Source organism: Trematomus bernacchii, unplaced genomic scaffold (assembly GCF_902827165.1).
Source record: "Trematomus bernacchii unplaced genomic scaffold, fTreBer1.1, whole genome shotgun sequence".
Lineage (NCBI taxonomy): Eukaryota > Metazoa > Chordata > Actinopteri > Perciformes > Nototheniidae > Trematomus > Trematomus bernacchii.
The window spans coordinates 330,862-433,914 of record NW_022987671.1 but is presented as its reverse complement, the minus strand read 5'-3'; the positions used below and the strand labels follow the sequence as shown (position 1 = coordinate 433,914).

Genomic DNA, 103,053 nt, shown 5'->3' with positions numbered 1-103,053 from the left:
TTTTGCAAAGGATCACTGATGACTGAGATGTCGTATGTGAGTTGAAATGTGTGAGCTAATTTAGGCCACCATGAATGGCTACTAAAAGATCTCATATCCCAAGCTTATCAACAAGCTAATGTTGCAGCTGAAATGTTCTCCAGGTCACAAAGTCAACCTCACATGATGATGTGATACCAGTTTTCAAGCACAGTAAAAATTCTCTTCCCAGAGTATATGATGGGACCAAGGTGATGATGTACATGGTTTTAATAATACTTTTGCTTTTCAATGTTTGCCATGTCAAACCATGAGCTGGTTCAAATAATATTTGCCTTGATTTACAATATGTTCTCATTTGTTTAATCAGTACATTTTTGAAGCTTTTGTGCTTTTCCTTGCCAAATATTTCATCCAGTCCACTTTGGCCTGGATGAAATATTTCAGGATTGCACTTTTACCACACTTGAAATGTTCTCACTTGCATGGTTTCAAAACATAACTAATGCCATAATCTGTTCATTGGGGACCATAACATCAATGCTATTTTTCATTGCTGTTGCCGGACACTATTGCTCATGTAAACCTACTACTGTTGCACCCCCTGTAATCTCAGATGCACCCCAAGTCATTTTGTTCTGGAACCGGGCCTGTACATGGCCATATACTAAACAAAATACAGAGCCCATTCCGTGTCCTGTTATTGTTTACTTCCTCTCTGCCTTCTTCTGGTGATTTATCTGACGTCCAGCGCTCCGTCTTTTAACCTCTTTTCCTTTCTCTTTCTTGATCCTCCTTAGCAACCTTCATTATAGTCCTTGGCAGTGGTCTGTACTGTATTAACAACGTGTCACATGTTAAGAATTTACAATTAGAATCGAGTATTCAACTAAGCCGTGTAATACAAGTTGTTAGTAGCCTTAATGGCCTACACAGTTGTTATGCTATACCACATTGCCCTTCACTGGATGTATAATGAGCTGCACTAAACTACATTTTAGCATTTAAAATACCTAGCAATTTTTTTGCGGTTATTTTGGTGAAAGTAACTCAAAAGTAATATAAAAGTAGTGTAACTCATTACATTTCAGAGACAGTAATATTGTAATGTAACTTATTACTTTAAAAAGACAGTAATAAGTAATATGTAATATATTACATTTTGGAAGTAACTTGCCCAACACTGCTGATGACTGAGATGTCGTATGTGAGTTAAAATGTGTTACCTAATTTAGGCCAGGTGCTGTGAAACAGAGAAAGATCAACTTTGATTTAAAACCTTGAAATACAGCACCCCCATGTGGCTGGTAAACAGTGGTTGAAGAAGAAAGGGAAAATAATATTCTAAGGTCTACATTTATCATTTTTATTCAAGAAATATTACAATACCATTATCAGTACATGAAGTACCACACATTATCCCATTAGGTGACATAAGACCCCATCTGAGTGTTATATTTTGTTTTTTTTATTGTGTGCTAGTAGTATAAGTAGTAGTATTAGTAGAAATAGCATTGTAATGCTGCCAATGATTTACATTGTAAAGATTTAAATTCTGCCCCCAAAGAAAAGGCAAGTCCCCGCAAGTGACTGCATACTCATGGGCCCCAAAACATCCCTAATACAGGTACACACAAACTGATTTTATTTAAATGAAGCCACAGATTGAGTTACAACATTTTATTGACATTCTTGAGTTTAATTACATAAAAGTACATTTTGTTAATGCATTTTGGTTCTGACATGTTTAACTGTTCAACTATGTTTTAACTTTGAGTTAAATGCATCAAAGCCACCATGATACAAGATGTATGAAAAACACTAGTATTTTGATCAGTTTATCAAATATTTAAAAAGATATTTTAGATAATGAAGCGTGAACCTGCCTGAACTCTTATTCAGAGTTTTGCACATCTCTTTTTCGTATACAGCTATCACATGTGAGCTAGAAATGAACTGCAGCCACTACAAAGTCCTCTTAGGCACTGATAAACAAACATGTCTATAGTCATATTATGCTAATACAAGGCATTACATGAATCATTCAAGAGGATACATTATACATTGCTGTGTGTCTTTATTATGAAATCAATATATTTAAATGTACAAGGCATGTTAAAGAAACAGTTTTTCGTCTTTTGATGCTCAGTACAGCAAGGTGCCCTACATAGGTGCATCATTAAATAATACTTAAGGTGCACATACAAATAATCCATCTCAAAACATTTAACTTTCAGTTCACTAAAACTACATTTATTTGTCTAATTTTGGATCATCCTATGATGTGAGAGCTTTTCATTGGTGAGCCAAGACTTTTGATACCTGCCGTAGGATTTTACAAAATAAAAGTTGCTTGACTACTTTTCTTAAATCAAGAAAAAAACGTACATATAAAATAAAAAAAGTTAAAAAATAAAATGTTTCCTGGTTTTTAATCCTCCTCAACTTGAGCATTAAAGGTGTTTTGATATTGATTGATTGTACGTCTATGGAATTCTGGGTAATGTAGTTTGATTAATCAGCTGACTTAACTAGAGGCAGAAAGTAGGAACCTAACCTTAAACCACCAACAATCTTTGATAAAAATCCAAAAACCTTCATTAAACCTCCACTAACTTCTATGCCGGGATCAGACTACACTATATCTTTGTATTTACTAATGGTCATGAACTATTAGCATTATGAACCAGTAGGCTGATCAAATTCGATCTGAGCTGGCTCCAGGGAAAATCGGACAAAAACTCTAGGGGTATATAATTAGACACCAAAATAATGTTTAAAAAGATAAATAAATAAATAGATAACTATGCAGTTGCACGTGCAGATTGCACAGTCAACAGCACCCCCGTTTTGTTGTGTTTTTTAAGTGTTTCCTTCCGCTCAGACTTGATCGCACACTTTGTAGGTGATCAAATACCCATTATCGTCCCCACATCTGTCGGATTGGGTATTTTTCTGGCTGATATTGTGTAGTCTGATCTCGGCACTAAGCTAAAATTAATCTGTTTAAAGTGACCTCCATTTTCTACAAACTAAACCGCTTTGAAATGTTGATGTTAGCTCTATAGGAAAATTAAACTTGGAAACATTCTCACAACCCCTAACAGTCCTCAGTGACCACACCACCCCCGCCTCCCCGCCACATGTCCTCTGTAACCTGTTCTCCTCCCTTGTTCATCGTATTTTCATCAATCAGTGGCGTCTCAGGAGTTTGGAGAAGAATCCAGTAGATCCTGGCTGATCACTCTGGGCCTTCTCCTCCTCTTTGGCTTTGACCTTCTCATCTCCCAGCCCAAGCTCCCCTTCCAGTTGCTCCAGCTCTGATTGGTCCAGCAGCTCAAAGTCCTCCATGTCGCTGTCCGACTCCTCGTCCAGCTCCAGCGGCCCAGTGCATTCTGGGAGTCTGGACCGCTCCGAGGCTGAGCTCAGCGCCGTGAAGCCGACCACTGCTTCTATCCTCTCCTGCATGGCGGCTGTGACGGCGGCGGTGATGAAGTCGCTCGCCATCTGGTTTACTATTTCAAGGGCGTTGTCGGTGGGTTGGTCTTTGTGAGGAAAGGGTGTTTGCTTGGATTTGTTCGGCAGCTGAGGTGGAGGCGACGGAAGGCCGAGGCTGAGGTCATCGTCATCGTCGTCGCCATTGGTCGTTGCGCCGTTGTCAAGTGAGGGGAATTCTGGGAGGCCTACAGTGAACGCTTCTTCTCTGTCGAGGTCTGTGAGGTAAAAAAGTAAATGATTGTTTGAAAAATAATGGTAAAACAAGAAAGGGGATTTGGGCCACATGTGGAAAATGTATTGAGATCTGATTAATCTCTTCTAAATCTAATTTCCTTCAGAATTCAGACTATAATCTCCTAATTGAGACTTTTTTCAGAGAATTCTGACTTTAATCGCAAAATTAAATATTTGTTTTACCTTTTGTCAAAACTTATTCCGTAGTAAGAAGAATTTGACGACCATTTGCCAATATATTCACATTAGGCTAGGAGACATTTAATATTAGCTAAGTCCCTTTACTTTGATCACTATCTAATATTTGATCAGTAAGCTCATTATTCTTTACAGAAAATGCATATAGTAACAAGGACAACAACAGTAACAAGAGACTGGAATGTGTCAGTGTATTATTCATATATTTGATATCCAGTATGTTTATAGGAAGTACGATAGATTTTTTTGAATGACAAAAAAATACCTATGAAAGAATCATTAAGATAACTCAACTTCTACTGTTTAAGTTCCCATCAAACGACAACATTGGTTCAGTTCTGTTGCAGCTGTTTAATCAGATGTGCCTCTGTGTTTCTGTTTTTAATCTGTTTTTAATTCTCTGAGCCTCCCTTCAGAGAACATAAGAACAGCCGCGCCCCCCCTCCCAATTATTATTGCTATTATTATTATTGTTGTTGTTGCTATAATGCAGGGGAATTCAATTGCATTTCAAAGAGGTCCAGGAAAATGAAGACTGTTTCTCTCCTCTTATCTCTGTGTGTGTGTTTGAGTGCTGACTCACTGACTGCACCGATTTGATTGGCTGAGTAGCGTCACCTCCTTAAAACTGTAACAATAACTTTTTCAAACCTTTTTATCTTTATGTTTTAAACATATTGTATAAAACTCCCCCACTACTTGGACTATTCCTTGCACCCCTCTAGAATAAGCCCAAATGGTCTCAACCATATTGCATCAGTAACGTGCACTTGTTGTTATAACAAGATTGCAAGGACACTGGTAGCGATCGGACAATTGAGTGTTGTTCAGTTTGTGTGTTGTGGAACATGCGTGTGTCATCCTTATATGCTCCCGGCAACACACTGAACGTCAACTTTGCCTCCTTATTACACTCACCCCTACTTTAGTGGGAACAATGAGTCTGCGTCTTTGATGCACACAGGAATAAACGCAGATCATACTCTTCCTGCAGCCGGCACTTGACCAGCACTTGCTTTTGATCAAAGTCAATGCGGAAAACCCGCACTCACACAGGTAGGTGGAGGTGAAGGGAATGAGCACTTTTACAGCCTTTTTGGCGAGGTCGGGGAACTCGGTCTCCACAGACAGCCAAAAGTGGGCAAGTGTCACTTAAAGTGGACCTATCATGCTATATTTGAATAATATAGTGTAGGACCATACCTATATAAGGCATATTTATACTTTTTTTTCTTTTTTAAATACCAAACAGATCATGCATTTTAGCCATGCCTCATTTTGCTCAATTTGACAATTTCTAGCTCTGGGCAGATTCAGTGAGAACAGCACCATCTACAGGCCTGGCATATGTACTACAGCGTCTCCAGCGCTTTCGAACAGCAATGGCCGTGGCTGTCTCCTCCTGATTGGTGGAGTTGGCCCAATAGCCGTAGGACAGTGTTCAAATCTGGATCAGTTTTTATCAGATCCGTTGCAGCCCCTTTTTTAGAGATTTGGGTATGGAGGAAAATAGAGAGGGTTGTGTTTTCTGACACTTGGTGAGTTCCCTGGAACACCGGGGACACATATTCATGTAGAAAAGACGTACAAAAGTGCATTTTGCATGATAGGTCCCCTTTAACTAATCTTTTTCTCGTTATTTTTTGTCTCACGCTGTGCCTCCCCTGAAGCTCTCTGGCGCCCCCCAGGGGAGGTGCGCCTCACACTTTGAAAACCGCTGATCTATAGGACATAGGGTATAGAGGTGACGTACCCTCTGAGTTCTCAGTCTGTGGTGTGTGTCCTTCTGACAGGTTGAAAGTACCGTTGTCCGTCCACGTCATATCCGACACCTCTGTGTCCGATACCGACATTTCCTTACACACTGTGGAGTCGAGCTGCAGGGAAACACACAAATCATCAAACTCACACCTGAGAGGGTTAGGGTTATGTGTGGAGTTATTGACAAAAGAAGTATTTTCTGGTGTGTAAAGAAAAACGTGTGCATGCTATACACTTTTTTCCAAATCACTGTGTTAATGTGCTCATGAATAAGGAACTAATTACGAATAGAAAGAGGCCTAAATTATGACACTAACTAGAGGGAATTATCACTTTTAGATCTAATCTTGTTGCAACATTACTGATGGGAAAGAGGAACACAATATAAAGCATTCTGCTATATTAATATATAATTGCTACAACAATAACAGGATACAGAAAGAATGCACAGGAAGTGGTTATGTCATTTAACTTAACCAATAAGTAGAGCTTTGTTTTAACTTTGTTAATTATGTAAAGAAGCATTTTGTCAACTCTGGGTTTGACACATTGGGATTTTTAACACAAGGTTTGCATACAGGATAGTGTCCAGAATTAGTTTGTTCAGTTATGATCAAACTCTATCTGAACAATTATGCTGAAAACTCCCGAAAGTCAACTCGAGTCTCACTTAAATCTGAATTACAGAAGTCAAATTCAAATCCAGTGCAACAGAAATCTGACTTTAATCCATGTCTCTATTCCCAACCAAAGTCCTGCTAGCGTGGCGACTCATCCCTCTGCATTACATCCAATGTTTTCAGTAAATGTTGATAGAAAGGGTCTTTTGTTGAGACTTCTGAGGGACTTTACCCAGTGAATGTAATCTGTAGCCTGATGATATTTTGGCAGTCACTTTGGCACAGGCCCTGATGCTGATGCAAATCATGTGTACTGGATTTTAATTAACTTTAACTGGATCCTGTCAGTCAACAGAGGCATCATTCGATTGAGAAAAGATAAAAAGCCAACCTTGGGAAACATGGAGGAGAGGTCCGACTCGATGCCCTCTTTCTCAGTCTGAGCCTGCATGATTCTCTTCTCTGAAAGTAAGAAAACAATAATTCAAATAATTAATTCAAGATTCCTGGACGCCATTTATTAAGATTTCTGCTTTACTATCGAATATAAAAAGTGTACATTAATGTATAATATGTGTAGGTATTTAGGCTTTGATTTTGGTATATCCTCATGAGCCAAGAAAGTTACTTTACATGCATTATAAAAACAATTAGATTTAAATATGTGTATTACTAATATTGCGAATCCATCCAGTTAATACAAGGGGTTTCCATCTGCTGTGTCATTGTTCTTTTATAAAAGCCAAGTCTTGGAAAAAAAACTCTCTGGACGAAACACATTGACATACTTTGTAAAAATGTATAATTACCATGATTTTCTTTGATTTTCTGAATAAACTCTCCGAGGCCAAAGTCCAGCTTCTGCAGAACTGGCTTCAGCCACAAACCAATCTCATGAGATGAAATCAGAGGCCACAGGAAAATGCCCAACACTGCAGTGAAAGGTAAAAAAAACAAGGCAAAAGAAGAAATTGTTGTCAGAGAAACCATTGACATACCAGTAACTGTAACTTTATTTTTGATGCTTTTGATGATACCTTACTAATAAGTTCAGAGGGTGGCCAAATAACTCATTTACATTTCTAGCATTATAGAAATGGTCTAATCATGTGCAAAACTGAAGTGTACTCACCTAGAATATAAGAAATAACAATTCCTGGAATGTAGCGTCCTACGACAGCGACGAAGGTGCACAAACTGCAAACCAGCAGGCAAAACTAGAAGAGATTGGAAGCAAACACAACGACAATGACACCAAAAAACATGTATCTACCGTCAGTAAGTTAGTATACAGCTTGTATCAGTAACATTCTTAGGAAAGGTCAAACATTTTGGAAACACCGTGAATTTAGATTCCTTATATATGAAAGATATTCTTTGTTTAGAAGCTTACACAATTAATTTAGTATAATCAGTTAGTTCATTATCTGATAAGCTCTTACAGGTGGTCAATTGTTATAAAAAAGTATTTGAAGAATTTTAGAATATAGAAAAACTGTAATTTGATGAAATAAAACAATTAAAACTGATTTCTGATTTTTTTTGGGATAAAGCGTTACATAATTTGACTCTTCCCATTACCGTTTGCAGACTTACCGCCTGACAAAACTTGTAAAGTATGACAATGACATGGCTCTCTGCTCTACTTTGGTATCTCAGAATAGAGTTTAGTCTGGGGTCTTTCAGACTCTGCCTTAGTCTGAAACACTACCTTACCTTGCCAGGGTTTTGCTGTTTGAAAGCAGATGTCTCCTGGAGGAAGAGTTTGAGGGAGTTGCTGAGTTGAGGTCCAGTCCCAGACCGGCCGTCCTGACCTGAGTCAATTATCTCCCAGCTATAAGATAACACCAACAGAAGCAATGTTAGTTATCTTTAATAAAACTCACTTTGGCAGTGCCATTTAAAGCATCAGGAGGAAGACAGTTGGATAGTTGGGCATTGAGAGTGTCTGGAGGAGATTTTCATGTTTTGTTCTACGACTAAGCGACTAAATTAATTACTAAACCTCATCACGCTGACACGAGTCATCCATTTGAATAGCGGTGAAGATGCACATCCGTTTGACCGTGATGTAGTTTGTTTATAGCCTAACGTTAGAATTGTATTTGTGTAAGATATCATAAACAATTGTTGGCCAAAGCTTTTTTTCTGTAATATTCCGAAATCCAATGGGGGCAATCTCATTGCTTTTTGTTGAAGGACCCCTTGTGATGCTAACGTCTGGGTCGGCCTACAAACATATGCATTAATTAACTAATTAATCGATAGGTAGTGGTGTAAGAAGAATGTGATTGGTTTACTGCAATGCTGATGACACCCATTTATCTGCTGCTAAAACCAATACTACTTCTAGAACTTGTACGCTTGTAAAAAGTGCATTGACAGAGTTATAATGTTTGGAAGAAAATGTTGTCTTCCTATCACCTATCTATACCCCCTATCCTGTGGGCAATCCCCACAGGAGCAATTTTGGGTGAAGAGTCTTGACCAGGGACACAACGACATGCTGACTGCAGTGGGGTTTGAACCTGTGCTCCCCTGATCCAAACACCAACGCACTAATCAACTGCGCCACACGTTTCCCTATGTTCTATAGCCTCTTTTAGGACTATAATGGCGCTTTTCCACTGCAGGGCCTCGCATGGTTTAAGCGTGCCGTGCCAAACCCGGCCCGCTTTTTTTTGCTTTTCCACTAGGGGTAGTTCCGGCTCAGGGCTACTTTTTCACCTTTTTTCTGGCCCTCCAAAATCGAGGTTCTTGCCGGGCCAACAACCGGGCTGAATATGCTAAACTAGTGACGTAAACACTCTCGACTGCTGAATGGTCAGAGAGAACCGGTGGCAAGGGGAGGCTACAACTACAACAAAATAAACATATTTGACCGTGATTTAATTGTAATACACGTTTCAAAATGATGCCGAAGTAACAACATACTGATACCGGTTAGTAACAACCATGAATTAATGCTTTGACAAGTCTGCAGACAGACGGCAGGCGAAAAACCTTTTAAAATGTGAGTTTTCTGAACGGAGATCGGATCGATCAGGCATAAATAAACCAGCGACTGTATTCGCCATGACACAGACAGTCTGTGGTTTGTACTTGTTTAACTTGTGTCTAGTTTCTGAACAGATATGAGCAGCTGTGAGCTTGAGTGCTAACAGCTAACGGCTGATGTTGGTTTTGTGGTTCTCATTGAAGATGACGTCACGGCTCCGCCTACACTGCGTTACTATAGTTACTGCCCCAGCTACTAAACTGTAATGGAAACGCAGCATAAAGTGAGCCTGGCCTACCAAGGCCTAACTATACCGTACTAAGCCGTGCGAGGCCCTGCAGTGGAAATGCGCCATAAGATCATCTGCTCGTTCTTTTTTTATACAACTTTGAACAGCACTCAGATAAACTTGTGTCCTTTGCATTTGCTTTACATATACATAGGATTGGCTTGTTGATATGTGTACATGGTCATCATGTAATTTCTGACACGGTATACACTATTAAAAATAGTATCAACACTTGACTTTCCAGATGCAGGGATTGAATAGGTTTATTTGCAGGCTTATAATGTTATTGGTTAAGGGTCATTGATAGAGTTTAGTCCAAGGGAAAAGCCTGTCCAATGCAAATGCCATCGTCTAAATTAAGAAGCCGACAATAAAACTGGCGAGATGACTAAATAGACAGGTGGCAGATTGGAAAAGGAACGTGCTTTCCATGCTGTTACTGCCGAGCCACCTAGCGAGGTATGAAACTTTCCCCTGCACCTCAACGTTTTCCAAAAAGCATCTCCTGTTAAAGCTCTATTAACAGCCCTATCACATCACATTAAACTGCTATAAAAGGCACACATGTGGCTCATGTGTAGGTCATGTGCGATAAATAGATAAGGTTGTGAGGCAGCCAAAGCCCTGCTTCTTAGTAGCTTTTGTTCCACTAGCTTAAACTAGCCAATAGGTTTTGATTAATCATTTCATAGTTGATTTAATATTCCTAACATTTTCACAGGACTGTTAATACAAAGGCTCTGAGATAGACATATGGGATGATTTAGTAGGTTGAATCTTTGTTGATTAATGCTAATGTTACTTGTAGTGAACCCTCAGATAAGATAGAGAACATTTTGTGAGGAAAATATTGAGTATTATCACCATATATTAGCAGTAAAGGAGACAGCATTATATGTTTACAACATGTTTGCCCTGTATACAAATGTTTTATGTAATTGCACAATGCTGGCAAATCCTACCTTGATAACAAATATTAATTATAATCAGAGGTGTGAAGTAGTGGAGCAAAAATACTTTTTTCTGGTATCAGTACTTTACTCCACTACTTACTTTTCTGACGACTTTTTACTTTGACTTCTTACATGTTGAACACAAATACCTGTACTTTCTACTTCTTACATTTTGAACACAAATACCTGTACTTTCTACTTCTTACATGTTGAACACAAATACCTGTACTTTCTACTTCTTACATGTTGAACACAAATACCTGTACTTTCTACTTCTCACATTTCCCAAACAGGCTGGTTCCTTTAGTTTGAATGTGTGTTTGGTGGCGTGATCATTATTATTTAGAGTCATTGCGTGCCTATTGATTTGAACACGATCCGTGTATCCATCATTTCCTGGTCTTCTCTAAAGAAGAGGGACCAATGGAAACGTTGTCATGTTGCCGTTGTTCAGCATGGAAACATTCATTAGCTAACAATGACATTATTGTTCTATTAATATAAAGGGAGGTCAGGTACTCTTTAAAACAGCTGCTAGTTATGGGTACTTTTTACTGAAGTACATTTCAAAGCCCATACTTCTTTACTTTTACTTGAGTAAAGGATGTGTGTACTTTTTCCATCTCTGATTATAATACATTTTATTTGGATGCGCCTTAAACGACACCCAATGACACCAGACGTAATTCATAAATACTTATGAAGTTTATGATTAAATATTTTTGGGCATTCCTACATTGCATTCATAGCAATGTTTAAAAAAAACCTATGTTATCCAATATAAATATTTATGTATGTGTGCTATAGGATACATTTAGGCAGAAGACGTGTTAGTCTATAAGTGACTTGAACTGTTGTCCGGGGGACCTGGGGCAATTTCCCCAACACCATTTGGGAAATCTAGCCTAACCAAATTAACAAAACTGTAGGTCTAACAAGGGCAAGGTAAGTGCCTCAACATGTTTCATCAGATTAAGTAACAATGTACTAAATTGAAATCCAACAAACGATGGATTACATACACCTCCAGTGAAAACAGCTGTCCTGTAAACAGCTGGTGTGAAATCACCATAAAGATCGTGTTACAGCAACAGCTAAGCAGGTTCCAGCCAGTTTATACAGCTGTTAGGTTCCTGTGCTAATTAGAAGATGTGGTCTTTAAAAGGGCTTTATGTTTGTCATCTTGAAAGCAACACGCATGAGAGGCCTCGAGAAGATAAAGTATCCCATAAACACCCACCCAAACGCCCAGCCTTGACACATAACCCTGATGACGTAAGGTCAACCGGTTGCCCCCCTCTCACTTTCCAGGCACACTCCTTCAAAAGGAGGCTGATTTCCAGGGAATCATGATGGGTTAAACATGTGACAGCGATAATGAGAAGCACTAATAGCAGTGGGGGATGGAAAGGATCGGTATTGCAATTTCCACGAAAGAAAGACTTGTACCTGGAAAGAGTCTTCCTGGATAAAGTACTGTAAAGTTTCACCATGTCACAGATCTGGCTGTCGACGAATACCAGAGCAGTATTATAAGAGTTAGTTTTGCACTTGCCAGAGTGCAAAATTCAGTTGGACTTCAGTAAGACGCCATGAAGGGTGGATTTATATTCCCATCTGTCTCTCTGACTGCTTCTGTCCCCAGTGAATTACATTTAGCCATTTTAATCCAGAAGCATTTGCACAATTTGAGGGGCTGCAAATCCTGAATTTTTTTAGCCCTCGTGTCACATGCTGTCTGAGCTCCATAAACATTTTGTATACCAACAACTGTTTCAATGCTCCAGATATTTACAGACCACCATCCACTGATCTGTCAATCAATGCGGAAAAGAAGAAGTGTCAGACACCATAGTCTGACGACGTCACTCCAGACAGATAAATGTCCAACTTTCAACAGAGAACTTGTCCCGTCAGAGGCATCCCAGGTGGAAAAGCAGGGCAGCGGCAACACATGAGCAGCTGACGGGCAGATGTCACTTTTTACCCAACCCCTGATCTCTGAAACAACACAAGAAGCAGCGTGTCTGAGCCTCTAACAAGCCCGGTGACGGTGCTTTAAAAATAGAGCGAGAAAAACAATGTGAGGAATGGCGACAAAAACATCCAAGCTCTTCACTCGTGATTAGGAAGAAGCTGAGGTCTAAATATGTTTACCCCGACTCTGATGCAACTAATACCTGTTTATGTTCCATGTACAGCCACATATACATTGAGCTGACCTAAGCAGGTTGAGTTTACGGTTTTCTAAAGGCCCGTCTGGCCATGACATGAATCCAACAGGAGCAGGTAATATAAGACGAAGGTGTTATGGAAGGAAGGGGAGAGATGACGCAGCGATGTGTGCCGCTTTCCAAGTAGATCCATGCTCTGATGTTCATGTTGTTGACCTATTTAAATTGAAAGTAAGAGTAGAATGTGCCAAAGATGTGAGCCAACTTTCCTCCTCATGAGATAAGGTGAAAAAATAGCCTGCGTACGTTAAACACTGATTGCACAATCCAAACACAGACAAGAACAAGACTGCAGTCCTCTAAGTGTGGAAACTTATTAAGTATTCAAAGGTCTGAAAGGTTTACCAAAATCACCAAATTAAGACAAAAAAAGAACAATTCTCAGAGCTTTATCCTATCTCCATGAAATCTGTGAGGCTTTCATCTAAAAACCTATACTTTAAAAACGAAATTGTCAGCATGGCAAGAGGTTAGTGAGAAAATAAAAACTGAAATGTTATTTGGGGTGAAAAGACCCTTTAAATTCTTGTTTACTTTCTTCACTAGATCACAACAAACTCCACATACCTCAGTCCTGCCCCACAATCTTCAGAAGACATCTCAAGAGCTTCAGGTGCCTTCAGAAGGTTTGAATTCTCTTTTAAAAGCAGCCAAACCCTGGATATTCAAGACGATGGAGAGAGCTACAACTTATCTTTGCAGTTCAAAAAAATGCCAGCAAAAATGAAGGGTCGAGCCAACTTTGTTTTTAAGTGCCACACGGCGCGAGAGCAGCTTGTGTTTATCCTCAATGAAGCCCCGGTTGGAGTATTTCAAGCGGCCTCGTCTAAAAATACCCAGGTCACACTACATTCCTACTGGCAGCCATCAGGAGGACAGAGGGATGGGGTTAAGGGGTGTAGAAACAGCAACACCCTCCACCACCAACCCCAACACCAACACCAACAAGACATCAACCCAAACACGCCTCCTCAGTGTCAGTGACATCCGCATTAGAGGGGTCATGTGACTGTTGATGAAGGGGTTTCCTAAACACCTGGGAAATTAACTTTCTTGCCGAGAGTCAGATGAGAAGATGTCAGTCAATATCAGTATGAGGGTAATGAAGCTATACTGCCATTAACTACCTGATTTAGCTTAGCATAACAACTGTCCAAAGGTTACAGAACCAACCACACCAAACCTCCAGAAAGAGCATTGGGCGTTGAAGCAAATGTTCGTAGTGGCCGAGTGGTGGTTCTACAACTTTAGTGGCAGTTTGTGATGTCATTGGGCCCAAAAAGACTTTTCCCATTTACTTACATTCAAAAGGGAGATGTCTGTAAATCAGCGTATCGTTTTTTTTATTACAAAACCAACTACCCAGTACGAACACTTTCACTTCCATTGGTAGAAGTCGTTTTAAGTTTTGCATACACACATCCGAGTCCAATCCATGTTCTCAACTCTTAACTTGCAAGTGAAAAGGCAAGGTTAACGGAAAAGGGTACGGGAAAAGAAAGGGTAATATAATTTAATATATATTAAGAAATACAGTATATAGTTTTTGAGGTCTATATGTTGGAGTAGTACACACTTTTGTTTATGTGAAGAATCTACCAGTGCCTGACTGGTCCCCAAAATGAGGCAATAAAACTTGATTACCATGAACATTTTAAACATCTTGACATATTGTATTGTGGAAAACTGGACCAGAAACTGATCCACAATTAGACAAAGTGTTGGCTGATATTTCAATATGTCTTTATACTAAACCATGATTGAAATATTTAATGTACATCATCTATGCATCCTTCAAATGTTATTATGCAGCTTGGATCCAAAAAAATTAGATACATGTATAGCTTAGTTTAATTTTGAAACTGACTTCAAAGTGATCCAAATATATGTATAATATTCAACACAAATATTTATGGGTAATAAATACACAAATATTATGACACCATGACTCTTGGTTATATATGACTTGATCATTTGACTGTGATGAAACTCTCGTGTATGGTTTGTTGTTTTGTTTTCTACCAGTTGGCCTCTTTCCAATCAGACGCTTCACTCTGAAGCACACCCCCCTCTGTGGCAAGTGATCTGATTGGCTCGACTGCCTCATGTCACACCTCTGAAACAGCTCAGACAGTGGAGAAACAGCTGAGTCACACACACACACACACACACACACACACACACACACACACACACACACACACACACACACACACACACACACACACACACACACACACACACACACACACACACACACACACACACACACACACACACACACACAGGTTTCACAACTCTTAAGACACTTGTGTTTGTTGTGGGAACAAAAAGCAGCACAGCAAGTGTTTCCTAGAAACAACAAAAACAACATCCAGCTAATGGTCATGTGACGTTGGTCCACATGCTGAACTTACTCCATAATCACACACAAGATGATGGTCATGCTTTATGTGTGTCATCCATGATGCAGGTATATTATAATTAAGGATCTTACTTTCCTCAAATGTAAGAAAATCATTCAGAATCCCACAACTTGCTCTCATGCTCTTTGTATCTAATAATGCAGGAAAGATATTCTTCGTGATTCTAATTCAGGATCCTTTTTCCTGAAATGTAGAAAAATCACTCAAACCGTAAATATATCTGTGTTTATATTTTGAATTGAATGTATTATTGTTCTGTTTTGTTTTATGTATAAAGTGTACAATTGTGAGTTTGTACTATGAGCGAAGTGCGATTGGTGAGTTGCAAGTAATTGCAAAAGTAAACCCTAAAATAATTACAGATAGGGTTAGGGTTAAAGAATTTAAAAGTGATTTAAATGCCACCTCTATATATAAGGTTTAGTTGTCAGAAACTAGAAGAAACAAACGTTATATTTTTATTTAATATAATTCAGGAATCCTTTTTCCTGAAATGTAGAAAAATCACTTAAAACCTTAAATATATTTGTGTTTGTATATTTATTTTATGTTATTGAATGTATTATTTTTCCGTTTTGTTTTATGTAAAAAGTATAAAGTATGTAATATCATGAGTTTGTATGTGCGAAATGCGATCTGTGAACATAGTTGATAAATAAGTTATTAATTGTTACTAACTAAAGACTAAAATATGTCAAAAAAGAAAAAACGAATGAATATTTTCTGATACCAAAACCACTACAGATAGGGTTAGGGTTAAATAATTTAAAAGTCATTTAAAAGTCATTTAAATGCCACCTCTATATATAAGGTTGAGTTGTCAGAAACGATAAGAAACCAACGTTAACTCTCGGTAGGAAACACTTTGTTGAGCCATTAAAAAAACCAAATACATAAGTTGGTCCCGATAGATGGCCAATGCTATGTTTTGGACTACATCCACAGCGACGGCTCAAACATCCCAGCTGTCAGCTCACATTTTGAGTCAGCGGCTAATCTCCCACAAGCCTTTGCATGAGACTCGCTCTGAGCCTGATGTACAACTACCCACAATCCTCTCTGACAGGCAGCAGCAGGTGACAACAACACAATCCAAAACACTCTGCTGGCCAAATGTCACAGAGAGGAAGCTAAGAGGGTAGAGTGGAACTAGATATGTAAATTAGAATAGAAGGAGCATGTAGTGAATCCAACTGCTAACAGTCGAACATTAGATAAATGAAAGATACGTTAAGAGTTTATAAGGTACAGGATAAACTTTAATGCACATTATAGGCATCATATAAGAAGGCTTTATAGCAGAGCAGTTGCATGTGATTGCATAAAGTACTTAAATGGATAACAAGCATTGATTTGAACCTAAAGCACAATGTTGTCCTTATCCTCACCAAAAAGTTATATTTGTGCATTGAAATGTATGAAAAACTGTATAAAGGTAACAGGTGCAAACTGGGGTGCAAAAATGATGAACAGGTAATGTGAAGTATCATAGTTTGAAGCGTAAAGCCAATAACAAATCTGACGTATTTGACGAGTTGGGTTTGAAATCTTATTCAAGATTATCATATTCATGTATTTGCCTTTTTATCTGCACGGTCCCCTTTGCTGTACAACGTAAATATCCCCACTGTAGGACAAATAAAGGATTTCTGATTTCTGGGAGTTCCCCTACAAATGAGTTAGCAATAACTTCAGTAACCCTCTTTCTCCCCGAAGACTTCATCAACACGGAAGAGATATTCAGCTCAATTGTCCTGATTGTATTCAGTCTTTTTAACTTCTATTGTTATAATTTTGATATGGAATCCCAGCTCGTGTTTTTATACCCAAACTCGCCCCTGACCTGGCTTCACCCGGCTTTATGTTATATAACACAGATGTGTTGTATCCAGCCTGGCGCCCACAAATCCCTCTCACCTCCTCTCAATCCCACCGAGCCTTTAGCGCTGGCATCGAGTAACAAACATAAACACATTCCTTCAAATGAGGGCACGAGAGTAAACCAGGTGACATATATTAATATTGTTTCTTCTAAATTTGACAACATGTTGTTATAATGAGAAGCGGTTAGGGATTTGGGTTAGGGTCATTTCCATCTGCAGTCCCTGGGCATGTACAAACATATCAACAAACATTAAAAACATTTAATAATACCGTAAAAAAATAAAATAAGGCTCCACAGGAACAACAGCACGGTCACATGACTTCACGTCACCACCGCTAAGCTAAAGGAGGCTAATGTTGGGCTATGAAGGAACTACAGCACGGTCACATGACTTCACGTCACCACCGCTAAGCTAAAGGTGGCTAATGTTGGGCTATAAAGGAACTACAGCATGGTCACATGACTTCACGTCACCACCGCTAAGCTAAAGGTGGCTAATGTTGGGCTATAAAGGAACTACAGCACGGTCACATGACTTCACGTCACCACCGCTAAGCTAAAGGAGGCTAATGTTGGGCTATAAAGGAACTACAGCACGGTCACATGAATTCACATCACCACCGCTAAGCTAAAGGCGGCTAATGTTGGGCTATAAAGGAACTACAGCACTGTCACATGACTTCACGTTAACACCGCTAAGCTAAAGGTGGCTAATGTTGGGCTATAAAAGGAACTACAGCACGGTCACATGACTTCCCGTTACCACCGCTAAGCTAAAGGAGGCTAATGTTTGGCTATGAAGGAACAACAGCACGGTCACATGACTTCACGTCACCACCGCTAAGCTAAAGGCGGCTAATGTTGGGCTATGAAGGAACTACAGCACGGTCACATGACTTCACGTCACCACCGCTAAGCTAAAGGAGGCTAATGTTGGGCTATGAAGGAACTACAGCACGGTCACATGACTTCACGTCACCACCGCTAAGCTAAAGGTGGCTAATGTTGGGCTATAAAGGAACTACAGCACGGTCACATGACTTCACGTCACCACCGCTAAGCTAAAGGCGGCTAATGTTGGGCTATAAAAAGAACTACAGCACGGTCACATGACTTCCCGTCACCACCGCTAAGCTAAAGGCGGCTAATGTTGGGCTATAAAGGAACTACAGCACGGTCACATGACTTCACGTCACCACTGCTAAGCTAAAGGAGGCTAATGTTGGGCTATAAAGGAACTACAGCACGGTCACATGACTTCACGTCACCACCGCTAAGCTAACGGCGGCTAATGTTGGGCTATAAAGGAACTACAGCATGGTCACATGACTTCACGTCACCACTGCTAAGCTAAAGGAGGCTAATGTTGGGCTATAAAGGAACTACAGCACGGTCACATGACTTCACGTTAACACCGCTAAGCTAAAGGTGGCTAATGTTGGGCTATAAAAGGAACTACAGCACGGTCACATGACTTCCCGTCACCACCGCTAAGCTAAAGGTGGCTAATGTTAGGCTATAAAAGGAACTACAGCACGGTCACATGACTTCACGTTAACACCGCTAAGCTAAAGGTGGCTAATGTTGGGCTATAAAAGGAACTACAGCACGGTCACATGACTTCCCGTCACCACCGTCACTCTAAAATGAAAATTGTAAATAAGCCATCTGTATGTAAAAAACCACCTGTATGTAAATTGTAAATAAGCCATCTGTATGTCAAATATGTCTTATATGTCTTAAATGATATGATGAATTGGAAATGGGGGACCCTGATGTAAACAAGACGAAAGTCTTTCTCTGGTCTGCATCCCCTTAACAATTGTATGTTTTGAGCTGTACTGTACTGTACCCAATATACAAGCTGTTAATAAACTTTTCAATCAATCAATCAATCAACCGCTAAGCTAAAGGTGGCTAATGTTAGGCTATAAAAGGAACTACAGCACGGTCACATGCCTGACGTATTTTATGTCCTAGAACAAACATCTCTTCAGCTTGTGTTACCACAGACCTTATTTCAACCAAAAACTTGACTTCAAGATGATGGATCTCATAGTTCCTGGGATGCTAACTCTTTTCTCGGTTTAGGACTTTTTACTGCACCACTCTCTACATGTAGACATTGTTTTATTTTAATAATATTTGAAAAAAGCTAAGTACAAAAAGATTTCTTAACAACAATGTCCCAAACAGAGCTTAGAGCATATCACTGAATAAGATTCTATCCTGCACAGAAACATGCTGTGTGACAGGTCGTCTGCCTTTCATATCGTTTTCAGTGTCATAAAACCCAAAACACAAACATGTCTTCCCTACAGTGTCCCCCCTCTCGACAAATGTCTCATGTTAACACTTTATCACAAGGTGAGTCAGTGATTTGTGAGGTGAAACTGAGCCGTCACATGGTCAGTCGGAGAGGATTAGATCAGAGTCATGCGTGAGCTGCAGCTTCTCCACAGTGTAGATATGAGAGCAGTGTTTCCCACAGGATTATAAATGTAATGCTATGGTGGACACACCTCTGCACGTCTAGGGGTGAAGATCATATTTCCAAATTAAAGAGTCCTCTCCTACGCACTAAGCACAAAAACGGGAGAGACGAGAAACTGCGACACCGTTGGCAGAAGGAAGAATGGATACAATACAATAGCTTGTGTGAAAGGAGCTCACAATGGAAAGGATTAGCAACCGGATGTTGATGTCACCAGTTCTGGGTAAAGCGTCACAGTAATATGTTTTGGGGCCTCATTTATAAACGGTGCGTACGCTCAAAAGATGGCGTGCGCCAGTTTCTAAGCAATGTTTGCGATTTATAAAAAACAAACTTGACGGGAAAATTTGCGGTCCTCCACGGACACTCTGACCCATGCGTACGCACTAAGCACAAAAACGGGAGAGACGAGAAACTGCGACACCGTTGGCAGAAGGAAGAATGGAGAGAAATATGTGGAAATAATACTATAAATAAAATGTTACCTCTCATTTATCATATGTGAAGAATTCATTTGCAAACATTGATTAAATCCAATCTTAAAATGATTAAACAAACGCCTGTTTGCGACTCCTCAGTGCACACAAAACCCAATTTGGAGAAATAAATAAATACGGATATGTTATTGAAAACCACCTCGAATATGTTGTCTTTATGTTATGACATGTATTCTCATAAATGATGCGGTATGCAGAAGGACAGAATAACGTCTAAACTGAGGCCGTTTTGCATTTCTATAGGTTGTAGATACGAGCATGGTTTTATATACTATCACGTTTAATCATGTTTTATGCCGTTTGCTAAGACTTGATAAGTCACTCTTAAAACACAGGAGGTATGGAAACTAAGAACACCATATATTTGGTAGATTGTGCAGCTAATATAACACAACACATTAGTTGTATTTCCTTTAAATGGTAGATTATGGATATATAGTTGCTGCCGGGGGATTGAGACGCACAGGCTGCAGTGGAGACGCTGCGCACAGCTGAAAAAAAATAAACATGAATTGACTCCACTCCGCAGGGATCCCCCGATACTTTCTTACAGTTTCACATCAAGGGGGGGGGGTCTCCTGTCCCCGGCACAAACATACTGACACACTGCCTGAGGAAGGTTATGTGTATTTGGTCATTAACTTTTTTCGGACCACTTATTTATTTATTTTGGTGACGATCCAACCTCCATGCTGCTACTCTGGTTCAAACTGCATCCACCTAAACCATTTGTCTCCACCTTCCCAAAAGGACCAAAATCTGACACGTTGTGACATTTCTTTTTAAGCAGAATAGAGTTTATTTTTTAATACATTTAAAAAACAGCCACATTCTGGACATTCTATTTATTTATTTTGTCATTATTTTCCTTTACAGTTGTATAAGGTTGTTCTTGGCCAGTTCAAATCAAAAGCCCATGACACACCTCAAGCTTGGCCACGCCCACACACACACACACACACACACACACACACACACACACACACACACACACACACACACACACACACCACACACACACACACACACACACACACACACACACACACACACACACACACACACACACACACACACACACACACACACACACACAGTCCTACCTTGTCGTCATGCTGCGCCATAAGTGAGCTCCTGTGGGAGAGAAGAGATCTATTATTCATCACTGAGGAGGTCACCTCACTGGAGAACAGCATACAAATGACTGATAAAAAATAGGATACTGTGTAAACCGATAGTGGTTGACAATATAGAAAAGGCAGTTCTAACAACATGAAATATTTCTTTCTGACGGTTATAATTTTGACAAATACTGTGCTCTTAAACACGTGTTGTGGCTGTCGAGCTAATTAAAACTATTTTGCTTTTAAATCGCTGACCTCTACTGGTTTAATTCACAAAGTTTTTGTTGTAGAGTGAGCAAGCTGGGGTTTCTATTTATATTGCTATTGGACATTTTGCACTTTACATCAAAGCCAGATTGTTTTATGTAGAAATAACTCATGCGCCTAAAGGACAACATGTGAGCTGTAGGTGCATAGACGCTGCAGATAACAAACTTCTGGAGTAATACACTGACTAAGTACCCCACTTCAAAACATCCAATCTATCCCTTTAAAGTGCACTGTCTCTTTAATTGGTGTCCATTTACAATAAACAAATATTAAGTGCACGAGGGTCAGAGCCACAGAGCTAAGATGTAAAAAATGAAGAGCTGTTGTTATGTTTCTTTGGATAATAGAAACCTAATATGTTTATAAAGACATCAATGACATGAGGAATACATGCGTCTAGGTAGAAGTGCAATAGTTCATGTTCAGGCTGATGAGTCTGACTCTTCCTCATGTCAGACTCGTCCTCTCTCATCAGGCTAACGAGTCAGGGGGAAATCATCAGGACTAACATCAAGCATCTTAAATAAACCGCTGCCGTTGTTATTCAGTTAGCATTCGTCTCTGATTTGGGCTTTACATTACATAACATTTCGGTGTTGCTTTCATCCGAAGCGACTTAAAGGTCCCCTGTCATGCTTTTCCGGTTATTACCCGTCCCCTTGTGTGTTATGAAGGTTTTTATGCATGTAAACGGTCTGCAGAGTCAAAAACCCTCAAAATACACCCTGTAGCGAGTACAACTCTAACACAGAAATGACCTCCCCAAAACGCCTCGTTGGAGATTTCTCATTTTCTTCCTGGGTATTGCTACGTAGGGATACCCAGTAGCCACGCCCAGAGCTACGGCCGCACCCTCTGCCAGCCTTTCACGAAACAAAGCTTCCCAAACCGTTCAGCGATTCATGCCGGATATGTACAGCGTAGGGCACTGAAGTTAAGTGCAATCCACCATGAACAGTACGTAGCTAACAAGTACATTAGCTTTAAAATAAGCTTTTTAAGTTGGCATGCATTAGCTTCAAATAAGCAACACCTGCTACAAGTGAGTGCTAGATGAAGAAAATAGAATATCTTTATGAATTGATTGCAGTCAAAACAGATGGGTTTTCAGTCTGTGACAAAGATGTGTAAGTATCTAATGGAAAGTCGTTTTCTACACTAAAAAACACTGTTAATAGGACTTATTAAACATCTGTAGTAGCTGCATCCTCCGGTCTTGTGCATAGATGTTGTACCTCCAATGTCTTCGGCTAAAGTGCATTGACATGTTTTGCACCCTTACCGTGTTAGCTACAGAGTCACCTGAAACAAGTCTATTTAATAAGCATGGAAGACTTTAAAAAACAGCATAAAGAGTAGGGGTGGGGGAAATAATCGATAACGCATAGTATCGCGATACTTTGCGTGGCGATATTGTATCGATACACGGACGCCAAGTATCGATATTTTATTATATCAACTTTTTATTTTTTTTCATATAATCTGTAGCATATCCCTCCGAAAGATGGTCGTATATAAAACAGGAAGTTACGTTAAGACATGTATACAATCGCAATGAAAGTAACAAAAACAATGCCATCTCCTTTTCAGGTTCAAAGAACACAACTTAGGTTGTTTACATAAACTATTCATATTGAAAATACATGTTTTAACCAGGAAGGGACGACGGACATGGATATGACCCATGTGATTTGCAATATCGCAATATATCGTATCGCAATACTTAGCATATCGTAGAATCGCAATACTATCGTATCATGGCTTAAGTATCGCGAGAGTATCGTATCGTGGGGACTCTGGTGATTCCCACCCCTAATAAAGAGTGCAACTAAATACTGCTAATTCATTGTTTGATTGTATTTGCTTCTGTACCGGCCCAGTGTCTCTTGTAAGAGACTTTCTGAATCTCAATGGAGAAAATCCACGTAAAAAAAAGGAAAAAATACAAAATACAAATAAAAGAAATTCTAGTTTATAATGATTCTTGATTCATTTTGCAGCTAAAGTGACGTATTAATTGTTTAGTCTTTACATCTGTATTTCACATTCATGTCATAAAGTCTTCTTTCTCTGACCAACAGCCTTAAACCGCAAATTATTTGTATATACATGGCAAGAAAGTGAAGCTGCTTTTAACAATTGAGGGGTATAAACGACTTTTAAGTCCAAACCAATATTAGGATTTATACAAAAATTAACACCTTTATTGATAATCGTTAGTTAGTTTTTTGCCCATAGGGTGGAGCATTCATGTATTTGGAATTTATGTACTTGCATCCTCCCTTTGTGTTTTCTGATAGAAATAGATATGTTTACCCAGGATATAAATCAGGTTTGTAATTGATTTGTGTTTTCTGAGAGATATTTGTACCCAGGTGTGTTGTTGTTGTTACCTGTGGATCTGGACCGAGCAATGTCTCTGACGGTCACCGTGACGACCAGCAGGGCCAGCAGGAGGAAGAGGAGGCTGAATCCTCGGAGAGAGGTGAAGGCCACAAACCTGAAGGAAATAAAAGTTTCACCAACATCACAAAACATTTGTATCAGTGCAGGGCTGTGCGATTATGTCAAAAATCATAATTACGATTATTTTGGTCAATAATTGATATCACGATTATTAAATACGATTATTCATTGACTTTGAAAAACATCCATTTATTGTACTTTAAAACAAATACAAATAATAATTTGAACAGTATCTTTTTAACTGTTGATTACCCTGAACGTATAATTCAACTGAAAAACCAATACAAAAATAAATAAAATAAATTATACATTTATATAAATAATATCAAAATAATAAATACCAATAAACAAGATCAACAAATATTTTGGAGCGCACGCACTTCAACAAGCTACTAAACATATATAAATATGATAAATACAAATAAATTAGATCAAATATGTTGCAGTGCACAACCTAGCAAAACAAAATAATTGTTTTTTTCGATTATGTTGTTTTCGTAATTGTGGCAGGCCAAAATCGTAATTGCGATTAAAATACGATTAATTGCACAGCCCTATATCAGTGCATGGCTGGTGTTTAAGGGTTTATGCAGAAGGGTAATCATTTTTTGCTTTGAAATGTTGGTGTGTAGTTTTTCATCTTTGCTGTTGGATTCTTGTTGCTGTACTAATGGACCTTCGCTGTTAAATACCATTACCATTACTGGTGAATTAATATATACAATGTTTAACACAGCTGTACCATATTTTATACCATAATCGGCTGATTCCAGTGTCCAAGATTTTGGCATTTTCCCAACAATATTTCATTTTGTCTCAGCGCAGAAATGTAATCATACAATGCAATTTAAGCAACTAAATATATAGGGTATGTGGGGGAAATATTTTCCAAGGCCCATAACTTTGACCCAGTGTATCAGTTCAAACTGTCCTGACTGAGCACACGCACCTGTAGCCTTGGCTGCTGTGCTCTCAGTGTTTTGTCTCCCTGTTCCTGCCTGTTGGCGTCAGCTGATAGAGGTGTTATGGTTCTATCTTGTTCTGCACAATGTGGATTCTTCTCTCAGAACTAGCTAAATACACGGGTCTGGGGTAGAGATCCTCAGAATTGATTTGGTATCTCAACCTGTGGTCAGATCGTGGCTCATGACATGTCTTGTGAATTCTCCGGCTGAAGCTCCAAATAAACCATCAGTGTTTGCCATCAAAGCTCCAGCTCTCCTCGTGTCTCTCTGAGTCCTGTCTCCCATTGCTTCAGAAGTTTCCCCCACAGGCTATAGACTCAGAGTATATAGGCTACATTGGGATATCATTTTTTAAATATACGTAATGACAAGAAATGTAATACTCCAGAACTAACAGGATAAATCGTGTCAAATATTAACAAACACCTGACATTTTTAAAGTTATAGTTATAGGCCCAATTAAGTGGCACCATAACATAGAAAGTATCAAATTTATTTTGGTCAATATTGGTCGATATTAAAGGAACTGAAAAAGGAAACCCATTGTAACCCTTTAAAACATTATTATGGGAGGAAAAAACAAGATCTGTAGACTTCATTTAAAATAATAAACACTATGTTAAATACAAATGACTGAAAACCATGTACATTTCTCATATATTTTGCACATTTTTGTCCTATTCTACCTCTTTTTAAATGGCAGAACGTTTCCACTTTAAATTCTGATATACTGGACATATTTTTCAGGGTTATTTCTCATATTCTAATTTCTTTCTTTTAACCATTTATTTTTAAAATTGTATAATAGTTTTTTTTTACCACCTCATTCCTTACTGTGTTCATGTATGTACCATTATACCCCAAAGCAAATTTCTTGCATGTGTACTTAGAAATAAACCTGTTTCTGATTGTATTAGTATAGTATGATATTTTCCTGAGGTTTGGGGTCATTTTCGGAGGTGTAATTAGGTATATCATTTGCTTATATATAATTTGTAAGTCAATAATATGGTTGTTTATCAATTTGATACTGCTTAAGTTTGTGCAGTATCATAATTCTCATTTAATTATTATTATTTTTTATTATTTTTATGTGCAATATGTATAATATTATATATATATAGATGCTAATAACTGTGTAATATATACCTGGCTGCTAAATCCTCAGAACTGTTACAGGATGTGTTTTTTGTAAATTGTGTAACTTTTTTTATTATCATTTTTTTTTATCTTTAATACTTTTGTATGCATGCTTACATTAAGCTGTCTTTGGCTATTTTCTGCTGTAACAATGTAAATGTCCCCTCTGTGGGACTAATAAAGGTATTCTGATTCTGTTTCATAATTCTCATTTCATTGTTATTATAATTTGTTTTATTATTATTGTTTTACACGTTCGAAATAAATCCAATCCAAATCAAATCAAATCAAATGATAATGTTTCCTGCAGTGTTAGTGTTGGGAGGAATATCCCTGCGTCATGGTTCCTACCAGATCACCGCGTTGGCTGCAGCGAGCAGAGCTGAGGTCCTGCACGGTCTCTGCCTCCAGTTCACCAGGCCGGAGAGACGACTTCCTCCGCGGCCGGACAGTGGCTCCTCGCCTCGCTCTCCCCGGATCAGAGGCACCGCCGGCCGGGCAGATGCCTCCCCGCAGCCAGCTGTTCCTGGTTCCCGGTTCCCCAGCATCGGAAGACTCTCCGGGGCCCCTCGCTCTCTGCCGCTCCTTCAGCAGAGAACCGGTGTCAAGCTCACAGCAGGGGGTATCATCGCAGTTCTGGTGCTGGATTTTCAAAATAAAAGTCACAAAATTGAAACAACAATTGAAATGTACCGTTGTTTATTAGTGTTGGGAAGCGGCAGAGGTGGGAGAAGTACTTGAGTAAAAGTAGAAATACTCAGATCTTGTACTTGAGTAAAAGTAGAAGTACCCAGATCTTGTACTTGAGTAAAAGTAGAAGTACCAGAGTATAGGAATACTCGGTTACAGTAAAAGTGCTGCATTCAAAATGTTCCTCAAGTAAAAGTAGAAAAGTATTATCATCAAAATATAGTGAAAGTAGCGACAGTAAAAGTAGTCATTGTGCAGATTGGTCCATTTCAGAATAATATATATGATATGTTTTATAATTATTGATCATTAAAGTGTTATCAAAGATGTAGAGGTGCAGCTAATTGTAACTACTTCATTACCTTAATGCATCTAATCACGTCTGAAAACTGTAAAGTATTTCACTAAAACATGTTAAAAAATGACAATAAAGGCTCCTTGACAAGCCCATACTCCTCAAAAGTATAAACAGATACAATATAATTCATAGGATAAGAGGGGATAAAAACACAATTCCTTCCAAAAAAACAATTCAAAAAAACTATCTTTGACACAAACCTATGATTAGATGCTGGTTTTCTCTAAAAACGACCATAGATAAAGTAAAGTAAACAGTAGAATAATAATTGTAGTAAATTGCATTTCAGAGACAGTAATGGTAGTTTTCCATTTTATATTGTGTGTTTTATTTTGAAATTCAGATTAGCCACATGTCCTCTCTTGTTGTGTCCAATTCTTTCTGACTTGATATTCAAGCCTTCAGCTGATTATTGATTCTGCGTGTGTGTGTGTGTGTGTGTGTGTGTGTGTGTGTGTGTGTGTGTGTGTGTGTGTGTGTGTGTGTGTGTGTGTGTGTGTGTTTAATGGAATGTGATGTAATTTGTTTTGTGCCATTACCAACCATGAGTTATGTTGTGTTATATGTGTTATATGTGCTATATGAGTTATATGTTTGTTTTTGTTGGTTAAAGTGTATTATTAATGTATTATTTCAGTGATATTTCCTGACCAAGAGCTAGCTAACTTGTTTATTTTCTTTGCTTTTGTACTATCTGGAGCTTTATACCATTATAATGAACTCTGAGATAACTGATATGAATCCTCTGTTATCTGAATAAGCAATGGAGAAGCAGTGTTTATGCTTCACATAACTGGAAGAAACTCCAAGAAATCTGCATCCCTCACTTCTTTAAAATCAAGACTGAAGACTTGTCTGTTTGCTGCTGCATTTTATTAAATCAAATAACTATTATCTACCAGTTGTATTCTTGTATTTAATGCATGTCTTACTCTATGGTTGTTTTAATGGTATTTTCTTGACTTAACGACTGTTTTTAAATGTTTATAACGGCATGCATTGTGTTGAAATGTGCTGTATAAATAAAGTTGCCTTGCCTTGAATAATTTTCTGGTTGGAGCCAAACATTTCAGTTTATTCTTGATTTTTCAAACAAGAGTGTGTTGTCAGGCAGGAGTAGTTGTACAAGGCCGAGGTAACATTTTGACAGCATTTTGGTCAGATATTGCAATTATTAAGCCAAATACTTCAGTACGCAGATTTCTGGTCACAATCCTGGAATTTGCCCTTTGCCATTTTTACATTACATGACATTTGGCATGTTTCCAAAGCGACTCAAAAGTGCAATAAACTATGAAGATACAAACTTAGAACAACAACAAAAATATATTCGCTTCAAATTAGCCAAACCACTGTCAGTGCTGGTGCATACGTTTCAACTATAGGCTTAACTCTTAAGTGCTTTTTTTGTGATGTTGAATTGAATGACCAATGCATAAGTGAAACAGGTGGCTTTTTTAGTTTACAACACAATTTGCCAAGTGCAACTCTGAATTTGCAGAATAAAACCAACCCAATGGTCGCACAATGAACAAAAACACATCTGCAGAAACAGGAACCAGACAATGTTTGATTTACTAATGCACTTTAAAGTCAGATCATTGAAGATGGACTTAACTTAAAGGACACCTATCATGCTATATTTGAACAATATATTGTAGGGCCATACCTATATAAAGTATATAAATATAGTTTTTTTTTCAAAATACCAAACAGATCCTGCATTTTAGCCATGCCTCATTTCGCTCCATTTGCTCTTTCCAGCACTGTTTTTGCAGGGGGCTGATTCTGTGAGCTGCAGCTGACCACGCCCCCCTGCAGGAGAGGGGAGCGTGCTCTGAACAGCTGCTGGGCTGTCAGAAGAGGGGGGAGATCTCCGTCCTCCGTGTTTTATTATATTATTATATAGAGTCGTAATTCATTTGTTTTAAAGCTCAATAAATAACAAAGAAGACCTTTGACCGGCACTTTTCTAATTTTGTCCGGAAGATTTAAACTTTAACGGACATCTTGACCGGTGAAAAAAAACCTAACTGAAACTCTGCCGCACGGTCCCCTCGTTCCTTGGAAGAGGCGGAGAGGTGGGTGTTTGTCATCTGCTGGTGGACTAACCGGAGAGAATTACAGTGCTTGCCTCGACGGGGAGGGATTGCATTGAATTAAAGCAGCGGGAGCAAACGCTTGCCTCGGGGAGGGAGAAAAAAAGCCACAGCGGAGAATAAACAGAAGGGCAACCATGGCAACCATGCGCGGGAAGTCTTCTTCGCTGCTTTTGTGGCAGACTACAGCGCCACATACAGGCCTGGCATATGTACTAGAGCGTCTCCAGTGCTTTCGAGCGGCAATGGCCGGCCGTGGCCCAACCCCACATTCCCCTGATAGGTGGAGAGTTGGCCCAATAGCCGTAGCGCCACCGTCCTGACATCAGTAACGTGTTCAAATCTGGATCAGTTTTTATCAGATCCGTTGCAGCCCCTTTTTTAGAGATTTGGGTATGGAGGAAAATAGAGAGGGTTGTGTTTTCTGACACTTGGTGAGTTCCCTGGAAACACCGGGGACACATATTCATGTATAAAAGACGTACAAAAGTGCATTTTGCATAATAGGTCCCCTTTAAGATAGGATGATAGCTAGATAAATATGCAGCCTGTGTGTTGGAGAGGCTGTATAGAAAGACTCCAAGAAAAAGAGTAAAAGTTAACAGGTCTAAGGAAGTTACGACAAAAATAAGGAACTGTTTTGGATTTGTATCAAGATCTGAGCTAAGTGCCAAATCGTGCACACACACACACACACACACACACACACACACACACACAGTCACACACACACTTAAACATTATCATGCACTCATTCCTGTTTTGTTGTACATACCGTTACATGTGTGTGTGTGTGTGTGTGTGTGTGTGTGTGTGTGTGTGTGTGTGTGTGTGTGTGTGTGTGTGTATGTGTATGTGTGTGTGTGTGTGTGTGTGTGTGTGTGTGTGTGTGTGTGTGTGTGTCAGCCACTAATTGGACTGAATTTCACTGAGCAACAAAAGATCAGGCTCGAAAATTCCAGCTCTGGTTTGTACAGGCTTTGCTTTGTTGTCCCCTGGCTTTCTGTCTCTTCTAATGCTGTGTTAACAGTTATCTCCCTCCCTCTCTCTCTCTCTGTCTCTCTCTCTCTGTGTTTCTTTCAATCTCTCTCTCTCTTTTTATTTTTCTTTCACGCGGCCCATGAAAGGTTTTTTTTTTTGCCCCAAACGAAGCACCGTTACCCAAACTGCTCAGAGGCCAGAACTCACGAGGGACTTCCCTCATCAACTCCCGAACATCTCACACACACACACACACACACACACACACACACACACACACACACACACACACACACACACCACACACCACACACACACACACACACACATACACACACACACACACACACACACACACACACACACACACACACACACACACACACACACACATTTCAGGAGCCTGTTGGACAGCCACAATGAACCCCAGACCTTCATTGGAGTGGACCGTTGCCACCGTCTCCATCTATGGGAAACTCTCTGTGTTGCTCGGCGCTGATCCTGGACCTGAGCTTCCTGTTGGGTCTTTCTGTTGATGTTGACGACGGATAGATCTCGGAGGGAAGGATGATGATTGAGCTGCAAAGCCCGGATGATAGAGGAGGAGGGGGAGGCGTTGGGTACTTGGACATACTGAGCACAGAGGAGCTTGAGTGTAAGATCTGCTACTGCGCCTACAATCTGAACAGCCGCCGTCCGAAAGTGCTCGATTGCTGCCACCGTCTTTGCGCCAAATGTCTCACCAAGATCCTTGACCTTGGTGAGTCGCCTCCGAACGTCGTGGTGTGTCCGTTCTGCCGATACGTCACCAGACTACCTGGGCAGGAAGTGAGCAGCCTGCCAGATGATTGCAACCTGTTGGGGGCGCTGTCCCTCCGAAGCAGGAACCAGAGGAACGTCCACTTCCACCAGGAGGCGACGACAGAACTGCTCCTCAACCCCCGGCACCTCAACTCTCTGATGGGAAGTAATCCACCCATGACATCCCCTTTCTCCTCCTCCTCTTCGTCCTCGTCTTCTTCTTCCTCCACCACTTACTCCTCCATACGAGGGTCCTCTAACTTTGTGGTGATCACAATCATGGAGCCGCCGCCGCCAATACCCACATCCAACCGAGGAGAAGTCCACCATCACGGATCGGACTACCGCTCCTCCAGCCTGGACTCCATGGCGTCCATCACTCAGAGGTGGACCATGTGGAATTGTGCCGCCCTGCTTTGTCAAACCTCCGCCCGAGCGCTGGTGTGGGTTTTGGGGTTGCTGTACTTCAGCTCACTGCCCATGGGGGTCTACCTGCTCATCATGCAGAAGACCACGGTCGGAGTCCTGCTGGTAAGCCTGGTTCCCGCCAGCCTGGTCATAATCATGGTCTACGGACTGTGCCAGTGTATCTGCCACGAGCTGTGGGACTGCATGCCTCCATAATGGGAAGCACATGAATGCCCATGAATGTTCAATGGGTTTGTGTTAGAAAAATATCTCTCGTCACCGGCTTGAGCTTCAATATCAGGATCCATGTATTTCTGATCCTCTCCAGAATGGAAGTAGTCATCACATACAGAGCATCAACTAGTTCCTGAACAGTGTCCTTCACATGCTGATATCCAAGAGAGGGAGTTACACAGTCACAAGATGGAGGAATAGAAAGCAGTATTCAATGTTTACTTCAGATTAGCTCCACGTCAGAAATGATCATGCTTGTCATATGTCTATCTCCATAGAGGCTGAATCATCATGTTCATCACATAGCTATCATATGCCTAAAACAGTCCTGATGCTCTTCTAGGTAATCATACATCCTGTCATGTACACAGCTACAGTTGGGATACCTTTGTTATCATGTGTAATCTGATATTGGAAGAGTTCATTCACTATTTTTTGCTTAGCTAGACAATGGGTCTCCAGAGTTCACTAATGGGGATGTTACTGTGTAACTGACCATGCAAACGCTTCAATAGCAGAACAAAAAAAATGCTCCTTTTCTTTATGGGAGATTATGTACATTACAAATTAAATTTAGATCGTTTTTATCGTTATACATGTTCATTTGTGCTAATATGTTTAGCTTGGTAGTCGATTAATCTGCTACGTGCACAGTCACTTTCGCATTCTGTGTAATACTGCTTGTCTGTTTCCGGTTAAAAAATGACAACCTTTTATATCCGCTTGAAAAGCTCTTAAAAATCAACATTTCAGATTTGCCTGACGACTAAAGCCCCAGCCAGAAGACTGGACAAAGCCTTTTTTCTCCGTCATTCATTTGTGCTAATTATAGTTTAGCTTGGTAGCCAACCTTTTACACCGCTTCCTACAGGAGCTCCCAAAAATGAACATTTAAGATGTTCATCGGATTTGCCAGGCTACTAAAGCCCCAGCCAGAAAACTGGACAAAGGCTTCAAATGATATACTGCATCATACACAACTATGAAGAACAGAAAACAACTATTTCCGGATCGACTGGCGCTAACCAGCTAACGCTAGCATACGCTGGCTAACGTCTAGAGTACTTTTTCTCCTGTCTTGGAAAATATTCCGTCGCTTGTGTTAAAATAAACTTTTAAACTAAATCACAGCCAGTTTAAAAGGACACTCTTCACTCTTCAGAGCAGTATTACGTTGTGACCGGAAGTACGTCAGAGACCCTCGTGCACATAGCGTATTAAAGTTCAAAGTGTCAGATTTAGCTACGAGGTAACCTAGGGTAAAAATGTAACTAACAGATATCAACATGAAACTTTCCCAGTTGATTACCGACATAAAGAGAAATATTTTTTGTATTAAAAGTTTTCCGAAATGTTATGTTTGAATATGCAAATGAGGGATTATCTAATTAAATGTGTGTTGATTTGCATCTCTTTACATTGTATACATCTGGGTTTAAAACTCTTGTTTCATTTAGTTGACATATGAGAGTAACGCAATGTTTTTTGGAATAAAATGTTCAATAAATCAGGTTGTGTGACTTTTTTTGTAGAGGTTTGGTGCATCTGAAGCAGAGATTAATATTAACTAACATAAATATGCAAATTAAGTATAATTAAATGCTATTTTTGGTAAATTAAGGGAACATGCAAATAAAGAAAGTTAGTGAGGATAAACCACCTAATTAAGTATAAGTTCGGGAGTAAAATAGCCACAAAAACATTTATTGGGGTTTTTTGCTCGGGCTATCTCGCCTCATTGCCATTTCTGGTGAAATCTGCTGAATAAATGTGTGTGGATGAGAAAAACAAGACAGAAACATTGACGCTTTGGCAGGTAATTCTTGTCATTATTAATCAGAGCACAGGTTGCAAAGTTCTTCACACAATGCAGCAAATTAAAATCAACATACTGTAAAATAATAACAAATGTTGAGTAAACTGATTACACCAATTCCGGTGACGTAAGATTGGAGAAATGGAAAGAAAAGTCAAATAAAGGCAAGAAATTCTCTATTAAAATGTTAGATTTAGGTGGATATTTGTCAGAATGCCTTATTTACTCAGACAGATCCATCTTAGTATGCAGCATAATACATTTAGCAATAATGGAAAGCCTTAATGTATGAGATCTAAAAATTAAATCTTAAAACTTGCTGCTAGCCAGTGTACGGATGCCAAAAGGTGTAATTTCTAACGTCATGTTCTGGTTTAATGTCTGCAATCTGAAAATAATTCTTAATCAAACATATCTGAAATTTGCTTTAAGGAGTTTTTTCTAGAAAGTTCATTTAAAAAAATACTACTGTGCTTAGCTCAGTCTATATTGAAGTGTCGACTCATATCTTGCTCTGTGATGAGTTTGAGCCTGAACCACCAGAGGGGGCTAATCTCCTCTGCCCCTTTATGTCTAAGAAAATATAAATCAAATCAGTGTTGTTGGAGAACTCCAGACTTTACATGTCAGAAAAAATCCAACATGCTTCAAGTCAAACTCTTTCAGCTCAAACCATTCATTCAAATGATGAAACAAATGCAGCAGTAGTGTTTACACAAATCATTTGAAAGTCAAATTAAACTTTAATGCTGTTATTACAAATAGCTGTGGCACTTCTACCACTCTTTGTGTTTGTAATAATTGCTAATTGCTAATTACTTTGTGGCAATTAGGCATACATTAATAAAGAGACCATGTTATTGCAAACTAAACTATTATAATACATGATTAAAATGTAGATGTTGTGCTTCAACATACCTTATAATAACAGAGTTTGCTTGTAAAATAAACAACAGTCAGAGCATTTTCTACTAAGATATGAAAATATGTAAAACTCTGAAAATATGCAGCATTATAGTGTTTTTTTCGTCGTTAGATAAATAAGAAGGCCCCTTTATGCTTTAGGGTTGTTCCCTTCATGTAGTGTGTTATATAGGTTTGTGTGCATGTAAATGGTTTGCAAAGGCTAAAATTCCAAAGTTCTCTCCAGAGGGAGTTTCTCTCCCACACACTCCCTTCCCCCCCTTCCTGAAACGCCTCCATTGGACTCCTTTGTTTACTTCCTGAACATAGTGACATCACTATTTAACACTCCGGCTCCTATTTGGCTAGTGCTCCAACGCGTTGTTCGTGCTGAGGGGCGGGACATCTCTAAGCGGTTGACCAATCACAACAGAGCCAGCCAGCTAACCAATCTGGTTTCAGACAGAGGGTGAAAAGAGCTTTTTGAACATTAAAGCATGGAGACATGTCCCAGTAGAGACACTACATATTAATATGAACCTGAAAATGAGAATAATATGTCCTCTTTAAGTTATTACCTAATATTTTTGTACATGTTTTGAACTATTTCCTCCATCTCTGTCATGATGCTGTCCAAGCAGGATATAAAACAAACAGCGAGGATGTTTTCCCAGAACACTTTGTCCTGCTTGGCTTCTCCAACATTTGTCCTGCCGATGATAAACAGCCGTCTACCGTTTGTGTTTTCCAGAGGACTCAGAGTCTGAGTCTGAGCGAGTCTTCCCTACAGGGACAGCAACAGCATTCCAGATTCCTCCTCAGTGATGCAATGAACATTCCCACATGTTGCTGTGAGGAACTTTCACAGGAAGCGCAGGCCAAACAAATACAACCTCCTCCAGTCTGTTAACACTGATCAGAGCTGTTGGAGACAAAAACAGCTGTTCTCAACCTGGGGTTTGGGACCCCCAAGAGGGTCGCGAGAGAACTTCTGGGGGTCGCCAGATTACACTTGCCTATACTGATGATACAATATGTCTAAGAATATTGTATTTGTGATACAAAAGCTCCACTCATTTAACAATAATAGCACAGAAGTCCACTTGCTTTGCTACGGGTCTTACACTGAATATATGCCAAAAATATTTAGATAAAGAACATTAAAAGACGTGCCAGCCTTACCATGCATCTACTGCTAGTGATAACTTAATTTAAAGGGGGTTGCAATCACCAACCTGATTATTTTCAGTGACTTGAAAAGGTTGAGAAGGTTAATTTCAGTCACTGACAATCATAATATTATTTGTTAAATGATGCTGTATTTATTGATGTATTGCATTATGGTGGGATGTTACAATTAAGGAAACCACTAGTAGGGCTGGATAATCAACCAACCATATCCTCATCCCATATAAGATTCAGAGTGTTAATTAGTTTAAGGCTTATTTTATCAGTTGTCAATTAATATGGTAATTTTCACGACAGCACCCATTAGTTAGGGTTGCCAAAGCTTCATAGGGGGTCACGTAGCCTTGTTGATTTTAAGGGGTGCAAGAAAACATTAATTTTATTTGATTAATTTCTCGTCCTTAGTTGCTATTCCAGAGGTTCTATATTCTCTTTCTGTTAAAGTGCTGAAGCAATGTTGTGCTTTGTGATATTGGGGCTTGAAAAATAGAGTTATACAATTATTTTTGCATGACAAATTGCTTGTCCTTGGATGTTAAAATGTTGAGGTACTTGTACTTTTCCATTTTATGATACTTTATACTTCTACTACCCTGATTTCAAAAGGGGAAATCATGTAATTTTACTCCAATACATTTAAGTCAGAAAAGAGTCAAATTACACAGTAATATGCTACTTGATGCAACAATGTTATCTAGAAAGTTCACCTATATAAGAATAATTATATTCACACACATAAAGGCTATTTTTACTATTACTTGTAATACTTTGTACATTTAGCTGATAATAGTTAAGTAAGATTTTGCATGCAGGACTTCTACATGCAATGAAGAATGTTGACAATAATGTATTGGTACTGTTACTAAAGTAAAGCACCTGAAAACTTCTTCCACTATTGATTTTACATTACATTATATTTATTTATTTCAGATTCCCCATAGGTAGTGAGTAGAGCTGCTCTCAGCCAATCAGATTCGCGGATATCGCTCCGACAACAAACAAAAGATCGAGGCTAGCTGAGCTCATTACACTCGGTCCGTCTCTACGCAACATAACTGCTCTCCTACCTCCCTACGTCGACCAACTCTTCTGTATTTCATCCACTCTCAGTCTCCTTCTAGTGTCTATATATATGTGGCTTTGTGTCAGCTAATGTCAACCTGAGCCGAGCGCTTTGCCTTTTGCTGAACGGGTTAGCCACCAGGTTAGCTTCTCGGCTAACCAGGAGCTAGTTAGCTGGGCATGCTAGGTAGCTTAGCCTGCTATTCAGCTTAACCCGTACAAACCAACAGAGACAGTTAGCTTAGCATGCTAGTTAGATTAGCTTGCTAGTTAGCTTCTCCCATACGAACCAGCGGAGCCAGTTAGCTTAACATGCTAGTTACCTTAGCCTTCTAGTTAGCTTATCCCCTACGAACCAGTGGAGCCAGTTAGCTTAGCTTTTGCTAAAAAAAACTCCCTTTAAAAACACTCGACACTGACCGACACAAGTGGATTTGGCTTGTTTGCCGACAAGCCATTTAAAGAGTGAATCTTCGTGATGTCTGGACAGTCGTCGGGGGGCTGCGGGTTCCTGATGTCGGTTGTTGTCCACGGAGACTCTGCTCTGAACGACCAGGAGAAGGAGCTCAACCAGCGACTCCGACGGCTCTACCCGGCCGTAAATGAGACGGAGACTCCGCTGCCCCGCTCCTGGAGCCCGAAGGACAAGTTCAGCTACATCGGGCTCTCACAGAACAACCTCCGTGTGCACTATAAAGGTAATGACACGAAGACAAACGCTGAGTTTAAAGCACTTTTATTATCCTCCCCTCCCTCCAATGCTAATGTTAGCTTCACAGTTAGCGGACCAACCGTCAAAGCTAACCGTTGGGGCTAAAAACAAACTAGATATGATCAGATAAGTTGGACCGTTATTAATTCCCGTATGGAAACTAACGTATCATAGCAGCAAAATAATAAGAAAGAAACATACATAGTTCAAATGGAATATAACGCACTTTTATCCCCCCACCCCATTGCTAACGTTAGCTTAGCTTGACGTGGCTAAAAACAAAGTAGGCTAGTGGCTTCGTCAACAACAAGGCAGAGGACATCTTGCAACCCGACCAGCTGGCGAGGTTTTATCCACAGCCTAAAATTGACCTACTAGCTCGTTAGCTTCCCCGCTACCTTGTTAATAAAGTTAGACTGGACCAGTCTATCCTAACATTAAATACAGAGCTAAATCCCAGATCTAATGTACGCTAAAGGGTATTCGAGTTTCTATTCAGTGGTTGTGATGTTCTGCTAAATGTTTGTTTTCCTTGTGTCGTGTATGTGTCCTTGTTTGATGTTGCAAATGGAGCTGCTGTGATGCAAGTAAAAGGTTTGACAAATGACTGACAGTGAATTCGTATCGTATAAAGTGTCATCCTGAAGCTATAACGACGGATGTCATGTCAAACAAACACATAACATGTAGGTGTAGAAGCACCCAGAAGTCACATAATCAAGCCGAAATGGACATGAGCTACCCATCCCTTTTTGGTTGGCTAATGTAGCATTATTAGGTAATTACATGACAGGAAATACACAGTGTCGAATATCCCGATTGGCTTCAATTACTCAGATGAATTGCTAGGCTACCAGTGAAGTAGTTATAGATAACATGACAGGCAAAGATAGTCGCTTGCTGCTGAGGTTTTAATATCAAGTGACATTCGGGCTGATTAGCAAAGCTATCAAGAGGGTTTTTGTTGCAGGCCTCCACGAAAAGGATAGAGTTAATACAAATCTGTGCTTCCTGGGTGTGTTCTACTATTCTGGGTCTGACCAGGCCCACTACGCACACTCTTCCTTCTTGACGACTAGAATGTTCTGCCTCTATACAGCAGATGTATTTAATAGCAGGTACACAGGTGGTGTGTAACGTTAGCCTTCAAACACTGCAAACTGTTAGGCATTCGTTGGAAGGACATCTGAGTCATTTTACTTAAATAAACAAAACACACCTAATTTATTTTAGTACAAATAATCTTATAATAAACCGTTTTTAATGCATGAGGAACAGCAGGATTCAAATCACTCGAGTGTTGCTTTTGCATGTGACATACATTATTAAGGAATTAGCTAACAGCTTGTTATCTAATACTCAAGATAATATTTGTATTAGATATTTTTTATGAAAACTAATAAGTAGTTTTTATCATTTAAGTCTTTTGGTAACCAAAAATAACAATCCTTTCCTTGTTCTAGCTTCTCAAAAGTGATTCATTCTTGCTTTCTTTGGAAGTTGAATATCATCATGTTTTGAACTGTTTATCGGACATATCATCTATATTAAGACTTTCCTTTCTTAGTGGATTATGAGTTCTCATTTTTTGATTGATCTTAATTGCATGAAATGGCAGTGACACTAACAATTATGAAGCTGCAATGTACGTTTTGAATATGGGCTCTTTGTGTGTTATTGTACTGCTTGTGTTTTCCCTCAGCTGCACACTGTGTTTGTCTGTGAAACACCTTCACTAAACACATGTAAAATAGGTTTTAGCTTTTATATTTTAGTTGATCAACATCAGTTCATATTTGAAAGTGTTCTGGGTATTCCCAAACATTCATTCATTAAACTCACAGTAGCCAGATTTAATTGAGACATCCTCTGAAGGGACAATAGGAGGAAAATATCAGACTATGATTTTGTTTTTATTTTTGATTCCAAATGCGATTAGGATTATTGTTGTCAAAGCATTTTCTGTAGATTCATCTTCAGGCCTGTCTTGTAGTCATCGTCCGGCAGTGTCTCAGTAGGGGCTTGGACTGTGAGCTGTAGGGTCGCCGGTTCAAGTCCCCGACCAGACCTAAATATATAGTGTGGACTTCTACTTGGAGAGGTCCCAGTTCACCTCCTGCCCTGCCGTGGTGCCCTTGAGCAAGGCACTGGACACCCCCCCCCCTTTCCCCTCACTCCCATTGCTCCCCGGGCGCTGTACAATAGCTGCCCACTGCTCCTAGTACTAGACTCCTGGTACTAGGATGGGTTAAAAGCAGAGAACACATTTCATTGTGTGTGCATGTGTGACCATTAAAGAGGGTTTCATCCCTCCCAATTAAATTAAAAAAACAATTATATCTACAAAAGTCATGACCTTAATTCTACTTAAACAAATCAGTAAAATAATCCAGTTGCTTGTTGTGATCCTTTCAGGGTTCTGTTTCTCCCAAACCACTTTTTCCATAGTAAAGAAAGCTTGTTTACTACAGGAAACACTGCCAGATTTAGCTCACATCTAGTAAGATATTACATTAGTGGTACACTAGGAGTAGTCAGTATTTCTTAGTATAATCGTGCCATCAGCAGTGTATCAATGGCAGCGACTTGGTTATCCACATTTTACAATAACTCAATTGTTGTTGTTCAAACATTTTTAGTAGTTTCATCTGTATTGTTGGCATCGTATTTAACAAAAATATCTACAACAATTAGTGTGTGCAGTTTGTATTAACATATTACATTAGTGGTACATTAAACAGTACTTTGTAGTATAATCATGACGTTTAGTAGTGTATTCATAACCACGCACATGTTATAACAACTTAAAACAGCTGCCAAGTAGCATCTGGCAGTGTAAATACTTCTGGTATTGACCGCTCATAAATCTGTTGACAGCTCTGCTGCTCTGTAGCTGTTGAGCAAACTTTAGCTTCTACAGAGTAATGGGATGAGCTGCTTTACAACCCACGACGTCCAGATTCAAAAGTATTACATATTACAGGGTTCTTATGGTCATTAAAAACCTGGAAAAGTCATTGAAATTCAAAATGCTAATTCCAGGCCCTGGAAAAGTTATGGAAAACAATATTTTCCCCAAAGTTTTGGAAAAGTCATGGAAATGTAACTAAAGTTGCATCAAATATAATTTATATTTTATCTAATCGCCGAAATAGTAATACTATAATGATAATAAATACTGTATCGTAAAATGGCATTTAACTGACGAGGTGTTTTGCTGGTGAGAGATTTGAGTTGCTTTAGCGTGTAGAAGCTAGTAAGCCTACTAGTTCATTTGTTTTAGATAGGCACAACATGTTTCAGACCTTATTTTCCTGTTCCATGTTAAAATAAACAATTTTTATTGGTACCGCTGAGAAAGAGTAATTTTTTTGGTCATGGAAAATTAGGTAAAGGTCATTTGAAAGTCATTGGTGAAAAAGTGTATGAACCCTGATATTATGATCCTTCACAGATATTAATACAAATACTATCTAATAAAATGGCATCATATGTTCTTGGACAACGCCTACTCCCCCCCCTTGTATAAAGCCCATTTTTAGTATTCTTTAAATCTAAAATCCCCTATTTATATTACACTCTCAAATTCGTAATCTGTGAAATTGCAATTATACAAAATACTGCTGATAGAAATGTACCTGGGAAGGTATTGGGACATTTCCCTTGAGGCCGGTTTCTGTTAGCACAGCAATTAGGTTGTCAAACTCTTCTTTGTGTATAGTCTCTGCAGAAGCCCCACCTGACTTTAATCCAATTTGACAACGACTTTGAAATCACCTTCTCAACTTTAGGACTGAATCAGTGTGGGGAAAACAGGCAATGACAAACATAGAGACCATTGTAAAAATACTTGACTCAGTGAAAACTGCTCAGGTTTTCTCTCTGTATCTTTAAAATACATTGTTTTATCCGGTTGACAATGATTGACAGGTTTGTGGGATTCAGTGCTAAAGATCTACGTACAGTCCTGCCCTGTGCTTTGAATGAATTAATTTGGATTTGGCCTTTCATTATCCATTTAGATTCATTTTAATTCAATCAGCTTAACCTTTGTGTTGTCCTCATGTCAACTGTTGGTGTTGTCCTCATGTCAACTGTTGGTGTTGTCCTCATGTCAGATGTTTGTGTTGTCCTCATGTCAACTGTTTGTGTTGTCCTGGTTTGAGTGTTTACAAAGCATATAGAATAAAACATCAGCCAAATATGGGAAACGCCTTTTTAAAGCCAACTAATTGCCACACGTTGTACATTTAATTATCAAAAGACCTCGTATACACTAAAATAAACCTATTTTTACAGGGCAAACATTGTGAATCATTTTGACCATAGTTAAGATATAACAAGCATATTCTGTTGGATTATTACAGACTATATATGTCAAATAATATTTACTTTAATTAGGATCCTGTTGAAACTATTTGAAGGTGACATATTCTGCTAATTGATAGGCTCATATTCGTATGTTGTTCCTCTACTGTGACATGTTTTAATGTTAAGAAAGTGGGAGAGAAACTTCCTCTGGACACAGGGATTTTAGCCGTTGCAGACCATTTACATGCACTAAAGGAAAGGGAAAACCCTCATAAAGCATAATAGGGCCTCTTGCATTATTTAATTTAAACAAAACACACATAAATCAATGAAAGTAATGAGTATTCTTTGCGTAGAAACTAGTTTGAAACCGTCCATGTTTTTGTTTGGCTATGAGATGAAATAAACTGTTATCCTGACATAAAAACGTTTAAATCCAACCCAAGGACAACAGAAAGGCTAAGTAGCATTGGAAAAGCTTCTGTCTTCACACTAATGTCCATCCTTTGATTATAGCATGATCTGTTTGTAATACCCGCTCTCTGTGGCTCTGTGTTTTTACCCTGAAGGTCATGGAAAAACCCCTAAAGATGCAGCGTCAGTGCGGGCCACACACCCCATCCCTGCTGCCTGCGGGGTCTACTACTTCGAGGTCAAGATCATCAGCAAAGGACGAGATGGGTAAGGACTCTGAACACAGAAAAACACTTACACTACTCCTCATTTACAATATATTAACCTGTGTTAGTGATAAGTCATCAGGGGACGGCAGTAGTGCTACACAACACGGAAACAATATATTAAAGTGATTCTTTTGACTGATATTGCAATCTTGATATCAGTCAAAGTTAATAATTATTCTCATTATTATTAGACCGTTAGTAGGCCGGGACCTCTCTGCAGCTCCACAACACTTCATTCAGATATTATTAGCTATTAAACGTTACCAAATATTGCACTTACTGCGATTTGGATATTGCACGATGGATGTAATTTTGATTTTGTGATACAGGGAACAATTAAAGGGGCTTTGGCTCTTTGGTGGGGGCTGTCCTTGACTTAATAAACTCTTAGATGACTGACACACTTATGCAATGTGTTGATGTTTATCACCAAGGCATAATTAATGGCAGGTCAGTAGGCTGGTCTTGCTCTTAAATCTCTTTTGATGCGTCTAAATAAACTCTTAAATCTCTCTCCACAGGTACATGGGCATCGGCCTGTCAGCTCAGGGTGTAAACATGAACAGACTCCCAGGTAAGACGACACTTTATGTGTGCTTGCTTTCTCTCTTTGGGTGTGGTGAGATACATGTGTGTGTTTCTACTACAGGGTTCCTGCGGGGTCTTAAAAAGTCTTACATTTGATAATCAGAATTCAAGGCCTTAAAAAGGTCTTAAATATGATTTAGAAGGTCTTAAAATGATGGGATTTGAAAGGTACTTCTGTGTTGCGATCGCGTCTAAATGTGTTTTGGGGGAAATGTCCGGGCTGCAAAGTAACCAGTACGGTAAGAGCCTTTCAGTTCCCCCCAGTTTCAATTTCTGTATTGAAATAAATCAACATGGAACCAGTAATCACTAGCTTTGTTTCCCCGGCCCCTTATCGGAGAACACCCAGCTAGTAACCTAGCAACCAAGTCAGAAACCTTGGTATCTTCGGAATCTACTTACAAATAAATATGGGGAAGTGTAAGTTCAACCGTATTTGGTTGGAAAACATCAAATTTAGTGCTTGGTTGAAACCAGTGGAGGGGAACGTGTTTGAAGCCCGCTGCACCTTTTGCAAAAGCAAGAAGTTTGTTTTGCTAATGTAGCGTGAGCTCCCACAAAACAACATCGGGGGGACCTCCGGGCGACGTTTGGGTCTACGTCAACCCTTAAAGCAGAGGTGCTGTGGATGCTAAATACCGTAGCTAAACACCAATCCTACAACAGCAACGATGAAAGATTGTAGCCAAGGCAGCAGAGCTCTGAATATAGCTCTTGTCACACACGCACACAGTTCTGTGTACTGTTATGTTCAGTCATCGTTCTTATGTAGGACATGAATACATTTACTTTGTAAGTAATTATGGGACGTATTTCTTCTTTCATAGCAATTTTCCTTCATACTTTCTTGCCGTGAAATAGGTCTTAAATTCTATTCAAAGAGGTCTTAAAAAGTCTTACATTTGAGTTGGTGAAACCTGCAGGAACCCTGTACTATATATACCAGAGATCATTTAAACTGTTAGAGTGGGTGTCATTTTGTCTGTGAGCTTATTGTTTGGTACAGATTGGATGCACTGGGTGTAGGTGTGAGAGATGTTTCATTTCCATTAGTTATATGTCAGTTCTCTGAATGCATGTTGTCAAATTGTTAGAGAAGCTGGTTCAGGATTTCTACATGTGTGACAATCCTAAAGAGGTCAGGGAGTCAATCTCTACTGGCCTCCTGTCCATGGATTTATAAGTGCGTTATAAACTTCTGAAAATGTTACTGAGCCCTGCACTTCACGTAATTGTGCTCCAAATAAAACAAAAACAGGTGAAAATTCAAGATTTCTTTCCTTGCATTTCTTTCTTATATGAAAGCTCATATTGAATACAAGTTGAGATGTAGAGGCAGAGTATGGAAGAGCAACATGAGAACATTTTACGCATCCCTTCAGCATATCGGTGCTATTTCTGAGTGTGTTTACAGCAGTGCCTTAACCAGAAGGCCAGCATATCAAAACAGAAATACTAAAGTTACATTTTTTTAGCTGCGCAAACAAACTGAAAACTGTTTACCTAACTCTGTCCGAAGGAAACCAAATCACCTACAAGCGGCTGTAGAGACACACATTACCAGATTATATTTTATATCCTGTTAAATTTGCCAAACGGGTGTAAAAATGATGCAATGTACCATCATTTTCCTCCTTTATCTGGCAGACAGTGCAGACTCACATGAAGTTATAATAATAATACATTGGCCTATATTTCCTTTAACCCTTGTATATAAACTTTGGTACTGGGTTTTTCAAAGCCAAGATTATGTCGAGTTTGAGTAACTTCAATGCGAACACAGATTTTCTTCCAGATAATTAAGTCCGTCCTATTGGTCCCAAATGTCGGGAGTTTTTTTAAAACACTAACAACACCTTTTCTCTGATTTATTTGTCATGTTGTGTCTGTTTTTTATTTTAAATTCACTCTCAGATTGGACTTTTTGTTGCATTTTCGCACCTGCTTGCTCCACGCTCTTATTCTTAAAAAAAATTCTCCTCCCTCAGGTTGGGACAAGCACTCGTACGGGTTACCCACGGAGACGACGGTCACTCCTTCTGCTCGTCCGGCACCGGGCAGCCCTACGGACCCACGTTTACAACGGGCGACGTGATTGGCTGCTGCGTTAACCTCATCAACAACACCTGCTTCTACACAAAGAACGGACACAGCCTAGGTAAGGAGCACAGAAACACAGTTCAACAACTTCTGTTACACTGTACAGTAATAATGTGATTATTGTTAACATAAGCAACAAATTAGCTTTCCTGCTAAAGTCTCTTTCTAATCTCACGAAAACTCGGCTGCTCTACAGTTTAGCTCGTTAAAGCTAACGAACATCACCTGGGAGAAGCTCACTACTAAAGTGACTGTAGGCTAGTATCAGGTCTCCAGACTAACTTTCTATATTAGTTACATTTTTGTGCCTTATAGCCTTTTTTACATTTTATTTACCACCGTGTTTCTTGAAGACATTGTGCTTTTTTAACCTGTTTTTTTCTTCACGAAACTGTGTCTCAGGTTGTTAAATGTTAAGAAGCCCTATTAAAGTGTCATACCCACATAACGGGAAGAAACTCAGCGATATGAACCATTTTTACCGAAACAAAGCACACGTCTCACAAGAAGCGTCTAAATAAGCCCTGAGTGAAAAAATGCTAACACACTTAGCACAGAACTCACGTTAAAAAATACCGTTATTACTTATCGGATCCGCACAAACAAGATATCGATTAGCAAGCTGAGATCCCACAGATTCTACAGGTATTAGTCTTACCTTAGCTGTTATTCTGATCAAAAGTCGTGTTCAATGGCATTAAAACGATAAAAACGCTGCTGAAGGTTAATCCATAGGTTAATCCAACGTGTCTGTGTCACTTTGAAATGATTTCTGATAATCCATCACTTCAATTTCTATGTCAAAAACTGAGATTTCATATTAGCTGCTATGATAGCTACCAGAGTGTAACCCAGCTTCCTGTTTTGGGCATTCTGGCTGCGCATCTCTCTATTCACCAATGGGTAATGTTTAGAAGGATTTTAGGAACTTTCCCTCGATCCTATTGGCTCTAACGGTTAAAAAGAGATGTCAATCATCAAAATCGAGCAAGGGGGGGGACAGCAGAAGAGATATGGAAAATCCACCCAAAATGACCCCAGAAAGTGTTTTTTTTTTTGCTAATCTCTCTAAAAAAAGCTCAATGTCACTTGTTTTGCATCAATCTTGATGCAGGGTACTTATTATATGTTATAGTTTGGATTCCTAAAGCTTTTAGTCTACTATCCCATCATTCAAGGGTAGTTTTCACTAAGTAATGTTTTATTTTTGGACGGACACTATAATTTACAGTTCTTTACTATGTAAAATCTGAATTTACTTTAAAATAAAAAAAATCTATTATGATTCTGACTTTTCTACATCCAACTCACAGGTTTATCATTACTTTGAGAAAAAAGATTATTAATTTACCCCTTTTTTAGAAGTGAATGTATTTGTTCTGGGAATGTCATTTCCGAGCCTGAGACCTGAAAAACAGGCTCGGGGCTCAACAGGTTAACTGATGTACCAACAGAAAAAGCACTGTTCCCAGGCAAGCTCAATTTGTATTGCACAAAGGGATAATCACCTTAGGGAAATATTGGTTAGACAACATCTAAAGGAACAAAACATAAGCAAATTGTGTTTTTAAAAGATCATTTAAATGTGTAGCAATGCATTCAGTTGACTGATTTCTTCTCGTTCCATTTGTGACCAGTTGATTAGCTACTCAGCTGCAGCACATTAAACACTCCTGCAAATATCAATGTGGTCCAATTAGATGCTCTTATGGTCTTTTACTCTTTAATATCACCGCTAACTGTCTGCCCTTAGCTTGTAGATACAGTGTGATAACAAACACTGAACGGAAGAAGTCAATCAAACACACTCACACCTCATGCAGCATTTCTACTGACCCCTTTTTTATATATACATCTTTATAAAACATGTTGACTACAAAGATGGAAGACTAAATGTGACCTTTTAGAGTTAGACCTGTTTGTTAACATGGTGTTGAAGAGGTCAGATCGATTAATGCAGAAAGATGACAGGGTAAACACACTGAGGCCTCCTGCTGGTGTCTGTCGACAGTGTGGCGTGTGTGTGGTGCGTGTGTGTCTGTGACAGTGACAGGTCGTGTGGTTGATCCTTCATGCTGACTCTCTCTCTCTCTCTCTCTCTCTTCCTCTGCAGGCATTGCCTTCACAGGACCCTACCAGTAAGTACCACATTATCTCCCTCTTCCTTAAGTTTCCATAATTAATCAGGACTCTAGGACATGAGGCTTTTTATAGAAATCAAGTGTTTGATTCCCTGCAGAGTGTCCACTGTAGTCCGAATGTTTACACTGTGTGGAAAGCACTGCAGGCTGGAACATTTAAATGTTGATTATTCAGGTAGTTGGTGTTCTAGTTGGAAATGATAAAGACACGAAGGGGAGAAACAAGCCTGGACACATTTCACACACCTGGAGCGTTTTATTGAGTATTGTAAAAGCTATGTTCAGCATGTAGTGACAAATTATTAGAGGTACGACCTGTTTCCTTTCTGCTTCACTAAGACACATTTGAACCTTCTTGTTGTATCCGTACTGTAGTGTCGGTATCTTTAGCTATAGCCAGTCAAACACAAGCAAGAGTTTTTCCGGATTTTTATTTCAATTTCTTTCTTTTTTTAAACAAATTTCCATCCTTAAATCTTTGCATAAAAGAAACGTTTGTGTGTTTTTTTTAAATTGATTAACTCTGGCAGGCTTCAGTATCTGTCATAATACCCTCTTCAGAGTGCTAAGGATTTATCATGTCCAACTAAACAAGCGGTTTTAAACAAGGGATTTTTAGGTCCAGAAAAAAAAGAAAACAGTTTAAAATGTGTTTTAATCTTCTTAAAATGTTGGCCATAAAAGTCCAATTATTTTACATATTAAGTAACTGAACTAATGAAAGCCTATATATTTAACATGATGTTTTGTGTTGCAACGGGACACAACTTGTGTTGCTTTGTGCTGTTGTGGCTTGTCATCAGCTCCCATGCTTCATTTCGAGAAACACTCCCACGCCAAAAGGAAATTAATTTCTAATGGGATTCATGCATGCATTAACGGCCGTCCAAGATGTGAGAGGAGACGCTTGTTTTGTAAAGTTTATTTTTCCTCCTCCTCGTCTTGCAAATTAAAACGAGTCTGGGAAAGAAGCAGAAAAATAAGAGTCTTATCCACAACAATAATCCATTGAGCAGAAAACAGTGTTGCAGCGGGCCAGACATTCATGTTTCTGCAGAGAAGTGCGTCACCTCCACACAGCTGACCTTTCTGGTTATTGAACCGGGACAAAGGCGACTCCAAGAGACACACAACTTTTGTACTTTTACGTGGATGTTAATCAACTGTATTTATTCGCTAACCCTTAAAGACATGTACAGCTTCTGCTCTGGTTTATAGAGGGCTATCTGACCAACATTAAGCAATACAAATATATTTTATTATTGTATCTTTGTGGCTAAAATAAGCTTAACTGCTGCCCCAATCCACAGCAGTACAGTTGTTGTGACATGTTTGTTACATTTTCCAGTTAAAGACAAGTATAGTAGTTATAGTTTTCTCATTTTCATTTTCCTATTAATATGTAGTGACTCTACTTTAAAGAGTCCTCTCCTGCTGATGTTCAGGTGTATATCAGTATGTAGTGTCTCTACTTTAAAGAGTCCTCTCCTGCTGATATTCAGGTGTATATCAGTATGTAGTGTCTCTACTTTAAAGAGTCCTCTTCCTGCTGATGTTCAGGTGTATATCAGTATGTAGTGTCTCTACTTAAAGAAGTCCTCTCCTGCTGATATTCAGGTTGTATATCAGTATGTAGTGTCTCTACTTTAAAGAGTCCTCTCCTGCTGATGTTCAGGTGTATATCAGTATGTAGTGTCTCTACTTTAAAGAGTCCCTCTCCTGCTGATGTTCAGGTGTATATCAGTATGTAGTGTCTCTACTTTAAAGAGTCCTCCTCCTGCCTGATGTTCAGGTGTATATCAGTATGTAGCTTGTCTCTACTTTAAAGAGTCCTCTCTCTGCTGATGTTCAGGTGTATATCAGTATGTAGTGTCTCTACTTTAAAGAGTCCTCTCCTGCTGATGTTCAGGTGTGTATCAGTATGTAGTGCCAATAGAAGCACCAGTGATCACAGTGATGTCACTAATGTAAACAACGGAGTCCATTGGAGGTGTTTTCCAGGTGGCTTAACCACTGTATTCTTTAATTTCTCTCTGCTGCAGGCCGAACTTGTACCCGACCGTGCGGTCTCCAGACTCCAGGGGAGGTGGTGGACGCAAACTTCGGGCAGCACCCCTTTGTGTTCGACATCGAGGACTACATGCGCGAATGGAGGACGAAAATCCAGGCGCAGATCGACCGCTTCCCCATCGGAGAGCGAGAGGGCGAGTGGCAGTCCATGATCCAGAAGTAAGATGATTGTAAAAGTAATTATTGTGGTGTAAACAAACACTTTTAGACCTTATTTCAGGCAAATGTCGTAGCAACTTAGGTCGCATTCACACCAGCCTTGTTTAGTCTGGTTGAATCGAACCCTGGTGCGTTTAGCCGCTTGGTGTGGTTTGTTTGGATCGGTCTGAGACCTCTGAAGTGAACTAAACAACCTAGAAGAGGTGATCTCGGACCGCTCTCTAGTGAACTCTGGAGCCGTTCATCGCTGGTGTGAACGCAGTCCGCACCAAAACACAGGAAGCGTAGTATTTACGAGTCACAAGAACGCGGATGTCTTCAAAATCTTTAGCGAAAGAGAGAAGCAGAATGAAGTGTTGAACAGTGAAGTAAAAATTCTCCGTCAACTATACATAAAAGTCAGAGCCACCTGTCGTCAGTGAACCCTCCTCCTGACTGCAGAACGTCTCATATGTTATAATGTTTTTTTTATATAATCATATGCGCCGTCTGCTAGTCTGTTGATATGCTCTCAGCTCTCCAGATTAACAGCAGCATGAAAATAACCTGCCGATGCTCCAAAGCCACGGTAGAAATTGCCGGGATTTGCGTTTTTACCCCCTTAATATCTGACCAATTGTTGAACAGCATTTCCGAGCACATGACTTGTGTTTAAAGTTTATTGTCCGTTTGAGTTTTGCCCGTGTGAACGCAAACCGAACCTTCTGAAAAATAAAACGATGTAACAAACTGTTTTGTAGCGGACGATTAGGTGTGAATACGACCTTAAAATCAGCTGCTGTAGAGAAAATGATGAGTTAGGCAAAGAAACACAATATCGATATAAAGTCTTTTAAGATATTTTCTTTTAATGCTTGCAAGCATGACTCCTCCTGAGTGCTCTGTGTGAGACAGACTCTCTTATAGGGAAACATCAAAGATCATTCGCCTGACAACACAACAACATTTGGGCCCAGGTGGTATCACAATAAGCAAACTCACACCCTACAAAGACCAGTTGTATGTCGTTAGCTTCCCCCCCCTAGAGCAAATGTCTTCCTTTCCTGTAGTGTTATAAAACCCTTCATCTTATCCCCGTGAACACAGACCAAATGTTCTTAGACATAAGGATTTAAAACACTTGAAAGGATACTACTTAGTTAAAAGTTACGCTGTATTAAGCTTTAATACCATGATTGCCATAACATTTAAAACCAAAAACACATTCAGAAAATCATTGACCCTCCACACAAGGGAACAGGAAGGGCTAAAATGCTGACTCATTTCCAGGGTTTATGACTCATTCCTGCACCACTCTATTTAGTAGGAGGTCTTGTAACGTAACACCAACAGTAACGTTATGAAAATTGTAACAAAGTTTTATTTATATTTTAAAACCATTTTTAACCGACTACTACAGCAAACCTATAGTTGATTTACAATTTTGGAGCATTCAGGTCACTTACCATGACTTAAACTGTATTTAGGGCAGTTTTACTAGCAATGCTGAATTAATGACTAAAAGGAAGTTTTGGACACTTTAGGTGACAGGGAATCAGTGCTGATATGATGGAGAGTCGTGATCCAGAAGTGAAAGCTCTGTCTCTCTTCATGCTGATGGGATTAGCCCTCTGTTGCTATGATTAATGGTCCCGAAGGGATTTAATCTCCATTTGATGGGGATTGGGGGGTGGAGGGAGCCGTCGCCTTTTATCCAGGAAAGTCGCCTTACTGCGTGGGATTGAAAACAGTTGGCGTGCTTGCGTCCCATTGGTTGGATGTGTTATTGTCTCTGCAGGAGATTTGTGGTCATCGTGTTCCTGCAGCTCTGCAAACACGTCACGAGAGGCGCAAAGTGCAAATATTACACTGGGTCTCATCCTTTTAAAGCACTGTTGCATTGTGGGTCATCTTAGTACTGATGGAGGGGTGGCTTCATCATTTTCCCATGAAAAAGTCAGCATACTTGGACACATTAAACGGATATTTTACACACGTTCTTGAAGCATAATTCTGGTTTCATACAACTTATTTTTGTTCTTTTAGTGACCTTCTATATCTGTGATGAAAATATTTGTTTAATTAAAATTAATTCCTCAAATTCATGCGGTCATAGAAATAGGAAACAAGCTACATTTTGCAATGGACATAAAAAAATATTAATTTAAAGACAAATTATGACCCAATCTGTCCGTTGTTAAACTTGGTAAACAAACTTGGTTGAATTCACTTCTCTATAATACATGGATTTTTTATCAGATATTTTAATAAACGTATTTAGATAGACTAACAGTTTTGCTCCTCATCTAAAAGTGTCCTTGCTTGTTTTTATTGCCTAATTTTATTGTTTTGCTATTTACACTATTCTAAGATCTTAAAAGGGAATCATGCACAGAATGGGATTCATTTCAGCAGTGGGTATTATATATACAATTATTAAAACGAAATACCAATACTTGGTTACCAAAAACACATTTTATAGTTTGGTTGTTGACCGAATTTGACATTTCCTGTACTTTCTTGAGTTCTCGGGTCAAGAATTGTACATACATGAAAGATTTGTTTTCTGTTCATGAAGTTAAATTACATGTCTGATCGTGTGCGTGTGTGATGAAAGTTAAAGGTGGGGTAGGTCATTCACTTCAGAAACACTTGTTATATTCCATGGAATGCTCTTAACATCCCGATAGCAATGAATATCTGAAGTGCTTTGACAATAAATCCATAAAAAAAATGTCATCTGTGGAAGCTGTGGCGCTGTAAAAAGCACGACCAATCATCTGAGCCGGCCCGGCTAAATAACTGGATGGCCTACCTGCCTGTCAGCCTTCCATCTGTGCACAAACTTATCTCGTGCCCTCATTGGTCATGTGCACGTTCGTGTGTGTTGGAGGAGGGGCTCTGTGAGGAAGTCTGAAGGAAGGGGCAGATTTTTTTTTGGCTGCGTATTTTCAAATTCTAGCGCACTCGAGCTGCTTTCTCCATTCTTACCTACCTTTTAATAAATGCTCGTATCTGTTGAGTGTAAAACGCTCTTAATGATTCCTCCCTTGCTGTGTCTAATCCCTGAGTCTGTTTTGTCTTCTCAGGATGGTGGCTTCCTACCTGGTTCATCACAGCTACTGCGCCACGGCTGAAGCTTTCGCTAAATCCACAGACCAGGCCGTGCACGAGGAGCTGGCCTCCATCAAAAACAGACAGAGTGAGTCCTCATGAATGATGATCTAACAGATTAAACATGGGAACCAGAACTATTCTCAAATCTGAAGGAAGTTGAAAGCTTGACCGCTAAAAGTAAGGTGGAAAAAGCCGTGTGTAAAGAAATCTCGCTGACAATTTTAAGTTATACGAAATATATCCTAATTAAAGCAAACCTTGGTCGGCACATTACACACCTCCCCGACCACGGATAAGCGGGAGAAGAATGGAATGAATGGATTACACACAGTAAAATACAAATTGTAATAAAAAGTTTGAAGTCTCAGCTCTGACGAACATGCTCCCTGTCGCCGTGCAGAGATCCAAGAAGCTGGTGTTGTCGGGCAGAATTGGGCGAGGCCATCGAGACGACCACGCAGCTGTACCCCACTCTGCTGGAGAGGAACCCTGACCTGCTCTTCATGCTCAAGTACGACCCCCCCGCTGACTCAAAATGTTGTTTTTCACAGTTTATTGAATTAAATCACCTATTATATATTATATATTATATACACCTGTTGTTACTGGAAGATCATTAGGAGCCTGTTATTACTTCAAACAAACTAAAATATAGACGACTTTTCAACAAATTCCTGAAGATTAGCCATCAAAAAGTTAATGGTGCGCTTCTTGTGGCATCTTTGGCTTTTATTGAAACTGAATACTTTAAGGGGGTGATTGTGATTTAAGCATCAACATGGAAAAGTGATATTTAAAGAAATTAGGAAAATAAAGTTAACTTAATCTTGCAAGGGGAGATCAAGTTATTTTTACCGCTGTTATATACACCCGTATTTAGCTTTTTCTATAACCTGACCTGTCTTTTTAAACTATAATATTCAGATTATTTAATGAATTTTTTTCTGTTTTCTTTACTTCCTTTCATGGTCTACTTCCCATCTGTTGTCTTTTCTGTTTACTCCTTGTTTCTTTTCGTCTGTATTTCCATCTTCTCTCCTTCTTCCTCTGTCTCTTCCTCTCTCCCTCTCTCCCTTCCCTTCTCCCCCTCAGAGTGAGACAGTTCATAGAGATGGTGAACGGGACGGACAGTGAGGTGAGATGTCTGGGGGTCGCAGCCCAAAGTCTCAGGACATTTACCCCCGCCTCCCCCCCGGCCCTTCAGCCCGAGCCACAAAGCCAGCGGCTCCCTGCCAGGTACACGGATACATAAATATATATATATTCTTCTCCATGTTACACACGGACAACAATTACCTTTTTACAGCCGAGTTTCTGTATCTGGAAAACGTGTTTAGTTTGAGCAGCTTGAACACTAATGGTATCTGTGCACTGCATGAAGAGTTATCTTTAGGTCATTCGTTAATAACAGTCTTGTATTTGTGCCTTGCCTTGCCTAAAATGCAAGTAGCAACAACAATACTTGACTGTTATTATTTCCATGATTTTAGAAGTTTAGCACAATTTAATAATAAAGTTTTACCACAAAATAAAAACGTTACCAGTGTTTAACCGTTTCAAGGTTAGGCGTCAGAAATGCAGTCTTTGCTGCTCGTAAATAGAGCTGCACCTTTTTTTAAATAGGAAACGCATGAATCTGGTTTAGTAAGCGAGGTCATCAGTATAAGCAGAGCCTTCTTTATATCAATCAAATCAGTACAAACTTTATTTATATAGAACCTTTCTTACACAAAAAGGTTAGTGATGGGAGGCTTCACAAAACTAAAACTAAAACAGTCCATAGACAACACGTGACTTTGTGATTGATAAAACATTAAATAGCAATAGAAGTAAGACGGGGCTTAATAAACAAGAATAACATTTCATTAAAAGTCAAATAACGGCTTCTTTTTGTTGTTTGTGTTATGTTTTGTCATGATTTGTTATTGTAACATTTTGTGGCTGTTGAGAAATGAAAATAAAAGTAATATTTTAAACCTGTCCCTCTCTCCCCTGTTGTGTTCAGGGTCCGACAGTACCTGCTGTAATGGAGTGACGTCCAATAAGAGCCACAGCACCCCCCCCTCACAGTCACAAGCCCTGCCCCCCCGCCTCCCCCCCCCCCTCCGTCTGACGTCAGTCTCAACGGGAGCCACAGCCAGACGCCCCTCACCAGGTACTACACACACACACACACACACACACACACACACACACACACACACACACACACACACACACACACACACACACACACACACACACACACACGGGATGTTAAGATTCACCGATTCGCATCGGTGCACCGGCATAAACGTTCAAGATGCGAGTGCACCGATTGAAAGAGTGCACATCGGCTACAGTTTGGGTTGAACTCGTGATGCATCGATTGTAGCGTCTTTGCGTCGGTAAAAAAACGATTCATTCATATAATATCCTCTCATCCTGTCAGCACTCAGCAGAGACGATCTTTGATCTTTGCTTCGCACTACGGAGGCCGAGAGTCTCAGTTATCAACACACATGGAAGTCGAGGAGAAAGACAAACACTGCGCACCGAAAAATACCTACAAATCAAACGTTAGGCAACACTTCGGATTTTTCAAGAAAGACGGTCAACTTGAAAAATCGCTCGCAAATTGTAAACGATGCCGTGCCGCTTTAAAGTACACAAGTAGTACGAGGAACTTAGCGACGCACATAAAGAGGCGACATGGGGTCTGCGGCTGAAAGAGAAACCTGAAAGTTAGACATGAGTTCAATCACTCAGTGAGGTGTTCTGTCAGAGAGAGTGGTGTTTAGTTTATAACAGCCTGTGACTGCCAATAATAGTTTAAATGTCTTCCTTACTGTAAGCAGTTATGAAAGACCTGTTTGTGAAAGGTTATTTTCTTCATTGTTCCTATAGAAACCACTGCTTTCTGCTCACTGGTGAGTTAGCCTATGAATGAGTGTTAAGCACATCAGTCAGCAGCTGTATGGGCACTGCACTATGGTAGTTGTTTGCACATTGTTAATCCTGGGCAATGCATCCTTAAATTGTTTAACTGTGAGGTGTTATAAAAAAAGGTAAAAAAGAAACTACATGATGGGATGAGCAAGTACTAGTAGAGAGAACCAAATATGTAAGGCAAGTTTATTTATATAGCACTTTTCTGTACGCGACAATTCAAAGTGCTTTACAAAACAAATCAAGCACTTTTTTGTTAATGTATGATTTGCTGCATATAAGGAATAGAACAAAATCCTCTGTCGTACCATATTGAAGTATCATTATTTTGCATCGTGTTGAATCGCATCGTATCGCCCTGTATCGCATAATGTTGAATCAAATCTTATCGAAGTGTATCGCAACAGGAGTGAATCGTATCGTATCGCCTGGTGTTTCAAATGTATCGTTAATGTGTCGTATCGTGGCAACGTATCGAGATGCGCATCGGCCTCAGTGATGGAGATGCACATCCCTAACACACACACACACACACACTCTTTTAATTTGCTTATTCATGCTCTATTGTTATTAAACCCCTCAGACACTGCAACGCCCACACAGGAAACTTAAATCCACATTCACTTCAAGGGTATAAATCTACATAAATATATTACTGTGAGAAACAAGAATACTTTAAATCTGACTGACTCTAAACTCTGCAGATATTCTGAGAGGATAAACTCTTATATGATAATGTAGGAAAACTGCTGTAGTCTACAAGAGATAGATTGATAGATAGATAGATTTATAGATAGATAGATAGATATAGGTAGATTTATAGATAGATAGATAGATATAGGTACGTAGCAGTACTGTATTGATCCCAATTTAGGAAATGATCCTGTTCACAACAGCAGCAGGTTTTCATGGCATGGAACAGAAAAAAGACACAGTAAATATATATAGAAATCAACACTATGAATGTATATCTATAGAATCTAAGATTACTCAATATAACATGTTAGGAAATACGTTAGAATATATTATATAACGGCTAAAGCTTGAATACAAACAAAGGATGCTGTATAAATGAGACTATTGTACAAAGCATGTCAATGCAAAGAGATAGCATGTGAGTTTAATATAATACTGACCAAAGATCTCCTTCCAAACAACAGTCTTAAGTTGCACAAACAATATACCCGGCCACCCTTTACCTTTTACCAGGTAAGTGGGAAGCTGCATCATTAGGAAATGTTGGATAACTTGCAGTAAGGGTAACTTAATACAACTATTTCTCAGTTAATAATACTTCAAATGCATACATTTAACACAAAAAGGAACACCTAGGCGTGAGTTGTTGACTTCAAACATGTCTGCAAGAAAGTTTTCGACATGAGATGACACTCATGGTTTTAATCCTCAGTGACTATAATATCACCACTCATCCTTCCTTTATTAAGGTGAAGTATTTGGAGTTGTAGTGATCTGTTGCCCATAACAACCCTCTGTCTGTCCTCAGTAGCGATGTGGACATGGAGGTGGACCACGTCTCCAACGGAGTCACAGAGTCGTCCTCCAACGGTTTCCTCAACGGCTCCAAACACGTGACCGAGCCCGACGAGTGTGAGGCAGACATGGGTACGTAAAGTGTGTGGATGTAATAACTACTATATTAGAGCGTTTATCAGCATGGATACATACATCAATCATTCTGGGTAAATATGCCACTGGTAAGGAAAGGTACGTTTATGTATAAAGCACATTTTAGCCAATACACCAACATTAAAAGCAATTGCTACGCTACTGTCTGTTACTGTTTGTTTTGTTGCTTTCTACTGTAAGAAATGTGTTGTTTAGTAAATAATGAGCCCTCTTTGTTTTTGATTTATTCACCAACATCTTTAGCAAATCAGTCGCTTTGTCTCTCGGTTATTTCATCTGTTGTTACTTCCCTTTTACCCCATGACTATTAGGGAATGAGACGGCAATAGACACCGTGGAAAATAAACACAATTTAAAGTTACATGTTAATTAAAAAGCAGCGAGAATACAAATGAAAACAGGCTAATTATGTATATATTTATACCAGTTTTATTCTCTTTCTTTTAGGCTTATTCTACTCGTTAGTAGTAATAGGTTATTACTTATTTTTTTACTTTTGAGGATCTGTAACAACAGTTATGTTTTGTTAAGTCTCTATAACATGATTGTAGGTCCGGATGTCTCTGAATCTCAACAGTACTTCCTTCAAAATGTACTATAACACATATTTAGACTCAAATGGATATTGTGCTTTCTGCATTTTGGATATTGCACAGAACCATATTCACATTTGTATTAATCATGCAGCTTTATTACCCTCGCGCTCCATCCAAGTGCCTGTGCTGTATATATTCCCTCTCTAAAGCATAAAAAGACATGGCAGTGTACGATAACAATTAAAAGACTAGAAATAAACATGAAAATTTAAACATCTCAATAGAAATAAAATAGCATTAAAAGATATACATGTGGTGTGTGTGTATATACAGCCCTATTACCCTTGCTGTCATTACACATATAAGTATAAGCGCTCCATCTAAATGACTGTGCTGTATATGTTCCCTCTCTCTTTTACCTGTTGAATGTCTCGATAGCTATTATTATTTATTAAAAAAAAAATGTTACCCCTGGAAATAATGACTGCACTTTATTCTTACATTAGTATGTATGCTGCTGCGTGTATTTGTTGTTGTGATGTTTTTGTTTTGATGGCACCTTTTTGAAAGGGAGAAGCTTTCCTTTCTTTCCTTGTACATGTATAACGGCCCGTCCACACAGCGGCGTGCGTTGTGTGGACGGGCCGTCAGGACATTAAATGATTCTCTTCTCTTCTGCAGAGGTGGAGTCGGCTCAGTCGAAGAGGCAGCTGTGCGGCGGCAGCCAGGCGGCGATCGAGAGGATGATCCACTTCGGCCGCGAGCTGCAGAGCATGAGCGAACATCTGCGCCGCGAGTGTGGGAAGAACTCCACCAACAAGAAGATGCTGAAGGTAACAGGAATCGCCAAGTGGAAAACTATCGTTAAATGAGGTGGTTTTTCTGTAGGTAAAGCTCCTGTAGCTCTGCGTCAGGACTGTCTTTAACGTTTCAGGCATTATACACGTGTGCTTTTCTTACTGATACACGGCAAGCTATAATATGTTGAAAAGCATTTTGAAGAAACATAAACAACCTTAACTGAAATAGAGGTGTATATACAGTGTTATTAGTATGACTTGATTCAGGTGGCAATAGCATGAATACAAAAATGTAAAAAAAAGGAAAACTGAAGCAGCAGAGACTGAGATATTCGGACAAAAAACTAAATAAATTCTCATCATTTTTGTTCAATGCAACTTAAAGGTGGGGTAGGTAAGTTTGAGAAACCGGCTCGAGATACACTTTTTGTTATATTCCATGGAATGCTCTTAACATCCCGATAGCAATGAATATCTGAAGTGCTTTGACAAAAAATCAGTCATCTGTGGAAGCCGTAGTACTGTAAAAAGTACGACCAATCATCTGAGCCGGCCCGGCTAAGTAACTGGATGGCCTACCTGCCTGTCAGCCTTCCATCTGTGCACAAACTTATCTCGTGCCCTCATTGGTCATGTGCGCGTTCGTGTGTGTTGGAGGAGGGGCTCTATAAGGAAGTGGCAGATTTTCTCCGGTTGTGCATTTTCAAATTCTAGCGATCTCGAGCCGGTTTCTCAAACTTACCTACCCTACCTTTAACAAAATCATATTTTTATTTAAAGGTGACCTCTCATGCTATTTTTAGGCAATAGCATAGGTCTCAGATATATACAAATATATAAAAAACATGTCTATGAAGTGTTTTGCTCAAAATACCAAACAGATCACCCATTCTAGCCATGCCTCATATCCCTCTATTTCACTTCCTGTTTCAAAAGTGCTGATTTTGGGTATAAAGCTTAAAAAAATATATATATTGATTAAAAAAGGAGGGGTCTGAGCTCATGCGGGACCCGGCAGCTACTGTCTAAACTAAATGCTGCCGTGATGAAACGCCATATCATGGATTATCAAGGATTGTTTCTGAAACAGTATGGAGCTCAAAGGCTTTCTCTCTTGCCGGTTATACCATAAGGTGAGTTCCTTTTTATTTCCTGCTTCTTCACACACATGCTCTCCAGTACAGGTTAGCTCTGAGTGTTAGCGATGCTAATGTAAACACAGACCATATTACGTCCAAAACAGTCGGGCATTGTTTCTGATAGCAACTTTCTGATAGTGCCGTGGGTCCACATTTCAGATATTACGTCATATCGGACGCAAATCTGGATCAGCTCCGTTGTTCCCCCGTTTTTAGAGATTTGGGTACGGAGGAAAAGAGAGAGGGTTTTATGTTCTGACGCTGCGTGAGTTCCCTGACACACCGGGGACACATGTTTATGTATCAAAGACATCACAAAGTGCATTTTGAATGATAGGTCCCCTTTAAATACTTTTTGTAGAAAATAATCTGGACATGAGCCATCCTCAAACTGCGACTTGGCACTTAAACGCTTCAGTTTTTGTACAAATGAAGCGTAAGTAATAATAAGATAAGATGGACCTTTAATAATCCCTGTGGGGAAATTCAGTAATTTGTCTATAAGTTAGTGTTGAACTATTATTTAAATTGTAACACGCTACAACAACACCAAACTAACCAGTTGTTTTTCAAGAAGATATAACATTTTGACCTCCCTTTATCTCCTGATATCAGACTCAGGTTTATCACCAGGTAGGTTGACACGCACGAGGAATTTGACTTGATGTCGTGGTGCATACATACAAATTAAATTTAAAAAAAAACACAGCTAGAGAACTATTTTAAGAACACTATAATAATATTTAAAAATAAGAAGAAATATAGTAAAATAAAGCAGTAATTACATTGAAATAGAATGGAATAAAATATGTGCAGTAATAAAACAGATACCTTCAACATATCTGTATTTTGTGTCCTGCTGCAGGATGCCTTCAGCCTGCTGGCGTACTCGGACCCCTGGAGCAGCCCGGTGGGTTTCCAGCTGGACGCCATCCAGAGAGAGCCCGTCTGCTCCACCCTCAACAGTGCAATACTAGGTACGTAGCCATTATCAAAGACCCCCATCCCCCCCCACCAACAAACTGTTCCGTCTGCTGCTTCAGGACAGAAACCACTAGACTCAGAGACGGTTTCATCCCACGGGCCATAATGCTGCGTTCACACGGGACGCGATGTGAATATTCGCATTGCTCTAAACGCTCGAGTTTCACCGCGGCTGTCAGCTGTGTTTACTCACATCATTCAAACAAGTCTCGCTGGCTAGGGAGCTACAACTACAACCAAATTAACATATTTGCTCCCTCCAATCGCCTCAATCGCGCCGCGGCATTCGCATCAACCGCTTCATGCTCGCCGTCGTTGCATTGACTTTGCATGTAATCGCGCCGCCCCAAAACATCGCATCGCGTCCGGTGTGAACGCAGCATCAGTCTGTTAAACACCTGAAGTTTTGAAAGAACATCCATAACATTCATCTGTTTACAACTTTAGCTATGAACACATGACGATAAAAGCCTTGAATCTTTACTTGTAAAGGAGTATTTTAACAATTCAGTATTAGATTCAAAGGTGTTGTCATATGCTCAGAGCTACAGTGTAGAAATGGCACTGAAATTCTTCTGACCCGTACTCCTCCAACAATGCAACATATATAATAAAATTAAATGAAAAGTAGGGCAAAAGTCTATATATACATGTAAACAGAATATGATATGTACAAGAACAGAATATGAAATTAAATATCGTTTTAATACCTTTACTTAAATAGAATATTTGAGTACTTCTTACCTTCAGTCCTGACGTTGTTGTTGTTCCCTCCTCTTCCTCCAGAGACTCACAACCTGCCGAAGCAGCCCCCCCTCGCCCAGGCGGTGGGTCAGGCGGCGCAGTGCCTCTCCATCATGGCACGCACCGGCACCGGATCCTGCGCCTTCGCCTCTGTGGACGATTACCTGCACTAGCCCCATGCTTAAACACAACACACACACACACACACACTCTGAGGAACTGTCCAGAAATGCCTCCTTCCACCTCCTCCATCAGTGAAGTCGTATTAACGCTCCGATAAAAAAAAAAAAGTAGGCGAAAGTTCACTCGCTTCTGCTCACCGCTGAGGACCAGGAGACGTTTCTGGGCAGGTTTTTTAGATTGCTAACACATCATACATTTAAAAAACAAAAACACACACAACATCCCTTTCCATCGTAAATATGAGAAAAAACACCTCGCAAACAAACCCCTCTTTCCCCTCCTCCTACAGTCCTGCAAGGCTGCGTCTTTCTGACTGACGGTGTGAAGACGCTATTAAAAGGGTAGCCGACTTGAAAAAAAACTCTGTATACAAACCGACCGACTGACAAAAAAAGAAACCCCTGGTCAAACATAAGTAGAAAAAACAAGTAGAAAACCGACGAGTGGTCCCTGTAAACCAGGTACACACACTCACACACATATATAACACACGCGACAGGCTGATGCTGAAAACAGGACGGAAAATACATCTCCATTTGATCTCCGGTCAACTTAAGGCTCCATTAAGGATAGCCTAAATCCCCCCTTTCACCCCCCTTTCTCCCCCTTTCTCCCCCTTTCACACCTCCACTCACTTCAGGACATTATCTGAGATTTGTGTGGCGCATGTGGACTCGGGACTTTGAAGAAGCCGGAGAGAATCTACAGTCTGAACTCCCTGTTTTTAATATTCTGTTTTGTTTTCATGAGCGGGAGGGGGGGGGGGGGGGGGAGATGGTTACCTGGCTCTTGTTTTTGTTTTTTTTTCAAGGTTTACAAGGCATCGGCGCAGACTATTATTATTATTATTATTATTCTTAATTATCATTATATTAATTATTGTTACTTGCATTCACAGTATATTTGTTGAGCGCCAGCAAGAGCAAGTTCCAGTTACTATAATAAAGGTCCCGATCCCATCGATCACCAGTGTGTACATGTTAACGTTTATATATGAATTTAACAAAAATGGAATTATATCAATAGAGTGAGATATTTAGTTATCAAATGAAAGGAAATCGTTGAAAAAAAAAAAACAACCCAATGCTTTGTACCGACATCAGTGACTCCTGAAGCGTCGAGTTCTTATGTCGCCTGTTTTCTTTTGTCCAGGGTTCCTATGCAGGGGAACAATTACACATCTGACCATTTCAAGGTCTTTAAGATAATGGAAAACAAACTTAAACTAAAGGATATCTGGAACTTTAATTTCACATATTTTGTTACTGGCCGTAAAGTAATGTCTTGACCACAGCCTAGCTACATTTGGTAAAACTCTCTAAACCTTTCTGGATTTTCTGAGAAGTCGACCCTGTGCAGGAACCCTGCGATGACCTCTGACCCCCGTTTTTACTCGTTAAATCCCCCGCTGCACAGCAGGTTTGATGCAAACGTTGTTAATCTTTATTTTCGTATGGATGTCTATGCTAAACCCCTAATTAACCCACAAAGAACTCAGGAGCCAAACATGTCCCTTTGTTCCTCCTCATGGTTTTAGAATCGGCCGACAGACCCCTCGATTACAGGTGGACTCGTTTTATTTTGTATTTAAAAAAAAAAAAAAAACGCTTCAGACTCGACCGCCGGGAAAAACAAGCGACGGCGAAACTGAGCTGCGATGAAGTGCGCCTCTCTCTCTCGCTTTGGGTCACTTTTACAGAGGGAAAGATAACGAGACTGCAGCAACGTTCACGCTACTTTATTTTACAAAAAAAGGAAGTATCTTTGGGTTTATTTGTGGAAACCGTTTTTAAGCTTTAAGCGGAAAGAGTGGACTTTTTTTAATGACAACACAGAGACGGCATAGCAACTTCTGTGCTGCGAAGAGATCGTGACCCTGTAGAGTTAACGCCCCTAAATGTTTATACACGTTTATTTTTTCTCCCCGTTTCAACACGTGTTCAAGCTGTGTTTCCCCTGTTGACATTTTGGGTGACTCGTTGCATTTGTATTGCACTCAAAAAGTGGAAGCTAGCAGGCTAGGCTAATTAGCCAAACCCTGAGGAACAGAGCCAGGCTTTGAGGCCATTTTCAGTAGTGGCCAAACCAGACCTACATCTGAGGAGACACATTTTTAATCAACATATTAACACTCAAGTAGCCCTCATTTTAAATCATAAGGTCCATACAAGTTTTAAAATGCACTTCTATCCAATTACAAAGTCCGTTCTCTGTTCATTAAAACGAGGAGATGCTTGTGCGCCTGCTCTATGGGCCCATAGACGCAGAAAATAAGGGTTATTTTATAAACTGCGCAAATGAGCAATACCTCCATCAGGGTATCCAGTTCTCTTTATTTAATCGTGGCTAAAGCTAGTTATCTCGCTGAAGTTAGCCGCCCCCACACATTCGACCTCTTGTTTTTATCATCTATACATTCAAATCAAACACCAAGGGGATATGTGCTGAATTATTAGCCGACATTTCTGTTATTTCTGGTTTGGGTTAATGTTGGGTAGCAAAAGTAAATTGTCTTAGTTTTCAGTTTGTCAGATAATAAACCTCAACCTAGTTTGATCTCTCTAGTAGCATTTTGCCTATAAACAAGTTATCATTTATATAGCTCCAGTTGAAATAGAGTGGTGCAGCAATTTTGTATTTTTGAAAATGTGCATCTTCCTGGTTCCCTTTAGAAAAAGCCAATAGGATTTCTCTATTGGATTATTGCAGAAAATAATCCCTGTGGCTAAAGGCGGCTAATGTTGGGCTATAAAGAAACTACAACACGGTCACATGACTTCACGTCCCCACCGCTAAGCTAAAGGTGGCTAATGTTGGGCGTGATGGCGTTTAGTCATCTCATTCAGACTTGTTAGCAACCGGCGTTTTAAAATTCACCAGTGGGGTATTTATTTACTGACGTATTTATTGTGGTAAAAATAAAAATCTCTTCAGTTTGTGTTAACCCCAGCCCATTGACTTACAGAGGGAACAGGAAGTGCTAAAATGCTAACTCATTCCTGCACCACTCTTTCAGGAATGAAAGGCCCTAAAGTTTGCTTATCGTCCCTCAGAGGAAAGCTTTCTCTTCTCACTAGCTTTTCAGTTTTGTTACAGAGTCCTCCTTGTGTTTCTAAAAGCATCGACAGGAACAATAAAAAAACCTTCAGTATTGTCAACACCACATTTACAAAAATAAAGAACCAAATACTTGGGGAAGGGTCTCTGGAGGAACCGAGCTTTTCTGTCCCTTGGTTTCTCTTCGTTTGTTTTTCGGATCGCAAGCAGTCACGGCATCGTTTAGAAAACTTCTTAGACAAAGTGTCTGTTGTCATTTTCTGAGTACGGTCTGAAACCTATGCATGCCATAGTAAAGTGGTGGTAAGATCAAGTTAGATGTCTCTTATTTTATTCTTTTTTGTTTCTCCTCCTGTTAGCCGGTTAACGGTGTGTAAGGAAGATGTCAACCAGTAAGTTGTCCTCTGCTGACTGTGTGTCCATTTGGAGAAAAAAAAAGTGCAATTTGTGTGAGGGTGAAAAGATTTATATTAAAAAAATGACAAACGATGGTTGACGAGTCTGGATGCTGCATGACGCCTGGAGAGGGGACTGTTTTATCCTGTTTGACAAGAAACTATCCTTAAAGGTGATTTTATTCTAATAACACTTACCCACACACTACAAAAACTCTAAATCTTGCCCAGTATATGTGTCTAACATCTCTAGAATATGTCTCTACACCTGAGATAAGACACAATAACTTCAGAAGTACTGCAGTGAGAAAAAACAAAACATCTTATTTTGAGTTGTATCTCAGATGAAACACATATTTTGTAGAAAATCACCAACTAACAGAAAACAGAATCACTTTTGAACTTATATTGAAACACATTTCCTGATTCTGGTCAAATATAGTTCAAAATGAGTTCTCCAGCTAATTACAAGATCTGATTTATCTAAATATCCCGTCTTATTTCAATAAATCTTATCAAGCACATGTTCACTTGTTCTATTGGCAGATTTTTGTACTTATTTCAAGTGAAAACAGCATTTTTTTCCAGTGCATATGTATCCTCAAAGGAAAAGTCCACCTATAAAACCTCTAAATAACTGATCAAACATATAGAAATAAACCTATAATTTAAATTAGTGGTTAATCTGTGAGTCTGTAATGGGAAAGAAACGTAAAAATAACATTTGCAGAATTAGTTGTGACATGAAAACCTGGACAATATTACATTTTTAAAGCCAAAACTAACATTTGAGTACCAAAAAACTATAAGCAACTTAAAATTAAATGAATAACTCCTTTAATTTGCTAAATCTCACCAATATATGCCTTTTATAAGTCATGTTACTGTTCAAAAATAAGGTTATCTGTTGGTCAAACTTAAGTGAGTGGTACCGACAGTTTCTAAATTACTGTTTTATCCAGTTTTTCCAAGAAATGACCCTAAAAAAAGTGATTTTATTCTAATAACACTTACCTATATATGTATCCTCAAAGGGAAAGTCCACTTGTAATATCTGGACCCTCTTAATAACTGACCAAACATCGATAAATAAGCCTATAATTTAAATTAGTGGTTAATCTGAGTCTGTAATGGGAAACAACATTTGCAGGATTAATTGTGACATGAAAACCTGCACAATATTACATTTTTAACCCCAAAACTAACATTTGAATACCCAAAAACGATAAATAACTTCAAATTCAACTCCTTTGATTAGCTTCTCACCAATATAAGCATTTTGTCGGGCAAAAATAAGGTTATTTGTGTTATCTCAAGGTTCAAGGTTCTTTATTGTCAAACTGACATAGCTACAGAGTAATTAATCTTATGTCACAGGCTTCTCCAACAATGCAACATAATAATACAGATAGTAAAAGTAATACAAAAAGAAAAATAATTCTAAAATAAAGTGAGTATGTGGAATAGTGCAGTACGAGTCTATATACAAGTTATTGGAATGATATATATTAGATAGTAGATATATATTACTGAGTAGCAGAAGAATGTTTTGAAATTATTTCAGCAGTGCAATTTTTTAACAGTCTCACTGCCCGCGGGAAGCAACTGTCTCCGAATCTTCTTGTCCTTGCCAGGATGCTGCGGTAACGTCTGCCAGACGGCAACAGAAAGAACAGTTTGTGGCTGGGGTGATGGGGGTCTTTGATAATCCGTAGTGATTTCTTCCTGAGCCGCTGGGAGTAAAGGTCCTCCATGGATGGCAGCTCCGTCCTGGTGATGTGCTGTGCAGTTTTCAAACTTACTGTAAGTGAAAGTAATAGCAACAGTTTCTAATTTAGCTCAAACATATCTTTGGCTTTCATTATTAGTTACCTGATTCAAGATTTAATTGTCATAACATACTAAACTACGGTGTAATTATAGTATATATAAAGGGATAGTGGTGGTCTAATGGATAGTGAGGTGGGCTGAAGATCAGAAGGTTGTGAGTTAAAATCCCGCCAGGAACACCACCACTAGTGTGCCCTTGAGTAAGGCACTTAGCCTTCAGTTAATCCAGGGAGGATGTCCCTGTAATTGGTCATTGTAAATTGCTTTGGATAAAAGCATCAGCTAAATGTAATGTAAAATTATGTAATGCATGACAAACTAAAATCACAGGTTCCTCAACAGTGCAATTAACAAGACATAAGCTCAGGTGTTTAATAGTATCTGTACGTCTCTACTTAAAGCACATTAGTTTGTTATTAACTTGATCCCAAAGTAGTCTTTAAACGCTTATTTAGACCAATAATATATGGAATTAGCCGGTTTAAATGATGAGGAAACGTGACCTTAGCATAAAAACAAGTCTCGACTCTTTTCTGAGGTTTTTAATCACATCTCAGTCTTTCAAACATATTTACAGAAATAACAAGCTTTTAATGAAACACATTAAACAGAAAGAGAAGAGCAGGTCATGTGATCTAAACGTATAAAGGCTACAGGTGGAAAGTCTACCTGTGAATCCACACGTTCTGCTCTTTAGTGAACTGATGCAGAAACGTCTCAGTTCAGAAACAAGAACAAACGTTTTGAAAAAAAACAAAAATTATCTGCTGCAAATGTTCCTGTGTTTCCTTTCCCTCGAGTTAGGGCTAGACGATGAATGACATTATTTAAATATCGTGATATAAGAGCAGATATCATCTTGGATTTGGATTTATTAATCAAAAACAATAGTCAACCCTATTAATAGAAGGAGGAGAGGAGGAGAGAGAGAGAGAGGAGAGGGAGGAGAGAGAGGAGAGGAGAGGAGAGGGAGGAGAGAGAGGAGAGAGAGGAGAGAGAGAGAGAGAGAGAGAGAGAGAGAGGGAGGCGAGAGAGAGGAGAGAGAGAGAGGGAGAGAGGTAGGGTTAGACAATGAATGAATTTATTTAGATATCTTGTTAGATTTGTGAAATCGAAACAGATCAAGATTCTTTTCCTGGTCGTATCGGCTGCATTAAAGTAAGTAAGGTTACAAACTGTACCAGACTGTTAATCAAAAACAATAGCCAACCCTCCAATATATTCACACGGTGGATAGAGGTGTACGAACAGAAATATTGTGATATTTGTTTTTTACATCATTTCGAACGGATGCATCTTGAATCTTCGCGAGGAACTGAGGGATTTGAGCTGCTGCAAAAAGTGAACATCAGTCCGTCCACCGCCTTTCCGGATGTCTTCCTCCAGGTTTCTGTGCGTTAAATTCACCCTAAAGGCTCCTCTGGTGGGTGGATGGTATTTTGATGTCGTCAGCAGGGGATCTGCTGCTTGTGGATCCATCTCTTCTTCAGCTTCTCCGCTTTGGCTTTCTCACTGCAGGCTGAGCACAGACACGAGGGATTAGACACAGAGATGGATCCAGATATATTCAGTCTGCATATTGACTCATCTGGGTCAGTGTGCCATCGGGTCACACGTCGCACTACAACACATTGAGCCATAACATGTCACTTCGTTATGTCATTAAACCGGCTTTTCCTTCAATCATCTGATAATACATTTTATTTATAGAGCGCTTTTCTAGAAACTCAAAGACACTTTACAAAGTCAAATTCATAAAACACACTTAAAATATATAAAACACAACATTATATAAACGCTAAAGGAAAGGATTAGTGAACCTGTTCATTGTTATTTTGTTAATGATATTGGATCGTGTAATAAAAGCACAAACGGAGATTCTTGCCCTGCGTAAGACTCGCTAACTGGTGCCTTAAGTTAATTACCTGTTTTATTTCTATATGATAAAACACTTTCAATACAAATCCTTATGACTCATTTGGCTCGATTCTAAGTGAACGGGTCGATTTAACTCTGAACCGAAGAGGCGTCTCGTCTCTATCAACATCAGATGGAACAAAAGTGTGAACATTAAAACAATTTAAAAAATGTTGAATGTTATGCAAAACTAAATGTATTTCACATCAAGGTTTTTCCAATGTAGAAATATGTTTGAATGAATATGAATGAATATGTTTTGTGGAAAAACGAGTGACTTATTCTAATGGACCCATGATCTGTGAGAGGTGAATAAGGTCTGTGATTGAGACACATTGAAGAGACGGGTCACGTTTTGTTCTAGGACATTAAATCCATCAGCAGTGACCCCACTGGTGATTTCTGAAGAGTGTACGTGTCTGAGAAACGATGTTTGTTACCAAGTGGCTGAATAGGACTACAGAAGTCGTGGAGGACGTTGTACGTCATTACGCCGAACACGTAAACACTCCTCTAAGTTAGTTTGCCGTGTTCTGCTTGAAAGCAAGTACCTGCCTCCTGCAGACTGTTCAAACAAACGCTTCAACTCGTACCATTTAGAATCTGTGTGTTTGAATATGGATCTGAAGTTGGCGTGACGTTGAAGTCGTGCTGCTGGACTCGCCTGTAGTTCCTTTATAGCATCACGTTAGCATTTTGCTTCTGGACATTAGAACATTATAAAAGTAGGGTAGACATGTGGAGATTATCCGGCTGAACAAAATGTGCATTTATCAAACAGGTTCGTTTTCCACAGAACTTATTTTGAGCTATTTTCCTAAATCCTACGGAGAAATTCCGTTGCTTTCTGTCGAGGGAACCAGCAGCTCACTTCAGGGTGAATACGTCCTCCCTGCTCCGCTCTATTGCACTAAATATTGACTCATTGATAGTAATAAAAGGTACCAACTATGTACAGTCTAAAAATCAGGATGTTGGGGTTTCTGACCATTTGTGGATGATTAAACATCACTGGGTCACATTGAGCCAGGGATATTATTGATTTGACAGAAAAACAAATATAGCAGGAGGGTTAAGACATTCAGTCTGCATAGTGACTCAACTGGGTCAGTGTGACATCGGGACACACGTCGCACTGAAACAACACATTGGGCACAAGTTCCCTTCATTAAAACCTGCTTTTCCTTCAATAATCTGACGTATATTGGGATTAAAATGCTCGAGCAGGAGACACATTACTGACACTGTCGGAGCTATATTTTGCTTTATATTATTTAATAGTTAAACGTTTATTTTCTTGACATTTATAGTGAATGTATTCTTAAATCAGTGTTATTATTTAAGTGAGTTAAAGTCGTTTTTATGCTTTTTTTTTAAGGCATGTTTGGGCACCTGGTGTAATTGTATATATTGGAGACAGGTGGTCTAGGGAGTAGAGAACCAGGGGGATGCAAGCAGGATAAAGAGGAAGGAAAGCCACCAAGGAAAGGCTTAAGGAAAGGAATCAAGGAAACCTGTTCATTGTTCTTTTGTTAATGAAATTGGATCACGTTATAAAAGCACAAACGGAGATTCCTGCGTAAGATTCGCTAACTGGTCCCTCATTTTAAGTTAACTATCTGTTTTATTTCTATATGATTTGGCCGCTACAGACTTTTTAAAATAATAAACTAGCAGGCTTTACAGACGCTGAATAAAAGAAGATATTAAAACATCTTATATTTGATTCTTGCAGAAAATGTGTGAATTTAAGCACCTTCGATTACTTATATCTAATTATAAAATTCAACTGTGGCAGTTATTACATAATGAAGTAAAATGATGCGCACGGTTAAAAACCTTACCCCAGTCTTTATTGACAAACGTCACCGCTGCACTTTTGTTCCTCCCCTTCTTGTTCTCCAGGGACAGCAGCTCGTTGCCTGGAAGCAGAAACACAAACACTCAAATATATATATATATATATCCTTTATTTAACCAGGTAGAAGTCTCATGAGATTAAGGTCTCTTTTTTAGGAGCGACCTGTCTGAGAGGCTTCTAGCTGTTTGGACTACAAGCCTTTGAGAGGATCTGTGGAGACGCATCAGTCCGTTACACTGTACGAGGAAAACAGGCTGATTTCAGGAAAAACAAGCAATTGAAACTTACCAAAAATTATATTTAAAAAAAGTAAACAATAAGGTGCAGCATTTATTCAACAATTACATTTTTCATCTTCCTCAGACGTCACTCATTGGGTGAGAGCCTAACGATGACTTGGACGTTATTGATCACCAAAAACACAAGCCACAGCTTTGCCTACATTTGATTTGTAAGCATATAATGCTTCACCGAACACAGGAGGGGGCTTGGCTGTCTACAAATGAAGACGGCTCATTTTAATTCTCCCCAAATATATTGAGGCTGAACCTGAGCTCCCAGCTTGGGGGCCCCCTAGTGGCCGTGGGGGCACTATGCATCTGCATAAACAATACAGGCAGACGAATACAGCTGTAAAACACTAATGAAACGGCACATTACCCAGTCAATATGCAGATAAAATAAACTGTTATCATTTAAAAAGACTTGAATTATGAGATATAAGAGCAATCACATCGACCAATGGTTTCTTGTTCTCTGTCCTTTAAAGGTGGACTTGATCAAATCTGAGAGTTTCAGCTCCTTCTGTTTTCCAAGCAGAAGGGGCATCATATTAAAATAATATTCATTTATTGATATAAATGTGGCCGTCTCTCTCTGCAGGGATCGGATCAGATCTCAAATTGAGAAAGATCATCGTCTGAAAGACTTCTGTCACAAAGTATAGCCTGCGTTTAAATCACATCGGGGTAAAAAACAATCCCCAAAATGCCGTTAATAAATGTGCAATATACACCTGGCTGCTAAATCCTCAGAACTGTTACAGGATGTGTTTTTTGCAAATCGTGTAACTTTTATTATATATTGTTTTAATGCATGCTACTTAGGTAACATTAAGCTGTCTGTGGCTCTTTTCTGCAGAGCCACAGACAGCGTGCATTTCCCCTGTGGGACGAATAAAGCTATTCTGATTCTCCACCCTTAATAACTAACAGGTGTTGGAAGTTAGCAGGGAATAATTAGGATTGAGATATATTACATTACATGTCCCTTTTTGGACGCTTTTATCCAAAGCTACTCACATGCGACCCCCACAGGAGGGACTTGTCTTGCCTAAGGACACAACGACATGCTTAGGGATTGAACCAGTGCTCCCCTGACAGGACGATCAGCGCACCACCCCACTGAGCCACAGTCTCCCTACTGTTGTCTTTACCTCCTCAGTCATTAAAGGTCTCCTATCATGTCTTTTATACATCACCATGTGTCCCCGGTGTGTCAGGAGACTCACGCAGCGTCAGGAAATAAACCCCTCTCTCTTTTCCTCCGTACCCACATCTCTAAAAACGGGGGTACAACGGAGCTGATCCAGATTTTGACATTACTAAAATGTGGGCTGGCTTTCCACCCACGGGCCAATCAGGGCTAGAATGGGTGATCTGTTTGGTACTTGGAGCAAAACACATCATAGACATGTGTTTTTATAGATTTGTATATATCTGAGACCCATAATATATATATGCCTACAAATAGAATAATAGGAGACCTTTTGGAGTTTCTAGAAAAGTGCTATATAAGTGTCATGTATTATTATTATCTAAATAAAACCACCAGACTCAGACAGTTTCATCCCACAAGACTTTAAACACCTGAACTTTTGAAAGAACATCCATAACATTCATCTGCTTGCAACTTACACATTATCTAATATATCATATTCCAATTACTTATATAGACTCTCCTTGCACTATTTCTATTCTATTTGTATTTACTCGCAGTATTGTATCTGTGTTATTGTGTTGCTCTGTTGGAGGAGCCTGTGACCTCAGATGTTCATTGATATATCTACACTGTAGCCAGGGGTTAAATTGGGATTTGACATGTGGGGGGGCTGTGTTTTTTTGGGGGGGGGGGGGCTAGCGGGCTATATATGAGGCCCAATCCTAAAGCAACTGCTCCTGTATCAGATGCACTATTTGATGCCACCAATCGAGACAGTAAACATAGAAAGTATGTTAATTAGACCGTCTTTTTATTAGTATTATTTAACTGGAATAAATTTACATTTGAAACTATTAATATATACACAAACATTTTTCACAAATTACAGACCTTCAAATTGCCATTTTAAGTCAACATTTCTCTGCACACTTACTCAAGAACATTAAAAAAAAAACGATATGAGTACAGAGACATTACCCTATCTGAACTGATTGAGGAATGAAAGTCCACATCAATATAAGCAGTTCAACAACATTACTGTATGTACGACCAGCTACTTCATCAAATCCCAGATGGGCTGATAGGGGGAAGCCTGTGTAGTCGTGCATCTTTGTCTACAGGCTAAATGGTCTGCAGACCTTCTGGTAGCCACCCACTTCCTCACATATTTCGTGGGGTCCCAAGAGGTAAGAGGAGGTCCAACCATTTGAATGAACATTAGAGCAGAGACATTTTGAGTTTTCAGTTGTGAGCGCATTGATGTTACAACTGCATTCATTTCTGAGAAACCCCTCTCACACTCTGCACTGCTCACAGCAATGGTTTCCACTGCATTCTTAAGCTTTAGAAGGGACATGTGCATCGGCACACTGGCATTCTCCTTAAAGTCCCTATAACTTTGCTTAACACCAGAGAATCCGATTTTCAAAAGAGTGCATAGCTCTCTTATTTCACACTCACCATACATTAATGGTAGAGGGCTTGGCCATGTCTTTGTATCAAGAACATTGACCTTTTGAAAGAGGGATTCCTCTTCACTTGTGACCATCCTTGTTTCCATGCTTTTGCATAGTGCTGCATAAAACTTTGTGGGATCTATTATCTTCTGCCTTGGGTCATTGCGTAGTGTTATGCCATTAAAAACACCTTGCTGCTCTGCCTCACATGCGGTTTTGTAGAACAGACCACTGTCTGGGTTCCTGCTCATGGTTTTAAAAACATCTAGCTGTCTTTTGATCAGATTTACTGATTGAGACAGTCTAATGTCTCTCGACTGTAGAGCCTCAGACAGGTCTTTCAGCTCCTCAAGTGCATCCATCATCAGTCCCAGGTTTTTAACAAAAGCAACTGACGTCAGCTTTGCTGCTAGCCCCTCATACATGCATCTATCATTTGAGGAACGGTTCACATCTACACTTGCAGATGTGAGGTGATGATAGAGTGCAGCATACATGGTCCAAACAGCATTTACTGTCCTAAAAGATGAAGCCACCCACCTTATCCCGAGGACGCGACCAATCTTCCTCAAGCATACACCCACTTCAGAGACTGCAGCATCAAGCTCTCTTAAGTTCTTTGGTGACTGATGATAGAGACAGTATAGCTTGTCAAGAAAAGCTGTGAAGTGGTTGGTTTTGGTGCAGTGCTTGACTGCATCTGACACAGACAACTCCAACCTATGGTTTAGACCAGGGGTTCCCAACCTTTATTGTGCCAAGGACCGGCAGATACATTAAAAAAAAATCGCGGACCGGTTGTCAATTTTAACTGATTTTAATATTTACTCACCACCAGCAGGTAGCAACAGAGGCTAATTGTATGTAACAGCCTGAACAAATACTAGAACAATATGCATCCAAAACATATTAACAAAGTTTAAAAAAGAACCGGTATCATTTTTTGGTTTTTCGGAAAACCAAAAAAACCGACGTTATTCAGTTTTTAAACCAAAACGGGAAAAACAGATAAATTAACGTTTTGGTTTTGTTTGTATGATTTACGGATAATCCAGTGAATGCTGGGAAAACGAGGAGAAGCCGCATTATGAACACTGGCATTTGTTTTCAGAAGATATTATGATAGTGTCGTTCGTTCCGGTGCACTCCGACAGCATTAGCACTACATCGAGATTAAGATTAAACTAATTTATTTTGGGAACAGCCGCATATATGGAGTTAGCCATATGTGTGTAAATTACTGTTCATAAACATTTGAAAACAAATGCCGGTGTCGGACAGACACAAACACACCGAACACACAGAGCTGAGCTGAGCAGAGCACATACACACACACATCATGCGCCTTGGTGACTGACTGGACATCTCCTTCATAAAACTAATAAAAGGGGGAGTAATCGGGCAGTTCGATGTGTGTAGATGTGTGTGTATAGGTGTGTGTGGTTAACACGTAGCAGCCTGCAGTCACTCTTAAACTGTTCTGATGAAGTTAAACACAGTCATACTGGTGCTGCACTTCTCAGAAGCGGAGTATACGTCCCGCTGCCTCCGGATGCTGCAGCCGTTTTAAGAAGTGAAGGAGGGTTTCCTTCTATAAAGCAGCTGCGGGCAGCAGATCGTGAGAGTCCCGGACATTAATTCATAGATCAAGGCAGACTGGTTTACTCTTCTGTTTTGCCAATCCGGTGCTTAAACAAATAGCTCTACACCCCTGGCCGACATGTCCTTAAAATGAAGTCCGAGTTTGAAATATATCTCAAATAATGTATGCACCACCATTTCCCCACATAAACATAACAGTCTGCAATCAAACGGTTGTCTCCTGTGCGCTCCTCTTCCTACTTGGCGCACCGGTAACATGCTCGTGTGCACGAGCTACTGGATGAAATAATATGACTGGTGGCATAGGTGCGAAAATTAAACACTTTTTGAAAAAATATTATGATAAAATATTTTTATATATTTATAATTCTGCAAATATTACGATAAACTCACAGCTATTTCGCGGCCCGGCAGTAACACCTCTGCGGCCCGGTACCGGTCCGCGGACCGGGGGTTGGGAACCCCTGGTTTAGACAATGCCAGCCTATGAGGCCTGGGTACTTACTTCTCAGTTTTGTGTAGACACCATTCTTTCTGCCTACCATTACGGAGGCTCCATCTGAGCAGAATCCCACCAGACATTCTTTCAGAAAAGCATCATCAAGACCATATTTCTGTAGACAGTTCAGTAGTTGACTAATGATTCCATCTGCAGTTGTACTCTCTAGCTCGAGAAGATCTAGGAAGAAGGTCACTGGCTCTGAGCTATCAACTGACGTTCTTAGGTACACAATAAGACAAGACTTCTTGCTTAATGATGTGCTTTCATCCACAAGAACAGTTAGCTTTGGTCGGGTCACTTTGATACTTGCCAATAGGGCTTCCCTCATTTCTTTTGAGATAAAATGTACAATGTCTGTACATGTAACATTTGAGTGGAGTACACGGCCAACATTTACACCATTTATCATTTGTAGTTCTATTAGTCCAGGATGATCAGAGTATGGCCGGTTATTTTTTGCAATGTAGTATGCCGTTCTAAAGACATTATGGGTGGAAGCCAAAATGTCTTTTTGAGTTTTTAGAAAGCTTGATTTTAAAGCTTCTTCATTTTGTCTTTTTACTATGTCCTGTGCTAATTTGTGACTCTGTGAGACACTATGTTCATTTATTTTCTTTCTCAAAGATTTCATTTGCTTCTCATTGCTGTTGCCATATGGGCCTACCCTACAGTTCTGCCATTCAGTAGAGAATGAGTACCTCTGTTTCCCTGTTCTCATTGCCCCAAGGGATCCCGCTTCCCTGCATGATTTGCATCCTATTTTTTTATTTCCAATTATTAGAAATGGATATTTCTGTGTAAAATATTCAAATTGACTTTGATTCCAGCAGTCAGGCAAGTTGTCAGCCTTTCCTACACTGCTTCCCTGCTCTGCTCCTCTGTCCTCCTCAAACTGCCCTGCTCTGCTCTCTTCAGGCTTCCCTGCTCCTCTGTCCTCCTCAGGCTGCTCTGCTCTGCTCTCCTCAGGCTGCCCTGCTCCTCTGTCCTCCTCAAACTGCCCTGCTCCTCTGTCCTCCTCAGGCTGCTCTGCTCTCCTCTCCTCAGGCTGCTCTGCTCTGCTCTCCTCAGGCTGCCCTGCTCCTCTGTCCTCCTCAGGCTGCTCTGCTCTGCTCTCTTCAGGCTGCCCTGCCCCTCTGTCCTCCTCAGGCTGCTCTGCTCTGCTCTCTTCAGGCTGCCCTGCCCCTCTGTCCTCCTCAGGCTGCTCTGCTCTGCTCTCCTCAGGCTGCCCTGCCCCTCTGTCCTCCTCAGGCTGCTCTGCTCTGCTCTCTTCAGGCTGCCCTGCCCCTCTGTCCTCCTCAGGCTGCTCTGCTCTCCTCAGGCTGCCCTGCCCCTCTGTCCTCCTCAGGCTGCTCTGCTCTCCTCAAACTGCCCTGCTCCTCTGTCCTCCTCAGGCTGCTCTGCTCTCCTCTCCTCAGCCTGCTCTACTCCTCTCCTCTCCTCTCGTTCCTCCACTCCCTTCCCTTCTTTACGCTGCTCTGATCCTCTCTCTTTTCCAAGCTTCCCTGCTCGCCCATCACCTGCCTTGTTCTGCTCAACTCTGCATTTAAATGTAGGATAATTAACAAAGGAACTTATGGTGAATAAATAAAAGATACAAATGGCTTTGACACGCTAAGCAGCAGTGATGTCTTGCATACCTTTTAAAGAAGTCTGTAAGTTTCCTCTTTTTTGCTTCACTCATTTCTCATTTCTGCATCATGCCTCACTTTAACCTCTGAAACTTTCAAAGAGAAAGGAAATAAATATATGCATATCTCAGCTTTATGCACACACATACATAGCATCAGGCTGGGGCCAGTTATTTCATGAGAGGGGCACAATAAAAGCAGGTTAAATTGACAAAGACAGTATAAAGTAATTTTGTAAAATAAACATAATACAGTAATTGGTATTTGTTTTGGTCAATTTAAGTTACAGTCCTGTGTTTCAGTAGTTTTTTTCATTTTTAGTATTTGCTTTAGTAACTTTAAGTGACAATTTAATTAAAAAACATAAACAGTATTTGCTTTTATAAGGTAATGAACAGTTAAATCTCCACTGTACATCCGGGTCTCTGATTTGATTTAGTTCCAATAAATCGTAATATTGTAACTTTTTTTTGGAGGGGTCAGTGTTACGGGGGCACTGGCCCCTGTTTGCCCCCCCCTAGAACCGCCCCTGCATAGCATGGTTTAGGAAACGGGCGCTCTGCACGGAGGAACCGCAGGAGAGTCCCGCGGGAGGTGCTGCAGTGTAGCTCACGATCGGAGCAGAGACACACGTTCACTGACACTAAGCCGACAAACTATAGCTGGTCGCAGAGATCTGCTATTCTAAAATAAAGTCCACAATATCGACCACTGGCTGGTGTCTTTCTCTTAGTTTAAGAAACGCTTGATTTGATCAAAAGTTAGTCAAACAAAAAAACGTTATTTAACTTAATGGTAGTCGAACGTAAAAGTAGAATATCAGAGCAATTCATGTTAAGAAACCTGTCAGCGTATTACCTATTTTTCTCCACACCTTTCCCGGATTCACCTGTCACTGCTGGCTGTCTGTGTGACTGACGGAAGAGACTGTGTGGTCGCCGATCAGCAAAGTAGATTTGAAGAAAATAAATAAGGGGGAACCGCGAAAAATTTGAAAAGTGCAAGTCATCGTCGCGTCTTCTTATTTATGCTCCCTACTGCTAGAAAGAGTGTTTTATTGATTTTTCGAATTATTAAGAACCTTAAACATATAGAAAGAAAAGTTTTAACATGTATATCTTTTTTGTGTAAACATATGATATAGGCATGCTGCATACATTGTTAAAAATATGCGAGGGTGATGACGTCAGAGCTTTTCCTATGTGCCGGGGCTTAGCCCCGGACAGCCCCGGCCCAATTTAACCCCTGACTGTAGCTACGAACACATGACAATAAAAGCCTTGAATCTTGAATGTGAATGAGCTGTAGAGAGTTGTTACTTGTGGTCCGGCAGCTCCCCGCTCCATAGAGTCTGCTCTGCAGGAAGTCCTCAGCTTTCTGACGCTGAGACGCCTTGGAGGCTCCGTGCTTCACCGTCTGCACCGTGTACTTCCCCTTCAGACTGAAACCGTTTCAATAAACACATTAGACAAAGTTTCCTCTTATACACATTAACATTTAGAGAGGTTTCTTATTCCTTTTAATGCTACACAAGTAGTCGACTAATAAAGTCGAGCAATTCTACACACAGGAAACAGTTTCATCAGAGTAATTAGAAACCTTTAACCCTTAGTCAAGCTACTTTGATGATCAGTTACGAGTTCAAGTCATCCAGCAACTCCATCAGGGTTCCTGCAGGTTTCGCCAACTCAAATTTAAGACTTTTTAAGACCTTTTTAAGACCACTTCGAATAGAATTTAAGACCTATTTCACGGCAAGAAAGTATGAAGGAAAATGGCTATGAAAGAAGAAATACGTCCCATAATTACTTACAAATCAAATGTATTCATGTTCAACATAAGAACAATGACTGAACATAACAGCATAACAGTACAGAACTGTGTACAAAAAGTGTGTATGTGTCTCTGTGTGTGCTTGTGTGTGTGTTAGGGCTGTGCAATTAATCGTATTTTAATCGCCTTAATCGTGGCCTGCCACAATTACAAAAACAACATAATCGAAAAAAAACTATTATTTAGCTTTGCTAGGTTGTGACAGTGCACTACGACATATTTGATCTAATTAATTTTAGTCTAATTAATTTTTATTTATCATATTTATATATGTTTAGTAGCTTGTGGAAGTGCGCTCCAAAATATTTGTTGATTTTGTTTATTGGTATTTATTATTTTGATATTATTTATTTAAATATATCATTTATTTAATTTATTTTTGTATTGGTTTTTCAGTTGAATTATACGTTCAGGGTAATCAACAGTTAAAAAGATACTGTTCTAATTATTTGTTTTAAAGTTCAATAAATTGATGTTTTCAAAGTCAATGAATAATGTTATTTAATAATCGTGATATCAATTATTGACCACAATAATCGTGATTATGATTTTTGCCATAATCGAGCAGCCCGTGTGTGTGTGAGAGAGAGAAGAGAGAGAGAGAGAGAGAGAGATAGAGAGAGAAGAGATAGAGAGAGAGAAGAGATAGAGAGACCTGAGAGAAACCGAGAGAAACCGAGAGAAACCGAGAGAAACCGAGAGAAACAGAGAGAAACAAGAGCTATATTCAGAGCTCTGCTGCCTTGGCTACAATCTTTCATCGTTGCTGTTGTACGATTGGTGTTTAGCTACGGTAGTTAGCGTATACACACTACAGCACCTCCGCTTTTAGGGTTGACGTCGAAGACCCAAACGTCGCCCGGAGATCCAACGGTGTTGTTGCGGGAGCTGCTGCACTAGCTAACGCTGCACTAGCTAACGCTACATTAGCCAAACAAAACGCTAATTTCTTTTGCAAAAGGTGCAGCGGGCTTCAAACACGTTCCCCTCCACTGGTTTCAACCAAGCACTAAATTCGATGTTTTCCAACCAAATACGGTTGAACTTACACTTCCCCATATTTATTTGTAAGTAGATTCGAAGAGACATGAGTTTCTGACTGCCGCTAGCTGAAGCTTGGTTGCTAGGTTACTAGCTGGGTGTTCTCCAATAAGGGGCCGGGGGAAACAAAGTTAGTGATTACTGGTTCCATGTTGATTTATTTCAATACAAATTGTTGGGGGGAACTGAAAGGCTATTACCGTTACTTTGCAGCCCGGACAAGTCCCCCAAAACACATTTTAGACGCGATCGCAACACAGAAGTACCTTTCAAATCCCATCATTTTTAAGACCTTCTAAATCATATTTAAGACCTTTCTTATTTTTTTGGTCATATTTAAGACCTTTTTAAGGCCTTAAATTCAGATTATCAAATTTAAGACTTTTTAAGACTTTTTAAGACCCCGCGGGAACCCTGTCCATGCTTTTAAAACAAGAATTTAGATAAAAATAGATTGACATACTTTCTGGCATTAGCGAGTTTCCCACTCTTCTTCCTCTTCTTCGTCTCCTTCTCCTCTCCTTCTGCTTCCTGCTGCTCGTCTTCAGCTGGAGGAACAGAGTCACACAGATCAGAAGCTGCTTTTACAAACAGTCAGAAAACACTCTCAGAAAGATCCTAACTCAGCATTAATGTTTGTAGTAAAGAGTCCTGGATCAGGAGTATAGAGCGGTGCAGTGACGCGTCCTAAAACCAGGAAGTGAGTCAGCATTTCACCACTTCCTGTTCCCTCGTCTCAGAGCCAATGGGATCTCTCCATAGGGTTTTGGAAAATATCTGGAAATAAGGTCTGTGGTTGAGACACATTGAAGAGACGGATCACGTTTTGTTCTACGACATTAAATCCATCAGCAGTGACCCCACTGGTGATTTCTGAAGAGTTGACGTGTCTGAAAAACGATGGTTGTTACCAAGTGGCTGAATAGGACTACAGAAGTCGTGGAGGACGTTGTACGTCATTACGCCGAACACGTAAACACTCCTCTAAGTTAGTTTGCCCTGTTCTGCTTGAAAGCAAGTACCTGCCTCCTGCAGACTGTTCAAACAAACGCTTCAACTCGTACCATTTAGAGTCTGTATGTTTGAATATGGATCTTAAGTTGGCGTGACGTTGAAGCAGCGACCCTGCTGTAGTTCCTTTATAGCATAACGTTAGCATTTTGCTTCTGGCCATTAGAGTTATGATTAGAACATTATAAAAGTAGAGACATGTGGAGATGATCCGGCTGAACAAAACGTGCATTTATCAAACAGCTTCGTTTCCACAGAACTTATTTCCAGCTATTTTCCTAAATCCTCTGGAGAAATCCCGTTGCTTTCTGTCGAGGGAACCAGCAGCTTACTTCAGGGTTTTAGGACGCGTCACTGCACCGCTCTATAAGAGCCGCATTCAAGTTGATTTTGTTTTTGATCTACTTCACTTTTATTAATGCATTTGAGCCTCAGTGAACAGATCAATAGAATCGGCTGCTAAAGTTTAAGCTCCATTTTGATATTGTTTTCGTTTTTTGATTACGTTTTTTGGCAATAAATGTTCAAGATCAATAAATCAAAACGACCAGTGGATGTTTTACCCACTGGTCCCCCAAGCTCTCCACGTGGCCAACAAAGGAACATTCAGGAATAAGGAGTTACAAAATAATCTCATGGGATTTTAGCCACTGCAAAGGAGTGATTTGGGAAAACTCTTAGGAGCAGGAAGGGGTGACACTTTGGCCTTAGTGAGGAGGCGGAGAGGTGTGATTATCAAATCATTATCAAATTGATTCTATAGTTATAAAAGACCCCCCCAAATTCAAAGCAGTCCATCGTTGAGTCTAAGTGGACATTTTGGACCAATTTGAGGAGATTCCCTCCAGGCATTACTGAGCCAGTTTAAGCTGAGGAAGAGTCAATCCTGAGGGCAGAAATCTTCCTCACCTTCGTCTTCAGACTGTTTCTGCTTCCTGTGAAATAGAGCAGATGTTAGCGTTTGAAATCAGAGACGGAGGAGAAACGGTTTGAAATTAAGAAGCTGCAGAATTAAATCAGACCGGTAAACTCACTTTGAGTCGATTTCCTCCAACACGGCGGCCGGTAAGAGCTTCCTTTTCTGTTAAAACAGCAGAATGACAGGATCCTTATTTCATTGCACATTACAATCACATGGGTAATGTCATTTTCTGTCGCTATACATATGACAATTTGAAAAACAGGGATTTATTAATACCTGCCATGGTATATTAATTATTTCCCAAAATAAGTTTCCTAGTGGCTGAAATCAGGCTATTCTAATGGATACTAAAAAACACATTTAGACAAGAACTGTCCTTAAACAATCAATAACAGTAACCATCGAGTCTATGAAATGGTTTTAATGGACATTTTAAAACACACTTACCTTCTGTTCCTGGAATAATTCCTGTCTCTTCTTCCTCTTCTCTTTCAGCAGCTCTTTGTCCCTGCAAACAGAGAAATGCAACCACATTATGTTTTCTAATATGTTCCGTTATCCTGGTTTAATATTGGCCTGTTCTCTCTGGACGAATTGTCAAACCAAACTCCATTTAACAAACTGTCAAATATGGTGAATCTTGCTCCTACACACACACACACACACACACACACGTAAATGCCTCAACTCGACTTTTGAGTGGGTTCTGTTCATTTTGTCCCAAAATAAAGCTTCACTAAAAAAAAACTACATAGTATTTTCTGTCTTCCTAAAACCTGCACATTATGGTAGCGGTGTGCATTTGTGAACCAAACACACACATAAAGAGCTGATCAGTGATAAATATTGAAGCCGAAGTGTCAAATATGTGCAAATAAATCACATTATGTGATAAAATTCTCGTTTTGGTAATTTTATTCTGACTTATCACGAAACCCCTTAAAAGTGAGATTTATTTTAATAATGAAGTTTGGCTGGTTCTTTACCTTCTGGAGTTATTAATGTACCTAGTTACTTCCCAACTCTGTCAAATACACACATATATATGGAGCTGATCAGTGCATGTTTATCATGAAAAACCTTAAAAATCTGGGATATTTTAATGGAGTTTGGCTGGTTGTTAACCTTCTGGTTCACACATGTGTTTATAAAGAGCTGATCAGTGCTAAATATGACCACCGACGTGTAAAATGTGTCCTAATAAATCAGAATAGGTGATAGTATATTTGTTTTGGAGACTTTTCCGGACTATTATGAATAAAAACATTAAAAGTCTGTTTTTCAAATGGAGTTTGGTTACCTCCTCGCGGTGTCCAGCGCGAGCTTCATGCTCTTCAGAGCCTGAGCCTTTGAGTCTTCAAACGTCACTTCTTCTGGAGCCTCGTCGTCGCTGGACTCAAGAATCAAATTGAAGTTATCCGAGTGTTTCTCCATCTTTAGAGACGAAGATGTTTCCCCACGTTGTTTCTTCACCATGTTGGCTGGAGAAGAGACGTCATCAAGCCGCGTGGTGACGGGGTTATCATGGGACAAATGGGAACGACTGCCCCCTAGCGGTCGAGAAGAGAATTACCAATAAAAACACAAACAATACAATTAGCATTAGTGCTGTTTTTATTAAATATATTGTTTTCTATTATTATGATTTGTTTTGATATAACTGTTTTATTTTTTAATATAATTGTTTGTATTATTTATTTATTTATGAAATACACACATGAAATAAATACAATTTTATTTATTTTATTTTATTTATTTTATTTATTTTATTTATTTTATTTATTTTATTTATTTTATTTATTTTATTTTATTCATTAAAAATGATTTGTCGTAATTGCTTGTATTTTTCATTTATTGTACTTTTTATTATACATTTTTGTATTTATTATTATTATTTGTTTATTTATGTATTTTGTATTTGTTTATTTATTATAATTTTTTGTTTCTTGTTATTATTGTTTGTTTATTTATGTGTTTTTTGTTTCTCTCTTTAATGTATTTTTTATTATAATTCCTTGTATTATTTATTATTACCTCTCATATTACATTTGTCCACAGGCTTTGGGAATAAATACCATAATAAAAACACGTTATTGATGTCTGTTTATTCATCATGTAAAGCTGCAGTTTGTTTACACATCAGGAAAGTCTCTTCATTGATTTCATCCACACTGAGCTCATCAATCCTCTCCTTATTGATTATGATCAGGATGATTACACCTCTATAATACCTACAATAACAAACACATGTGGTTATTACATATATTACATATTATTATTATTACATATCATTTAGCTGACGCTTTTATCCAAAGCGACTTACAATAAGGGCAAAAACCATAAAGAATCGACTCCGAACAACAAGGAAAGTGCAGATATATTCACTTCAAGCAAGATCATATAAGTGCTGGTGAATCAGTTACAAGGCCTAAATTAACTCAACAAGTGCGGCGCTTTTTTTTCCAGCAATAACTTAATTGCCAAGGTACAGTTGAAATTGATGTGTTTTCAGTTTGCGACGTTATAGACGTCTTTACAAATGATCACAGAGAGAACAAGGTGTGCAGGATAAAGAAGGTCTGCTGCTTCCTCTCTGCAGAGCCCTGCAGTGGAAGAGAAACAGAGTGATTCACTTCTGTCTAGATGAGTTTACAGAACTCAGCATTCTTTCCAGGAAACACATAAATCCAAAGTCCAGCATTTAGAGGCTCAGTGAAAGTGGTCTGTATTCTGTGGAGGAGGGTCATGGTGTCATCCATGATGCAGTAGAAAGACAGAATACCTGCATCGTGATCCAGGTAAACTCCTATCCTGTTGCACCAATGACCTGAGAGGGGAGTTTTTACACCGTTGTGCCAGAATTTATAATTGTTTTTGTCACACTCTAACGCCCAGGATTTGTCATTGTATCCAAATCTACATTCTTCAGAGCTGGGGTTCTTGTATGAGACGGCTATAGAAAGACCTCCTCTCCACTCCACCTCCCAGTAACAACGACCAGTCAGACCCTCTTTACTCAAGACCTGCCAAACATAATCCTTGTATCTTTCTGGGTGACTGGGATAGGCCTGGGTGTGTCTCGTTACTGTAGCTTTCCGGTTCCCCTCAGATAATAACAGCTGTGTGTGTGCTGTGTTTGGATCCAGAGTGATTTCACGTGAATATTTTAGGAATCCAGCTCTGGTCTCTGGCTCTGGTTGTGGCAGCAAAACATCCACTTTACTCACATTCAGTGAGACGTTTTTCCATTTGTCCATCAGGACGTCCTGTAGTTTATCCCTGAGATCTGACACGGCTGCTGTCACGTCCTCAAAGTATCTGAGAGGACGGACGTTGATGCTGAATGATTCTGTAGATTCACTCAGAGGTGGCAGTGAGCTTTGAAGAAACGTGTTGAGATCCTCTTCCTGAGACAGCAGCTTCAGCTCAGCGTCTTTCTTCATCAGATCAGCCATCTCCTTCTCCAGCTTCTCCTGAAGCTCTTTGACTCGACTCACTTCCCTCTTCTGCTGGGATCTGACCTGCTGCTTCACATCAGAGCTTCTTTTCTCCATGAGACGGATCAGCTCAGTGAACATCTTCTCACTGTCCTCCACTGCTTTATCAGCAGAGCAGTCTATAGCCTCCTCTTCCTCTTGAAGCCGCTTCACCTCCTTCTCTCTGTCCTGGATTCTCTGCTGGATGATTTGCCGACTCCCCTCCAGCTCTCTCTGCCTCTCAGTCCTTTCTGTTTCAGCTAACACTGTTTCATGGCCTCTATGTTCATCCACAGAGCAGAGATAACAGATACACTGATGATCAGTGCGGCAGAACATCTTCATCGCCTCGTGGTGACGAGAGCAGATGCTCTCCTGGAGCTTCTTGGAGGGCTCCACCAGCTTGTGTTTTCCAAAGGCAGGCAATTCATAATGAGGCTGGAGGTGTTTCTCACAGTAAGAGATCAGACACTGCAGACAGGACTTACAGGCTCTCAGTTTTCTCCCAGTGCAGACATCACAGGCCACGTCTTCAGCTCCAGCATAGCAGTGATCAGCAGGAGCTTCATCAAGTCCAGTCTTCTTCAGCTCCTCCACTAAAGCTGCTAACATGGTGTTTTTCAGCAGGACAGGCCTCGGTGTGAAGCTCTTTCTACACACAGGGCAGCTGTAGATTACCTTTCCATGCCAGAAGCTTAGAATACAGTCCATACAGTAACTGTGTCCACAGGGAATAGTCACCGGGTGCTTCAGTAGATCCAGACAGATCGTACAGCAGATTATTTCTTGGTTGATGTGATTTCCTCGCTGCGCCATTTCACCTCTCAGTGTTAATGACTGTTAATAATTTTCTCTGAACAGAACCAATGTGTTCTCCGTCTGCTCTGGTTCCCCTGCAGCAGTGAGTGAGGAATCAGCTGAACTTTATGAGAGGCAGGGTGTGTTTTCTGTCCTTTACAACATGCCGTTAGCAAAGCCGTACTTCGACCTTTGACCGCCAGCTCACGCGAGTCAGGCTTTAAAGGGTTTTCAGCAGAGTTTTGGGACTTTTACAGAGAAACAAAACAATGGCTTCATTTGTTTAAATTCTACTTCCTACTGTGTATTCGCACAACTAAATCTGTAGACCTGTTCAAGAACTTCGATTCACATGAGTTACAGGAAGTAGTCACCTCAGCAGATCCAGTCATTTTTGTTATATGGATGGTATATGTTTTAATTTGATTTAGTGCATGCCTTGTTGTTGTTGGGTTTATTTTGGGGTGTTACTTGTTGGCTGCAAGGGTCTCAGGACAGATTGTATGCTGTATAGTTTGTAAAGCCCCGTAAGACAAATGTGTTTCAAACTTTAGGAAAGTCCTGGAAGAGGCACTGCACTTTGATCCTTATTATATTCTAATTGCTTGAGTAAGATAAGGTGTGTATAACGTGTTTACAATGGAGCCCATGTCTCTTTAACCTGTTAGCGGGGGCTATGGGGCTTTTTTTTTCACTAAACTGTGTCTCAGGGCTTCTTAACATTTAACAAACTATGAATGTGTCATACCCACTTAACGGGAAGAAACTCAGCTAACTGACGATATGAACCATTTTTACCAAAACAAATCACAAGTCTCACAAGAAGCATCTAAATGAGCCCTGAGCGAAGAGATGCTAACGCAGTTAGCACAGAACTCACAGTATAAATACTTTATTACTTATCGGATCTGCACAAACAAGATATTAGCTAGCAAGCTGAGATTCCACAGATTCCAGATATACAAGTATCATTACTGAGCGATCTAAACTCGCAACACGGGAAGCTAACGCAGACATCACACCACATACAGATGTAGCACTCTAGAAAGGACTCCACCCAACAGATTCCAGCCGAAAACCCAGCGGATCCCAGCGGCTGGAAATGTAAAGCCCTCCACTGTTTCTTGAGAGGGCGTTGCCAGATTTTCAATTTCAGGATTTAACCATGCGATGGCGCTTCATTCACAAATTCACAAAGACAACTTAGGTCTTCAGTTTCATGGACTTTCAGTACTTCAGTTGTGTTTGCTGAATAGCATTTAAACACATATTTGTTATGGTTTTCACAGGCTAGCTACTATAATGAAAAAACATCAATATTTTAGATCAAATAAAGTATATCTAATCTTATTATCTTAATTGTAATTCAATAATATATAGTCTTTATATATTAAATAATCATAATAATAATAATGTAAATGTTTACACTTCTTTATTTTTTATGCTCATACTTTTACCTTTACAATAGTTTGCTTTATGCAGTATATTTCTTGTAATATTGTTGTGGTGCAACACAGTACAGTAGATCAAAGTAAATCAACTTATACATTAAGATAAGATAAGATAAGATGGACCTTTATTAATCCCCGTGGGGAAATTCAGTAGTTCAAACAGCAACAGGGTGAGAGTGAAAAACAGGACAGCACAGATTCACACAGATTAATACAATCAAAAATAAGATCAGCGATTAAAATAATAACAATGAGAAACTATGAAATAAGAAATGAATACATTTAAAATTAAATTATCATATCATATATTATAATGTATTGTATTATTAAGTAATATCATACATTAACCCCATTATAGGAATATATAATATATAATGTATATATATATATTGAATGGATGAACACATTTATGCATCAATAATTACAACGGAGTATTTCTAAATATAAGTTGTAAAAATACTTGTATTTAATACTAATAACATAATGATTCATTTTACTTTCAGATGATAATACTTTTCACTTGGGCTATTGACAATTTTGAATGCAGGACATTCACTTCTAACACGTATTTTTACCTAGGTAAATAATCGGAATACTTCTTCCACCTCCGAGTGGACACGGCAATGGAGAAGAGGGGGGGGAGATGTCACATTCCGATCGCTCGCCCATTATTTGAAACATTAGGCGCGTTCACACCAAGTACTTTGCCGTATTTAGTCCCGGCACTTAGTGCCCCGGCACTTATTACCCCAGGGCATTTAGTACAGATCGCGTTCACACCGGAATAAATTCCCTGAGGGAAGATTACGCAAATGAGCCGCTGACGTCACTTCGTCTTCTTCTGCTTTGGGTTTACTGGCAGGCCGCAAACAACTTCACGGCGTATACTGCCACCCGGAGTCCCCGCCGGCTGAAGCCTTCCGAGTAAATCGCCAGAACGCCGACACCTCCTCATCTCCACCGCTCCCATGTTTTATTTTGTGTTGCCATAAGTTAGTCTCTCTGCGTTTGTGCGCTGGGCGAATGCTAATGCTAATAATGCTAATGCAAGGATAATAAATTGGCGGCTCTACAAAACATTTCAGAGTTGTACGGGGCGTGGTTTGCAATTCGCCCAGCCAATCAGAACTGGGGCACTTTTTTCCCCCAGGAAAGTACCATCTCTCAGCAGGCACAAAAAATGGGGGTAAAAGTTCCCGAGATTAAGTGCTCTTTTTGGTGTGAACGCGACATAAGGGGTACTAACGGAACTAAACGTGAAAAGTACGGTGAAAAGTACTCCGGTGTAAATGCGGCTAAAGAGTCTTACTACCAGAGTTGGGTGTAATGCGTTACTGTAATAATATTACTTTTGTCGGTAACGGAGTAGTGTAACGCGTTACTTTTATAATTCAGTAATCACACTACAGTTACTAACATTGCCCCGACACGCGTTACTTTGTTACTTTTATAAAATCAGTCATAATCACACTGACAGACAAGAGGGGTTTCCGCCGCAGGTTTATATGTACGTAATCTGCGCGACTTGCGCGTCCACATCTCCGCGCGCAGTGCTGCATAAACATGGCTGAGTCAGCGATAACTTTCGAGGGGTGGAGGTATGCCCATTATTTTGAGTTCGTCCGAAGAATAGACAGGAATGTGACGGTGAGGTGCAAACTGTGTCCAGGCCAGAAGCTGTTATCCACTGCTGTAAACACCACGTCAAACCTCAACAAACACTTGCAAAGAACACATGCTAAGGTGAAGCTAATAGCTAAGGACCCCCGAACCCAGAGTGAGGATGTTGTGAGTGCGCCGCCGCCGACTCTGAAGCGGCACAAATGAGAATTTGGAGGACCGGTAACCAAAGCAGAGATGGACAGGCTTGTAGCATCCTTCATAGTAGAGGTAATGTTGCCCATTTGCACAGTGGAATCACCATCGCATCGTTCAGAGATATACTGCGCAAAATACAGATAGCAGGAGACAGAGGACAGCCATGGTCAGAGCTATCTGGATCAGTCTTATGCGACAATGGAAACTGAACTAAAGAGAACATTTGAAACTTTAGCAGTCTGCGTGATCTGCCTGTAGGGAGGGGCGGGCCGGCCCTGCGAGTAAAGTAACGAGTAAAGTAACGAGTAAAGTAACGAGTAAAGTAACGAGTAAAGTAACGAGTTACTTTATGTAGAGAGTAACGAAGCAGTGTAATATTACTTTTTTAAAAAAGTAATATGTAATATATTACTTTTTTTTAGTAACGACCCCATCTCTGCTTACTACCTCTTGTTAACTGAGGGGGGATGGGAGAGCTTTGTCACACCGATTCCCCACAGACCCTTTCAGGGTTAAGGAATAGTGGATAGGAGAATTCAAAAGGATTTAGGAGAATCCGACTACATTTACACTATCGACGTATTTATGATGCGCGACGTCATGAATGTGCGTCTGCTGCTGTGGGGAAACTACAGTTTTCTATACAGCGGACTACATTGATGTATACTATAATAAGAACAACAACTACTGTAAACTCATCTAGAGACTCTGCACCGTGCTCTGATGCTGTTGTTTTATTCTTTATGAACGTGGACAACAGAGAAACATATTCTTCATGACCAAAGTTGGAATTGAAATAAAGGAAAGTGAAACTTATGCTCGTCACCCTCTCCCTCCGGTCCACATTAATACAAATGATCCCAATACGTATTATTATTATTATTATTATTATTATTATTATTAGAGACAGATCACTGCATACATATGCAAACCAAACCTACAGTTAAACTTTACTGCTGGAGAAGAGAGATCAAGGGGGGGGGGGGGGGAAGAGCTGTGGCTGATGGGCTATTAGGTGTGTAAACAAAGAGAGTCACACACACAGTCTGATTTTAAGATCCTAAAATAAATACAAATGTAGGCTATTTATTATAAACGTTAGTCCTTAACATCTATCACTGTGTATATCACCATTCAAACGTCTTTTAAAAGTTGAACAACCCCCACACAGCTCAGTAAAGACTGTGAAATGTTGACTTCATTTGATCATTTCAGTAAAAACTAACGTTTATATTTCTCCTTTTGATTATTATAGTGATGAACGTTAAAAACAAAGCACTTTGGTTGATTTTGGACCTCCTCACTATTTTTACTTTAATTAAATGTTTGATAAGTGCATGCAGATCACAGATGCTCGTTCAGTAAAACACACGTACACAGATAAATATGAAGCCAATACAATAAATCAAAATCCAGTACCATTCTGAAATCCCCAGGATGTGTCCTAATCAAACCAAAAGAGAAAATGCAGATATTACACTCATAAAAGAAATGGTAGACATATCAGTACTCTTAGTGCCAAGTTGTCTCAGACAATCTGCATTTCCTAATGTGGGACAGTTCTGTGCAAAATGTGGGACACTGAAAAGTCTATGTTAAAAAGCCTCAGTCACCTTAATTCATGTAATAAAAACATCTCAGGTCAGTAACACTCAAAGCTAAATGTACAATACCATGTTCAACTATGTTACTATTTATAATGTTATTGTTGTTACAACAGAAGAGGTTTTTCTTTAAATTGAAGTTAAATGCATCAATCTGGTGCACTTTGAGGGCAAAATTAAGAGATTAATGGATACAGCTCTCAACACTCATATGAAACAGAACTGTATATATTTTAATAATCAAAAACCAATAACAAATAATAACAAATATTTGATAAACTCCTTTCTCCTATCTTTATCATACCTAGTCTGCATTCTTTCTTTTTTATTTATGCATATTTGACTAATCACTCCCCTTTTAAACTGTGTTTTTTAATTTGTTTACTGACCTAAACAGTGGAATGATTTATTAACTTAGGCAATTTTTTACAACGTGTGTTGGAAGGATTTATTAAATTACTATGAATATTTGGGCTTAAATTCATTGCCATCTTTGTTGTTTATAGTAATAAAAGATAAATTATTCTGTATTCTACAATATAGTTATTTTTCCCCTCCCGTATTGCTTTCAACCCACCAGCTTTTATGGAGAAAATAAGTTATATAATTATTAACCAGAGGCATGTTTTCTCACTATTTTATGCATAGAAACAACAGGCTACTGTGTGTGAGGAATCAGCTGTTTATTTCATATGAGTTTCCATTGTGGCAGTGTCCATCACTGCTCTCCCTGGTTGCAATACACAAAGACAGCTAACTGTAACCTTTGGTCTTTGTTTAGGCCTTGGTTCACACAGTATAGGGGCGTTCACACCAAGTTCTTTTCCCACAATAGTTCATGAGAACTCAGTTCATGAGAACTCTTTTAGTTCTGATGAACTAAAGCAGATCGCGTTCACACCGGCAGCCTTCCGAGTAAATCACCAGAACGCCGACACCTCCTCATCTCCACCGCTCCCATGTTTTCTTTTGTGTTGCCATAAGTTAGTCTCTCTGCGTTTGTGCGCTGGGCTAATGCTAATGCTAATAATGCTAATGCGAGGATAATAAAATGGCGGCTTCACAAAACTTTTTGGGAGTTTTACGGGGCGTGGTTTGCATTCCGCCCAGCCAATCAGACATAGGAACCTTTTTCTCCCACGAAAGTCCCTGCTCTCTAGCAGGGACGGAAAAGGGGGTAAAAAATGGTTCTGATGAACTAATTTAGTTCAGGGGGCTTTTTGGTGTGAACGCAAATATATCTGAGTTCTGATGAACTATTGTGGGAAAAGTACTCCGGTGTGAACGCGCCATATGTTCCCTGACAGTAGTAGTTGACTTCTCAGCTTGTCACTCAGAGGGAGGTGGGGGCTGGTGAACGGTATGGTCAATGTTTGTTTGTTTAAAAATGTTTGCAGTCGCGAAAGGTCTAAGCCAATCAGACATGGACAAAAAAAAAGGATCAGTCTATGTGTCGAGAGGGGGAACTAGACACCCCTCGTCAGGGCTTTACAGCCATGGTCCGGTCTGACAGCACTCAGCTGTCTGCGGGAGAGAGGAAGAGACAGATCACTGCATACATATGCAAATTCAAACCTACAGTTAAACTTTACTGCTGGAGAAGAGAGATCAGGGGGGGAAGACAGATGCCTCAGGGGTAGGCATTGGAGCGGTATTGCTGCAGGAAGTGGATGGGGAGCTGAAACCGGTTGTTTCCCCTATCGGAAGCTGCTGGACAGCGAGACACGGTACTCAACCATTGAAAAGGAGTGCCTGGTGATGAAGTGGGCCTTCGACCCCCTGAGGTACTACCTTCGTGGACGGAAGTTCATCCTGGAGACAGACCATCGTGCGCTCCAGTGGCTTCACAAGATGAAGGACGCAAACATGCGTATTGCGGGTTGATACCTTGCCTTGCAGCCATACAACTTTACGGTTAAGTACATGGCAGGGAAGTCAAACCTGGTAGCTGACTGGTTGTCCCAAAGCCAAGACTGATAAGAACACTCTGCTTCCTAGGGAGAGGGGTGAGGAAATGTAACGGAGGGTGATCTCTGGGGCCGTAGATCTCAGTCTCCGTCAGGGGCGGACTGGGACAAAAAATCAGCCCTGAATCTCCCCCAGCCCGGGCCCACGTAATTTGTCAACGGGGGGGGGGGGGGCTACTTCGATGATGCAACGAACGGTGCCGGCCGTCAGCGAACCGAGCCGGCCGTCAACAGCCTTTGACGACCGGCCGTTCTGTGATTCTCCAGATTCTACAGATGGCCAGTCCGCCCCTGGTCTCCGTTACATATTATATAGCTTCTGTATTGGCGAAGCATATTCATTTTGTACCACGGTAGAATATGATTTCACAGGAAGCATTTGATTTATATAAAAGATGACAAGAGCTTGTGTGGCATTTAAAACCTGTTTTATGGAATGGTTTTAATCGTGTACAAATGATTCATAAATTCCCACACTGGGTTGTATTTTGACGTTCTGCCTCTGCCTCATTACTTTGGTCGGGGCCGCTCACTTGTCAGCTTCACAGGGGGTTATCAAGCTTTCCTGGAAGAGGAGCAGCACTGGACTTTGTTCTTAATTAAACTTTTTATTGTTTGATAACGATAAACACGCGCTTACATCAAAGTTCATTTCTGCTTATAAAACTGCTCAGGTAAACTCTTCTCATGAATCAAAGGGGTTTGGGTTGTTCTGTACTTAAATGTAATCTAACTCTTGGTTTTATGTCATTAAAATACATTAAAGACACATACATAGACCACTGCTGCAAAGGTAATGAAGTCTAATAACGAGGCAATAAGAAAACAATGTTAACGTGAACTGTTCAACAAAACAGGCTAAAAAACTAAATGCAGTTTGGAGTAAAAAACGTATTTTAATGTTAATTACTTGTAAGTAGAGACACTACAGGTGAATAAGTTCAAACAAAAAACATGTGTACATTTGTTTATTTATTCTTTTTTTTTAAAGTGACTCCAAGGCTTTCTTGAGAATGAACAAGGACGTTAAAAACTGACTGCTCTCTAGTGGCTGAAACGATAATCACCAGCCAAAAAATATTATAAAAAATTATAATATCAAATATTGTTTGTATTTATTATGAACAGCACAAATAAAACATGCTTTATTTTGTATTTTCGTCGGAAGCAGGGATCTACAGTAGATACAAAATAAAACAGAAATATTTAGGAACATGTAAAACTGACCCATAAAATATATAGATTATTCTAGTTTTCGTGCCCCTTTCTACATTTACACCAATATTATACTTACAATAATGTTATTTAAAAAAATTGGGCGGATTAAATACGTGATGAAAATGATCCTCCCATTTTCTGTTTCTTAATAAAAGTACATTAAGAAAAACGACATTTGTAGCCTGGTAGTTATCTTCAAAAAGAATACATTTGAGTAAGGTAATGTTTTACTAATTTCACATCATAAAAACAATAAGCAGTTACATTGTAATGTCCCATATAAATTAATTGTATCATTTGTATTTATTTGCCTATTTATTTATTTATTTATTTATTTATTTATTTGTTTATTTATTTATTTATTTATTTATTTATTTATTTATTTATTATTTATTTATTTATTTGTTTATTTATTTATTTATTTATTTATTTATTTATTTATTTATTTATTTATTATTTATTTATTTATTATTTATTTATTTATTTATTTTTTATTATAATTCCTTGTATTATTTATTATTACCTCTCATATTACATTTTTCCACAGGCTTTGGGAATAAATACCATAATAAAAACACGTTATTGATGTCTGTTTATTCATCATGTAAAGCTGCAGTTTGTTACACATCAGGAAAGTCTCTTCATTGATTTAATCCACACTGAGCTCATCAATCCTCTCCTTATTGATTATGATCAGGATGATTACACCTCTATAATACCTACAATAACAAACACATGTGGTTATTACATATATTACATATTATTATTATTACATATCATTTAGCTGACGCTTTTATCCAAAGCGACTTACAATAAGGGCAAAAACCATAAAGAATCGACTCCGAACAACAAGGAAAGTGCAGATATATTCACTTCAAGCAAGATCATATAAGTGCTGGTGAATCAGTTACAGGCCTAAATTAACTCAACAAGTGCTTCGTTTTTTTTTCCCAGCAATAACTTAATTGCCAAGGTACAGTTGAAATTGATGTGTTTTCAGTTTGCGACGTTATAGGCGTCTTTACAAATGATCACAGAGAGAACAAGGTGTGCAGGATAAAGAAGGTCTGCTGCTTCCTCTCTGCAGAGCCCTGCAGTGGAAGAGAAACAGCAGCAAAGAAACACATGAATACAAACCTGTGGACGCAGAGAAGAGTTCCTGCAGAGAAACACACACCACCACACAGCTAAAGAAAGTCAAACACTTACACAACAACTATAGAGGTACCGCCCCTAGCGTTTGATTGACAGCTGAAGAAACACCACAACAATCAGCCAGCAGTGTTACTTCACTTGATGATAAAAAAGGGCCCTTATTATACACTTTTTCAACAATATATTATAGGTCTCAGATATATACAGAAACATGTCTCTGGAGTGTTTGTCTGAAACACCAAACAGATCATTGCAGCATCCCATAATCCCCTCTGTTTCAGTCCTGTTTCAAAAGTGCTCATTCTGTGTATGTAGCTTTAAAAGCTAATGAGCTGCTGCTGGCCACGCCCCTCTGAGAGATGATTGGTTAAAAGAACACAATGGTGCTCTAGGACGAGATTCAGGTGATAAGTTATGACATCATAAAGTGGCCAAAATCTGATCAGCTCATTTTCAGACAGGTTTTTATATAAATGGATCAGGACAAAAAGAGAGAATCTTTTTTCCTGAGACTTTCAGACTCTCTTTACACAGAGGGGACACATGTTGATGTAGAAAAGACATTAACAGTGGATTTTGCATAATAAGAGACCTTTAAAGAACATTTCTGAGAACCCAGTGATTCACTTCTAGTGAGTTTACAGAACTCAGCATTTTTTCCAGAAAAAAAAAAAATCCAAAGTCCAGCATGCAGCAGCATGACGATGGTCTGAACTCTGTGGAGAAGGGTCATGGTGTCAGTGATACTGTAGAAAGACAGAACACCTGCATCGTGATCCAGGTAAACTCCGATTTCAAGTGAATATTTTAAGAATCCAGCTCTGGTCCTGGGCTCTGGTTCTGGCAGTAAAATATCTACTTCAGTCCCCTTCAGTGAGATAATGGTCCACTTCTCTCTCATCACGTTCTCAAAGTATCTCAGAGGAAGGACGTTGATGCTGAATGATTCTGTAGATTCACTGAGAGGTGGCAGCTAAGGAGTAGTAATGCAGAAACTGGGTGTGATACACAATGAGTTTAAGAAGTAGAAGAGTTCCTCAAATGACTTCAGGCTATTTCTGTTTACACAACTCAGCTGTGGTTTCATAATAAAGCAAAACTCCAGCATGTAGTGGCTGAGTGAATGTGGTCTGCACTCTGTGGAGGAGAGTCATGGTTTCAGAGATGCTGTAGAAGGACAGAATACCTGCTCTGTGATCCAGGTACACTCCTACTCTGGAGGACTGAGGACCTGAGACGGGAGTGTCGATACTGTTGTAACTAAATGTATAACTGTTTTGGTCACACTCTAGCGCCCAAGATTTGTCATTGAATCCAAATCCACTTCCCCACCCTGCTCTGCTGATATTCTTGTATGCGACTGCTACAGAAACTCTTCCCCCTCTCCGCTCCACCTCCCAGTAACAACGTCCAGTCAGACTCTCTCTACTCAGGACCTGAGACCATACAGTGAATCTGTCTGGATGACTAGAATAATACTGTTGTTGTTTCCGTGAGTGTTGCTTTCCTGTTCCCCTCAGATAATAACAGTTGTATGTGTGCTGTGTTTGGATCCAGAGTGATTTTCACGTGAATATTTTAAGAATCCAGCTCTGGTCCTGGGCTCTGGTTGTGGCAGTAAAACATCCACTTCAGTCCCCTGAAAGGCAGGGAGACTCATAATGAGGCTGGAGGTGTTTCTCACAGTAAGAGATCAGACACTGCAGACAGGACTTACAGGCTCTCAGTTTTCTCCCAGTGCAGACATCTTCAGCTCCAGCATAGCAGTGATCAGCAGGAGCTTTGCCAAGTCTAGTCTTCTTCAGCTCCTCCACTAAAGCTGCTAACATGGTGTTTTTCAGCAGGACAGGCCTCAGTGTGAAGCTCTTTCTACACACAGGGCAGCTGTAGATTACCTTTCCATGCCAGAAGCTTAGAATACAGTCCATACAGTAGCTGTGTCCACAGGGAATAGTCACCGGGTGCTTCAGTAGATCCAGACAGATCGTACAGCAGATTATTTCTTGGTTGATCTGATTTCCTCGCTGCGCCATTTCACCTCTCAGTGTTAATGACTGTTAATACTTTTCTCTGAACAGAACCAATGTGTTCTCCGTCTGCTCTGGTTCCCCTGCAGCAGTGAGTGAGGAATCAGCTGAACTTTATGAGAGGCAGGGTGTGTTTTCTGTCCTTTACAACATGCCGTTAGCAAAGCCGTACTTCGACCTTTGACCGCCAGCTCACACGAGTCAGGCTTTAAAGGGTTTTCAGCAGAGTTTTGGGACTTTTACAGAGAAACAAAACAATGGCTTCATTTGTTTAAATTCTACTTCCTACTGTGTATTCGCACAACTAAATCTGTAGACCTGTTCAAGAACTGCGAAGTAGTCACCTCAGCAGATCCAGTCATTTTTGTTATATGGATGGTATATGTTTTAATTTGATTTAGTGCATGCCTTGTTGTTGTTGGGTTTATTTTGGGGTGTTACTTGTTGGCTGCAAGGGTCTCAGGACAGATTGTATGCTGTATAGTTTGTAAAGCCCCGTAAGACAAATGTGTTTCAAACTTTAGGAGAGTCCTGGAAGAGGAGCAGCACTGAACTTTGATCCTTATTAGATTCTAATTGCATGAGTAAGATAAGGTGTGTATAACATGTGTTTACAATGGAGCCCATGTCTCTTTAAAGGTAGAACCTTACCCTAACCCTTCACAGTTATACAAATGACTGAGTTGTTCTGTAACACGCCAAGTCAGTCAACTTATGCTAAGAAGCAAGCTCAGCCAGAAGTAAGGTGCTACCAGTGTAATGAGTTTGGCCACACACAATACACATGCCCAGTGGCTAGGCAGAGCAAGCCCTCCCTCATTTACACTGTTCACATCCCCACCAGGCAATCAGTGGTTAGGCAGGGGAAAGCACGTATAGTTCCGGTACTCATCAATGGTCAGTGTGAGGAAGCACTTGTGGATAGTGGCAGTTTTTCAGACAGTTCTGAGTTCAAGTCTTGTTGTCAAGGATCAATGGGCTCATGATAAAGCTACCATCAGTTGCAATCCACAGAGATGAAAAGCCTTACCCCACCGCCGAGGTCAATTGACTGTCAGACTATCTTTCTTCCTGTGGCACTACCACACAAGCTTCCCTATTCAGTCATTTTAGGCCTTGATTTTCCAACGTTGCAAGAACAACCACAAGTGCCCTATCCGCTCCTACACCAGTTATTCCCTCTGATTCTGAGTGTGTAGAAGTGCCCGGGGAGTCAGAACCCTGTGATGTTGAGTTAGAGGTAAGCTCAGACAGCCAGATTAAGAGTGTGTAATGCCGCTACAAGGGCGCAAACGACAAAGGAGACCCTTAGGCCCCGGCTCCACGAGGACAAATACGGCAAAACGCATCGGAGTAACGCAAATGCCAACCGCAAAAAAACCTTCCGTCCCCACGCAATATACAACCGGATTGTGTCAAGCTCCACGAGACGGCTCCGTTTACATCCAAACGCTGGAAGAGCTGCAGTACATATGCCGAACCTGTACGTGGTGCTGTAACTTCCTCCACAAAAGCAGCAACTTCCTCCACAAAAGCAGCGAAGAAGAATGGTTGTCATGGCTGCCCTTCTGTTTATTCCATGGGTGGGGGCCGAGGGATCCGCGCAGAGTTTTTCGCCGGTCAACGTGTATTAAAGTTTAAAAATCTTCCGGACAAAATTATAAAAGTGCCGGTCAAAGGTCTTCATTGTTATTTATTGAGCTTTAAAACAAATGATAACGACGATATCATGATATATAATCATCAAATACACGGAGCCTGTCTCTTTTTCCTCTCTTCTCACAGCGTCAGTGTCTGTCTCATGCAGCAGCTGATCCTGTAATGAGTGACCCGACAGTAAAAATGAACATATTTATAACTAGTTTAGGTAGTTTGAGAGGTAATTAAAATAGCTAAGGGTGATGATCTGACTTGAAGTGTGTGTTTTGCTCCCGCTGCATCACAGCGGCAGGAGCTGCGTGTCTCCGTCCTGTCAGATTAGACTTCACTCGCGTTTATGTCCATATCGAGATAAAGATAAATAATCTGAATTCAAGGAGGAGCTCCTGTAGATGTTGCACAAAGAACTGTAGCATGGTCAGTAGCGACTGGAGCACGATAGCAACCCTGCGGGGGAGAGGCGGGGCTATGAAAACGAATGACCGTATAGGCGACTCCACGGCCCCGTTGGACCCCCCAGAGCGCTCTGTTCCCAGATCTATCCACCTTTGGACCCGTTGTCGTTTGCGGGGTCTGTTTCTACGTTTTCCTTACGGCGTCGTGGAGCTTAGAGGGCTATACGCATGAGAAATATGCGGATTCAACCAGTTTTCGTCCTCGTGGAGCCGGGGCCTTAGTGAGCTACTATTTTATAACTCTGAGCTAAAGGCAAGTACACACAAGCAGCGCCTGTCCAAAGCCCAGAAGCGCAGGGACACAGCCATTGCCCCCTCATTGAAACACCTTTTGGAAGGATAGGTATGGATGTAGTTGGGCCTTTAGAGAGAAGTGCATCTGGTAACCGCTACATTCTTGTAATTTGTGACTATGCTACTCGCTACCCTCAAGTGTTTCCCTTGAGATCTGTTAAGGCCAGGTATGTGGCAAATTGCCTAGTACAGTTGTTCTCTAGGGTAGGCGTAGCCAGAGAGATACTCGCTGACTGCGCCACAAACTTCCTCTCCAAGTTACTGAAACAGGTGTACCAGCTGCTAGGAGTAAAGGGCATTAAGACCACCCCTTATCATCCCCAAACGGACGGACTTGTTGAGCGATACAACCAGACCTTGAAGAGCACGCTCCGCAAGTTTTCTTCAGAGACAGGCTCCGACTGGGACCAGTGGTTGGCATCCCTCCTCTTCGCCTACCGGGAGGTGCCACAATCTTCAACCGGGTTCTCAGCTTTTGAACTTTGTATGGACGCCAGGTGAGGGACCCCCTGGATTTGCTAAAGGCCACTGGGATAATCCGAAGGCTGCTGGTGAGAACATTGTGTCCTACGTGGTCAAGATGAGGGAGCGTTTGGAGAAGATGAGAGCCCTAGCCAAGGAGAACCTGACCAATTCCCAAAATAGTCAGAAAACCTGCATGACCAGAAAGCAGAGAAGAGTGTTTCAACCCGGCCATAAAGTGCTGTTGCTGATACCTTCCAGTGAGAGCAAGCTGCTGGCTAAATGGCAGTGTCACAATACTTTTTCATACAGCCAGTGGAGGAAGAGGAGGTGGAGGAGCAGAACTAACTGAACCAGGTCCATTGGATGTGACTTATCTCACATCGGTCCAGCAAGAGGAGATCAACGCTAAATTGACCCAGAGCTTTTCCAAGAGCAGCCTGGTTTCACCAATGTGGTCCAGCACAACTACTCTACCTCAAAGAGACTGCTCCCAGCCGGGGTAGCGTATCCCTGAGCGGTTGGTGCCGGCCCCTGAAGAAGGAGATAAAGCTGATATTAGAGCTGGGGATCATCGAAGTGTCAACCAGTGAGTGGTGCAGCCCAGTTGTGCTTGTACCAAAGAAAGATGGCTCCTTACGATTCTGTATTGACTTCAGGTATCTCAACAGCATTTCAAAGTGTGACCCCATACCCAATGCCAAGAATCGACGAGCTGCTGGAATAGAGTGGGAAGAGCAAAGTTCATCACCACATTGGACCTCACCAAGTGGTATTGGCAGGTGGCATTGGCACCTGAGGCCAAGATGCTGATGGCCTTTACCACACCTTTTGGACTGTTCCAGTTCCGGGTAATGCCATTTGGACTGCATGGTGCACCTGCAACCTTCCAGAGGCTCATGGACCAAGTACTGCGGGAGTTTGCAACATTTTCAGCAGCCTTACCTGGACGATGTGGGTGATCTTCAGCCAAACCTGGGAAGAACACAGGGGACCACCTACAACAGGTCCTCCATTGTATCCAAGCTGAAGTTGGCCTTCGACCCCCTGAGGTACTACCTTCTTGGACGGAAGTTCATCCTGGAGACAGACCATCGTGCGCTCCAGTGGCTTCACAAGATGAAGGACATAAACATGGTATTGCGGGGTGGTACCTTGCCTTGCAGCCATACAACGTTACGGTTAAGTACATGACAGGGAAGTCAAACATGGTAGCTGACTGGTATTGTCCCGAAGTCAAGACTGACACTTCCTGCTTCCGAGGGAGAGGGGTGAGGAATGTAACTGAGGTGATCTCTGGGGCCGTAGATCTCAGTCTCCGTTACATATTATATAGCTTCTGTATTGGCGAAGCCATATTCATTTTGTACCACGGTAGAATATGATTTCACAGAGGAAGCATTTGATTTATATAAAAGATGAAAGAGCTTGTGTGGCATTTAAAACCTGTTTTATGGAATGGTTTTAATCGTGTACATAAGATTAATAAATTCCCACACTGGGTTGTATTTTGACGTTCTGTCTCTGCCTCATTACTTTGGTCGGGCCGCTCACTTGTCAGCTTCACAGGGGGTTATCAAGCTTTCCTGGAAGAGGAGCAGCACTGGACTTTGTTCTTAATTAAACTTGTTATTGTTTGATAACGATAAACACGCGCTTACATCAAAGTTCATTTCTGGTTATAAAACTGCTCAGGTAACTCTTCTCATGAATCAAAGGGGTTTGGGTTGTTCTGTACTTAAATGTAATCTAACACTTGGTTTTCAGTCATTAAAATACATTAAAGACACATACATAGACCACTGCTGCAAAGGTAATGAAGTCTAATAACGAGGCATAAACAAAACAATGTTAACGTGAACTGTTCAACAAAACAGGCTAAAAACAAAAATATGGTTTGGAGTAAAAAACATATTCTAATGTTAATTACGAGACACTACAGGACGTGTCTTAAAACAAAACCTGTGTACATTTGTTTTATTTATCCTTTTATGAAACCAGTACACAGAAAAGAGGCTGCAAGGCTTTTTTGAGAATGAACAAGGAAGTTAAACACACTTTTTTATATTTATAATAAAAAGCGATCTAGAATTGCTTGTTGGACTTATTGGAGGCTTTATGTTGAATTTCCAACAAGAAAAGCAAGTCACCCAGACTTTTATTTCGTATATTCGTCGAAGCAGAGATCTACAGTGAATAAAAACAGAAATATTTATGAACATGTAAAACTGACTGCTCTCTATAGTGGCTGAGACGATAATCAGCACCAAAAAAATAAACAGCACTTTTTATTTTACTTTTATTTAAAATGCATTAGTTCTGCTGAAGTTAAAAACATTACTTACTACTATATTGTTTGTATTTATTATAAAACGCACAACTAGAAATCCTTTTATTTTGAAAATTCCAACAAGAAAGCAAGTCATCCAGGCTTTATTTTGTATTTTGGGTAATAAATATGGTAATTATCTTCATAAGAATACATTTACAAGGTAACTTTTACCAATTTCACATAATAAAATTAATAAGCAGTTACATTTCTACTGTCACATATTGATTATTTTATCATTTGTATTTAATTGCATTTATTTATTTATTTATTTATGTATTCATGTATTTATTCATTCATTCATTTATTTTTGTATTCATTCATTCATTTATTTATACGTCTGAAAGAAAAGTTCATTCAAGCTTTTATTTTGAAATCACAACCGGAAACGCTGTTATTCTAGCAGCAGCCAGCAGGTGCAGCCATGGATGTATAATAAAACGGTGCAGCCG

The 103,053-nt window shown here is 39.9% G+C and overlaps 6 protein-coding genes across 6 annotated transcripts; 2 read left to right on the top strand and 4 right to left on the bottom strand.

Annotated features, from left to right (window-relative positions):
- Positions 1 to 1,329: 1,329 nt before the first annotated feature.
- On the bottom strand, positions 1,330 to 26,607 carry retreg1 (reticulophagy regulator 1). The gene is made up of 9 exons (XM_034136059.1): positions 26,383 to 26,607; positions 23,854 to 23,960; positions 21,170 to 21,200; positions 8,007 to 8,124; positions 7,423 to 7,507; positions 7,100 to 7,222; positions 6,682 to 6,752; positions 5,663 to 5,786; positions 1,330 to 3,692 (listed from the first exon to the last, which is right to left on the bottom strand). Exons 1-9 carry the CDS (start codon positions 26,577 to 26,579, stop codon positions 3,172 to 3,174), a joined length of 1,377 nt encoding a protein of 458 aa, XP_033991950.1. The 5' UTR covers positions 26,580 to 26,607; the 3' UTR covers positions 1,330 to 3,171.
- Positions 26,608 to 30,726: 4,119 nt separating this feature from the next.
- On the top strand, positions 30,727 to 31,584 carry rnf182 (ring finger protein 182). The gene has a single exon (XM_034136075.1). The coding sequence runs from the start codon at positions 30,727 to 30,729 to the stop codon at positions 31,582 to 31,584; it is 858 nt and encodes a 285-aa protein (XP_033991966.1).
- A 4,909-nt stretch (positions 31,585 to 36,493) lies between these two features.
- ranbp9 (RAN binding protein 9) lies at positions 36,494 to 64,940 on the top strand. The gene is given in 20 exon segments (XM_034136080.1): positions 36,494 to 37,269; positions 42,164 to 42,275; positions 42,799 to 42,851; positions 44,854 to 44,879; positions 44,882 to 45,023; positions 47,079 to 47,103; positions 49,149 to 49,170; positions 49,172 to 49,335; positions 52,404 to 52,516; positions 52,834 to 52,942; positions 53,524 to 53,573; positions 53,576 to 53,610; positions 53,613 to 53,667; positions 54,437 to 54,489; positions 54,491 to 54,525; positions 54,527 to 54,586; positions 56,867 to 56,982; positions 58,224 to 58,375; positions 60,347 to 60,458; positions 61,252 to 64,940. Coding segments are annotated over 20 exon segments (1,785 nt in total). The 5' UTR covers positions 36,494 to 37,049; the 3' UTR covers positions 61,383 to 64,940.
- Positions 64,941 to 67,656: 2,716 nt separating this feature from the next.
- nol7 (nucleolar protein 7) lies at positions 67,657 to 83,423 on the bottom strand. Its single transcript, XM_034136077.1, has 8 exons — positions 83,189 to 83,423; positions 82,336 to 82,396; positions 82,001 to 82,047; positions 81,876 to 81,901; positions 80,419 to 80,503; positions 78,401 to 78,522; positions 70,436 to 70,513; positions 67,657 to 68,193 (listed from the first exon to the last, which is right to left on the bottom strand). Exons 1-8 carry the CDS (start codon positions 83,362 to 83,364, stop codon positions 68,123 to 68,125), a joined length of 666 nt encoding a protein of 221 aa, XP_033991968.1. The 5' UTR covers positions 83,365 to 83,423; the 3' UTR covers positions 67,657 to 68,122.
- Positions 83,424 to 83,995: 572 nt separating this feature from the next.
- Positions 83,996 to 86,251, bottom strand: LOC117487436 (tripartite motif-containing protein 16-like). Its single transcript, XM_034136056.1, has one exon. The coding sequence runs from the start codon at positions 86,178 to 86,180 to the stop codon at positions 84,528 to 84,530; it is 1,653 nt and encodes a 550-aa protein (XP_033991947.1). The 5' UTR covers positions 86,181 to 86,251; the 3' UTR covers positions 83,996 to 84,527.
- An 8,965-nt stretch (positions 86,252 to 95,216) lies between these two features.
- Positions 95,217 to 97,461, bottom strand: LOC117487466 (E3 ubiquitin/ISG15 ligase TRIM25-like). Its single transcript, XM_034136089.1, has 2 exons — positions 97,093 to 97,461; positions 95,217 to 95,311 (listed from the first exon to the last, which is right to left on the bottom strand). The coding sequence occupies exons 1-2, from the start codon at positions 97,406 to 97,408 to the stop codon at positions 95,217 to 95,219; spliced, it is 411 nt and encodes a 136-aa protein (XP_033991980.1). The 5' UTR covers positions 97,409 to 97,461.
- Positions 97,462 to 103,053: the final 5,592 nt, after the last annotated feature.

What these genes read in the sequence shown, in the direction of transcription:
- nol7 (XM_034136077.1), bottom strand. Translation starts at nt 83,364, where the DNA reads ATGGTGAAGAAACAACGTGGGGAAACATCTTCGTCTCTAAAGATGGAG. An exon ending in GGGGAGCTGCCGGACCACAA is followed by an intron (nt 70,514 to 78,400) that starts GTAACAACTCTC and finishes TTCTGCTTCCAG; the next exon opens with GCAACGAGCTGCTGTCCCTG. An exon ending in GTTTGTCAATAAAGACTGGG is followed by an intron (nt 68,194 to 70,435) that starts GTAAGGTTTTTA and finishes GTCTGTGCTCAG; the next exon opens with CCTGCAGTGAGAAAGCCAAA.
- LOC117487466 (XM_034136089.1), bottom strand. Translation starts at nt 97,408, where the DNA reads ATGGCGCAGCGAGGAAATCAGATCAACCAAGAAATAATCTGCTGTACG. An exon ending in TGGGAGAAAACTGAGAGCCT is followed by an intron (nt 95,312 to 97,092) that starts GTAAGTCCTGTC and finishes CTTCCACTGCAG; the next exon opens with GGCTCTGCAGAGAGGAAGCA.
- rnf182 (XM_034136075.1), top strand. Translation starts at nt 30,727, where the DNA reads ATGATGATTGAGCTGCAAAGCCCGGATGATAGAGGAGGAGGGGGAGGC.
- LOC117487436 (XM_034136056.1), bottom strand. Translation starts at nt 86,180, where the DNA reads ATGGCGCAGCGAGGAAATCACATCAACCAAGAAATAATCTGCTGTACG.
- retreg1 (XM_034136059.1), bottom strand. Translation starts at nt 26,579, where the DNA reads ATGCTGGGGAACCGGGAACCAGGAACAGCTGGCTGCGGGGAGGCATCT. An exon ending in TGGCGCAGCATGACGACAAG is followed by an intron (nt 8,125 to 21,169) that starts GTAGGACTGTGT and finishes GTTATCTTATAG; the next exon opens with CTGGGAGATAATTGACTCAG. An exon ending in GAAAATCAAAGAAAATCATG is followed by an intron (nt 6,753 to 7,099) that starts GTAATTATACAT and finishes TCTTACTTTCAG; the next exon opens with AGAAGAGAATCATGCAGGCT.